At 39.5% G+C, this 117,291-nt stretch overlaps 11 protein-coding genes, 1 non-coding gene and 1 pseudogene across 13 annotated transcripts; 12 read left to right on the forward strand and 1 right to left on the reverse strand.

Annotated features, from left to right (window-relative positions):
- Positions 1-873: 873 nt before the first annotated feature.
- PCDHB1 (protocadherin beta 1) lies at positions 874-7,965 on the forward strand. The gene has a single exon (XM_010945832.2). The coding sequence runs from the start codon at positions 1,721-1,723 to the stop codon at positions 4,175-4,177; it is 2,457 nt and encodes an 818-aa protein (XP_010944134.2). The 5' UTR covers positions 874-1,720; the 3' UTR covers positions 4,178-7,965.
- Positions 7,966-26,416: 18,451 nt separating this feature from the next.
- On the forward strand, positions 26,417-31,099 carry PCDHB2 (protocadherin beta 2). Its single transcript, XM_074360818.1, has one exon. It carries the CDS (start codon positions 26,603-26,605, stop codon positions 29,255-29,257), a length of 2,655 nt encoding a protein of 884 aa, XP_074216919.1. The 5' UTR covers positions 26,417-26,602; the 3' UTR covers positions 29,258-31,099.
- Positions 31,100-32,024: 925 nt separating this feature from the next.
- LOC105061794 (protocadherin beta-3) lies at positions 32,025-35,937 on the forward strand. The gene has a single exon (XM_074360819.1). The coding sequence runs from the start codon at positions 32,176-32,178 to the stop codon at positions 34,588-34,590; it is 2,415 nt and encodes an 804-aa protein (XP_074216920.1). The 5' UTR covers positions 32,025-32,175; the 3' UTR covers positions 34,591-35,937.
- A 7,074-nt stretch (positions 35,938-43,011) lies between these two features.
- Positions 43,012-53,989, forward strand: PCDHB5 (protocadherin beta 5). Of its 2 annotated transcripts, XM_074360821.1 has the most exons (2): positions 43,012-45,217; positions 52,871-53,989. In XM_074360821.1, exons 1-2 carry the CDS (start codon positions 43,352-43,354, stop codon positions 53,399-53,401), a joined length of 2,397 nt encoding a protein of 798 aa, XP_074216922.1. In that variant the 5' UTR covers positions 43,012-43,351; the 3' UTR covers positions 53,402-53,989. The 2 variants fall into 2 exon arrangements, with proteins under 2 accessions (XP_074216922.1, XP_074216921.1); XM_074360820.1 differs by lacking the exon at positions 52,871-53,989 and having other exon boundaries at positions 43,065-46,045.
- A 147-nt stretch (positions 53,990-54,136) lies between these two features.
- Positions 54,137-59,085, forward strand: LOC123614105 (protocadherin beta-17). Its single transcript, XM_045509679.2, has one exon. It carries the CDS (start codon positions 56,028-56,030, stop codon positions 58,428-58,430), a length of 2,403 nt encoding a protein of 800 aa, XP_045365635.2. The 5' UTR covers positions 54,137-56,027; the 3' UTR covers positions 58,431-59,085.
- Positions 59,086-60,358: 1,273 nt separating this feature from the next.
- TRNAA-CGC (transfer RNA alanine (anticodon CGC)) lies at positions 60,359-60,430 on the reverse strand. The gene has a single exon. It is a non-coding gene; the product is annotated as a tRNA-Ala (tRNA).
- A 3,233-nt stretch (positions 60,431-63,663) lies between these two features.
- LOC123614180 (U4 spliceosomal RNA) lies at positions 63,664-63,792 on the forward strand (annotated as a pseudogene).
- Positions 63,793-72,152: 8,360 nt separating this feature from the next.
- Positions 72,153-76,579, forward strand: PCDHB7 (protocadherin beta 7). The gene has a single exon (XM_074360827.1). It carries the CDS (start codon positions 72,407-72,409, stop codon positions 74,801-74,803), a length of 2,397 nt encoding a protein of 798 aa, XP_074216928.1. The 5' UTR covers positions 72,153-72,406; the 3' UTR covers positions 74,804-76,579.
- A 155-nt stretch (positions 76,580-76,734) lies between these two features.
- On the forward strand, positions 76,735-82,284 carry LOC105061765 (protocadherin beta-8-like). Its single transcript, XM_074360822.1, has one exon. The coding sequence runs from the start codon at positions 77,441-77,443 to the stop codon at positions 79,988-79,990; it is 2,550 nt and encodes an 849-aa protein (XP_074216923.1). The 5' UTR covers positions 76,735-77,440; the 3' UTR covers positions 79,991-82,284.
- Positions 82,285-84,440: 2,156 nt separating this feature from the next.
- PCDHB16 (protocadherin beta 16) lies at positions 84,441-89,217 on the forward strand. Its single transcript, XM_074360826.1, has one exon. The coding sequence runs from the start codon at positions 85,094-85,096 to the stop codon at positions 87,488-87,490; it is 2,397 nt and encodes a 798-aa protein (XP_074216927.1). The 5' UTR covers positions 84,441-85,093; the 3' UTR covers positions 87,491-89,217.
- A 145-nt stretch (positions 89,218-89,362) lies between these two features.
- On the forward strand, positions 89,363-92,775 carry LOC105061755 (protocadherin beta-10). The gene has a single exon (XM_074360825.1). It carries the CDS (start codon positions 89,691-89,693, stop codon positions 92,094-92,096), a length of 2,406 nt encoding a protein of 801 aa, XP_074216926.1. The 5' UTR covers positions 89,363-89,690; the 3' UTR covers positions 92,097-92,775.
- A 656-nt stretch (positions 92,776-93,431) lies between these two features.
- LOC105061718 (protocadherin beta-12) lies at positions 93,432-100,146 on the forward strand. The gene has a single exon (XM_074360823.1). It carries the CDS (start codon positions 97,416-97,418, stop codon positions 99,819-99,821), a length of 2,406 nt encoding a protein of 801 aa, XP_074216924.1. The 5' UTR covers positions 93,432-97,415; the 3' UTR covers positions 99,822-100,146.
- Positions 100,147-109,385: 9,239 nt separating this feature from the next.
- LOC105065454 (protocadherin beta-14) lies at positions 109,386-113,755 on the forward strand. Its single transcript, XM_074360824.1, has one exon. It carries the CDS (start codon positions 109,589-109,591, stop codon positions 111,992-111,994), a length of 2,406 nt encoding a protein of 801 aa, XP_074216925.1. The 5' UTR covers positions 109,386-109,588; the 3' UTR covers positions 111,995-113,755.
- The last annotated feature ends 3,536 nt before the right edge of the window (positions 113,756-117,291 follow it).

Here is a 117,291-nt window from a genome sequence, read left to right on the forward strand (position 1 = left end):
ACCCAATTATAGAAATAACTGTTTCTGACAGCATCCAATCCAGAGCAAAGCCCTACTTCAAACCAGCCCCAAATCACCTTGCACAAGACTAAATACCATTAAGTCCTTTTAAAAACCCTCTTACTGAGATGCCTCATAATTCTCTGCAGTGTCCAGCCTCCCTTGCTGCAATAATCAGAAAATATAACTTTGCTCAACTACAGGTGTGTTCCTGATGGTCTGTGGCCTAAGGGCACTGACCAGACTGGAATTCTATACAGCAGTGGAAATGAATGAGCTAGAGCAGAGCACAACATCAGAGATTGAGCTAAATAACAAAGGAAAGAGACTAGATTCTGAAGATTACCTACTGTAAATGTTACATGTTTTTTTAAATGTTCTGTACACTTCATATAGTTTTTTATACAAGTAGGGGACCACCAAGTTCTTTTGATAGTGAAGATGAGACTGTGTCAGTAGACAGGGGTTAGTTCCTGTGCTGCCAGGAGTAGCTGCATGGACTGGCAAGTGATGTTATCATTTGCGCCTCAGTTTTCCATCTACTAAAAAAGGGGATGAGGAGGAGGTTGGACCTAATCTTTCTGAAGTGCCTTATCATTCTTAAACATTCTATGATCTTATGATTATAAAAGGAACTCTCGACAACTATCTTGCAAAATTTCTATCGGGCCATTTTCAATATATGCAAGTAGTCTATTATTTCCTCTCCTTTAAAATTCAAAGCCAAACCTTTATCTTCATTTCATTTATACACTATATTATTTGGGAAGCAGTGTTATATACTTAATCATGGGCATGACTTTAGAGTCAGACAAAATTAAACTGCATTCCTTCTCTATTATTTACGAAGTAGAGTACCTTGGGGAAGTGACATAAGCTCTTCAGTCCCATTTTCATCTGTAAAAAAGAAATAATAATGAGTACCTCATAGAGCTGTTGCAAGGATTAAATTAGCTAATGTGTGTAAATCATTTAATACAGTACCAGTATATAGAAATCATACACAATAAGTGTATTACTTCCATCATAATCATAAGTGACAAGCCAGGTGTTTCCTAACCATTTGAAGGTTCTGCAGAAAAGAATGGATTTACACAAATCATGAGGCAAGTTGAAAAGTTCCTCTATCAAGGTACTTACTAGACCCCCAGTTTCCTGAAAGAAGTCTGTCCCCTTTCCTTTTCCTACTGATCACTTCCTCCAAGCCCGTCTCCCTCACCCCTATCTATTCGGCTCAGGCTTCAGAAGATATTACAGGATCTTTCTGCCTCTCTCTTGGTGTCTGGGTGGAGTGGGTGGAGTGTGCAGAGTACCTTACACCTCGCTGTTTGCCAGTTGCTGCAGCAGCCCCAGACGATGACTTCAGCTTAAGTGAGTATCCTCATTGGCTTCTCAATTCCCAAGGACTTTTTTTTTTTTTCTAAAAGGGAATTAAAAGCTGAGTTAGCTGTTGCTTTGGCAACAACTTTCAAGCTCTACCTAACTCTTCGGAATGAGAACATATCTATTAATACACTCAATAGACTGGGGAGTTGAGTTGCTTAATGCAAATGTTCTTCCAAGTGCAAAACAGCTTACCTGGCTCGGTTAGCCTTCGGCGGCGCTGCGGTTAGAGGCTAGCAAAGCCGATAGCAGCTGTTGCAGGAACCTGCCGGCAGAAAAGTGAAAGTGTATCCGCAACAGGTGGCGGCTGCTGCAGAGAGCGCGCTCGTTAAAAAGGATGGCAGTTGCACGCAAAAAACTCTTGCAAAGCAGGCAAGTGGGATCTCTTCTCCTTTTTCTGTGCTTATCTGTGGGGGGTGCGGCAACCATCCGCTATTCGGTGGCAGAGGAGATGGAGAGCGGTTCGTTTGTAGCTAATGTGGCTAAGGACCTGGGGCTGGAGGTCGGCAAGCTGGCAGCGCGCGGGGCGCGGCTCGTTTCCGAGGGCAACAAACTGCATTTCCGGCTCCACCGCAAGACCGGAGATCTGTTTGTGAAGGAGAAACTGGATCGGGAGTCACTTTGTGGCAAAGTCGACCCATGTGTTCTGCACTTTGAAATAGTCCTGGTGGAGCCGCTTCAGTCCTTTCGCGCCGAGGTCAGGGTATTTGATATCAATGACAATGCTCCGGTTTTCCTAAACAAGAAGCCTCTTTTAAAGATTCCGGAGAGCACCCCCATGGGTTCACGATTTCCTCTACAGAGCGCTCAGGATCTGGACGTGGGCCTCAACAGTCTCCAAAACTACAGTTTGAGCGCCAACCCCTATTTCCACCTGCACACCCGCTTCCGCAGCCACGGGCCCAAATATGCCGAGCTAGTGCTGGATAAACCCCTGGACAGGGAGGAGCAGCCAGAAATCAACTTGACAATCACAGCTGTGGACGGAGGGTCCCCGCCCAAGTCTGGAATAGCTCACATCCGTGTGGAGGTTCTGGATGTCAATGATCACGTGCCTCAGTTTTCTCGACTGGTGTACCGCGCTCAGGTACGGGAAAATAGTGCCAATGGTTCTTTGGTGGCCACGGTGACTGCCACCGACCTAGACGAGGGCTCCAACAAGGAGATAACGTACTCTGTAGCTCAAAACCCAGAAATAATTCTTCAGACATTTCAGATTGACTCTGAAACTGGAGAGGTTCGACTAAGAGGGCCCTTAGATTTTGAAGCGATTGAAACATATGACATTGACATTCAAGCTACAGACGGAGGAGGCCTCTCGGCCCACAGCAAAGTCCTGGTGGAAGTGGTGGATGTTAATGACAACCCTCCTGAAATTACAGTCTCCTCTGTGTCCAGCCCCCTCCCTGAGGACTCTCCAGTACAGACTGTGGTAGCCCTTTTCTCTATCCGAGACCGGGACATTCGAGTGGGAGGGAAAATCACCTGCTTTCTAAAAGAAGACCTTCCCTTTGCAGTCAAACCGACATTCCGGAATTCCTACTCACTGGTCACCGACAGAGGCTTGGATCGCGAGGAGGTCTCTGGCTATAATATCACTCTTGTTGCCATGGATACTGGACCACCTACTCTGTCCTCCGAGACTGTGATAGAGGTGCTAATATCTGACATTAATGACAATCCGCCAGTATTTCAGGAGGACTCCTACATCTTGACTGTTCGAGAAAACAACAGCCCTGCAGTTTTTATTGGTAAAGTCCATGCCGTGGATCAAGATTTGGGTGAGAATGCCCAAGTAACATATTCTCTGCTGCCTCCCAAAAGTGGAGATTTATCAGTCTTTGCTTATATCTCCATAAACTCAGACAATGGAAAACTTTATGCACTGAGAACCATGGATTATGAGGCCATTCAAGATTTTCAGTTTGTGGTAAAGGCAACTGATGGGGGCTTTCTGTCACTGAGTAGCCAGGTTACTGTCAGAGTGGTTGTTCTGGATGACAATGATAACCGCCCAATGATCTTGTACCCACTGCAGAATGGCACTTTGCCCTGCAATGACCTGGTGCCCAAGTCTGCAGAGGTAGGCTACCTGGTGACCAAGGTGGTGGCTGTGGATGGTGACTCAGGTCAGAATTCTTGGCTTTCATATCATCTACTTAAGGCCACTGACCCTGGATTATTCTCTGTTCAACAACAAAATGGGGAAATCCGTACATTGCGGCACGTATCTGAGAGAGACCCCATGATGCAGAAACTGATTATTCTTGTTCAGGATCATGGCCAACCAGCTCTTTCTACTACTGCCTCACTCAACATCCTCCTAGTAGATGGCTTTTCTGAGCCCTATCTGCAGTTCCAGGAATCATTTAAACATCCTACAAGGGTAAATCCATCCACTAAATATTTGGTCATCTCTCTGGCTGTGCTTTCCTTTCTCTTTCTCCTCTCTGTCACATTGATCTTCATTATACACATCTGCCAGAAGATTAAATATAGAGAAAAGTTCACGGTTCAAGAGCATCTCTATGATGACTGTAATTTCCCTAACAACCTGGTACAAGGAGGACCCAGTGGATCCATGTCCCAGCCTTGTCCCTATGAAATGTGCTCAGCTACTGGCACTGGCAACAGTGAGTTTCGGTTTCTCAAGCGTTTTATGCCCAACTTCCCCTTCCCCCACAGCACTGGAGAGGTAAAAACCGAGGCTGGCTCTAGTTTACCACCAGATTCTGATAGGAATAGGTCTTGGGGGTCAGAGGGCCATGCCCAAGTGTCTGATGACTATATGTAGCTCGTATTCATGAGCTGTATGTAGCCATTATTCATGTCTCCTGTGGAAGTTCATTAGTCCTGGCCTTGAAAGTGCTTTAGTTCCAGAGATAGTCTGTTATTTTGCCTTTAAATCATTTTCCAATAGAAAGTTATGCATTCACGGGCAAGAGAACTAGTTTCTAGTTTTGGTACATCAGGAAGCAATTAGGTTGAGAAGTAGAAAAATAGTTTATCATTGTGTAGAAACTTCTAGGTTTTTGAGTGGGGATCATCTTTTTCTTCATGAAAAGTAAATTGACATTTTACTAGCATTAGAAATACACACACAATGTGTGGTAGAATGGTTAGTTGTAAATATTACTAATATAGATTTAACATGCCAAAAAAATACGGCAAATCAATGATATCATAGCTCGTCTTTGAATCAACACCTTGCATACCATGCATTCATAACCATACAAATGCCTAGTGAATGGTGAGCCTCACAGAAAACCAAGTGGGAAGAAGGGTGAAGAGAAAAAAAAAGGATTTAACTTACTTGCAGATGTAAGGGCAGATATAAGGCTAAAGAAATTTACTTCAGGAATGTTCTCTAAAATTAAGTTAGATGTAGATTTCTTAGGTTGTTTTGAGGCCTTTGGCAAGTCTGAAATCTCTTTCTACACAGATACCTATCTCACTCCTTGTCAGAAAGCTGTTACTTGAATGTGGGGAATGAAAGGTGGATGAGGAAGAAAAATAAACTAGGCTTGCTGTAGTTAACAAATGCTACTGAATTCATTAACACCAATTAAGTGGCCATAAGAAAAGAGAGATATTCACTTACTACCAGACTTGATCTTAAGCCATTTTCTCCTCTGAGCTGATACGCTGATGTGGTGACACAGAAACTGAGAAAAAGAGGTAGTTCCTAGCAGATCCTTTACAAAATGAAGTGGAGGAGGAAACTGAGTTAGGTTTCTTTTTGATCATCACTGTTTTGACTTTTTAAGCTATTTTAAGTTCTCTCATTCTAAAATTAAAGAAATCAATCTTAAAACAGTAACATATTTCAGGGATACTATCAATACTACCAGTCGTGCCTAAATGTTTAACAGTTTGCTTTAATGAGTCTTTAATTATGTTCCTTATTTTATACAAATATGTAAATTCAGACCCACAAGGATATGTCCCCCACAGGCAGGCACAATATTTGTACCTGGAATTCCAAGGGTAGAGAAGTACCTCTTAAAACAGTTCTCAAATATACCAGATCATATTATTGATATAAGCTTCATTCTTGAAATTATGCTTATACCTAATAGTACCACTTGGCTGTCTACCTAGTGGTCAGGATATACTAAAATTTAGTGTTAATTTGGAGATGCTTAGAGCAGATGTAACCTATGGTAGCCTTCAATATTTTCCTTAATATTGTGAGAATAGCTGAAGCAAATACAGAACATCAATGAACTGTCTTCTTAATATTAAATATTTTCCACAAACTCAGTTATAATCCTGCTCATTTAGAGTAAAGTTCTTTCTTGCACAAAATATAAAATAGTGTTCCAGCATATATGGGTTAGTACTGGGTAAGGCATGCAGAAATCAGAGACTTTAAGTGAGAAAGAAAATAGAAATAACTTTTGTAGGTAAGTAATTGATTTTAACTAAAAGCCATTGGATTAACTGCATTTGACTACATAATTATATTATGTAGTCAAAGATGAGGAAAGAAAATGTAAATTAGTGATTTTGTGAATCTGAATTTCAAACAGCAGTGAAGTTCACATACACATATACTATATAAAATGAACAGATGTAGATTTGTCAAATTTAAATTTTCCCATGTATGGACACTAAATTAAAATTAAATAAAACCTATCATTTCATACCATTATTTCATAAAAGAAATGACATTTTAATAAAAAAATGGTAAAACAGTAATCTCATAAAGGAACTATCCTTTAAATTAAAAAAATTTTATGAAAAATTTATTTTGCCATTATTTTTCTCATTCTGACTTCAGATTGGGAATTACTGGATTAAATGGTGATCTAATCTCATTTTTATTCAGACCTCAGGTAACAAAGAAAATTCCAGTTGTACCTGATGATTCAAAACTAAGAACATCTCTGTATTGATTTGCTGAATATGATATGAACCATTTGTATTTGGAGAGAATTCTATACACCAACTGAGATTAAGTCCAGGCTTTCATCAGCACATTAACATAAAGAATGGAAATTATTTGAACATTTAACTCTCCCTCAAATGTCAAGTGACATTAGAACTACTTGTATTTATTCAAAGTTATAACCCAAGTGCCTTGAAGTGCCCTTGTATGAAAAGGCCGTGATAAATATTTAATTAAAAATATCTAAATAGTTTAGGCAAGTTGCTTCAATTACCTATTTAACTCTGAAATGTATACAGATCTACATATCTACTGGAAGTTATAAAGAATTCAAAACCTTAAAAACTTTATTAAAATTTTAGATGTATAAAGCTTCAAGAATGGTACAGAGGTCCATATACTCTTCACTTAGCTTCTATTAATGTTATCTTACGTAACCATAGCACAATTATCAAAATTAAGACGTTAACCCTGGTACAAACGTTATTCAGATTTTATCAGTTCTTCCCCTACTGTCCTTTTTCTTTTCAAGGATCCAATCCAGGATCCCACCTGCATTTAGTTGATATCTCCTTAGTTTCCACCATCTGGTATTTCCTTAACCTCTTCTTGTCTTTCATGACTAAGACCTTTGAAGAGTACTAGTCAGTTATCTGTACAATGTTCCTCTATTTTTTTTCAGTTTTATTAAAATATAATTGACATATAGCACCGTGTAAGTTTAAATGCACAGCATAATGACTTGGCTTGTGAAATGATGACTACAGTAAGCTTATAATTAACAAAAATATCCCTTAATTTGAGATTGTCTTTGTCTCATAATTAAATTGATGTTATGCATTATTGAGAAGAACATCACAAACAATATTCTGTGTCATATCGGGGGTACATGATGTCAATGTCAAATGTCGTTTTAACTGGAGATACTAATACTTTTTATTGTGGTAAAAACCTAAGACAAAATTTACCATGTTAACCATTTTTAAGTGTATAGTTCATTATTGCTAAGGTGATGTTAATATTGATCACTTGGTTAAGATAATATATACCAAGTTTCTTCACTGTCAAGTCACTATTTTTCCCTTTGTAATTAATACATAGTTGAGGAGAGACACTTTGAAACGATGCATATATATAATGCTTCCGCCTTAACTTCCGCCCATTAATTTTAGTATCCATTGCTAGGTATTTCCTATGGCAATTAATACTGTGACATTTGAGTGGTGATTTTCTATTTCTGATTCCTTTTACATTAATTAATTGAAATTCTTTTGTAAGGAACACTTGTCACTTCTCCATTTATTATTTACATACTTCTTTCTTTACATATGGTTTCATAAATACTTCATTATTTGGATTATAATCCAATGCTATTACCATGTAGTTTAGCAGACTCTTACCTAGGATGAACAGATTTTTAAGACTGGAATTAGTCATTCCAGTCTTAAACACACTCTGGGCAAAATTAGTATTAGCTTATCTTAAGAAGCATAAATTTCTTTAACTTGTTAAGGTTTATTTTATGATGAAGTTTTAACTTTAAATGAAAATTACATTAACTTGGTTTAAAATTTCCAGTAATTATAAAACTATTAAATATTAAACTATGAAAAATTTAAATTTTATGTAGACCTATTTAGTATTTATAAGCTAAGTATAATAGAGGTGTCATTTAAACAGATTTTTTTATGCTGCATTAGACATACAGATATGAGAAATAGAATTGGTCTTTCTGGTTTTATTTATTCTTCTAAAAATAAATATACTGCTTTCTGCCATGTCTGTATTTTGTTGCTGCTGTTTTCTATTTAAAGATGATTCTGTCTCATTCTTAGAAGCAGAATTTATCCATATAATTCTCTCATACAAAGGCCTACTTTCTATATAGAGTTGAACATCATCAAAACATGCAACTGATCAGATGCCTACTCTTCATCCAAAAATCTGACCTCATTTCCAAATCTATAGAGCTTTTTATAGTATTATGAAAGTATTGGTTGTATTTATATAACAGTGAAACATGAAAAGTAAAAGTAATAATGGTTTTCTGGTTAATCTGGTAAAGCAAGCTTATGCTTCGGTGTAGCTTGCTGCACTCTAAACACAGAAATAATAGATAAAAACTTTAAAATGCAGAAACCAGAAATGCAACAAACATCAAATGATAAGCAGGAATGAAACTTTTGTACTTCTGAGCTACAGGATGGGAAGGTAGCATTGGTTGCCATTAGTTTGGCTCTAATAGGCTATTAGGAATAAAATTTTCTCCATGAAAGATGGGAGAGTAAGAGCCAGGGTCACTGCTTAGAGCCAGGAGCTGGGATGGGTTTATCTTGTTCATGAAAAAAAAATTGAAAACCCACCACCAAGAGATTCCTGAAGTTCTACATTATGTTTCATACCTATGGAGGCTGGAGCACACAAACGATGTGCTGAATGTTATAGCTAACTGCTCAATGAAGTCAACTGTACCATTCTGATTATTATGTTGGGTCAGAAGCTCAACTCACTACTGTAAGAGCTGATTGTAGACCATGTCTGGGTGGTCTAGGAGATGAAAATCAATGGGGAGAGGAAGGAAAGAGAAGACATTTCTTTAAAATGTACTATTCAAAATTAAACTTTCATAGACGCTTGTAGAAATGAATTCAGGAGTCACACCCACAAAATAGACAATAAATTAGTTCAGCCTCTTATGTTTTTTTCTTTCATAAGGCAAAAATAGATGGTATAAATATAGCCTATTAGAAATTTTAGAAACAAAACACAGTCATGTAATAAATTTTATCCTCATTAGGTGGGATAAAATTTAGTCTGGGAACTACTGAAGAATAACTTTTATATAACTAAGGAACTCATCAATAACAGAACAAAAATAAAAGTTATGAAAGAGAATTAAGAGATATTACAGTTATCTATTGTTAAGTGACAAACCATCTCAAAACTTAGTGGCGGGAAACAACCATTTTATTATTCTCATGAACTCTGTGAGTCAGGGATTCATTGGGGATGGATTTTCTCTGCTCTACAATGTCTAAGGCCTCAGGTAGAAAGGCTCAAAAATGGGGGTGACATGGTGGCTATGGGCTAGTATTGTCTGTGGGTGAATTCCCGCACATGATTGATGTTGGCGGTCAACAAGAATACTTGCAAGCGACCTCGCTACATGGCCTGGGCTTCTTTACAACATTGTGCCTGCGGTCCAAGAGCTAATACTGCTTTTACTTTCTTGACTTTGGTCAAGCAGTTAGAGACCAGATTCAAAGGAAAGAGACATTAGTCCTACCTCTCGAATAGAGGAGCGTCAAAACAATCTTGGAACCAAGTTTTAAAACTGCCAGAGAAGACATGGAATATAGATTGAAAAACACTACTATAGGCCCAAATGAAGTTACAGAATAAGAATGAGGGAAAGGCAGAAAAAAAAAGATAAAGTTGATTCTGGTTCTCACAAAGAGGGAAAATTAGCATGGCTGTAGATCTCCTATTCCAAGATCAGTCCTGGAAGAATCATAGATCAAAACATTATAGGCCTCCCAACAAAGAAAAGCCCAGGAACAGTTGGTTTCATGGGTGAACTCCACCAAACGTTTAAAGAAGAATTAATACCAATCATTCTTAAACTCTTTCAAAAAAATAGTAGAATATTTCTGGACTTATTTAATGAGGCCAGCATCACCCTGATATACCAAAGCCAAAGACACCGCAAGAAAAGAAAACTGGAAGTTAATATTCCTGATGAATATAGATGGAAAACTCTTCAACAAAATATTAGCAAACTGATTTTAAGAGAACATTAAAAGAATTATACAGTATGACCAAATGGGATTTATCTCTGGGTTGCAAGGATGGTTCAACATATGCAAATAAATGTGATATAGTACATGAACAGAATGAAAAACAAAAATCCCATGCTCATCCTAACAGACGCAGTAAAAGCATGAAAAATTTAACACACTTTCATGGTAAAAACTCTAAACAAGTTAGGTGTATAAGGAACTAACCTCAACACAATAAAGACCATATATAAAGTCCATAGCTAACATTATACAAAATGATGAAAACCTGAAAGATTTTCCTCAGAGATCTGGAATATGGCAAGGATGTCCACTATCACCGCTTCTATTCAGTATAATACTAGAAGTTCTAGCCAAGGCAATTTGGTAATAAAAAGAAATATCCCAAACTCATTCTATGAAGCCACCATGACCCTGACACCAAAACTAGACAAAGACACTACCAAAAAAGAAAATTACAGGCCAATACTGTTGATGAACATAGATGCAAAAATCCTCAACAAAATATTAGCAAACAGAATCCAACAACACATACAAAAGATCATATACTGTGATCAAGTTGGATTCATCCCAGGGACACAGGACAGTTCAACATATACAAATCAATCAGTGTGCTACACCACATCAACAAAAAGAACAAAAATCACCAGATCATCTCAATAGACACAGAAAAAACATCTGATAAAATTCAAAATCCATTTATGATAAAAACTTACCAAAGTGGGTATAGAGGGAATGTATTTCAACATAATAAAAGCTATTTATGACAAACCCACAGTCAACATAATAATGGTGAAAAGCTGTAAGCCTTCCCCCTAAAATCTGGAATAAGACAAGAATGCTCACTCTCACCACTTCTATTAAACATAGTCTTGGAAGTCCTAGCTGTAGCAATTGACAAGAAAAAGAAATAAAAGTGATCCAAACTGGAAGAGAAGTAAAATTGTCACTATATGCGGATGACATGATAGTATACATAGAAAACCTTAAGGCTCCATACAAAAGCTACTAGATCTGATAGAAAGAATTTGGCAGGGTAGCATGATACAAGATTAACATACACATAACTAGTTGTATTTCTTTACACTAATAATGAAATATCAGAAAAGGAAAGTGAAAAAAAATCCCTTTTAAAATCACATAAAGAATATTTAGGAATAAACCTGACCAAGGAGGTGAAAAACTTATATGTGAAGAACTACAAAACACTGATTAAGGAAATTAAAGATGATTTAAAGAAATGGAAAGATAGCTCATGCTCTTGGACTGGAAGAATTAATATTGTTAAAATGGCCATACTACCCAAAGCACTCTAAAGATTTAGTGTAATCCCTATCAAATTACCCAGGACATTTTTCACAGAACTAGAACAAATAATCTTAAAATTTATATGGAATCACAAAAGACCCAGAATTGCCAAAGCAATGCTGAAGAAAAAGAACGATGCTGGAAGAATTACCCACACTGACTTCAGTCTATATACTACAGAGCTACAGTGATAAAAACAGCATAGTATTGGCACAAAACAGACATATGGATCAATGAAACTGAACAGAGAGCCCAAAAATAAATCCACACACTGGGATCAATTAATCTTCAACAAAGAAGGCAAGAATATTCAATGGAGTAAAGACAGTCTCGTAAGCAAGTGGTGGTGGGAAACCTGGACATCTGCATATAAGTCAATGAAGTTAGAACATTCCCTTATACTATACACAAAAATAAATGCATAATGGCTTAAAGACTTAGACATAAGACAAAACACTACAAACCTAAAGGAAAACATTCTCTGACATAAATCTTATTATCAATGTTCTCATAGGGCAGTCTACCCAGGTAAAAGAAATTTAAAAAATAAACAAATTGGACCTAATTAAACTTATAAACTTTTGCACAACAAAGGAAACCATAAACAAAACAAAAAGACAACTTATGGTATGGGAGAAATATTTGCAAATGATTCAACTGACAAGGGCTTAATTTCCAGAATATACAAACAGCTCATACAACTTAACAGCCAAAAGAAAAAAAAAAAAAAACCCAACCCAATCCAAAAACAGAAGACCTAAAGAAGCAATTCTCCCATGAAGACATACAAATGGCCAATAGGCATATGAAAAAATGTTCAATATTGCTAATTATCAGAGAAACGCAAATCAAAACTACAATGAGGTACCATCTCACACCAGTCAGAATGGCCATCACTAAAAAGTTCACAAATGATAAATGCTGGAGAGGGTATGGAGAAAAGGTAACCTTCCTACACTGTTGGTGGGAATGTAGTTTAGCACAGCCATTATGGAAAATAGTACGGAGATTCCTTTAAAAACTGAAAATATTTACCATATGATCCAGCAATCCCACTCCTGGACATATATCCAAAGGGAACTCTAATTCAAAAAGACACATGCACCCCAATGTTCATGGCAGCACTATTCACAATGGCCAAGACATGGAAGCAATCTAAATGTCCATATATATACAATGGAATACAACTCAGCCATTAAAAAGAATAAAATAATGCCATTTGCAGCAACATGGATGAACCTAGAGATTATTCTACTATGTGAAGTAAGTCAGGCAGAGAAAGATAAGTATCACATGATATCACTTATATGTGGAATCTAAAAAAAAAAAACTTATTTACAAAATAGAAACAGACTCACAGACATAAAAAACAAACTTATGGTTACCAGAGGGAAAAGGGGGTGGAAATGGATAAACTGGGAGTTTGAGGTTTGCAGATACTAACTACTATATATAAAATAGAAAAACAGATTCATACTGTATAGCACAGGGAACTATATTCAGTATTTTACAGTAACCTATAATGAACATGAAAAAGAATTATGAAAAGGAATATATGTATGTATACATATGACTGAAACATTATGCTGTACACCAGAAATTGACACACACTGTAGACTGACAAAAAAGCCTCTAAAATTAAAAAAAAAATAGAAGGCATTCAAATCAGAAAGAACTAAAATTATCTTTGTTTGCAGATGACATGATCTACTGTGTAGAAAACCCTAAAGACTCCACATACAAAAAAACAGAACAAATGAAATCAGTAAAGTTGTAGGATACAAAATTAATGTACAAAAGTGAGTTGCATTTCTATACATTAACAACAAACTATCCAAAAAGGAAATGAGAAAAACAATAACACTTACATTAGCATCAGAAACAATAAAATACTTAGATGTAAACTTAACAAGGAGGTGAAAGACTTCCATACTGAAAACTATTCAAAACAACACAATAAAAAACAAATCAAAAACACCACAAATAAATGGGAAAATACCTTGTGTCATATATGAGAAAATTAAGTTAAAATGTCCATACTACCTAAAGCAATCTACAGATTCAATATAGATCAAGATCCTAATGGCATTTTTAATACAAATAAACAATCCTGAAGTTCACATGGAACCACAAAAGACCCCAAATAGCCAAAGTAACTTCAAAAAACAAACAGCTGGAGGCATCACATTTCCTGACTTCAAAATATAGTACAAAACCCCTGCTCCTGGGCAAATATCCAGAAGGAACCCTACTTCAGAAAGACACCTGCACCCCAATGTTCATAGCAGCTCTAGTTACAATAGCCAAGACATGGCAACAGCCTAAATGTCCACTGACAGATGACTGGATAAAGAAGAGGTGGTATATCTATACAATGGAATACTATTCAGCCATAAAAACTAACAACATAACACCATTTGCAGCAACATGGATGCTCCTGGAGAATGTTATTCTAAGTGAAGTAAGTCAGAAAGAGAAAAAAATACCATGTGAGATCGCTTATATGTGGAATCTAAAAAAAAAACAAAACATAAATACAAAACAGAAACAGACTCATAGACATAGAATACAAACTTGTGGTTGCCAAGAGAGCAGGGGGTGGGAAGGGACAGACTGGGAGTTCAAAATTTGTAGATACTGGCAGGCATATGCAGAATAGATAAACAAGATTATACTGTATAGCACAGGGAAATATATACAAGATCTTGTGGTAGCTCACAATGAAAAAAATGTGACAATAAATATATGTATGTTCATGTATAACTGAAATATTGTACTCTACACTGGAATTTGACACAACATTGTAAAATGACTATAACTCAGTAAAAAAATGTAAAAAAATATAGTACAAAACTAAAGTAATATAAACACTACAGTCCTGGCATAAAAACAGATGTATTAACCAATGGAGTAGAATACAGAACCAGATATAAAACTATGCATATGCGGTCAATAGATCTTTGACAAGGGTGCCAAGAATTCTCAATGGGGAAAGGATAGACTCTTCAATAAATAGCATTGGAAAAACTGGATATCCACATGCAAAAGAATGAAACTGAGACCTTGTATTACACCATTAAAAAATTACCTCAAAATGGATTAAAGACTTAAATCTAAGACATGAACCTAGAACGCCTAGAAGAAAACCTAGGATAAGGCTTCTTGACATTGGCCTAGGCAATGATTTCTAGGGTACAATACCAAAAGCACAGGCAATGGGGGACTTGACTCATAAACAGTACACTACATTGACACAAAACTTTCCCTAGATAAGAGTGGCTTGGTGTGGTTTATGCTGAAAATCTTTTGGGAGTCTGGAATTGTGGTACACACCAAGTACAAGGTAGCTAAATGACCACCTCCCAGTAAAAACCTTGGTCTCTGAGTTTCTAATGAGCTTCTCCGGTAGACAGAATTTCCCACAAGTTGTCATAATTCATCACTGGAGGAATCAAGTGTGACCTGTGTTAACTCTACAGGGACAGCATTTCGGGGAGCTTGTGCCTGGTTTCCTCCAGGCTTCACCCATGTACTTTTCCTTTTTGCTGATTTAGCTTTTACCTTTTTGTTCTAATATTTCTTTGTTGTGAGTAAAACTATATGCTGAGTCCTCCGAGTCCTCCTAGCAAATCATCAAAACTGGGGATGGTCTTGAGGATTCCTGGTGCACCCTTCAACTCATTTTATGATACTAAAACTGGTCAAGAGAAAAAAGAAAAATTATTGCCTAATGTCACTATAAACAGATGCAAAAATTCTAAATAAAAATTTAGCGAAACTAATCTCAGCCTCTAGGTCACTCTACTCCTGTTGATTCTCTCCCTCCACCATTCCCAACCATATTTCTTTATTGACTGACGCAATCACTAAATTGAGAAAATAGCAATGATTATAAACACTAGAATACACTAGAATTTAAGACTTTCACCTCCAGAAAGATGGAATAAACATACTTTTCACTATACTTCTTGAGAAGTACAAAGAAAAACCTTGCAAAGTATACACAAAATGAACATAAGAAAATTTAAAAGGTAGAGAGAAGAGGGCAGACCAGCTAGGGACTAGAACGACAACACAGTCATGAGTTTCTTACTTTTTTGTTTTTCTTCACATATATCACACCTGGAGTTTAAGAAACTAGCAATCCAGAAATGCCAATAGTCACAGACAAAAGAAGCCTTAAAAAAAAAAACCTACTCTCTCTGCCTAATGGATCTAAAGGGGAAGCCTAGCAAGACAGAAAACTTTTAGATGAAGATTTCTTTACCCTGGTTAAACATCACAGAAAAAAGTATACATCGCCTACCACCCACGCCAGCAAAGCTGAGTGGAAAGACTTGTCTTTCACACGCCTGTGTAGCAGGCCTCCCCACTACTACCCATCGCCTGCCACAGCATCAGTGGAGAGAATGTGGGAAACTGGAACTCTCAGCCACCCACGTAGTGAGCAGCCTACCTCTTCATACATCAACAGCGGCCAGGTGGGGAACCTGGACTTCCACCTCTCCCTGGAAGTAATGAGTCAATTTTCTCCCTTCCTTTACCACAGCAATGTAAGAGAACTCAGTTAATGCAGAAGGTTTAAATAAAATTCAGAGTCTCGGAACATAGTAAGAGAAGAACTACACTCTTCTCAAGAGCTTACAGAACATATACCAAGATAGACTATACCTTGGGCCATAAAACAAACCTCAACAAATTTAAAAGAATTTAAATGATACAGAAGTTACTCTGCAATCATAATGGAAGCAAACCAGAAATAATAATAGAAGGATAAGATAAAAATCTCCAAAACAGTTGCAAACTAAGTAACAAACATTTAAGTAATCTATGGGTCAAGGAGGAAGTCTCAAGGGAAGCTTAAAAATGCACTGAATTGAATGAAAATACAACATATCAAAACTTTGGACAACAGCTAAAAACCACACTAGGAGGGAAATTTATAGTACTAAGCACATACATTTAGATAGAGGGAAAGTCTCAATTCAAAAATCCTAAGGGGAATGGCCAAGATGGCAAAGTAGAAAGACCATGAACTCACTTCCTTTCATGGGCACACGAAAATCACAACTATCTGCAGAATAACCAATCAATGAAAAAGACTGGAACCTGCCAAAAAAGATTTTCTCCAACAAAAGACATAAAGGAGCCACAACAAGATAAGTAGGAGAGGCAGATTCATGATATAGTCAAGTCCCATACTTCCAAACGAGAATAATTATATTGCAAAGGTTTTCCCAAAGGAGAGAGAGGTCTGAGCCCCATGTCAGGTTCCCCAGCCTGGGGCTCCTAAACCAGGAAGATGAGCCCTGAGAGCATGTGGCTTTGAAGGCCAGTGGGACTTACTTTCAGAAGTCCCAGAGGGCTGGAGAAATAGAGAAGGAGCACACAAAATCTCACATGTTTTGCTACCCAGGGCAGAAGCCATAATTTGAGAGAAGCCTGCGTCAGACCTACCTGCTGATCTTGTAGAGTCTCCTGAAGAGGCAGGAGGCAACTGAAGCTCACCCTGGCAACACAGACACTAGCAGCAGCTATTTTGGGGAGCTCCTTCTAATTGTGGACACTGGTGATGGCAAGTGCCTTTGTGAAATCTTCTCTTTAGCTCATTATAGCCAACACCTGGCCCCACCCAATAGCCTAGAAGGTGTCAGTGCTAGGCCAACCAACTAACTGGGTGGGGACACAGCCACATCTATCAGCAGACAGGCTGCCTTAAGACTCCCTGAGCTCTGAACATAGCCCTGCCCACCAGAGGGCCCAGGATGCAGCTCCACCTCAGTCAGCTGGCACTGGTCCCAGAACCCCCTGGTCCCCGTCCCTACCCTCCAGGGAGCCTGCTCTAGTGTCTGGACAAGGCTCACCCACCAGGAAGCAGAAACAAGACTCAATTAAACCACAATCCCCCAGACAGCCCATCAGCAGGCCAGAATCTTCCCTGGGATCAGCTGGGCCACAGCCTTATCCACCTGCAGGCCAACATAAGCTTCTTACCCAACTGTGTCAGGAACTACTCCCCATCAGTAACAGACACCAGCTCTGGGACTGCTGGGTCCTGCAATCAGACTCCAGGACCTGCCTCTGTCCATCAGTAGGCCAGCACTAACTCCAGGACCTGGCATCACCCACCAGTGTGCAAGCAACAGTCCCAGAGTCTTCTGGACCCTGACTCTGCCCACCAGTGAGCCAGCTTAATTAAGCTCCAGAGCCCCCAGTCCTATGAACCAGCAGTTGGCAGCCTCCACACAAGACAGGGTCTGGCAACCAACTGGACTGGGGGTAAGTCAAACCTACCAGACCTCCCACACAGGCCACCATAACAGAATGACCCATACAGCCCTCATAGGGAGAAACCCCTAGAGCATATAGCATGGGAGACAAGAGGGGAGTGTGCTGCTGGGACACACAGAACATCTTCTACAAAAGGTACAGGTAACCTCTTTGGTTTAGCTTATTTCTAGGTATTTTACTGTTTTTGATGCAATGGAAATGTTTGTGCCAGTTATAAAATTATGGTTTTTGAAGTGAAAAAAAAGTGAATGAAGGCCCTTTGTGCTCTCTCTCCGCTTTGGAGATGATCTGCATTCTGTCTATGGAATGTGTACCTACTTTTACTTTAACCTGAGCACCCAATTCCCACACCTCTCTCCTTGCCTTTCTCTTGCCTTATACTCTATGCAGGATGTATCTCTCTAAATAAATCTACCTTAATTCAAAAAAAAAGTGAATGAAGGGCCTCAAATGGTAAAATATCCTTCTTTTTTTATAGGTGAGTTGTATTTGATCACATATATATGCCACATCTTTATCCATTCATCTATTGATGTGCACATAGGATGCTTCCATATCTTGGCAATTATAAATAATGCTGCTGTTAATAGTGGGGTATATGTATCTTTTTGAATTAATGTTTTTGTTCTTCTCGGATATATGTCCAGGAGTGGAACTGCTGGGGCATATGGTGGTTCTATTTTTAGGTTTTTGAGAAACCTCCATATTGTTTTCCATAGTGGCTGCATCAATTTACATTCCCACTAACAGCATACAAGGGTTCCCTTTTCTCCACATCCTTGCCAACATTTGTTATTTGTGTTCTTTTTGATGATGGCTATTCTGACAAGTGTGAGATGATATCTCATTGGGATTTTGATTTTGCATTTCCCTGACATTAGTGATGTTGAGCAACTTTTCATGTTCCTGTTGGCCATCTGCATTTCCTCTTTTGGGAAAATGTCTATTTGGGTCTTCTGCTCATATTTTAAATGGGTTGGTTTTTTGTTTGCTTGCTTTTCAATTGAAATACAGTTGATTTGAAGTATTGTATTAGTTTCTGGTATACAGCATGGATGGACTTGGAAGGCATCATGCTAAGTGAAGACAGAGAAAGATGAATACTGTAAGATATCACTTACATGTCGAATCTTAAAAAATATAACAAATTAGTGAATATAACAGAAAAGAAACAGACTCACAGATGTAGAGAGGAACTAGTGGTTACCAGTGGGGAGAGGGAAGGGGGAGGGGCAAGATGGAGGTGGAGGATTAAGAGGTACAAACTATCAGGTATAAAATAAGCTACAAAGATGTATTGTAGAACATGGGGAATATAGTCAATATTTTATAATAACTATAAATGGAGTATATAACCTTTAAAAATTGTGAATTACTATATTGTATACCTGTAACATCTAATATTGTACATAAACTATACTTCAATACTTAAAAGTTGAAGTATTCAATTTAGTAAAATAAATACATAAGTTTAAAAGTAATTGTATTTCTATATATTAGTAATTAACACATGGACATGACTATACTTCAATAAAAAAGGTAATACCATTTACAGTCACTCAAAAGAAAATGAAATACTTAAGTGTAAATATAATAAAACATGGACAGGACTTGTATGCTGAAAAATACACAATACTGATAGAGAAATCAAAGAAGATCTAAATAAATGGAGAGACATGCTGTATTCACGTACTGGAAAACTCAGGATGTCTATTCTCTCCAAGTTGATATACAGGTTATTTCTATTAAAATCCTAACAAAAATTTTTGCAGATATAGACAAGATTTATCTAAAATGTATATGGATACTATGTACAAAATAAGTAAGCTACATGGATATATTGTATACAACAGGGAATATAACCAAAATTTTTATAATACCTATAAATGGATTATAGCCTTTAAAAATTGTGAAACATTATGTTGTACACCTGAAACTTATATAATATTATACATCAACTATGCTTCAGTAACAAATTTTATACGGAAATACAAAGGAACTAGATTGGTAAAATAATTTTTTAAAAGAATAAAAGAAAAGGCATTAGTCTGCTCATTTCAAGACTTGCTATATAGTTACAATTATCAAGAATGTGTGATATTGGTGGAGGGATAAACACATAGGTCATTGGAACAGAATAGAGAACCCATAAATAGACTCAGAAATACACCTAACCAATTTTTTGACAAAGGCGCAAAAGCAATTCAATAGATGAAAGATGTCCTTTAAACAACTAGTACTAGAGCAACTGGATATCCATAGGCAAAAATCTGACCCTCAAACTATGTCTCACACCTTATCCAAAAATGAAATAGATAATGGGCTTAAATTTAAAATGCAAAATAATCACACTTCTAGAAAAACTGTCAAAGGGTTATTGACCTTGACAGCAAAAGCAATATCCAAAAAAGGGAAAACTGATTAAACATACCATTAAAATTTTTTGATTTGCAGAAGACTCTGTTAAGAGGATGAGAAAGACAAGCTACAGAGTGGAAGAAAGGATCTATAAACCACATATCTGACAAAGAACTAGTATCTAGAATATATACTTTACTATATGCATATTTAATAAATATTGAGTATCTATGGTATATATATATGTGGAATCTAAAAACATCAAACTCATAGAAACAGAGAGAGGAAATGAGATGTTAATCAAAGGGTAGAAACTTTTGACTTATAAGAAAATAAGTTCTGGGGATCTGATGTACAGCATGGTGACTGTAGCTAACAATACCATGTTATATACTTAAAAACTGCTGTGAGCCACAGCAACCAGACAAGAAAAAGAAATAAAAGATATCCAAATCAGAAGGGAAGAAGTAAAATTGTCATTATATGCAGATTACATGATACGCTATATAGAAAACCCTAAAGACTACACACAAAAACCATCAGAACTGATAAATGAATTCATCAAGATTCAAGAAAGCAATGGAAAGATATCCCATGCTCTTGGATTGAAAAAATTAATAGTTAAAATGGCCATACTACCCAAAGCAATCTGCCAATTTAATGCGATCAAATAACCCATGACGTTTTTCACAGAACTAGAACAAATAATCCTAAAATTTATATGGAACCACAAAAGACCCAGAATTGCCAAAGCAATACTGACGAAAAAGAACAAGGAGTCATAACCCTTCCAGACTTCAGACAATACTACAAAGCTGCAATAATCTAAAGAGCACCGTATTGGCACAAGAATAGACATATAGATCAACAGAACAGAGAGCCCAGAAATAAACCCACACACCTGTGGTCAATTAATCTTTGGCTAAGGAGGCAAGAATATACAATGTAGAAAACACAGTCTCTTCAGCAAATGGTGTTGGGAAGGCTGGACAGCCACATGTAAATCAATGAAGTTAGAACTCTCCCTCACACCATACACAAAAATACACTCAAAATGGCTTAAAGATATAAAAAAAAAAAAGACACTATAAACCTCCTAAAAGAAAACATAGGCAAAACATTTTCTAACATAAATCACAGTAATATTTTCTTAGCTCAGTCTCTCAAGGCAAAAGAAATAAAAGCAAATGTAAACAAATGGGACCTAATCAAATTTATAAGCTTTTGCACAGCAAAGGAAACCATAAACAAAACAAAAAGACAACCTACAGAATGAAAGAAAATATATGCAAACAATGTGACTGACAAGGGCTTTATTTCCAAAATATACAAACAGACCAGGCAATTCAATATCAAAAAAACAAACAACCCAATCAAAAAATGGGCAGAAGATCTAAACAGACATTTCTTCAAAGAAGATACACAGATGGCCATTAGGCACATGAAAAGATGCTCAACATCGCTAATTAGCAGAGAAATGCAAATGAAAACTAAAATGAAGTATCACCTCTGACCAGTCAGACTGGCCATTATCAAAAAAATAATAAATATTGGACAAGGTATAGAAAAAAGGAAACCCTTGTACACTGTTGGTGGGAATGTAAATTGGTGCAGCCATTATGGAAAACATTTTGGAGGTTCCTTCAGAAACTAAAAATAGAGCTACCATATGATCCAGCAGACTCATTCCTGGGCATATATCTGGAAAAGATGAAAACTCTAATAATTTGAAAAGATACCAGGTGCTCCAATAGCAGCATAGCCAGCAGTATTTACAATAGCCAAGACATGGAAACAAACTAACTGTCCATCAGATGACTGGATAAAGAAGATGGTGACTGTAGTTAACAATACCATGTGATACACTTAAAAACTGCTGTGAGCCACAGCAACCAGACAAGAAAATACTCACACACACACACACACAGTGGAATACTACTCAGCTATAAAAAATGACATATTGCTATTTGCAGCAACATGGATGGACCTGGAGGTTATCATACTAAATGAGTAAGTCAGACAGAGAAAGACAAGTATTATATATCACGTATATGTGGAATCTAAAAAAAATCCAAATAAACTTACAAATCAGAAACAGACTCACAGACATAGAAAACAAACTTATGGTTACTAAAGGAGAAGGGGGTAGGGATTAAGAGTAACAGATACATACTACCATATATAAAGATTTACTGTATGGCACAGTGAGCTATATTCAATATCTTGTAAAAACCTATAATAGAAATGAATCTGAAAAATATTATGTATGTACATATATATGTCTATATATATTTCTGAATCACTTTGCTGCACACCTGAAACACAATACTGTAAATTAACTATACTTGTTTTTTAAAAAAAGTTATTATGAGAGTAGAGCTTTAATGTCACCATAGCAACAACAACAACAAAGTGGAAATTGAACTGACTGTGTAGTATCCAGTGATGGAAAATTTAGCCAAATCTTATGCACATCCCCATGTACATTCTGGAATTTTAAGAAGAAATTTTCAAAGGCGGAAAATCTCAGATACACAGATTTTTCTCAGAAAACAAAAAAGTCTACAAGTAATACTTGGAAATGTCAAGCTTCTATGCATCTGGCTTCCTATTTGGGAGCAAAGGCTCTTCTGTGGTTGGATCTAAGATATTCTTTGATTTCTTTGGAAACCACCTTGCTTGGGTCACTACTCTGTTGCTCCCCTTTCAGGTGCAAAATGTTTACCACAATAAGATTAGTTAACACATTGTTTTCCTGATATTCCATATCATTTTATATACAGTAGTGTGTATCTGCTAATCCCATATATATGAGAGAGAGAGAGAGAGAGAGAGAGAGAGAGAGAGAGAGTGTTATGAGACAGATATTACATTTTCTTCATCCATTCATATGCTAATGGAAACTTAGGTTTTTTTCCACATCTTAGCTATTGTGAATAATGCTATAATGAACATGGGGGTACAAATATCTCTTTGAGATAGTAGTTTCATTTCCTTCGGGTATATATCCAGACATGTAATTGCTGGATCATATGATAGTTCTATTTTTAATTTTTTGAGAAACCTGTATACTGTCTTCCATACTGGTTGCACCAATTTACATTCTCACCAACAATGTACAAGGGTTCCCTTTTAGGAGTCATTTAGACTTACATTTGTTTGTAGGAGTAAAAAGGACTGTGTAGATAAGTTCTTGTTTTCACTGTATCACTACTTAAAATACCATTCATAAAACACTATGATGTCCTAAGCACTAGGCTGAACATTTCATAAGCATTGTTTCACTTAATTTGAAGTAGGTATCATCGGTATATTCTTTTTTTTTTTTCAGATGAGGAAACTTAAAACTGAAGTCTGGAGGAGGAAATAGTTTTCCTAACTTAAGATATATGATGTAACAAAGCCTGGACTGAAATACGAATCTTCCTGACATAAAAATCTATGCTCTTAATCACCATTCAAAAATATCTCCTAAAATACTGTTAACAGAACAAACCATTCACACATGCTCATACTCAAGCTACAGGACTCTCTTTAAATTGAGTATTAGATAGATGAGCCAAATTCAAATAGAAAAAAAGGGCCCAGCCCTAGTCTTTTAGTTAGTTGTCACCCTCCAATACTTCATAGAATGGTCTGTGCTGTTGAATGACTTAGTAAAATACTGCATCCCACAAGAGCTTCCCATCATTTGAGAAAATCTTATTTCCTGTAAAATCAGAAATACTTTATCTGTAGTAGAAAATAGCTTCAATGGATTTGTGTTTAAGCTGGCACCATAAAATTCAACTTAGCTCAAGCTTCCTCCTCTGGGAAACTTTCCTGATAACCCCATTTCTTTTCTTACTTAAATATCTGTTTGAGCACTGCATGTGCCTGTGCAAATCTCTGTCTGAGCACTTACCACTCACTACAGTAACTGTCGCTTTACTTGTGTCATCCTTCTAGTCTGTGACATCTTGGGGTGCAGATACTAGGTTTTATTCAATTTTATATCCCTAATGCCTTTCACAATGCCCGAAATTAATCTGTGTGTAATAAACACCTGCTGATGAATTACAAAAATTCAATAGATGTACGGTGAAATGACTGGCCTGTGTGAAATGGAAGAAATCAAGTTCAAGTCACTCTCAAAAGAAATTGTACAGATGACTGATAATAAAGCCAGATACTTACTAACAGCTGTAACTAGCTAAACCAAAAGTCAGAGAAGTAATCTGAAGTATCAGGACGTAAGAATTGTGCCACTAGATGACATGACTGAAACAGATTTTGACAGTTCCTGAGGGAAAGCGCTGTACATACCAGGGTTTCAGTTCAGACACTTGACGGCGCTACAGGCTAAAAAGTAGGAGGGGCCCTGCATTTGCTGCAGACTGACTCCATTTTAGAAAAGACAAAATCTGAAAGGTACTGGGGATGCACACGGCTTGGAAAACGGCGGCACTGAATTCAGATGTTAGACCTTTTTTCAAACGAGTGGGGTCTAGACATAAACTGATGTTATCCCTCTTGGAAGACTTCGGAAGGCTTCTTTTATTAAAGACAACGCAAGGAGGCTATGTCGGAAACCGAGAGAAAATCTGGCAGAAAAAGGCAACTGGTGAGTTTTCCTTTTCCTTCCGGGCGTAGTGCAGGCAGCCCAGGAAAAGGAAACTGCTTCTTATAGCCAGTTTCTGGAGATTTGGCGCTGGCAGTGGTAAGGGGTGTGTGTCCTTAGCAGCGGGAGGACAAGTCCGAGTAAGGTTGTTTCCAAAGAGACCAAAGATTCGTGAGCAAAGGTTCTTATTAAGAGATCAGGGAATATTTTAGATCCACTCACAGAAGAGCCTTTGCTCCCAAATAGGAAGTCGGAGCTATAGAAATTATGCATTTCCAAGTGTTACCCATAAATTTCTTTTTTGTTTTCTGAGAAAAATCTATGAATCTGAGATGTTCCCCCTTTGAAAAATTCTTCTAAATGTTCTGGAATGTGCACGGGAACATGCATGAGATTTGGGTGTTTTCCATCACTGGAAACCATACTGGGAGTTCAATTTCCATTTTCACAGTAATGTTTGATGCAATAGTGGGGTAAGTAATTTGTTCATTTGTGAGGGGGAAAAAATCACTGGATGAAGAACAACCCAAGGTAAGTTTAATTTCACAGAAAGGAATGGTAGGTATCAACGTAGTTTGGAACCTCTTAAGGTCCAAATTGTGACAATCAGTGACAACCTTTGAGATGCGTTCTTTTCAGCAACCTCACTGTCAAAGTCTGCTAAAGATTTAGTCTCAGAAAATTAAGGAAAGGCTCACCAAATTCTCCAGGCTCATTGAATTCTCTAGCCTCTGGAGAGTACCCACCAAACATTTTAAGTATCACACATATCTTTGCATTATAAACATCCACTGCAAGAAAATTACCAGGCAATTTCATGGCTATGTGGCAAGGCAATTTACAGCAGAAACAGTTTCAGAAATATTTTTCTTTACGTGGAAGATGTTGGCTGTGACAATACCATTGGATGACAATTCCATAAAGCTGGTCATGCTGACACTTATCTGCTCATCCTACAGTACTTCCAGAAACAGACTTCACCTCTTTAAGGATTATCTCAGCACTGCGGAGTAAAAAGAAAATGCCTTGGCCCTTCCTTCCAGAATTTTCTTTCCACTGAATGTAAAAAGAAAATTCTGTATTCCGCCAACCTAATGCAGGACAGAGAGATGAGAAATACATCTCCATCACATCACTTTTATCTCCAGTGAAATTAGGTTCTTTGAAGCTGACAACAAGGCAGTATGTGGAGACAGCTATCACCCTTGGCATTCATGCTTTTGAGCTCTGGGTAAAAAGTAGAGGAAAACATCCCCTTTCTGAATATTATGGTTGTTGTTTTATTGCTCTAAACAATGGTGTACTGATGCCTTAGGTATGTTGATCTTACTTACAAGAAAACTGGTCTGGACATTTCAAAAAATTCAGTATCAGTAAAATACAGGGGATTATTTTAGAACAAAGAGAGGTAACACCCAACAGAATCATGAAACTTGGTTAAAAAACAAATTTTCTAAGACACTGCTTATAACAATTGGTTAAGAAAATAAGTGCATTTGTAAAAGGAACTCAAGAGTAAATATGGATTCTTGTTTAAATTGAAGAAAATCAGGGAAGATAATGGAAGTGTAATTAATAAAATTTCATAGGGACTGGATTTTAGATAATATTATGGAATTACTGTTACTTCAGTACATTGGGAGACCCTATTTGAAAATATTCCGTTTAGACTGCCATCAGTCTGAAATAAAGGAGTGGGATTTCCTTAATGTTTTGGAGAAAATAAACACCCAGAAAGGACGCGGGGTGGCGCTGCATCATTAGAAGTAGAAGGAAGAAAGCTACCAGCCTGCGCTCCTTCAGCCAGATGCTTGCTTAAAGGAGCAAGCAGGAAGGGGGCTTTCTAAGGCGGTCGCTCGGGGAAATCAAGGCCCTAGGCATCTCCACTTATCCCAGTAACTGCGTGATACTGGGAGGTAGATCAACGACAACGTGAGCCCGAGCTGAGTCAGGTTTCCTGGAGACCAGAAAGCGATGGAGGTCGGAGAGAGAAAGGAACGCTTTCTGAAACAAAGGCAAGTCTTGATATTCTTTGTTTTCCTGGGCATAACTCAGGCTGGTTCTGAGCCTAGGCACTATTCAGTGGCCGAGGAAACGGAGAGTGGCTCCTTTGTGGCCAATCTGTTGAAAGACCTGGGACTGGAGATAGACGATCTAGCTGCGCGGGCGCCCCGGGTCATTTCCAAAGGGAAAAAAATGCGTTTGCATTTTGATAGGCAGACAGGGGATTTGTTGTTAAACGAAAAACTGGACCGAGAGGAGCTCTGCGGCCCTATCGAGCCCTGTGTACTGCCTTTCCAAATGTTACTGGAAAATCCCTTACAGTTTTTCCAGGCTGAGCTACGGATTAGAGACATAAATGATCATTCCCCAGTTTTCATAGACAAAGAAATAGTTTTGAAAATTTCAGAAAGTATTACTCCCGAAACTACTTTTCTAATAGAACGTGCCCAGGACTTAGACGTAGGAAGCAACAGTCTCCAAAGTTATACAGTCAGCCCTAATTCCCACTTCCATCTTAAATTACAAGAGAGTCCCAGCGGCACAGTATTACCACAGCTGGTGCTGAACAAAGCACTGGATAGAGAGGAACAGCCTGAGATAAGATTAATCCTCACAGCACTGGATGGGGGGACTCCACCCCGGTCTGGGACCACCCTTGTCCGCATTGAAGTCTTGGACATCAATGATAATGCCCCCGAGTTTGCAAAGCTGCTCTATGAGGTGCAAGTCCAAGAAAATAGCCCCATTGGTTCCCAGGTCGCCATCGTCACTGCCAGAGATTTAGATACTGGAGCCTATGGAGAAATATCTTATGTATTTTCCCAAGCATCTGAAGATATTCGCAAAACATTTCGAATAAATGAAAAATCGGGAGAACTCCTTTTAACACAGGAATTAGATTTTGAATCTATTCAGAATTATACATTAAATATCCAGGCGACAGATGGTGGGGGCCTTTCTGAAAGTTGTGTGGTATTTGTCCAAGTGATGGATTTAAATGATAACCCTCCGGAACTGACTATGTCAACACTTATCAATGAGATCCCAGAAAACTTGCAGGAGACCATAACCGCTGTATTCAGTGTTTCAGATCCTGATTCAGGAGACAATGGAAGGATGGTTTGCTCCATCCAGGATGATCTTCCTTTCATTCTTAAACCTTCTGTTGAGAATTTTTACACGCTAGTAACAAACAGAGCCCTAGACCGAGAGACAAGATCCGAATATAACATCACCATCACGGCCACAGATACGGGAACGCCGAGGCTGACCTCAGAGACCCTTGTGGCTCTTTTTAGTGTCCGAGACCAAGATGCTGGTGAAAATGGAAGGATCGTTTGCTCTATTCAAGATGACCTCCCTTTTTTTCTGAAACCGACCTTCAAGAACTTTTACACTCTAGTTTCAGAAAAAGCACTAGACAGAGAGGAAAAAGCTGAGTACAACATCACCATCACCGTCACAGACATGGGGACTCCCAGGCTGAAAACCCAGCACAACATAACAGTGCTGGTGTCCGACGTCAACGACAACGCCCCCGCCTTCACCCAGGCCTCCTACACCCTGCGGGTCCGCGAGAACAACAGCCCCGCCCTGCACATCGGCACCGTCAGCGCCACAGACACAGACGCCGGCGCCAACGCCCAGGTCACCTACTCGCTGCTGCCGCCCGCCGACCCGCACGTGCCCCTGGCCTCCCTCGTGTCCATCAACGCCGACAACGGCCACCTGTTCGCCCTGCGGTCCCTGGACTACGAGGCCCTGCGCGCCTTCGAGTTCCGCGTGGGCGCCGCCGACCGCGGCTCGCCGCCGCTGAGCAGCCAGGCGCTGGTGCGCGTGCTCGTGGAGGACGACAACGACAACGCGCCCTTCGTGCTGTACCCGCTGCAGAACACCTCGGCGCCCTGCACCGAGCTGCTGCCCAGGGCGGCCGAGCCGGGCTACCTGGTGACCAAGGTGGTGGCGGTGGACGGCGACGCGGGCCAGAACGCCTGGCTGTCGTACCAGCTGCTCAAGGCCACGGAGCCCGGGCTGTTCGGCGTGTGGGCGCACAACGGCGAGGTGCGCACGGCCAGGCCGCTGAGCGAGCGCGACGCGGCCAGGCACAGGCTGCTGGTGCTGGTCAAGGACAATGGCGAGCCGCCGCTGTCGGCCAGCGTCACGCTGCACGTGCTGCTGGTGGACGGCTTCTCGCAGCCCCACCTGCCGCCCCCGGAAGCGGAAGCGGAGGCGGCGGCCGCGGCGCCGGCCGACCCGCTCACCGTCTACCTGGTGGTGGCCTTGGCGTCCGTGTCGTCGCTCTTCCTCTTCTCGGTGCTGGTGTTCGTGGCGGTGCGGCTGTGCGGGCGGGGCGGGGCTGCGCGGGCGGGTCGCTGCTCGGTGCCCGAGGGCCCCTTCCCGGGCCACCTGGTGGACGTCAGCGGCACCGGGACCCTGTCCCACAGCTACCAGTACGAGGTGTGTCTGACCGGAGGCTTAGGGACTTTGAAGTTCCTCAAGCCAATTATCCCCAACTTCCTTGCCCAGGGTGGAGAGAGGGGTAGTGAAGCCAACCCCAGTTTCAGGAATAGCTTTGAATTCAGTCAAGTATTCATAAGGGTCTCTACTGTGCTTAGTCTCAGTTAATTTGTGGAAAGTCCTTTTTACTGCCTTGCCCCCTGGAGTTTCTTTTTATTGTAAGAAATGGAACTATCTTATTCCAATTCAGTGCATGTTACTGGTATTTCTAACTGTGTTGCTCTGTGGCAAAATGAATGCAAATTTTCTTTATATTCTTACTGTTGATTAGTATCACAGTAACTTGATTCAAGTGTGAAAGAAAGTAAATTTTGTATTTTCCATAGTCTTTAAGTTAGAGCATCTTTTCTCAAAATTCATCTTTCACAGTCCCTAGGTAATTTTTGCAGTCCTTACATTTTTAAAGGTTTGCTATAACTACATAGGGTTATTCTTTTTCCTACGCAGAATATTTGTTTGTATATTCTCTTAGGCTAGTTTTTTTACCCTGTGAACTCACATTAGCTAAAATCACTAATACAGGTATGTTCATGAATAACAAAACACCCTCTCACACTTATCTAAATACGTATTTCCTTAAAATGTTCATATATAAAAATTATGATTCATCTATTAACTTTGAATACTTCATTAAAATCCAAAAGATTTGAGGGACTATGTGTCTTTGACCAGATTTTAGAAACTTCAAATGTAGTTTGCCATTCCATTTTTCAAAAATATCTGGAGCACTTATGACTCAGTTGGAAAATAAGCCCATGGGAAAATATTTATCTTGGTGTGTTCATTCTGTTTTTTGGGAGGGGGCACTGACCTCTTCCAATTTTCCCCTTTCAGTGTCCTAGACTTTTCAGTGCTTTTTTTTTCTCTTTAGGTGCTTTTGTTTCTCAATAGTTCTCCATTAATTGCATGATTAGCACAATGACTGGAAAACCATAGGTTCTTAATAAAATTTTTGAATGATTGAAAGAAATTTTTTTTCACTTGTGACATGCTGATATTTAAATACATTAAAATGCTCCAAGGCAAAATTTTGCTGGAATTAAATGCTCTCTGATTTAATTTTTGTTATTAATTGAACTTCACTGTTATTCAGATATTACACAGTTATTAGTGCCTGGTGTCTCCTTCTTTCAACATATTTTTCCTTTTTCTCTTCCTGCTTTATGAGTTTCCTCTCCTGCCCACTAGCTTAAGGAATATATATGGGGAAATTGTGTTTTCAATTTCATAATTTAAAATTTCTTCTATGAATTATATGGAATTCTTAAATAATTCATTCAGCTTTCTTTATTCTTAGTTATTTCTTGCAGTTCAATTTCTGATCCATACATGAAAACAAAATTTTAATTTTTTATGTTCTTCAGCCTATCATTAAATTTTTATATCATTTTATGTTTATTTGACTAAGGTATACTATTAAAATTATAATGTAAAATTTAAAGGTCTCATTTTGAGTTTAGCAGTCATGTAGAGAAGTATATTGATATCAAAAGTCTTTGATCAACCAGCTTATTACCTACCTGTAGGATCTTGGATAAATCACATAATTTCTGTCCCTCCAAAGTGATAACAGCTATTTCAATAGCTTGCAGTTATGATTAAATAAGTAAGCATGAGGATACAGAAGTGTAATTTTGTTGTTTTAGTATGACTAATATTACAGGTAAATTTAATAGATGATCTTCCATATAACTACTGATAATTGTGAAGAATCTATATTGAACACATGGTATTTGTGTTGTTTCATTTCTCTGCCTAAAACCTTGCAATAGCTTCCTTTTATTCTTAGAATAAAATCCAGCCACCCATTATTTGGCCCCTGCTTACCTCTCCAGCCTTCTCTTCCCATTTTTGAGGCACGAAGCTTTGGATGCACTGTCCTCCCTTAATTATCCAGAATAGCTATGCTCTACTGTCCCAGGGCATTTTGAATATCAGTTTCTTTTCTACTTTTTAGCCTGGCAAACAACTTCTCCTCCTTTATGTTCCCGGTTAAATGGCACCTCCTTGGGAAACTTTCTCAGTCCTCCCCCAGATTAAGTTAGGTCCCCCTATTGTATTCTCAGTGCACTCAGTATACATTTCCTATATAGCACTTTCCACAGTTTGTTTAAACATCCGTTTAAAGTCTGTTCATCCCGTTAAACGTTAAATTATATAAGATATATAGATATGGTTTGTTTTATTACCACTATACATCTAACTGCTTCAAACTCAATAAATACCTATTTCCACATATGAAATAGTTATGCATATTAAGCAGTTAATACAGATGAAACCAGTAATTGTAAAATTAATGAAATAAGAGGAGGAGAAAGCTCTGTGTTCCTTGAGTAAGTGTAAAAATGTGGAAGGAATCAGGCATTTGTGGTCTCTGGATATGTCCCCTGATGTGATAAGGCTGTCTTTTCATAGCATTTTTTTCTGACTATAAATGCAACTCACGTACATTTTACAAAATTTGGAAAATTAAGAAAAACACAAATAGGAAGGTGAAACGTCATCATTTAGACCAAGATCTTTCTAACTTTTTGTGTAATGCAGGGGGCAGGTGAGTAGCCCTACCAGGTGTCCACTTCCTTAAAATACGAGAAATAGGACTCTACCACGAAGTCACTTCTAGATAAGAGCGCAATTCCCTAGGTTGTGTTTACTTAACCCATATAACACAACAAACTCCTACAGTAGCGTCAACTAGGTTTGATAAAGGGAATAAGCGATTAAAATAAAAACAAAACAGAAAGCTCAAAAACCGAAGTACCTTCTCCAAGATTTTGAAACTGCAAGTGAACGCATGGTGGCGCTGTTGTCTAAGAAGGAGAATTAAACCGCAGTCACCGCGTAAACTGTAACACACCGATCCAATGTAGTAAATTAGGGATTGTGAACCGGCACCGATTTATAAGCAAGCAAATCTGAGACTCTGGAAAGGATTATTCGCTAGGTCTTCTTTAAAGGTTGGGAGGCCAAAGATTGCGTTTCCCAGTGCTGTTGGAGGCTAGTTTGGCAATATTTCTTGGAAGAACATGGCAGAAAATGCAGTGGAGGCTGGAGGAGAGCGCTTTCTTAAAAAGAGGCAAGTCCTGTTTCTCTTTGTTTTTCTGGGTGGGTCTCTGGCTGGGTCCCAGTCGAGACGCTACTCTGTGGCTGAGGAAAAAGAGAGGGGCTTTTTAATAGCCAGTCTAGCAAAAGATCTGGGGCTGAGTGCAGGGGAACTGGCCGCAAGGGGGGCCCAAATTGTGTCTAAAGGGAACAAACAGCATTTTCAGCTCAACCATCAGACCGGGGATTTGCTCCTGCTGGAGACATTGGACCGGGAGGAGCTATGCGGCCCCACAGAGCCATGTGTACTGCATTTTCAGATATTATTGCAAAACCCCTTGCTGTTTATTACAAATGAACTCCAGGTCATAGACATAAATGACCACTCTCCTGTATTCTCTGAAAATGAAATGCAGCTAAAAATCCTAGAAAACACTCCACCAGGAACAATAATTCCTTTGGAAAATGCGGAGGACTTGGATGTGGGAAAAAACAGCCTCCAAAACTACACGATTACTCCTAATTCCCATTTCCACGTTCTCACACGCAGTCGCAGGGACAAAAGGAAGTACCCAGAACTAGTGCTGGACAAAGTGCTGGATCGTGAAGAGCAGCCAGAGCTCACTTTAACGCTCACTGCGCTGGATGGCGGGACTCCACCCAGATCTGGGACCGTCCAGATCCACATCTTGGTCTTAGACATAAACGACAACGCCCCAGAATTTACACAGTCGCTATATGAGGTCCAAATTCTAGAGAACAGCCCCCTTAACTCCGTTATTGTCACTGTTTCGGCTTCTGATTTAGATACAGGAAATTTTGGGACACTATCATATGCATTTTTTCATGCTTCTGAAGAAATTCGAAAAACTTTTCAACTAAATTCAATTACTGGAGATATCCAGCTAACCAAATGCTTGAATTTCGAGGCGATTAATACTTATGAAGTTGATGTTGAAGCCAAGGATGGTGGAGGCCTTTCAGGAAAATCAACAGTGATAGTTCAGGTGGTTGATGTGAACGACAACCCACCAGAACTGAGCTTGTCCTCAATTACCAGCCCTATCCCAGAGAACTCGCCAGAGACTGTGGTGGCCATTTTCAGTGTTTCTGATCTAGACTCCGGAGACAATGGGAGAATGATATGTTCCATCGAGAACGATCTCCCCTTTGTCCTGAAACCATCTGTAGAGAATTTTTACACCCTAGTGTTAGAAGGAGCTCTAGACAGAGAGAGCCGAGCCCAGTACAACATCACAATCACGGTCACAGATATGGGGACACCCAGACTGAAAACCCAGCACAACATAACGGTACTAGTGTCCGACGTCAACGACAACGCCCCCGCCTTCACCCAGGCCTCCTACACCCTGCGGGTCCGCGAGAACAACAGCCCCGCCCTGCACATCGGCACCGTCAGCGCCACAGACACAGACGCCGGCGCCAACGCCCAGGTCACCTACTCGCTGCTGCCGCCCGCCGACCCGCACGTGCCCCTGGCCTCCCTCGTGTCCATCAACGCCGACAACGGCCACCTGTTCGCCCTGCGGTCCCTGGACTACGAGGCCCTGCGCGCCTTCGAGTTCCGCGTGGGCGCCGCCGACCGCGGCTCGCCGCCGCTGAGCAGCCAGGCGCTGGTGCGCGTGCTCGTGGAGGACGACAACGACAACGCGCCCTTCGTGCTGTACCCGCTGCAGAACACCTCGGCGCCCTGCACCGAGCTGCTGCCCAGGGCGGCCGAGCCGGGCTACCTGGTGACCAAGGTGGTGGCGGTGGACGGCGACGCGGGCCAGAACGCCTGGCTGTCGTACCAGCTGCTCAAGGCCACGGAGCCCGGGCTGTTCGGCGTGTGGGCGCACAACGGCGAGGTGCGCACGGCCAGGCCGCTGAGCGAGCGCGACGCGGCCAGGCACAGGCTGCTGGTGCTGGTCAAGGACAATGGCGAGCCGCCGCTGTCGGCCAGCGTCACGCTGCACGTGCTGCTGGTGGACGGCTTCTCGCAGCCCCACCTGCCGCCCCCGGAAGCGGAAGCGGAGGCGGCGGCCGCGGCGCCGGCCGACCCGCTCACCGTCTACCTGGTGGTGGCCTTGGCGTCCGTGTCGTCGCTCTTCCTCTTCTCGGTGCTGGTGTTCGTGGCGGTGCGGCTGTGCGGGCGGGGCGGGGCTGCGCGGGCGGGTCGCTGCTCGGTGCCCGAGGGCCCCTTCCCGGGCCACCTGGTGGACGTCAGCGGCACCGGCACCCTGTCCCACAGCTACCAGTACCAGGTTTGCGTGACGGAAGACCATAGAACTGGTGAGTTCAAATTCCTGAAGCCAATATTCCCCAACCTCTTAGTTCAGGACACTGAGAGAGAAATTAAAGAAAGCTCCAACTGCAGGAATAGTTTTGTATTTAGTTAAGTGTTGTATTTGGTCAAGTGAGCCTCTCCTTAATTTTGGCAAGTCTAACTCCCATTGCAGTACCTTTGTTTTAAGAAATTGTAGAGGGGGAGGGTATAACCCAGTGGCAGAGTGTGTGTTTAGCATGCATGAGGTCCTTGGTTCCATCCCCAGTACCTCTACCAAAAATAAATAAATAAACCTAATTACCAACCCAAATTAAAAAAAAAATTTTAAAGAAATTGTATTGTTGCATAAATATGTATGTCTCTATTCCATACTTACATATGTCTCTGTGCTTAATCTTCCTTTTATTAATATTCATTGGATTTAGCATGTTTAATTACACTGGATATTGAGTATTTTCTCCATATTTGACCTTCTCTTGGCGATTAATCTTTCCATAACTAGAAATTACTCAATTAGTATAAGAAGAAATTGTACTTAAGTCAACTTATTAGTTAGTGTTTTTAATGAAACATTTTAAAGCTTTTGTGTAATCTTGCATTTCTATGTGTTTTTGGTGCTTGTCTTTACCATATAGCTTTACATTTGCAAGGCCAGAGTATTTGAAATTCTTTGTAGCTACCTAGACCTTTCTTGTTTACTTTTCTAGGCTATGCCCCCTGAATAGCCATGAGCATATAACTTAGCATGACAGTTTCTCTCAAACTGTACATAAACATGTACTTTATTAAATTATTAATACACTACCTTGTGAACTTTTCCAATATGAGAACCATATATGCTAGATTATCTTGTTTGCTACTTACCTAGCACATTGTAACTGCTCCATACTCACTGATATTAAAATAAAAAATAATTATCATTTATAAATAATTTTTAAAAATTTTTATATAATTTGGTATTACTTCACTAAAAAGTAAGTCACTGCTTGGTAAAATACTTTTTAAAAAATCTTAGAACCTTAAGTAAACTAAATCTTTTCAAAGGATTCAAGAGGTAGAGCACATCCTATACTTTTTTGTCCTCCTTTTTGCCCTATTAATAGAAGTTCAAATGTAGTTTAATGTATGTGTTTTTCTTGATTTTCCTGAAGCTTCTCTGCACTGTTCAAGGAGTCAGAATTTCTTCTTAGTTTTGGTTATTCTGTTTTAGTCTGATTATTGAGTGATATTAGATTTTCACTTTAAGTTACTTTGCAAACAGGCAACTTTTATCAATAAAATGATTTATTTTTGATGCCCAAATTATCTTGTTTTGTCAATGTAACTTTTGGGTATTTTGCATAAATTTACTTTTTCAATTATACTTATCTTTCAATAGTAAGAGATAAGTATTGTTTTTTTCCTTTAAGACAATAAGAATAGAAATAGAAATTAAGAAATAAACTTATCTGAATTATAATTGTTTTATGTTGTGTTCATTAAGCCAAGTAAGATGACTGTGTGGTTTCCAACTAAATTTCTGTGGATATAACTATAATAAGACCACTTACTGAACTTCTGGCACAATGTGAGTAATAAAAGAGTTTGCTTTATAATCTAAGCATTTATTTAAAAATCTCAAGTGTCCAACTGGAATTTAATTATTTGCCTCTTTCCCTGAATTCCATTTTTTTCTAGGGATATAATGAAATAAAAGAAAATCACTGACTATTTAAGTTATTATTGAAACATAGCTTTTAGCCTTCATCCAATCTAACAGTCAAAATTAGGAAGTGATAGAAGTTAGAACAAAATTAAACACAAATTATAAGACATAAATACGGTGGTCAATTTTAAATGACTTCATTTACTGTTAGATATTTAAATGAAATAGTTTTTGTGTATGATGGCAAGAAATCTGATTGAAGTCTTCACTAGTATATTTCAACATTATTAAAATCTAAGTTCACATTTTTGTTATGCCAGGAAAGTCCAATTTGTATAATCACCCGAACGAGACTGGCCAAATAAACACTCAGAACCCAACTTTGTGAATTGATGTGAGTAAATTTATGGGTTACTTTGTAAGTTACTGTGTGTATTCATAAAGCAAGGATCACTCCTTACCAGCTGGGGATCACCACTAGACTTTGGTGTAGAATAGGTCAACATTTTCAAGTTTAATGATTAGAATTTAGTAGTAAATATAATCCAAATAACTTCCACAAAATGAATACCTTGTGAAAAATAGGCCAGTTCCATTGCTCCAAAACAAAAATAGAGAATGGAGGATGGATACTAATAACCATTTCAATCATAGTTTTTCAAGTGTTTCTGTTATATGTGCATTTTTTTTAGTTCCTTTATTGTCTTTAGGCACAGCATATATGAGTTTAACACATGCTGTTTTGGGGCAGAAATTCTAATGAAGGCAGTGTAGTCTACATCACTTTAAAACCCCCTATTTCTTACTGTCAAAAGTTACAAAATACAGATTTTAAATAGTCTTAGGTTATAAGTTATGCACATACTTGGTGGAATTCTGTTTCCAGGTTAGATGGATTATCTAAAACCAGAAAACAACTATAAAACCTGGTTAAAACCCAGAAATAATCAGTTTGAAGCAACAGACAGCAGAAGATATAAAAAGACCTGAAGAGACTAAGATTCCTGAAAAGGAGAATCCTTGGAGCTGTGAACTGACTCCTATGATCAGTTTGCCCTGAGGACATTTGCAAAGTCTAAGAATAGACAAAAGCTCCTGCCAGAGACAGAGTAACTTCAATAGCCTTTGGCAAACTGGAAGATTCAAACTTGAGGCCAGTTTTCCCCCTCAGAATACTTGTTAAATCCAGGGACATTTCAGGGAAGAAGGCTAAAAATTTCAGTGGAAATTTTCTGAGAGCAGATTGAAGTTTTAGTAATCATAATGCGTAAAGATTAGAGTTTGGGATCTGCCATGGGGAAGACTGTGGAGAACACACTAAATTCTGAACTGAAAATTCTGGAAAGGCAGGTGCTTATTATCAGGACTGCAAAGAACTTTGACTAAGCATAGTGCCTGTTTGGATTAAGGCAATTTGATTAGATGTGACTCTATCAAAGTTAACAGAGGAAAAGGTGAACTCTTTCTGGAAGAAGATAATATCATTTGGATCCTAGATAGCTTTTTACATTAATATTCAGTATTCATTAAAAAATCAGTACACACACACACACACACACACACACACACACACACACACACGAAATGAATAAAACCTAGAAGAAAAAAGACAATACAGATGACCTACAGATAAAGTAGATATTAGAATTTACTGACAGTGATGTTAAAGTAAGTATGATTAATATGTTAAAATAAGGAATACAGAAAATAGGTAGTAGAGAATTTCACCAGAGAATGGAATAAAATGGAAATTAAATCTGGAACTGAAGAATATAATACCTGAAATTAAAAACTATCAGATGGTGTAATGGCATAGTAGTTGTAAAGGATTACAGGATTAATGAATGCAAGACAGGCCAATATTAAGTATCAAAATAGAAGCATAGGGGAATAAAATAATTAAAAATACAGACAAGAACATTTAGTGACATGTGGAACATAATGAAAATCTCCAACATATATATGATTGTAATCCTAGAAGGATTAGGAATGGGGAATGAACAATGTTTAAAGAAATAATGACCAGGAATTTTCCAAAATTGGTGAAAAAATTTTACCCCTCAAGATGCTCACTGAAACCCAATTAAGGGAATAAAAAACAAAGCACACCTAGGAATATCATAGGAAGTCCACTAAAGACCAAAATCAAAGAGAAAAATCTTAAAAGCAACCACATGAAAATGACACATTGCTTTTAAAGGAACAACAATAAAATGGAGAGCTAACTTATAAACATAATCAAGAAACCAAAAGACAAAGGAATGATGTTTTTAGGCTCCTGAAAAAATAATAACTACCAGACTAGAATTCTATCACCAGAAAAATATATCCTTCAAAAATGATGTTTTCAAACAAACAAAAACTGAGAATTAAGCACAGTCACATTTGCACTAAAAAAAATGTTTTCACTGGAATTCATTAGGCAGAAGAAAAACAGTCCTGAAGGAATTGCAGATTTACAGGAAGAAATGAACAAGAATAAGGGTAACTATAAACTGATATTGATTGAATATCAATTATTAAAGACAAAAATAGTTTCTTAAAGGATTTTATATATATATATAAATAATATATGTTTATATATTATTTATATATATATAAATATATATATAATTTTAATTCATGACAAAAATATAAAAGGCATGTGGTATAGAATTAAGGAATTCTAAGGTTCTAAGCATTATTATGGGAGAAGAAAAATTAAATAATTTGTGTTAGACTCTTGTAGGTCAGAGATGCATACTGCAATTTCTAGGATAATCACAAGAAGAATAATTTAAAAACTAATTGAAGGAAAGAGAAAAATTAGAAATAAGATTCTAAATAATCAAAGAGAAGAAAGAAACTTTAGGGACAAATACAAAAAAATAGATGTAAATATAAGTGGAAAGATATCAAATATTACAATACTTGCAATTGGACTCAGTAATCCAATTAACCAAACCTGTCAGACTAGGTTTAAGGAAAATTCAGCGATATGCTATCAGATAGATGTGTGTTATCACAGAAAGTTTAAAAATTTAAAAATAAAAAAGGTATATAATATAAACATTAACCAAAATAAACTGAGCGTAGCTCTACTCACATAACACAAAGGAGACTTCAAGGAAAGATGCATTACTAGAGATAAAAAGTGATACTTCATAATGATAAAGAGTTACATATACTAGAAATGTGTAAGTTCTAAGAATGAATATATCCGTGTAAAATAATTACAAAATATATAAGGTTAAATTGAAAGAACATAAGTGAGAAATAGACATATCCCACAGTCATAGTAACATATGTAACACAACTCTCTCAATCCCTGATAGAATAAGAAGACACACAGAGAGAGAATATTAAAAATCTGAACAACATAATTGTATTTGAGTAAGTTGACATACATAGTATATTGGAGAATATACATTCTTTCTGTATGCATATCGCATATATCAAAATTATCCATATTCTGGATCAAAAAGCAACCCTCAAATTTCTTTTAAAGAATTGAAAAGACTCAGTATAGTTATTTACAGTCAAATTAAGGCAGAAGTAAAAATTTAACAAGATATCCCCAAATGCTTCAAAACTATATAATATAATCCATGGGTCAAAGAAGAAATCCCAGTGGAAATTTCCATATACTTTGAACTGAGTTGACATTAAGATTGGATATATCAAAACAGAACCTACAGGGAAATTTTAAAACTTTAAATGCACAGGTTAGAAAACAAAGATTAAAAATCAATCTAAGCTTTCATCTGAAGAAACTAAAAAAAAAAAAAAAAACAAATCAAAATAAAGAAGGGAGAAAATAACATTATATATATAAACATAAATAAATACAAAGCTGATAAATATATAACAGAGAAGATTAACAAAACTTAAAGTTGGCTCTGTGTTGGTTCTTATAAAAAAAGAAAATATCAATTACAAATATCAGGAATGAAAAAGGGACATCACTACCAGTCTTACAGACATTTAAAAAATTAAAAGGGATATTATGAACAACTGTAAGCCGATAAATCTGACAATTTATATAAAAGGAAAATATCTTTTAAAACACAATTTACTAAAACTGAAATAAGAAACAGAAAATTTGATTAGTCCTATCTATTAAGTAAATTAAACTTGTTATTAAAAACTTTGTCACTCCAGTTCACACTAGTGAATTATGCTAAATAATCATGGAATAACAAACACTAATTTATACAGACTCTTTTGGAGGACAGAAAAACAAGAAATCTTTTCCAAATCATTTGAGTACCAGAATAACTTCAATGGATTATGACATCCAAACTTGAATAGGACATTATAGGAAAGGAAAATCAGGCACTGATCTCTTTTATAAACATAGATGGAAAAATATCAGCAAATAAAATTCAGAAATATATAAAAAGGGAATAATAAATTATGAGAAAATTGTGTTATGTTAGAAATGCAAATGCAGTTTAATATTTGAAAACAAATCAATATAATTCATCACATGAACAGATAAAAGGAGAAAAATCATATGATTATCTCAATGGTTATTAAAAAAATCCACTTGATAAAATTCGGCACACATTTATGGCAAAATTGTTAGCAAACTGAAAATAGAAGGGAACTTTCAGAATGTATTCCAAAACCTACAGTAAACATTATCCTTAATGGTAAGTAATTTAAAACTTTCCCTTACTGATGAAAAATGAGACAAGAATGCCTGCCTTTACTATTTCACTTCAGTATTTTACTGTAGGTTCTATCCAGTGGAATATAGCAAAGAAAAAATAAAAGGTACAGTTGGAAGAGAAAAAACAAGAATATCTTTTTAAAAAAATGACATGATTGCTTACATGAAAGTCGTAAAGAACCTACAGACTATCTATTAGGATTAATAAATGAAGTTAGTAATGCCACTGGATATAAGGTCAGCATACAAATAACTGTATTTCTATAAAACAACAAAAGCCCAAAAACTAAAAATTTCAAGTATCACTTACAATTGTTTCAAAAAATCAAATATCTAGAAACAAATCTAACAAATATGCATAAGACTTCTACACTCAAAAATATAAAATATTATTGAGAAAAGTTAAATATCTGAATAAACAGAGGGAGATACAATGTTCAATAGTTGGAAGACTCAATGTTGGGAATATGTCAATTCTCCCCAATCTATAGATGCAATAAAATCCTAAACAAAACTTCAGCAAATTTCTTTATGAAAGATGACAAGCTGAATCTAAAGTTTACATGGAAATACAAAGGGACAATAGTAACCAAAGCAATCTTAAAGAAAAATAATAAAACTTGGAAGACTTACCAGTCAGATAATAAAGCCTATTATGAAGTATAATAATTAAGATAATATGGTACTGTAGGATAACCAGAGAAAAATGGGAAAAAAAGAGTCTTGAACAGAACTATGGTCACCTGATTTATGAAAAAATGACATTTTAGAAACAATGGGGAATGGAGCTTCTTTTCAACAGATGGTGCAGCCATTTGGATATTTATATGAAAAATAACTTGACCTTAACCTCTTTAATATGAAAGAAGTGATTTCAGGAGGGGTATAGCTCTAAATGTGAAAAGTAAAGTAATTAATTTTTCAAAAGCACCAGACAGTATTTTTTATGACTTTGGTATATGCAAAGATTTAAAGAGAACACAATAAATTCTAACCATAAATGAAAAATACTGAAAAATTAAACTAAAAGTTAAGAAGTTTTATTCTTCAAAGATAGCATAAGAGAGTTAAAGTGCAAGCCATGAAATGGGAGAAAATATTTATATTATGTACTTAGGAAAAAAGTACTTCTACCCAGAATATACAAGGAACTTCTAAAGATCAATAAGAAAAAAAAAAAGCAAATACCCTAAATAGAAAAATTGACAAAGACTTAGGCACTCCACAAGAATGTACCCTAATAAAAACAACCATGTGAGAAATGTACTCAATTTAATTAATCATCAGGAGTAATTAAAATATATCATCACCACACACTCATCAGAGTGGTTAAAATTAAAAGTATCAAATGTTGACAAGGATATGGAGCAACTGGAACTCTTACTCTTGGCTGGTTTTGGTAAAACCACATTTGAGAACTCTTTTGCAATATCTCTTAAAGCTAAATATATGTGCACTTCTTGACACACAGCAGTCTAACTCCTAGGAATATATTAAACATGAATGCACACATAGACACCAAAAGACATATACAAGAATGTTCATAATAGTACTACTCAAAATATCCCCAAACTAAAAAACCCCAATGTCCATCAACTGGAGAATAAAAAATACGTAAATGGTAGTATAATCATATACTAGAATAACATAAAGCAGTTAGAATAAAATAAATTAGAACAATATGTAATAGATGAATTTTACAAAGGTAATGTTGAAGTGAAAGAAGACAAACATAACAGAAACACTCCATAACTCCATTTGTATGAAAGTTCAAAACAAGACACCCCTACCCCTGCAAAAAAGCCCTACGATAATAGATGCTTACCTTTAAGGGGGACATTACTAAGCAATGACAGCGGGGGGCTTCTAGGGTTATGGTAACATTTTAGTTCTAATTTAGGTTGTGCTTATGAGTGTGTTCACTTCCTGAAATTTTATTGAGTTGCACATCATGATTTGTGCCCTTTTCTGATGTTATATTTAAAGATAAAAATAATTTTGTAATATTGGAAACTTCTGTAAACATCCATTATTACTTATTTCTTGTATATAATCAAGTAAGAATCCTACAAGAGAAAGTTTCGAGTACTCAAAAGATATTTTATGATGAATACTAAATACATTTTAGTTTGCTCTAAAAAGTATTCTTTCAGTGGAAGTTAATTTAGAAGATGTTTATTTAGGACTTCCAATAACTAGAAACTGGAGGTACAACTGGGAACACTTCTCTGACTTAAAAGGATACTGATATACACCAGAGTTTTAACTTGGAATGAAATGGAAATACTATATGCGATAGTAAATAAGAACGCCTGGTGGCGCTGCAGGCTAGGAGTATGAATGAAGGGCTTTGAATGCCACGAGATGCCTCTAAGCTGGGAATCAGCACTCTGAATGCTTCTTAAAAGAAGGAAACATTTTAGGTAAGATCTAGGGGCAGAGATCTTCAGATGAGGGCATCATTCTAGCGCAAGTCAGTCAGAAAGATCTAACTCGAGTTTATTTAACAAAATCATCTGGGTTGATGGTATACCGAGTTAAAGAGACTGCACCTTCTTGAACCGGGTCTGAACAATGGAGACTGCGCCATCAAAAACGCTACAGAAAAGGCAAGTTATCTTTCTTGCTGTTTTGTTGCTTTTGTGGGAGGCTGGCTCTGAAGCAATTAGGTATTCCATGCCAGAAGAAACAGAAAGTGGGTCCTTTGTGGCCAACTTGTCAAGAGACCTGGGGCTCAGGGTGGGGGAACTGGCCGCTCGGGGTGCACGAATCCATTACAAAGGAAACAAACAGCTCTTCCAGTTGGATAAAACGACCGGGAATTTGCTTCTATATGAAAAACTAGACCGGGAGGGGCTGTGCGGGGCGACAGATACCTGTATACTGCACTTCCAGCTATTACTGGAAAACCCGGTGCAATTTTTTCAAGCTGAGCTGCAGCTCACAGATATAAACGACCATTCCCCAGAGTTCCTAGAAAGGGAAATGCTCCTAAAAATCCCAGAAAACGTCCAGAGAGGGACTGTATTTTCTTTGAAAACAGCTCAGGATTTTGACATAGGTAGCAACACTATTCAGAACTACACAATCAGCACCAACTCCCATTTTCATGTTGTCACTCATAATCGCGGAGATGGTAGAAAATACCCAGAGCTGGTGCTAGAAAAAGCGCTGGATAGGGAGGAGCAGCCCGAGCTCAGGTTAACCCTCACAGCGCTGGATGGTGGGGCTCCGCCCAGGTCTGGGACCACTACAGTTCATATTGAAGTCGTGGATATCAATGATAACGCCCCTGAGTTTTTACAGTCGCTTTATGAGGTAGAGATCCCAGAAAACAGCCCCCTAAACTCTTTAGTTGTTGTTGTCTCAGCCAGAGATTTAGATGCAGGAACGAATGGGAATGTAGCCTATGCTCTATTCCAAGGTGATGAAGTTACTCAACCGTTTGTAATAGACAAAGTAACAGGAGAAATTCGTCTGAAAAAGGCATTGGATTTTGAGGTAACTCGATATTATAACGTGGAGATTGCAGCCACAGACGGCGGGGGCCTTTCAGGAAAATGCACTGTAGCTATAGAGGTGGTGGATGTGAATGACAACGCCCCTGAACTGACCATGTCGACGCTCACCAGCTCTACCCCAGAAAACTTCCCAGAAACCGTAGTTGCTGTTTTCAGTGTTTCTGATCCAGATTCTGGGGACAACGGTAGGATGGTTTGCGCCATCCAGAATGATCTCCCTTTTCTCCTGAAACCCACATTCAAAAACTTTTACACCCTAGTAACAGAGAGGCCACTGGACAGAGAGAGCAAAGCCGAATACAACATCACCATCACCGTCACAGACATGGGGACTCCCAGGCTGAAAACCCAGCACAACATAACGGTGCTGGTGTCCGACGTCAACGACAACGCCCCCGCCTTCACCCAGGCCTCCTACACCCTGCGGGTCCGCGAGAACAACAGCCCCGCCCTGCACATCGGCACCGTCAGCGCCACAGACACAGACGCCGGCGCCAACGCCCAGGTCACCTACTCGCTGCTGCCGCCCGCCGACCCGCACGTGCCCCTGGCCTCCCTCGTGTCCATCAACGCCGACAACGGCCACCTGTTCGCCCTGCGGTCCCTGGACTACGAGGCCCTGCGCGCCTTCGAGTTCCGCGTGGGCGCCGCCGACCGCGGCTCGCCGCCGCTGAGCAGCCAGGCGCTGGTGCGCGTGCTCGTGGAGGACGACAACGACAACGCGCCCTTCGTGCTGTACCCGCTGCAGAACACCTCGGCGCCCTGCACCGAGCTGCTGCCCAGGGCGGCCGAGCCGGGTTACCTGGTGACCAAGGTGGTGGCGGTGGACGGCGACGCGGGCCAGAACGCCTGGCTGTCGTACCAGCTGCTCAAGGCCACGGAGCCCGGGCTGTTCGGCGTGTGGGCGCACAACGGCGAGGTGCGCACGGCCAGGCCGCTGAGCGAGCGCGACGCGGCCAGGCACAGGCTGCTGGTGCTGGTCAAGGACAATGGCGAGCCGCCGCTGTCGGCCAGCGTCACGCTGCACGTGCTGCTGGTGGACGGCTTCTCGCAGCCCCACCTGCCGCCCCCGGAAGCGGAAGCGGAGGCGGCGGCCGCGGCGCCGGCCGACCCGCTCACCGTCTACCTGGTGGTGGCCTTGGCGTCCGTGTCGTCGCTCTTCCTCTTCTCGGTGCTGGTGTTCGTGGCGGTGCGGCTGTGCGGGCGGGGCGGGGCTGCGCGGGCGGGTCGCTGCTCGGTGCCCGAGGGCCCCTTCCCGGGCCACCTGGTGGACGTCAGCGGCACCGGCACCCTGTCCCACAGCTACCAGTACCAGGTGCGTCTGACTGGAGGCTCCGGGTTAAATGAGTTTAAATTCTTGAAGCCTGCTCTCCCCAACCTCCCTACCCGGGGCGCTGGTGAAGAAATAGAGGCAAACGCCACCTTCCGGAATAGCTTTGGATTTAATTAGGGATCTGATCGTGATGCGATGGATTTTGTCAATTATCTCTAATTTCCCCAGACAAAAAATTTGATAACGTCATGGAGAAAAATTCCACCTTCAGTTATAGCCTTGGTTTCCCTTTTGTAATGTCCACTTAACTTTACATTGTCCAGTTTGGGGAAAACTGAATTCTACTGTCACTGAATTTATTTAGAGTCCCATTCCAAATCCTTGCATGCTGTTGATTTTCCTGAAATTTTTGTTCCTTCTGTTGGTATTTGTTGCAATGAGATGTCTTAATAAAATAGAATGTAGAGAAAACAATATTTTGTTAATTTTGTTTCATCACAGCCTAAGTTTATTTGATGCCAATAGCAAAAATGTTAAATGTTTACATAATATTCTTTATTTTGTTTTCAAAGGAATACATGCATTTGATAATCAATATGTGAGAAAGCTTGATGAAAACCAACGATCTTCTATTTACACTTCTTTCCTAGCTCTCATCTGTACTGGCAAATATTTTTTAAAACAAACATTTTTATTGAATTATACATACAGAAAGTGAATGAATCCTTAGTGTTCAGCTCAATATATTTCCAGAAAGTTAACATTTTTGGTATCAGCGTTTTGAAGAAATGAAACGTTATTAACATCCCAGGTGCCACACAAATTACCTCTTAAAATCACAACCAGCTCAAGTATAACAAATAACCAAACTTCCAATACTATAGTTTAGTTCTGCCTGCTTTGAATTTACATAAATGGAATAGGAGAGTGTGAACTGTTCTGTCTGGCACCTTGAACTCAGTAATTTATGTTTATGGCATTTACCCATGATACTGCTTTTTAGTTCTTCATTCTCATTGCTATATAGGATTCCACTGTATGAATATTTCACAATTTATTTCCCATCGTACTGTAGATGGATATTTGCGTTGGTGCAATGGTTGGCTGTTTGAATAATACTGCTGTGAACATTCTTCTACATGTCTTTTGACAATGTATGCAATATATATGCATCTCTTTTGGGTATATACATAGGGGTGGAATTGCTACTTTTTTATTAAGTGCATGTCCACTTTTAGTGGATATTTCCAAATAGTTTTCCAAAGTGGTTGTACCAGTGTACACTGCTATCAGCAGTGTCTGGATGTACCAGTTCCTCCACATTCTTGCCAACATCTGGTGTTAATCTGTTTTTCATTTTATCCCTTCAGAAACACTTTTAAACCTTTATTTTCTAGCTTTTAACATATTTACTTCTTTGTCGCTAAAGACTATCTCATCCATCCTTTACACATTTTCTGGTACATCTCACTATTTTCTGGTACTTCTCTGCTCAAACTGTAACCTCCATTTATTGTTCCACTAACTTATATGAAAGAAACTAAAAAATTCTTTTTCCTGTTACCAGTTTCTCTCTTACACTTTCAAACCTCTGAAAAATGAACTTTTACTTTTATATAGTCAAGATTAATGGCATATTTTACTCTACAACTATACATAAGAATTCCTTGTTTTATCTATAGATCTGTTTTAGAATCTGAAAAGCAATATTAAAAGTTTACTTTTAATGACCATATAAATTATGAATGCCCTGCACCCAAATTCAGCAGGAACATATTCTATCAGAACAAAGCTGAGTTTATTGACTTATAATGAGGGAGACTGCACACCATGGGGAACCGTGAATCAACTCAGTAACCGTGTCCTACCAAGAAGTTAGACGGTTTGGGCTTATGTTAGGTGATTTGGGGTAGGGTTCAAGGAAGTCTCCTTCCTTTCTTTCTTTTTTAAAAAATTCCCTCTCTTCACTACACTATATCCTCAAGTGGCTTCCTAAGAGAGGGTGCACAAAAATAAACTTTGTGTATATGCATGCCTGAAAACACATTTAGTTTTCTCTTCCACTTCACTGATGTCTTATATATTACTTACATCATTCAATGTCTTACGCTCTAACAATCCATGCCTTTTCATATCTAGGATTATTTCATCTCTAGTATTATTTCCTTAATAGTTGTATGTCTAAGTTTAGCTTTTTTTCTGAGACTTGTACTTATTGGATATTGAACATTTTTAATTGTTTCTCTATGTTTCTTATATTTCTCCTTTATTTTACATATTTGTTTACATACTTGATCTTTTCCTCTCCATCCTCACTTAAAGTTAGTCCCTCACTTTGAGTATTTTTATTGAATTTTTAATTTTAGTGGCATATTTAAGTCCCTAAGAGTTTTCTTATTATCTGATTGTGTCTCTTCCATAATTGTATTTAGGAATTTCAAATTTCACTATTTTCTGAATGATCTGTTTCCTGCAGGTTCCATTTTCCCTTTTGTGTTTCTTTGCTGTGTGTATTTTTCATACATCCAGTGAGCAATTATCTGTTTATGTGTAAGAAAGAGAAACTGAGTAGCTAGTGTATGGCAGTTGCTGACTTGTTAAGTCTTCTCTGCTTTTGTGTGATAGGGTGGTCTGCACTCAAGTTTCTGTCTTGAATGGAGATTCTGACAGGGTGCTCCATGTGAGGCAGTGCAGAGCCAGGTTTATAAAATATGACTTTAAGGTGCATTGTGATGAATGGGCAGAGAACTCTTTTAAGGATGTGGCCCTGCAAGTGTCAGGATAAAAAGGTTTTATGCTGGTATTACAAAATCTCCACTAAATATCCTAGTGTTCTCCAAGAAAATTCCTTTTATTTTTTTAGAAATGGGCCCTCATGTTTTTCAAGGGAGGCCTGGAAGGGAAACAATAATTATTAAACTTATATGTTGCATGTAATGTATTATTATTTTTTTTCACACTTTCTATGCACTTTGTTGTTTCCTAAATTCTTTACACATATTTCATTTAATCTTCAAAATAATGGAATAATTGGTATCCCAGTTTTAGAGATGAACAAAGTAGACATACAGAGTTAAAGTAATTTGTCCAAGGTCACCTAGCTAGTAAATGGTGGAATCAGGATTTGAGTCCAATCAGCCTGACCCCAAAGACATTGCTTTTTGTTTTTACTTTTTTCTATTGTGAAATCTATTAAACATTTCAAAAAGTGTATATAATGCATATGTGCAATCTGAAATAAAAATAATAAAATATTCATCACCTAGCTTAAGAATTAGAACTATGCCAAAACCTTGGAAATCCCTGTTTGCCTCCATCCTCATTAAAATCAACCACTATCCTGAATTTTTATTACTTATTTGTTATTCTTTATAGTTGTACAGATATGCATATATCCCTAAATAATATATTGTTTAATTTTGTCTGTCTTTGAAATTTATATAAATGGATCCATGTGGTATGGATCATCTGTGGGCTTGCTTTTTTGGTCATTATGGTATTGAATTCATCCATGTTAATGCCCTTCATTCATTTAAACTGCTTTATGGTTTTCCATTATGTAAATACACCTTTACTTTTAAATTTATTTTATTGTTGATCGACTTTTGGGTTGCTCCAAGAGTTTTGTTACCATGAACAATACTGCTATAAGCATTCTTGAATATATCTCCTCATGCACTTTGACAAGAGTATCTTTTGCATATAGGCACATCTAGGAAGGTACTACCTGGGTCATACCAAGAACTATAAAGATATCAAAATGAATAAAACAGACAATTAAAAGATGTCAACACAAAGATGAAATAGATGTTGGAAATATCTGGCAATGATTTTTAAATTGAATTTTAAAAATTGCTTCAATGAGCAATTATAAACATGCTTGAAACAAAAGAAAAATATTCTCAGAAAAGAAATGTAAAGTTGTAGCAAACAGAAGATATAAAGAAATACAAATGGGAATTTTAGAAATTAAAAGTACAATCACTGATATGAAAAACCCAGTGGATGAGCTCAACAACTGGGAAACAAAGAATTAGTGAACTAGAAGATAGCGCAATAGCAACTACCCAATCTGAACAGACTGTAAAAAATTAACAAAGCCTCAGGGATCTGTTGGACAGTAACAAGAGGTCTAACATTTGTGTCACTGGAATCCCAGAAGGAGAGAAGACTACTTCCCAAATTTGGCAACAGATACAGACCAAGAGAAACAAGAAGCCAAACAAATCCAAAACTACACCAAAAAAAAAAAAAAAAAGACACTGAAAGACATCATCAAATTTCTGAAAACTAAAGAGAAAGAAAGAAATCTTAAAAGCCATGAGAGATAAATGATACATTACCCATAAGATAACAATCTGAATGAGAGTAGATGTCTCATCAGAAAGGATGAAGGTCAGAAGAAAATGGCATAATTAATACAGAAGGAAAATTTGACCAAAAAATTACAATAGAATGAGTGAGACTAATAAAAATCATGACCAATTCTACCCATACAAAAATGAAGTAGAATCCTAAAATGCTTACTTATGACAGATACTTAATTGCTCCTAGTCCCTCTTAAATAATTTAACTTGATTAGATTACTTCTATCATAAATATTTCTTGGCCTCAATTTTCCTAATAGCCTAATTGTTCCCTTTACCGTGCAGATGTGATCATAAAATAAAGTATTTTGTTCATGCCATTTTATTTGTCATAATTTAGCAAAGTGATTGTTTGACACTGGTCTTGCTAACCAATTTTTGTTTTGTATAGTTTGTTGATGGGACAATTAAACAGTGTACTTCTTGGATTCAGAAATTACATTGTTCCTCAGAAATAAATTGCACTGCTGATGAATAAACGTTGATTAAGGAAAGTTTATATTACCTGAGGGAATGATTCTTAAATGTCTTAGTATGTATCAGAATCACAAAGGAAAAGACTGAAGTGTGGATTTTTGTTAGCACCCACTGCCAGAAAATTTGATTCAAGATCTGAAGGGAAGCCCATGAACTGACTTTGAAAAAAACCCCCAAGACTCCCAGGTAAATTTTTAGGTATGTGGTTCACACACTACAGTTTGAGGGATACTGACTTGTCCTAAAAATCTCAGATTTGGGGATGTGGAACTGACCTGCTGCACTTCAAGAAGTTACTAATTTGAACGCATGGTGGCAGTGCAGGCTAAGAGAGTGAATAAAAGCCCCGCAGACTGTGTAGACTCCATTTCACTGAGAAACTCAACAAAAAATACAGAACACGCTTACAGCTAGAGCTAAGAGAGAAGTGCTCAGGAAGGCAGTAGCTGCCAGACAAGTTATAAGAACAAAATTGATATTCTACAGAAGGCAATTTGGAAGGTGAACTGTGCACCTGGTGATTGGGATTGGAGACGGATTATTCCCCAGGAACGAGATAACAATGGAGGTGGAACGAGACATAACAAAGGAGATGGAACAAACAAAAATACATCATAAGAAAAGGCAAGTGATGATTTTCATCATTTTGATGCTTTTATGGGAGGCAGGTTCAGAATCGATTCAGTATTCTGTACTGGAGGAGACTGAAAGTGGCACACTTGTGGCCAACCTGACAAAGGACCTGGGACTCAGGATGGGAGAGCTGGCTGTCCGGCGTGCCCGAGTTGTTTGTAAGGGGAATAGACAGTATTTGCAGTTTGACCCACTGACCTATGATTTACTGCTAAATGAGAAGCTGGATCGGGAGGAGCTGTGCGGCTCCACTGAGCCCTGCGTGCTACCTTTCCAAGTGTTACTGGAAAATCCCTTGCAGTTTTTTCAGGCTGCCTTAGTGGTTAGAGATATAAATGACCACGCCCCAGAGTTCCCCGCCAGAGAAATGTTACTTAAAATATCAGAAATTACTACGCCAGGAAAGTTATTTCCCTTGAAAATGGCACAGGATTTAGACGCTGGTAGCAATAGCCTTCAAAGCTACATAATCAGCTCTAATCCTCACTTTCACGTTCTCACTCGAAACCGCAAAGACGGCAGGAAGTCCCCGGAGATGGTGCTGGACAAAGCGTTGGATCGCGAGGAGCAGCCTGAGCTCCGGCTAACCCTCACGGCGCTGGATGGCGGGTCTCCGCCCCGGTCTGGGACCACAGAGATTCATATCCTGGTCTTGGACATCAATGATAACGCTCCCGAGTTTGCTCAGGAATTCTATGAGGCTCAAGTCTCTGAAAATAGCACCCTGGGTTCTCTAGTTATCACCCTCTCAGCGACAGATTTAGATTCAGGATCCTTTGGGGAGGTATTTTATGCCCTATTTCAAGTCGATGACGTTAACCAACCCTTCGAAATAAACCCAAATACAGGAGAAATTCGACTGAGAAAGACACTAGATTTTGAGGAAATTCAATCATATCATGTGGATGTGGAGGCGACAGATGGTGGGGGACTATCAGAAAAATGTTCCTTAGTCATCAAGGTCCTAGATGTGAATGACAACGCTCCAGAAGTGACTGTGTCCTCACTAATCAGCCCCATCCCTGAAAACCTGCCAGAGATCATAGTAGCAGTTTTCAGCATATCAGATGCAGATTCTGGACATAACCAACAGGTTATTTGTTCTATAGACGACTATCTCCCCTTTTTTCTAAGACCGTCCGTTGAGAATTTCTACACCTTGGTAACAGAAGGAGCGCTGGACAGAGAGAGCAGAGCCGAATACAACATCACCATCACTGTCACAGACATGGGGACTCCCAGGCTGAAAACGGAGCACAACATTACAGTGCTGGTGTCCGACGTCAACGACAACGCCCCCGCCTTCACCCAGGCCTCCTACACCCTGCGGGTCCGCGAGAACAACAGCCCCACCCTGCACATCGGCACCGTCAGCGCCACAGACACAGACGCCGGCGCCAACGCCCAGGTCACCTACTCGCTGCTGCCGCCCGCCGACCCGCACGTGCCCCTGGCCTCCCTCGTGTCCATCAACGCCGACAACGGCCACCTGTTCGCCCTGCGGTCCCTGGACTACGAGGCCCTGCGCGCCTTCGAGTTCCGCGTGGGCGCCGCCGACCGCGGCTCGCCGCCGCTGAGCAGCCAGGCGCTGGTGCGCGTGCTCGTGGAGGACGACAACGACAACGCGCCCTTCGTGCTGTACCCGCTGCAGAACACCTCGGCGCCCTGCACCGAGCTGCTGCCCAGGGCGGCCGAGCCGGGCTACCTGGTGACCAAGGTGGTGGCGGTGGACGGCGACGCGGGCCAGAACGCCTGGCTGTCGTACCAGCTGCTCAAGGCCACGGAGGCCGGGCTGTTCGGCGTGTGGGCGCACAACGGCGAGGTGCGCACGGCCAGGCCGCTGAGCGAGCGCGACGCGGCCAGGCACAGGCTGCTGGTGCTGGTCAAGGACAATGGCGAGCCGCCGCTGTCGGCCAGCGTCACGCTGCACGTGCTGCTGGTGGACGGCTTCTCGCAGCCCCACCTGCCGCCCCCGGAAGCGGAAGCGGAGGCGGCGGCCGCGGCGCCGGCCGACCCGCTCACCGTCTACCTGGTGGTGGCCTTGGCGTCCGTGTCGTCGCTCTTCCTCTTCTCGGTGCTGGTGTTCGTGGCGGTGCGGCTGTGCGGGCGGGGCGGGGCTGCGCGGGCGGGTCGCTGCTCGGTGCCCGAGGGCCCCTTCCCGGGCCACCTGGTGGACGTCAGCGGCACCGGCACCCTGTCCCACAGCTACCAGTACCAGGTGTGTCTGAGCGGAGGTACTGGGACTAGCGAGTTCAAGTTTCTGAAGCCGATTCTCCCCAACTTCTCTCCCCAGGCAACTGGGAAGGAAATGGAAGAAAACTCCACCGTTCGGAATAGTTTCCTATTCAGTTAAGTATCAGATTATTATATTAAGCACTACTTAATAAATTAGGAAATCTCTTTTAATTTAAAGCTACATGTTATTAATGCATATCATTGACAGTCCGTTTCTTGATATCTTACTTGTCTTCCATAGGGTGAAATTTTTAAAAAATCAGATATTGGACATACACAGTATTTTCACTATATTATCCTTAGTAGCGTTAAAAATTATTCTTACTCAAATATATTTGAAAATCTGAATAAAAAGTAAATTTTAGTTGCATAATTTAAAGTTTCTGCAATTCAATAATCTATTAATAATTTTACAAAAATTATATTCCAAATTCCTTAAGATTGTATTTCTAAAGAGTGAGTTATCATAATTATTGCTATATAGGGAAAATCTTTAAAATGTATTTGATATTATTTAATCTTCCATCATTAGTTTCATTTTGAGATAACTTGTACAGTGTTAAAAATAAACGCTAAAGATGGCTAAATGCTAAAATAGCCATTCATATTTATATGTATTTCAGCATACCATAATAGTCAATCCATATTTTCTATGAATAGACTTTAGGAAAGTGTTAACACAGTAAATTACAGTTTGTGAGCTTGACCTCTTGACCTTGATGATCTGTTTTTTTCTTTTTATCCCAAATTCCTATTTATCCCTCTCTCCCCCCTTTCCCTTTGGTAACCATAAGTTTGTTTTTTATGTATGTGAGTCTGTTTTTGTCTTGTAAATAAGTTCACTTGTGTCATTTCTTTAGATACAAGTGATATTATATATTTGTCTTTAACTTCACTTAGTATGATCATCTCTAGGTCCATTCATTATGATGGCCTTTTAGAAACAACAGCAAGTCAATTATAAATGCTCAATAAATATTTGCTAAATGTTATTAATATTCCAATAGTGAATTTAAAAATAACTTTTAAGGAATAAGTAATGCTAATATTCTCTCTACAATATACTATCCTTGCCAATAAGTGAAAGTATTAAATATTACTCTTTACTTCCTTCTAAACAGAAAACTCTCATTCACTCTAAGCTATTACAGAATATAAAGTGCTTGAGGGTACATTTTATCTCCTTGTCTTTGTCTAATAATTTGAAAGTTTAAAGATATTTTTAGTAAAATCCAAATTACATTTTCCAGTATAGTTTCTCAAGCTTCTATATGTGTAATACCTACCAAGACTTAGGTAAGTTACTAGTAGCAGGTTACTGGATAATGTCATGTTTTCCCTTCCAGTGCTGTGTATGCACCATTTATCTTTATTAACCACAAAATAATTTACTTTCACAATTTAACCCATATTTGGTCTTATTTGTTTTGGTTATATTTGTAGTATTTTACAAAAAGTTCTCTTTTCAAGTTCCCATTAAAGTCAGGCAATTTATACTGGAGTGACAACTGAGTGAATTTTTTTATCCTGAATGTAAATGGAATTGGGCTTAACTAAATTATATTTAGCCGTGTTTCATGTCCAAACAAGTGAACTGTCATGGCTCTTTTGTCATGGATGATTACCAATTAGTTCAATGACTGTAGGGAACACTTTCTGTTTTGTATTCCCAGGTATTTACCCTGTCCTCCTCTATTCTTCTTTGGGGGAACTGCTTCTTCCTGCTATTCTTACTGCAACCACATGGCTTTAGTTGGTGCAGTGGATTTTTTCAATAACTCTATATGCATAGTCTTACAGGGTGTATACTGGGATAGGCTCTGTCCGATGCTGACAGGTCAAAATCCTTCCCTAGAAAGTGTATCTTTGACTTCATTGACTTTATTGCCTTCTTCATGTTAGCATCAAGACACTACCTGAATTCAGAACTTACTGATATTTAATAAGACAAATGGCCATTTCCTCTCAACTTTACTGGACTATGCACACAATGAATTTATGAAGGAAAAAAACTTCCCAAAGGTTATGTATCCCAGAGACTGAAAAGAAATCACATTTTCCCAGAAGTTACAGGCACACTGCAATTTGGGAGTAGAAACTGGATTTTAAAAATTTATAACATCTTCTAATACAATAGAACAAATCAGTATTTTTGTAATAGAATGTAAGCTCCTGGGAACAAGAATTTGTGGTTAATTTACTGTTTTATTCTGAGAAGCTAGAAAAATTCCTGCACAGAGAAATACTTATAAAACAAATAAATAAATTTGTCCTGAGTCCAGTTTTATCTACTGAACTTGTACATTTATACGGAAGGTGAATATAGATAAATAGGTATTACTTTGCTCTCACAACTACTGTAAGCTACCTTAACAAGACTGCATCATAGGTGAGGGGGAAAGAAGTTTATTACACTGCATTACCCAAAAGGTGTTCAAAACAGTTTAGCTATTACATTATGCTTTGAAATGAAAACTACACGAAGTTGTAACGCAGAACGCTTGGTGGCGCTGCAGGCTAAGAGAGTGAAAAAGTCTGCAGATTCCTAGACTGCACAAAAGCTGATCAGTTTCTAGCAGCTCATAAGGAAACAACACTGCGAGGGGTAGGTTTCAGAGAGGCAGCTATCCGCCTGTCAGTCAAGGTTAAGAAGAACTAAGTCAAGATTACTAAAGCAAGATAGCAGAGTTGGCTGCAAAGCAATTATTTTGTGATTAAACACTGCATCTTTTGGACTTGGACGAATGACGGGGATGCCAGTACCCAAAGCGACACAGAAAAGGCAAGTGACCACCATTATTATTCTATTACTATTGTGGGATGTGGGTGGTGTGATCATTAAATATTCCGTTCTAGAAGAGAGGGACAGCGGCTCATTTGTGGCCAATCTAGCAAAAGATGTCAGGTTGGGCTTAGGGGAACTGGCCGCGCGGGGCGCCCGGATTCTTTCCAAAGGGAATAAACAGTATTTGGAGCTCGAGCAGAAGAGTGGGAACGTGTTCCTAAAAGAAAAACTGGACCGGGAAGAGTTGTGCGGTGACACAGATCCCTGTATAGTGCATTTCCAGGTGTTACTGAAAAACCCAGTGCAGTTTATTCAAGGTGAATTACAGCTCCAAGACATAAATGACCATGCCCCAGAATTCTTGGAAAATGAAATCGTCCTGAAAATCTCAGAAAGCAGCCACCCAGGGACTGCATTTCCTTTGAAAATAGCTCAAGATTTAGATGTGGGCTGTAACACAGTTCAGAACTACACAATTAGCACCAACTTCCATTTCCACCTTTTCACTCGAAATCATAGCGATGGCAGGAAATACCCAGAGCTGGTGCTGGACAAAGAACTGGACCGTGAGGAGCAGCCAGAGCTCAGGTTAACCCTCACGGCGCTGGATGGTGGGTCACCGCCCAAGACTGGGACTTCCCAGGTTCTCATCCTGGTCCTGGACATAAATGACAATGCTCCTGAATTTGCTCAGCAGCTCTATGAGGTGCAGGTCCCAGAGAACAGCCTTGTAGGCTCCCTGGTCATCACTGTCTCTGCTAGAGATTTGGATGCTGGGACCTACGGAGAGCTCTCCTACTCATTTTTCCAATCCTCAAATCAAGTCATTCAGGCCTTTGAACTAAACACAGTTACGGGGGATATTCTATTAAAAAAACAGTTGGATTTTGAGGAAATTCGATCTTACCATATGGAAATTGAAGCCTCAGATGGTGGTGGTCTTTCAGGAAAATGCACCGTAGCTATAGAAGTGACGGATGTAAACGACAACGCCCCTGAATTGACCGTGTCATTACTCATCAGTGATATCCCAGAAAACACCCCTGACACTGTGGTAGCTATTTTCGGAATTTCAGATCCAGATGCCGGGGACAATGGCAAAATGATGTGCTCCATCCAAGAACATCTCCCCTTCCTTCTGAAACTTACTGTAGGAAATTTCTACACTTTGGTAACAGAAGGAGCGCTGGACAGAGAGATCAAAGCACAGTACAACATTACAATCACCGTCACTGACATGGGGACACCCAGACTGAAAACCGAGCACAACATAACAGTGCTGGTGTCCGACGTCAACGACAACGCCCCCGCCTTCACCCAGGCCTCCTACACCCTGCGGGTCCACGAAAACAACAGCCCCGCCCTGCACATCGGCACCGTCAGCGCCACAGACACAGACGCCGGCGCCAACGCCCAGGTCACCTACTCGCTGCTGCCGCCCGCCGACCCGCACGTGCCCCTGGCCTCCCTCGTGTCCATCAACGCCGACAACGGCCACCTGTTCGCCCTGCGGTCCCTGGACTACGAGGCCCTGCGCGCCTTCGAGTTCCGCGTGGGCGCCGCCGACCGCGGCTCGCCGCCGCTGAGCAGCCAGGCGCTGGTGCGCGTGCTCGTGGAGGACGACAACGACAACGCGCCCTTCGTGCTGTACCCGCTGCAGAACACCTCGGCGCCCTGCACCGAGCTGCTGCCCAGGGCGGCCGAGCCGGGTTACCTGGTGACCAAGGTGGTGGCGGTGGACGGCGACGCGGGCCAGAACGCCTGGCTGTCGTACCAGCTGCTCAAGGCCACGGAGCCCGGGCTGTTCGGCGTGTGGGCGCACAACGGCGAGGTGCGCACGGCCAGGCCGCTGAGCGAGCGCGACGCGGCCAGGCACAGGCTGCTGGTGCTGGTCAAGGACAATGGCGAGCCGCCGCTGTCGGCCAGCGTCACGCTGCACGTGCTGCTGGTGGACGGCTTCTCGCAGCCCCACCTGCCGCCCCCGGAAGCGGAAGCGGAGGCGGCGGCCGCGGCGCCGGCCGACCCGCTCACCGTCTACCTGGTGGTGGCCTTGGCGTCCGTGTCGTCGCTCTTCCTCTTCTCGGTGCTGGTGTTCGTGGCGGTGCGGCTGTGCGGGCGGGGCGGGGCTGCGCGGGCGGGTCGCTGCTCGGTGCCCGAGGGCCCCTTCCCGGGCCACCTGGTGGACGTCAGCGGCACCGGCACCCTGTCCCACAGCTACCAGTACCAGGTGTGTCTGAGCGGAGGTACTGGGACGAGCGAATTCAAGTTTCTCAAACCTGTTGTCCCCAGCTTCCTGAGTGAAGGGACTGGTACAGACTCCGAGGAAAACTCTAACTTTGGAAATCATTTTGAGTTCAATTAGGAATCTCACCTGAAATACGTGATAAATGGTAATATTCACTAATGTATTCATTTCCAACCCTTTTATTCACATAAACAGCTTACATACTCATACATCTGTAAGTATTTTCATATTTATAGTTATTTTAACCTAAAGTATTTGAAGTACTTTACAAATATCTAGGTGTTTTATTGTTGCTTCTTTTTTTTAAAAAAGCCCTTCACATTTTGCATGTAAGATGAGACATTTAGCAAATGGTGTTTCCCAGGTTTTGTGAGGTCAGATTTTGGAAGTCACAAATGTTGTGAGGTTCCTGATATTTGAGCTTGTTCGTTGATATCTTGTTATTATTAGAACTGTTTTACGATTATCATCAGCATGTCTAACTATTGTAAATGATGGCTTTTAGTTTTAAAAATTATTTTCACTTATGCAAAAAATTCTGTGCCCCTTTAAATTGTTGGACTTCTGTAGTTTTGTTTCAAAAACACCACTGTCTTTCCTCAAATGAACTAATATTTTATCTGGATGTTTTCTTAGTATTTTCTTTCAAAATTGTTATCACTTAAGTAGACCATCTACTATAATTTTAAAGCATTTAATCCCAGTTAAACAAAAAATGTTGGTAAAGTTATAATTTCCTTTTCACAATAAATGGTTTTTGGTATGCAAATAATGATTCTAATTTTTTTTAATAATGTATATTAATTAAATTAATTTAATTAAAAATTTTAAAAATAATGCAGGATTCAAACATATTCAATAAGAACAAAAAAGAAAGCAAATCAGTATCATGATTCTCCCACTAAGAGATAACTATCAATAAGTCAACATCATTCTAAAATATTTCTATGATGCTTATAATAGGTAGATGGAAATAATTTTATAAAATTGATCTATACTAAATGGCTATCTTTATGATTAAAAATACCAGATTTTACTTGAATGTAATAAAAACAAAATAATATGAAACTATAAAATTTGCTGATACTTAAATAATCCCTGTAAGGTTAATAAACAAGAGTATGATGAATACTGAGATACTAGCATCAGTTAACTACCTGCTTAAAAATGAGGGAATAAATATTCTTACACTTCTTCCCTCCTCTCCTCACTTTACTTTATACTTTTGTTATAGTTACCATATCATTGTTTATAACACTTACAATATATTTTAAAAGGACAGTCTTCATAATTGTTAAGATATTTTATGTTTTAAATACTTGTCATATAATGCTACAGTTTTTTCAAGCTTATTCAAGTCTGATTATTCAGAAGTAACTTTTGAACCTTTTAATTTTTTTCTATGGTATTTGCTTCCATAATTCTAAACAATATGCTTATAAAGTCCATTTTCTCAAATTTAAGTTTTAGATATTATCCATTTACTTCTAAGGGTCACTCACACACACACACACACACACAAACTTGCACATTTCTTCTACCCCATTCTCTCTCATACCAGTATCATAATTCTGTTCAGTATTGAAATAATTATGACTATGTGAATATCACTTAGACCTCAACTTCAAGTTGTTTCTTTCCTTTACTCTTAATAATTGCCTCATTTTCCACTTTACTTACTGTTCTATGTACGTATTTTTGTTATCCCCGTATTATCTAAAGTCTAAAGCTCATTATATTATTAAACCCATTTAGAAAAACCATCTCAGTTCCACTATTTTTTCTGGGAGCCATCCTGGAGCCACCCAGACTCCTGCTCAGTTGTACAGTATTTGCTCTTTAGATCTACTCCACAGCTGGCAGTTTGGGACTTGCTATACTCTTTATGCTGGGAATTTCTTTTCTCTTTCTCCGTGTTTGATTTCATTTTCTGTATTTTATGTCTTCCTCTTTATTGGTTTACTCCCCTAAGTTCCTTAAGTGTTTGGTGATAAATTTATTGAGAACTTGAACATATGAAAATTGTGTGTGTGTGTGTTTTCTTATGAAGGTACTAGGGATTGAACCCAGGACCTCATGCATGCGAAGCATGTACTCTACCACTGAGCTATACCTACCCCCTCCCCTGAACATCTGAAAATTTTGGATGCCACAAAATCACCTGTTGATTTGATTTTGTTGGATGTAGAAGTACGGATGAGGAATTACTTGCTTCTAGTATTCTGAAGGCATTCCTCCTTGTCTTCTAATCTCCAATGTTGAGATGTTCAACATTCTGACTACACATTCTCTTCAGAGACTTATTTTCTTTGTAGATCCCAGGTTCTCAATGGAGGGCAATACTGACAGCAGGCAACATTTGGTAATGTCTGGAAACATTTTTGATTGTCACAGTTGGAGGAGATGGCGCTACTGGCATCTAGTGGTGTGCCAGGGATGCTGCTAGATGTTCTTACAACACACAAGACAGCACCCTCCACCCAACCACAAAGAATGACCTGGCCCCAAATGCCAATAGTATTGAGGCTGAGAAAACTTAAGATTAAATTAGGTCATTGTATATTATCTCCAGTATATTATCTCTAGAATTTCTTATGTCTCATGTTGTAAGAATTTTGTCTTCTAGTGTGATAATTACTCAATTTGATTTGTAAATCTTGTGACATACGTTCTTTAGAGTAGGACAGGATTTGGGATTTTTGTGTGTGTGTAATTTTAAAAATTATTTCCTCTGCTCAATTTTCTTTGTTTTCTTAGTCTGTAACTCTTGTCAGTTGCATAGTGAACTCCTTGGTTGATATTTAATTTTTCTTAATCTTTCTCTATTTATTACCTCTTGTCTTTATTTCCCTGGATTCTAACAGTTTTTCTCAACCTATTTTTTAACCCTTCTAATTGAGTTTTAAACTTTTGCTATTATAGTTTTCCTTTTATAAAGCTTCCTCTTGTTCTTTTTCTTTCTATAGTAACCTCTTAGTTTTTAATTTTTAATTGAGATATAATTTACATACCCTAACAGTCATATTTTAAGGCTATTCAGTGGTTTTTAGTGTACTCAAAAGGTTGTACACTCATTACCACTATCTAATTTCAGAACATTTTCATCACCCTGAAAAGAAACCTGGTACCCATTAGCAGTCACTTCCCCTTCCTTCCTCCCTCCAGCCTTTGGCAACCACTAATCGACTATATGTTTTGGGTTTTTTTTTTGTTTTTTTTTTGTTTTGCTTTTGCTTTTAACATTTTTTATTGAGTTTTAATAATTTTACAATGTTGTGTCAAATTCCAGTGTAGAGCACAATTTTTCAGTTATACATGAACATATATATATTCATTGTCACATTGTTTTCTCTGTGAGCTACCATAAGATCTTGTATATATTTTCCTGCTCTATACAGTATAATCTTGTTTATAATTCTACATTTTGAAATCCCAGTCTGTCCCTTCCCACCGCCCACCCCCTTGGCAACCACAAGTTTGTATTCTATGTCTATGATTCTGTTTTTGTTTTGTATTTATGTGGTTTTTTTTTAGATTCCACATATGAGCAATCTCATGTGGTATTTTTCTTTCTCTTTCTGGCTTACTTCATTTAGAATGACATTCTCCAGGAACATCCATGTTGCTGCAAATGGCGTTATGTTGTCAGGTTTTATGGCTGAGTAGTATTCCATTGTATACATATACCACATCTTCTTTACCCAGTCATCTGTTGATGGACATTTAGGCTGTTTCCATGTCTTGGCTATTGTAAATAGTGCTGCTATACACATTGGGGTGCAGGTGTCTTTCTGAAGTAGGGTTCCTTCTGGATATATGCCCAGGAGCAGGATGACTGGGTCATATGGTAAGTCTTTTCCTAATCTTTTGAGGAATCTGTTTCCCACAGTGGCTGCACCAAACTGCATTCCCACCAGCAGTGTAGGAGGGTTCCCTTTTCTCCACAGCCTCTCTAGCATTTGTCATTTGTGTATTTTTGAACTTTGTCTCTATGGATTTGCCTGTTCTGGACATTTTATATAAATGGAATCATACAGTATGTAACTTTTGAGTCTGTCTTCCTTCACTTAGCATAATATTTCCAAGGTTCATCCATGTTGTGGCACACATCATCAGTACTTCCTTCTTTTTTTATGGTCAAATAATGCAATATGGTATTGATGAATTACATTTTATCAGCTGATGGACATTTGGGTTTGTTTCCACTTTTTGGCTAATATGAATAATGCTGCTATGAACATTCATGTACAAGTTTTTATTTGGACATTTGTTTTTGATCCTCTTGGGTATATACCTAGAATTAGAATTGCTAAATCACAATGACTCTGTTTAACTTTTTAAGGAATTGCCAAACTCTTTTCCTAAATAACTGTACTATTTTACATTTCCATTGACAGTGTAGGAGGGGTTCCAGTTTCACCTCACTAACACCTGTTATTTTCTTTTTGATTACAGCCATCCTAGAAGGTGTGAAGTAGTATCTCATTATAGTTTGATTTGCTTTTCCCAGGTGATTAATGATGTTGAGCATCTTTTAATTTGTGTATTGACCATGTGAATATCTTCTTTGGAGAAATATGTACTCAAATTCTTTGCACATTTTAAAATAGGATTTTGGTCTTTTTATTGTTGAGTTGGAGTTCTCTATTTATTCTGGTTACTAGACCCTTATCAGAGATATGATTTACAAATAGTTCCTCCCATTCTTTGGTTTGTCTTTTAACTTTATTGATAGTGTCCTTTGAAGCACAAAAGTTGTTTTTTTTATTTTAAGGAAGCATAATTTATTTAGTTTTCACTTTGGTTGCTTATGCTTTTGGTGTCATATCTAAGAAATCCTTGCTTAATAATCCAACATCATAGAGATTTACACCTATGTTTTCTTCTAAGTGTGTTATAGCTTTAGCCCTTATATTTAAGTCTTCATCCATCAATGGCAGCCTTTTATTGTTTTATTTTTCCCATATATTTTCTTTCTCTTTTTTGGTAGCCTTTTATTGTATAACAGAGACTTGGTCCTTTCTTACATCTCTGAAGATACTAGTTTTAGGTTTTTAAATTTTTCTTCTGATCCTAGCATTTCATTTTTCTTTGGAATTACTTTTGTGCTCTTTGTCTCTGGTCTCTACCCTCATGTTAGAGACTTTGCCTTATCTGTATTATGCTGCTTGGCTGTCTTTTTATGAGACAATAAAAAGCTGATTAGGCAATATTTATATTGCATCATCTCTTGGTTTGCTGGATTTCATCAGGTGTAATCCTTTAAAGAAGAATTTATAGGTACTGTTATTTCTTGAATTGTCACATACTTGAGAAGTATTATTTGGCTGTGTATAAAATTCTTCAGCCAGCTTTTGCACTGTGGCAGTATTGCAGCCAATGAGGTTTACCCAAGGCACAATTATTGCTAATTGAAAACTTTTCCTAAAATTTTTCAGTCCACTTTCTTTTCTTCAGAGATTTGTTGACACCAAATATTACATTAGCCCCCTTCATCATAGTTTTAGTTCATCTATAAGTTGACTGAATTTCATCCTTAGGTAGTTTTTTTCTTTCAGTAAGCACTCATGAATACCAATGCAATGTTTTATCAATTCTTTCTGTTTGCCGCAGTTATCTTTGTACCTGAACAACGTCTTGGCTAGGTATAAAAGTATTGAACCATGATTTCTTTCTCTCGGAACCCTTCAGACATGTCTATTGTGTTCTGGCATTAAATGTTGATGAGAAGAAATCTGAAGCCTGTTTTCTTCACCTGTAGGTGACTTGCTTTCTATCCTTGAAATTTATTATCTTTAACAGGTTATGTCATAATTTTGATAATTTTGTATCACTTTTCCTGATATTCAGTGTACCCTTTCAATCTGTTCCATGCAGATATTTTCAAGGATGTCGTTTATATATTTATATGTGGTCAGTATAATTGGTTTTTAAATCTGTCTGATAGTTCTCATAACTGAAGTTTGTATGGGCATATTTCTGCTGTATTGTTGCTGATTCTTCTCATTCATGTTGTCTTTGTTTCTTTGTGTGAATCATATAATTGATTACCCTTGAAAATGTATTTGTATGGTGTCCTCAAGGCCTCAGTTGCGTGTTCTATCCTTCAAAACTGATTTTCATTTGTTTCAGCCAGGATCCTGGAAACACTGTAAGCAGGGGACCATCACAAACCATGTTTATGACTTGCAGTTTCTTGCAGCTCAAACCATGCGTGTTCAAAATACAAACATACATGATGACCAATCTGTAACTACAATTCTCCTACACATGTTTTCTTTTCTTTTTCTTGTGCTCTACTTAACACCAGGAACCTTCCCTATAATTCCCTGGAATTGAGGGAGGGAGCAGGTTTAGATTTGTTGGTGTTTCCACTGTGTTTGCATTGTGGATACAGCCCTGTGGGGTCACTTAGAACAGGTAGGATCTTCATACACTATGCTGCACATTCAGCTGGCCCTGAGACTTGATCTTTGATCTCACATAGCTTCAAGTCAAAGTCCAAGGGAAAATGTTTTTAAATGCCCTGAGAGAATACTAAGTTTTGTTGTTCTGATATACTGTTTATCCCTCTATTACAGCTTTCCATCAAAAATTAGACTTTTTTCACTATGTTTTTAGCTCTTCAGTATTTTTAAGTGATTTTTTAAAAGTCTTGTCCATTACTTTTTATTGTTTTTCACAGGAGGGTCATCTGAATTATCTATGCCATCAGTTTCAGAAATGAGAAGCTCTGCCTAATGTCTTTTCAAATTGAAGATTCAATTTTGCCATTATTTCAGTGACATATTAGGCTATTTTTTCTTTGAATCTATTAAATCAATTGTTCTATTCATTGGGTACTCTGCCCAGTCAAATCAGTGATCTTGTTTCCGCACTAGGTTATAGTCTCCTCATGGAGAGAGCTTTTTCTATTGTGTTTAGAAAAATACATACTGAAGTAACTATAGATGAATGAGTATTGACTAAATTAGTGAGTAAATTTCAATCTGTTATTTTATTGTCTGGCTTTATAAACTTAAAAACTCTTAACAAAATATTTATTTTTATAAATGCTTATGTACTATTTATACTATTTGATACTTGCTTCCTTCACTTAACTATATATCATTTAGAATATGTGAGCTAGTTATCATCTTTTAAAATGTATGTGATGTTGAGTCCTTTTCTTATTTATTCACAAATAGAGTGCACCCATAATGACATTTTAAAACTAATTTTTATCTATTATATTACACATTAGGGGAAAGAGTTTCTAATTCACTTTCAGACCATGTTATATATTTCTTAAAATATATACATTAAATTTATTAAACACTTTTATCCTTAGTCTCAGGAGTGCACCCATAATTTTTTATTCTTCCCTATTCTTAAACCAAGATGTGTTAGCTTAAGAGAATAGTGCCTTAACTGCTTAATAATTTTATATTTATGTCTTTTCCTTTACAAAGTCTAAGTGAGAAGCTCCTATTCCTTATAATTCAAGGTGTAAATTTTTTCACTCAAATTATAAAGAAGATAAAACTGAGTTTGGGTGAATTATTCAGAGTTCAAGACAAAAACAAAATAAAACAAACTAGAAACCACTCTATGTACATCTAACCAAAGGGAAAAAAGAGATATTTGACAGAGGGAATTAGACGCTTACAAAGTTGGAAGAACTGGACAAGTAGAAGCAAGAGAGTCAACACCAAACTCCTGGTTTTGAAGGCATTCTACCGTTGCTGCCATACAGAAATCAGGAAGCTGCTGCTATTGCTGCTCCCAAAACTCTTGCTGCCAAAATGGCCTCTCCCCTCCCACCTCCAAAACTGGTGACTACACACTGGAACATAGTGTCTGGCTGCCACAATGGCCTCCAGTTCCCTATGAAACTGATGGCTGGACATAGATGCTGACTTGGCTGCAAGCACTCACATCTTTCTGATCTGCTGGTCAACAGCAATGACAATGGAAAGATGACCTCTACCTGTCTTCAAAGGTTCATGTGAAGGTATCTCATTGGTAAAACCTAATTTACGTCCAGAATAATAATTCACAGGATCCTGTAAAATGGAATTTTAAGCTTTGCAGACCCTGAGCTTTTAAAAAATTAATAAAAGGAAGTAGGAATGGATGACAGTGCCAACAGCACAGTGGGGAAGCACCACTGGTCCAAAGGATCTTGTCCCAGAAATTGAATTTATTACTTCATTACTTTGAGGGCTAAGCTTTTAGTGGAACAAGAATTTTTTGGCTACAAAACACATCATCAGTATGGAGAAATACAATCATATGCTCATCTAATAACCAATCCAAGTTAGTAGCTAGAAAGTACATGGATAACTCAGTAGACCTGATAAACCAACTACCAATCCTGAAGTGGGAAAAGCTGAGAACCAATCCTGCTTAGACTGCAAGATTTTCAGAAGTATCAGAACTGTCAGCCCTAGATACTATGGAAATGACAACAGGATGCCAAATAAGTAGAATTATGTTAAAATTGCTTCAAAATCAGTTAAACTTTTAACAGTCAGATCACTTTACCCCACTCCAGTAACTGAGTAACCTACTCCCCTGACCCCAGCAAAAGTCTGAAGTTTTATCTTCTGATGACTGAAGAAAAAGAGAGTCATTATATTAGAAGGCCCATGGTCAAAATTGAGGGCAGGGGAAATATGTGTAGCGGAAATAGGTGATCTCTAGATAGTGAGCACTGATTGTTAAAATACTATGATAGTCACTGGGACCAATTACAAATATTTCAGTTCTCTTCTCAGACACATGGTAGAATTTCAATTCTATTTCCTGTTTAAAATACTCGTGGCCATGTAATTTCATTTGTCCAGTAAAAAATGAGAAGTGACATACTTTACTTACAGGCTGGAACTTTTGGAGACAGTGCATGGTTTAACATATTTAGTTTCTCCACTATAGTAATCATGAAAGACTTGTAGAGATGGAAATCTCCAAAAGCCTAGATAGATCGCTCACTGAGGACTGGGAGGAGGGCCCTGTGCTGAACTGTATGGGATATATAGTGTGAGCAAGAAGTCAACCTTCATTGTGTTAAACTATTAAGATGTGTTGTAACTGTTTAGTACTGAAGCATAACCTAACCTATCCTGAATAATGCAGGCCTACACACCTCTTCCCTCACTCAGTCCTTTATCTTTTCAATCTGTACCTTTTCCTCCTGGGTAGGAGATTTTTAAAGAGTTGGGGAATCTGACCAGCCCAAGGGAAAAGACCTAATCACACTGACACTGGGGTTTCCTCAACCACAGGAGCTCCCAGTTCACCTTAGAGTAATGATCAAAATGTACAAGTCCGGATACCACAGTCAAAGCTACTACTCAGCTCTTTAGTATCCCAAACTAAATCAAGAATAGACACCTGAATTAAACTCCTGAAGAAAGTTTCTAAAAAGAAATACAGAAATAAAAACAAAGCAAAAAGGAAAAAGGTAAATTAAATGAAGGAAATAGAAAGTTTCTAAGAGCTACAGGAAATTAGTTTTTTAGATGAAAGGGCTTACCAATTGTCCTGTACAATGGATGAAAATAAGCTCAAATCAAGATACATTCGCATTTAAGTTTAAAATGCTTGAGACAATAACAAAGTACTACAACAGGAAATAAAAATATGGGTCACCTATAGAAGATATGAAATAAATTCTGCTTTAGATTTCTTAACACATTGGCTTAGGGAACTCACTGACAAAATATTTTAAAATTCTGAGGAAAATTTATTTACAATCTAAAACTCTATGATCAGTCAAACTTACAATCAAGTTTGAGGACAAAATAAAGATAATTTAATACACTCAAGGTCACAATAAAATTTAACTCTCATATACCCTTCTCAGGAAACTACCAGAACATATTTGTCAAAATGAAAGATTAATCTGAGAGGAAGTCAGAAGAAATAGAAAAGAGACAATCCAAAGCAGAACAAGTGAAATGAATCTCCAGATGACACTGAAGGATGATCCCAGGATGACACGTGTCTCCAGCATAGTGAACAACTAGTCCAGTTTGAAGATGTATGACTCAAGAGACAGGCATTTTGAAGGATATCATCAGCAAGTCCCCTGACATATTTTCAATCAGATGAAACTACTGGAGGATGTGATTGATTAAAGCTATAGAATAAGCCAAAAACTAGGAAGAAATTAAATCTTTCAAACAGGAAACCCAACCAGAATAAAAGGCAAAGAGAATTCCAAGAATGAGAGCAAAGTAAAGGTCCAGGATGAAAACTGTACTGCAGATGTGGAGAGCAACCACTCAATTTAAAGGAGAATTGATATCTCAGGAGATATGGGAATGACCACGTGGAAAATTGTACTGAGAGGCAATTGGAAGTGTGGGAAGAATAGGTGATAGATAGAAAGAAAACAAGTAAATGAAAAGGCAAGGTTATTATTAACTTCAAGGAAAAAAGAAAGAAGATATAATGAGTACACAACAAGGATCCCAATGATACTGTAAATGAAAGAAGGCATGAAAGAGCTAAAACCTAATCCAACATAATAAGGATTCAGCTGATAATGTCTAAAACTAATTAACCAAAATACAGCAGAATACAGATTAGAGGCAGAAGAAATAACTAAAGAGTTGAAAATGGCTGCTTAATGCTATAATAAGCGAAACAGCATGGTACTCACAGAAAAATAGACGCACAGATCAATGGAACGAAATGAGAGCCCAGAAATAAACCCATGCATATTTGAACAGTTAATTCACAGCAAAGGGGCAAAGAACACAGGAGAAAGGATAGTTTCTTCTATAAATGATGTTGATAAATCTGGAGAGCCATATGCAGAATAATGAAACTATACCACTATCTTATGCCATACATAAAAATCAACTCAAAATGGATTAAAGACTTGAATATAAGACCTGAAACCATAAAAATCCTTGAAGAAAACATATGCAGTAAGCTCTTTGATACCAGTCTTAGCAATACCTTTCTGGATATGTCTCCTCAAGCAAGGGAAACAAAATCAAAAATAAACAAATGGGATTACATCAAACTAAAAAGCTTCTGCACAGCAAAAGGACAACCTAACAAATGGGAGAAGATACTTGCAAATCATATATCCAGTAAGGGGTTAATATGAAAATATATAAAGAACTCATAGAACTCAACAAAGACAAAACAACCTGATTTTAAAATGAGTAGAAGATCTGAATAGATACTTTTCCAAAAAGACATACAGGTGGCCAACAGCCACATGAAAAGATATTCAACCAGCACCAATTTTAGGGAAATGCAAATCAAAACCACAATGAGATATCACTTCACACCCATGAGAATGGCTATTATCAAAAAGGCAAGAAATAACAAATGTTGAAGATGATATGGAGAAAAGGGAACCCTCATACACTGTTGATAATATCAATTGTGCAGCCACTATGGAAAACAGTACGGAGATTCCTCAAAAAACTAAGAATAGAACTACCACATGATCCAGCTATTACACCTCTGGGTATTCATCTGAAGAAAATGAAAACACTAATTTAAAAAGATATATGCACCCCTATGTTCATTGCAGCATTATTCAAAATAGCCAAGATATGGAAACAACCTAAATACCCATCAACAGATAATGGGATAAAGAAGATGTGATATATAATACGTATTTTGTATGTATACACACACAAAATGGAATACTACCAGCATAAAAAAAGATGAAATCTTGCCATTTGCAACAACATGGATGGACGTTGAGGGTATTATTCTAAGTGAAATAAGTCAGAGGGAGAAAGACAAATACTGTATGATTTCACTTATATGTGAAATATAAAAAGCCAAGAACAAAACGAAAAACAAAGCAAACAAAAACAAACACATAGATACAGAGAACAGAGCAGTGGTCACCAGAGAAGGTGGGTAGGGGTAGGGCGAAATGTGTAAAGGGGTCAAATGTGTGGCGACACATAAAAGCTAAACTTTTGATGGTGAGCACAGCACACACCTGTATACAGAAGTGAAACTGTAATGTACATATGAAACTTGAATAAGGTTATAAACCAATGTTACCTCAAAAAGTCTCTTTATTGGGAAGGTGAAGAGGGAAAGGGCAGAAAACCATTGTATTTTATTAAAAAAAACTATTTGATATTGAATCAAGGTCATAGATTATTTTGAAAAAGTGTGTTTTAAAAGATCAGAAAAATACAGATCTTGCAAGTCTCCCCAAGAATAAAAAGGAGGTAAAATACTAAATATTACTAATAATAGAGACATAACCAAATATAAATAATGCAAAGAAAATATAATAGCAAAACATTTGCAAATCCAGATAAAATAAATGTTTTTCAAATAAAATACAAATTACTTTAAAAAGAAACAAAACCTAGTGGGGGAGGGTATAGCTCAAGTGGTAGAGCACATGCTTGGCATGCTTGAGGTCCTGGGTTCAATCCCCGGTACCTCTAAAAATAAACAAACCTGATTACCTCTCCCCACCAAGATAAAATAAGATAAAATGATACAACAGTAAATAAATAAAAAAAATTTAAAAAAGAAACAAAACCAGACAGATTAACAACCAAAAATAAAGTAGAAAATATAGTCATAGATTTACTACCCAAACCCAACCCGTTTTAAAAGGAAAATTACAATAAAGCATGTAGAAAGACAATTATAAAGAACTATTATGTTGCATAAAAGTAGATGTAAAGCTTCCTAGCCCATACTACGAGACCAGGATAGTTTAATACCAAAATTACAGACACTACACACACACGCACACACCCATAGAGCAACATGAGCCAGAAAAATTCTAAAACTGTGTTGGCTCATCAAATCCAACTGTGCATTAAAACAGTAATATGTAATATCAAGAGTTCAATAATTAAAAAGCTAAAGAATAGAAGTACAAATGCAACATATGTCAAAAATTGCTCTAAAAATTTGAAAGAATGAAGAAAAATAAGAAAACTTTTTTGATCCAAAGAAGGGAGCACTTACCCCCAAATTGAGATCAGCTATCACAGTTAAAGATGAAATACTAGAAGAACTTCCACAAAGGCAAGGAAGACACCTGCTTGCTACTATCAATTTTAAGAGTATTCGGGGGGAAGGGTATAGCTTAAATGGTAGAAAGCATGCTTAGCACGCACGCTTAGCACGCACAGGTCCTGGGTTCAATTTCCAGTACTTCCATTAAAAAATAAATAAATAAATAGACCTAAGGGTCTCCCCCTCCAAAAATTTTTTTAAATTAGAAAATTTTTAAAGATTATTCATTGCATACGCTTGGAAATACCAGTCATTGAAATTATATGTGAACACTAATTTATACATATAATGCTTAAATCTAGTGAGTAGTGGAGGTTGAGGGGTAAAAGGTGTTCCAAAAAATATCATGGGTAAAGAGTGAAGACCTTGAAACTGGGAGGGTTAATTAATATACAAGAAACTGGAAAAAAAAAAAAAAGGCCAGTTGCTTTGCAGCATTATTGTTAGGCAGTTTACAAACAAATAAAAGGCTCTCAACCAATATTTGTTGACTCTTTGATGGAGACTTCATTTCCTTATATATTCTTTATTATCAAACTTAAAAACAGGAAAAGGTTTTCTTACGATTTATTCCTGGTAGGGAGCCAGAGTTTAATTCTGTGCACTTAAATTAAGGAAAATAACTGATTTATTTTTCTACAAATTCAGACTAACTAAGAGGAAAACGATGTGAACACTTACTTACTAGGACTACTGTGGCCATTTGAGGAAAAAGATGAAACAGCAAAGGCACTTGGGGGGAAAAATATCACTTCTACTGCAGTTTCTCCTTTAATCCGCCATCTTTCTGTTCTATTCTTGAAAACGGGAATAACATGCACAAAACGCAAGGTGGCGCTGCTGGCTAAAAAGAGAAAAAAATAATCGCATAAAGGATGTTGCAGATTCCAGTGTTAAGAGCAAAACTGGCCAGACCAGTAAAGTAGAGGAAAGGAAACCACTGTAATAGGAGTTGGGGGAAAGTGGGGATCCCTCCCCACAAGCATTGCTATTGTCCAGCTCATTTCTAAGGATTCCGCTGATGTCACTTCTGAGAGTTGCTTGAGGCTGAAAGTGTTTTTGAAAGACTGGTTAAATGAAGAATGGAGGCCAGAGTGGTGCGTACTGTGAAGAAAAGGCAAGTCCTATTTCTTTGTGTATTTCTGGGAGTGTCTTGGGCTGGTGCGGAACAGCTTCGGTATTTTGTGGAAGAGGAAACAGAGAGAGGCACCTTTCTGGCCAACCTAGCAAATGACCTGGGGTTGGGGGTGGGGGAACTGTCAGCAAGGGGACCCAGAATTGTTTCAGATCAGAACATGCCATTTTTACTACTTGACCCGCTTACTGGTCATTTACTTCTAAATGAGAAATTAGACCGAGAGGAACTGTGTGGTCCCACAGAGCCGTGTGTGCTGCCTTTCCAGTTGTTACTGGAAAAGCCTCTTCAGATTTTCCGTGCTGAGTTATGGGTCAGAGACATCAACGATCATTCTCCAGTATTTCTAGATAGAGAGATTACCTTGAAAATATTAGAAAGTACCACTCCAGGGGCAGCATTTCTCCTAGAAAGTGCACAGGATTCAGATGTTGGAACTAACAACCTGAGAAACTACACCATCAGCCCCAATGCCTATTTCCGTATTACTGTCCATGATAGTGGGGAGGGGATTATCTATCCTGAATTGGTTCTGGATAGGGTGCTGGATCGTGAAGAGGTGCTTGAGCTCACTTTAACCCTCACAGCCTTGGATGGTGGCTCTCCAGCCAGATCCGGGACTGCCTTGGTACGCATTCTGGTTTTGGACATAAATGACAACATCCCTGAATTTGTACAGTCTCTCTACAAGGTGCAGGTGCCAGAGAATAGCCCTGTTGGCTCCCTGGTTGTCACCGTGTCAGCTAGAGATTTAGATACTGGAAGTAATGGAGAAATAGTTTATGCATTTTTTTACGCTACTGAAAGAATTCTCAAAACGTTTCAAATCAATCCAACATCCGGCAATCTTCATCTTAAAGCTGCACTGAACTACGAGGAAATGCAAACTTACACATTAACTATTCAGGCCAAAGACGGCGGAGGGCTTTCTGGAAAATGTACTGTGATGGTTCAGGTAACAGATATAAATGATAACCCACCAGAACTGCTCATGTCATCATTTACTAGCCCAATTAAAGAAAACTCACCCGAGACGGTCGTAGCTGTTTTCAGGATTCGAGACAGAGATTCAGGGAACAATGCAAAGACAGTGTGCTCCATCCCAGATGACCTCCCCTTCGTTCTGAAGCCATCTATAGAGAATTACTATACCCTGGTAACCGAAAGCCCGCTGGACAGAGAAAAAAGAGTCGAGTACAACATCACCATCACCGTCACAGACATGGGGACTCCCAGGCTGAAAACCCAGCACAACATAACAGTGCTGGTGTCCGACGTCAACGACAACGCCCCCGCCTTCACCCAGGCCTCCTACACCCTGCGGGTCCGCGAGAACAACAGCCCCGCCCTGCACATCGGCACCGTCAGCGCCACAGACACAGACGCCGGCGCCAACGCCCAGGTCACCTACTCGCTGCTGCCGCCCGCCGACCCGCACGTGCCCCTGGTCTCCCTCGTGTCCATCAACGCCGACAACGGCCACCTGTTCGCCCTGCGGTCCCTGGACTACGAGGCCCTGCGCGCCTTCGAGTTCCGCGTGGGCGCCGCCGACCGCGGCTCGCCGCCGCTGAGCAGCCAGGCGCTGGTGCGCGTGCTCGTGGAGGACGACAACGACAACGCGCCCTTCGTGCTGTACCCGCTGCAGAACACCTCGGCGCCCTGCACCGAGCTGCTGCCCAGGGCGGCCGAGCCGGGCTACCTGGTGACCAAGGTGGTGGCGGTGGACGGCGACGCGGGCCAGAACGCCTGGCTGTCGTACCAGCTGCTCAAGGCCACGGAGCCCGGGCTGTTCGGCGTGTGGGCGCACAACGGCGAGGTGCGCACGGCCAGGCCGCTGAGCGAGCGCGACGCGGCCAGGCACAGGCTGCTGGTGCTGGTCAAGGACAATGGCGAGCCGCCGCTGTCGGCCAGCGTCACGCTGCACGTGCTGCTGGTGGACGGCTTCTCGCAGCCCCACCTGCCGCCCCCGGAAGCGGAAGCGGAGGCGGCGGCCGCGGCGCCGGCCGACCCGCTCACCGTCTACCTGGTGGTGGCCTTGGCGTCCGTGTCGTCGCTCTTCCTCTTCTCGGTGCTGGTGTTCGTGGCGGTGCGGCTGTGCGGGCGGGGCGGGGCTGCGCGGGCGGGTCGCTGCTCGGTGCCCGAGGGCCCCTTCCCGGGCCACCTGGTGGACGTCAGTGGCACCGGCACCCTGTCCCACAGCTACCAGTACCAGGTGCGTCTGAGGGGAGATTTAGGGACCAGCGAGTTTAAGTTCCTGAAGCCGATTATCCCCAATCTTGCATCCCAGAGCATAGGCAGGGAAGTAGAAGAATATCCCTCATATCGGAATGATTCGAGTTTCTGATAAAGCATGGGGTATAAAATGCCGGTATTATGCCTGTTATAATCCTATTAAGAAATTTATCTTGATTTACCTGTAAAGGAGTGCTTTCTCACTAGTTGAAGTAGAAGTATTTTTAAAGTCATAGAATAAATTTTTTTACACTTTTCATGATCCAGTTTTAGACCTAAGAACACTCCACAAAGCATGGAATGTGTATTGTCCTCTATTTCAATTATGCTTTGTGTGCAATCTATTACATGACAAATCTTGTTTGAGACATTTTAAATTGGAATTCACTGTCCTCAAACATTATTGCTACTTTTATTTTCTGAGTTGATTAGAGTGCTGTACAATTATACCTACCCTAAATGTATTTTTTAAAAAAACTTACTATGCATCATACACTATTTTAACACTTTATATTCTAGAGGTAAACCTGTAAGAGGAGGTATTTTAGAAACGGGCAAGTAGGTGTCCACAGAGGTTCAGTGAGTTCATTAAGGTCACCAACTAATAAATGGCAGATCTGAGCATCTGTCCTAAATCCTCTGATTCTGGGGCCTGGCTATAATGCTATACTGTTTTCTCTGGTTAGATTATCATCTGGCATGTTTCTCCCTAATTAAGGAGAAATCTTTTTCTCATATTTATATTCCTGTTCAGTTTTCTCTATATTTGGAAAGAATAAGATATGTACTTGTCTGTGGCTTTATTTTTGTATAAACTAGTAATCCAGTTTTTCTGGATCAATTATTCAACTATTATTTTTAAACCTCTGATCTACCCAAATCTCAAGTGGCAAAAAAAAAACGATCAATCTGTGTTTTCTCCTTATTATCTGAACATATGACCTTCATTTCATAGAAAAGATTAATGGCCATGAATAGAAATATTACATAACTTTGATTGCTTTATTTGTTTCCTCACATTGCTGTCATTTTCCTACAGTAGTCCCGGTCTACTCTTTTTAACATGTTTTTCCCCTTTAATTTGAAAGTTTATTTTTTAAAGTTTCTGTTTAATATACTCCAGTGATTGAAAAAGTGTAAGAAAAATAATAATTTAAATATATAGTATTAAATAGAAACTAATTATCACTGAATTACTTACAGATTCTGGAGACTTAAGGAAAAGTCTTGTCTGATATAAAATTTGTAACTGCTTTTTCTTTAACAATTTTCCAGATAATTAATGCAGAATTTTGTATTCCAAATATATCAAAAAGCTAGTGCTGATAATTCATAATAGTAATATTACTGTGCATTACTAATGATATATAGTCTATGGACCAAAAAAGAGAATCTCACAGCAGTAGAACCTTAAGTTGTTTATATAGTATCAGAATAAAATTACTCATTTTTTCCAGCAAATCAATGGCATGGAAAAGGGGAGGAGGGAATTTTACACAATGAGAGAAATTAATAGACATACCAACCAGATGTAAAGGATGGTGGATTGTGTTTGGATCTTGATTCAAACAGCCATAACAACTTTGAAACAATTGGAGAAATCTGAATATAGGTGGATATTAAATAATATTAACCAAATTTCTTAGCTTGGTAAGGACATTGTAGTGTTTTTTTTTAAGATGTTAAAAGCTAGAGATGTATAATGTAGTATTTATGGGTGAATATTTAGTTTTTCTGGGATGCGAAAATGTTGGGGAGATAGGGTAAACAATTATGGAAAATAGTGATAATTGTTCTAGTTAGTTATGAGTACCTGAGTGTTCATCCTACTATTTTCCTTCATTATGGGATTTGAAATTTTTCAAAATAAAAGGTTTTTTTGAATTTACCTTGAAAAAAGAGAAGTGGAGTTAACAAAACTATGACAGCCTTCTGAGATACAGAATCAATGCTAGCATCACAGATTATACTTCTATTAGACAAACTCTCCAGCCTTTCCTGTCTAATCATTTGATATGAAAACTTCTGAGATAACCCTGCTTATGCATTCTTCTACCACAAGAATCCTAAGGGTGTTTTTTAGTCATGGCAATGAACTAATGTAAACTTGTGGCATCAAATTACATGCCAGGTGTGTCTGTGTGTGTGTATAAGGTTAATCTTTTTCTGCCTCAATTTCTTTATCTGTAAAGTGGGGAACTCACAGCAGCCCTATGTGGTAAGCACCATTAATATCTCTACCTTACAGATACGCAAACTGAGGCAGAGTTTAAATTATTTGTCCAAGGTACATAGCTACTAATTATTCCCATAGTTCCTGGCAATAAAAGTACATGATTCTGAAAGTTTCCTATGTTACTCAAATTATGCATATATATTTTTTAAATTTCTGCATATATTCTTTCTTCTCAACCAGAATGCTACATAAATATTTTCTTTTTACTCCAAACTCAACTAGCATTTTTCAAAGTAGTCTCTACTAATTTCATTTCTCCTGTAAGGCCTTCAGACAGTTGTCTCAACCATAGGGTTTGGCGATAGTAAAAAGTGTTGTAACCTTACATAGCTGAGTGGTACATACTGGCAAGAGTTGGGAATACTGCATCCATTTTCATCCCAGAAAATGTACGATCCTCTGAGGACGCGTGGTGGCGCTGCAGGATAAGAAGGTATAAACCAGAACCGCAGCTGCGGCTCTATTTACAGGCAAAACTCCCCAGCAGAACTAGGAAGCCCAAGGAAACCTTGGATGCCACAGGAGAACTGGGTCCTTTGTAAAGGACTACGCACCAGAATATTTCTGAGGTATCTTGTGGAAGAACCAGCCTCTGATACTGAGGGCTTTACAGCACAGCGGAACTATCCTCGCCTGAAGCTACACCGAGGAAGAACAATGGAGTCCAGCAGGAAGCTCATTTGCAGACAAAGGCAAGTCCTTTTTTTCTTTCTTTTCTTGGGCTTGGCTCAGGCAGGCTCTGAACCTAGGCGCTATTCTGTGGTGGAGGAAACTGAGGGGAGCTCTTCAGTAACCAATTTAGCAAAGGACCTGGGTCTGGGGCATGGGGAACTCTCCAGGAGGGGAGCTAGAGTCATTTTCAAAGGAAATAAACTGCATTTACAGCTCGATCAGGAGACTGGGGATTTACTGCTTAATGAGAAACTGGACCGGGAGGAACTGTGTGGTCACACAGAGCCCTGTGTGCTGCGTTTCCAGGTGTTGCTAGAGAATCCCTTAGAGTTTTTTCAAGCTGAGTTACAAGTAATAGACATAAATGACCATGCTCCAGTGTTCATAGACAGAGATATGTTGCTAAAAATACCAGAGAGCACTTCTCCTGGAACTACCTTTCCTCTGAAGAACGCTCAGGATGTGGATGTAGGCCGAAATAATATTGAAAACTATATAATCAGTCCTAACTCCAATTTTCGGGTCATCACCCGAAAACGCAGTGATGGCAAGAAATATCCCGAACTTGTGCTGGACAAAGTGCTGGATCGTGAAGAGGAACCTGATCTCAGGTTAACCCTCACTGCTCATGATGGCGGCTCTCCACCCAGGTCTGGCACCGCTCAGATTTACATCGAAGTCGTGGACATCAACGATAACGCCCCTGAATTTGAGCAGCCTTTCTTTAGGGTGCAGATCCCTGAGGACAGTCCAGTAGGCTTCCTGATTGCCAACGTCTCTGCTACGGATATAGACACAGGAGTCAATGGAGAGATTTCCTATTCACTTTTCCAGGCTTCAGAAGAGATTAGCAAAACCTTTGAGATCAGCCCCATGACAGGAGAAATTCGACTGAAAAAACAACTTGATTTTGAAACAACTCAGTCCTATGAGGTCAATATCGAGGCCAGAGATACTGGAGGTCTTTCTGGAAAATGTACTGTTCTGATTCAAGTCATGGATGTGAACGACAATGCCCCTGAAGTCACCATGTCTGCACTTACCAGACAGATCCCTGAAAACCGGCCCGAGACGGTGGTTGCAGTTTTCAGTGTTTCAGATCTTGATTCGGAAGAGAATGGGAAAATACGTTGCTCCATTCAAGACGATCTACCTTTTTTCTTGAAATCCTCCACGGAAAACTTTTACACCCTCGTAACCGAGAGACCGCTAGACAGAGAGACCAGAGGGGAATACAATGTCACCATCACCGTCACGGACTTGGGGACACCAAAGCTGAAAAAACAGCACAACATAACAGTGCTGGTGTCCGACGTCAACGACAACGCCCCCGCCTTCACCCAGGCCTCCTACACCCTGCGGGTCCGCGAGAACAACAGCCCCGCCCTGCACATCGGCACCGTCAGCGCCACAGACACAGACGCCGGCGCCAACGCCCAGGTCACCTACTCGCTGCTGCCGCCCGCCGACCCGCACGTGCCCCTGGCCTCCCTCGTGTCCATCAACGCCGACAACGGCCACCTGTTCGCCCTGCGGTCCCTGGACTACGAGGCCCTGCGCGCCTTCGAGTTCCGCGTGGGCGCCGCCGACCGCGGCTCGCCGCCGCTGAGCAGCCAGGCGCTGGTGCGCGTGCTCGTGGAGGACGACAACGACAACGCGCCCTTCGTGCTGTACCCGCTGCAGAACACCTCGGCGCCCTGCACCGAGCTGCTGCCCAGGGCGGCCGAGCCGGGCTACCTGGTGACCAAGGTGGTGGCGGTGGACGGCGACGCGGGCCAGAACGCCTGGCTGTCGTACCAGCTGCTCAAGGCCACGGAGCCCGGGCTGTTCGGCGTGTGGGCGCACAACGGCGAGGTGCGCACGGCCAGGCCGCTGAGCGAGCGCGACGCGGCCAGGCACAGGCTGCTGGTGCTGGTCAAGGACAATGGCGAGCCGCCGCTGTCGGCCAGCGTCACGCTGCACGTGCTGCTGGTGGACGGCTTCTCGCAGCCCCACCTGCCGCCCCCGGAAGCGGAAGCGGAGGCGGCGGCCGCGGCGCCGGCCGACCCGCTCACCGTCTACCTGGTGGTGGCCTTGGCGTCCGTGTCGTCGCTCTTCCTCTTCTCGGTGCTGGTGTTCGTGGCGGTGCGGCTGTGCGGGCGGGGCGGGGCTGCGCGGGCGGGTCGCTGCTCGGTGCCCGAGGGCCCCTTCCCGGGCCACCTGGTGGACGTCAGCGGCACCGGCACCCTGTCCCACAGCTACCAGTATGAGGTGTGTCTAATGGGAGATACTGGGGCCAGTGAGTTCAAGTTTCTGAAGCCGACTGTGCCCAATTTTCAAGGCCATTCCCCAGGGCCAGAAATAGAACAAATCCCTAACTTTAGTAAAGACTTTGCTTTCAGTATTAAGTGACAATAATTGTTTTTCATATTCCAAATATTTTAAATTGATAATAGTTCAAGGTGATAGTTCTGTCAACCTCTCATGAATTTTTAAATTATACTAAACTTGCTTGCAAAATCTGTTTTAAAGAATGGTATCTTTTCTTCATTACTATAAAAAGCTTAATGGTCATAAATCTTGCCTCTCAAAACACTGATGAAGTGAATAGTTGTACAAGTCCTTGTTCTGGCATAGCTTAGAAATGTATTAGGGGGGGAAATGGGAAATTAATTCTATATAATTAGTTCTATTTCCTTCAGTTTTTCTTACTAGTTTTAAAACCATGAAGTATATAAGGCAGTACTGTGCTAACACACTGAGTCATGCCTAATTGGTAAGGAAAGAGAACTGATACAGTGATAATTTGGCTTTTGATTTATTATGCTCTCCTAGCACTTTGATCTTACTTTCTCTTAAAATGTTATACTAATTGTGCTTCCTTTCACTAATATGCCGGGTTTAGTTTTAATATAATTATTTTAATTGCTTTCCATTTAGTTTCATTGATGTTAAATGGTGGGGGGTGATGCTACACTGTTTATCTAGTGAGATGAAAGGGCATAGTAGGAAATTTGCGTTTCCCACTTGAGAAACATTGGTCACCTGTGACAGAAATGCAATAGCCACCCAATTTCCATTCATCTTTTCTTCTTTAGTGACAGACCCAAATTTCATTTAGAGCATTTGTGTACTTAGTCAAAAGAAGACATTTTCCCAGCCTCCTTGGCAGCTAGAACAGGGGCATTTGACTGGGTTATTGGCAATGAGAAATATATATAAATGTTGAAGACTTCCAAGAAGTCTGTTAAAAATGAGATGACTCATCTAGGAAGGGGGTCCCTTTTTGTCCTTCTCTAACTGCCCTTGCTGCTTGGAATGTGTGAGTCATGGTTGGAACACAGTCAGTCATACTGAGCCATAAAGCAACACTAAGGACAGAAGTAATGGACCAAGACAGACAGTATAGAATAAACTTCAAAGAGATAAGGATCCCTGATAATCACGAAGTCATCGTGTCATCCCTGGGTTGCCTACTGCTGAACTTTTTTACATGAGAAATAAAGGAACTTCTATCTCATTTAAGCCACCATCATTTTAGTTTTGTGCTACCTCCAGTGGAATCCAATCCTAATGATTTCACAGTAAGATTTTTGTTAAAATATTATATAATACAGTAAAATGCACAAATCTCAAGTGTATAGTTCAATCTAACTAATCTTTGTTAAGTTTTTATTCCTTGATTTCTAGTTTAAAGTAGAGTGCTTTACATTCATTACTTTTCCAATCCTCTGCCAAACCTGAAGGAAGCATATTATCTCCTCTTTTACATATGATAAAACAGCAGCTTCGAGAAGCTAAATAACTTGCTCACAATTCTGAAGTAATAAAAGGAAAATCTGAAATATATTCTGAGTCCACTTGAATTGAGTGCCCCACTTCTTAACCCATACGGTAGGCATTAATTGATATCATTTTCTTCCTAACTAAGGAAGTGAAATCCACCTACTCCACGAATTGAACTCCTGTGTAGAAATGTGACTTTTAGTCTATAGCTTGCATTTGTTTCTATATCAAGGACCACAGTGCTCTGGACCAATAAACCCAACGTTCTTACAGAAGTACTGACTTAAGTAAGCTGGGTCAGACACCACAATCAACCTTCATTATGATCAGATAGCCTGATTATCTTCCTGTACCTTCACAACATATCACATTCGTTGTTGCAGAAATGAATGTCCTGAATAGGGAGTAGAATTACCCTATGGTTGTATTTCTCCCCCAACCCCATTTTTATTTAAAAATCATAGGGTTGTGCTTCTATATAAAGTTTGTGTATCTAGCAATATAAAATACTGGCATATTTTAAAAAAACAAAAAAGAAGTGGAAACTTAGAACCCTTTTGATTCAATGGTCTTATGACTTTAAAAAGAAAAAAATGCAAGACTCAGAATTTTGGAGTGGTTGGTGTGCCTCTCTTCATTTTAATTTTTGACTGGCTGCCTGTATGTTGATGACGATGTAGCTGTGCTGTTTGTGCCACTGCTGCTGCCATGGCCATTTGATGCTGCAAGAATTGCAGTTGTTGGATCTGTTGCTTCTGCTGTTGAAAGGCACTATATGGTTGTATTTCTTGAGCTTCTTGTACTATTCCTTTTTCTGTCAACCCTAACATACATTTCTCTATATTTTGAAAGTTTAAACTTGTTTTATTGTATACATTTTGTAAGTCCCTTATTCACATTAAATATACTCTTTGAAATCAGTTGCTATTCTAGTAGTAATTCTAAATGAAGTAACTAATTTCAGAAAAGTATAGGCAATGATGTGGAGGAATTTTTATCACTAAATAATTTAGAGATTCTGGAAATTTAATAGAACTAAAACTGGTAGGCTACAGTTATTTTCTATTAAAATTAACCATATATCTTTGACAATTCCTCTTTAAAATTATGCTGAAAAAAGATTTAGAGGGTCATATATTACTTTAGTTCTGACAGGATGGCTCACAAGAGCTGAATCAGGCATTCTTTAGCATTTGCTGTGATTATGTTATTCTTGTAGAGTGATAAATTTTTGTGGAGTCAGATTCTTGGTGCATAAAAATTCATGCCTATGTTATATATTAGTTTTCACTGCTACTATTAAAAATTATCACAAAAGAAGAAAATTACCACAAATGAAGTTGCTTAAAGCAATAAAAATGTACTACTATATAATTCTCTAGGTCTAATGTCTGATATGGGTCCAACTGGACTAAATTCAGGATGTCTGCAAGAGTGAATTCCCTCTTGGTGGCTCTAGAGGAGAATCCATTTCTCTGTCTTTTCCAGCTTCTAGATGCTGCCTATGTTATTTGACTCAAGGCCCCTTTCACCCATCTTAAAAGCTGGTAACATTGTGTCTCTTAGTCCAGTTCTTCCATAATCGCATCTCCTGATCATAGCCAGGAAAGGTTCTGTCCCACGTAGATAATCTAGAATAATCTTCTCTTCATGAAGTTCTCAATTTAATTACATCTATGAATTCTCTTTTGCCGTGTGAGATAACATATTTACAGACTGTGGGGATTAGTGCATGGATAGCTTCAAATGGGTGACCATTATTCTGCCTTCCCAGGTTAGATGCTTGGAGGAAAATTATTCAGTCTAGCAGTACCACATATGGCCAAAGAAAAGCATATAAAGACCTTTATAACAGGAGTTCAGACCTCAGTGCCTAGATACTTTAACCCTAGACAAGGTGTTTAACAAAATTCTAAAGACTGTTAACAAAAACACTGAATTTATAAAGATATCATTAATCTTTACCACAATCCAATTTAAATTATAAAAATAGAAAACCTGAACAGAAGAATTCAAATACAATAAGCAACTTGTTCTAAATAACTCTTAAAACTCAGTTACAAAAAGACAAGTAACCCAACATAACAATAGGCAAAATCTGAATAGACATTTCTCTGAGGAAGATACACAAATGACCAATAAGCATATGAAAAGATGTTCAACATCATTAGCCATCAGAGAAATACAGATCAAAATCACAATGACATATGACTTCATACCCACTAGGATGGCTAAAATTAAAAAGTCAGTAACAGTATTAAATAACAAGTTTTGGGAGGATGTGGAAAAATCAAAATGCTGATACAATGCTGTTGAGAATGTGAAATAGTATAGCCTCTTTGGAAAACAGTCTGGAAGCGCCTCATTTAAACATAGAGATAACAAATGACCTAGCAATTCTACTCCTAGAGAAATGAAGACATATGTCCACACAAATATTTGTATATGAATGTTGATAGCAGCATTATTCATAATAGCCAAAAGGTGAAAGCAACCTAAATGTCCATCAACAGATGAATGGATAATCAAAATGTGATATGTCTATACTGAAATGCTATTTGGCCATAAAAAGGAATAAAATGTTGATACATGCTATTATTTGGGTTAAACATGCTAAGTGAAAGAAGTCAAGTCACAAAACTCCACATATTATTTTTTTCATATGAAAGTCCAGAGTACAGAACTCTGTAGAGACAGAAAGTAAATTAGTTGTTGATTAGGGCTCAGTGCAGGAGGGATAAGGGTATAGGATGATAACTAAAGGGTATGGGTTTTTTTTTCTGATGTAATGAAAATGTTCTAAAATTGACTGTGGTGATGGATGCATTACAGTGTGTGAATATACTAAAAGCCATTGAATTGTATACTTTAAATGAGAGAGTTGTGGTGGTATGTGAATTACATCTCATTAAAGCTGTTTTTTAAAAAGAATAAAACAGAAGTTATTATTGTCATGATAAAAAAAAATCCCCAAACATGGCAAGCCTAACCTTGAGACTATCTATTTGGGAAATAACTTTCCAATAACTTGAAAGTTTTGAAAACTCACAGCCCTCAGCTTAGGTGTTGGAAAGAAGAGGAAGTTATCTACTCTTTCATAAGGTATTGGTAAGGCATCACTGATTGCTGTTTTGCAGTGTTCACTCATTTGTAATTCTACCATAAAAATGATGTACTTGTGAAGCTGTTCCCATGTTACTGCGGAAATATTTTGCTCCTACTTGGATATTTTTCTCAGCTTAAATGTTAATTAAATTATTGTATTTAATCATTAATCCCAAATAGCTTTAAACAGCCAACATAAGTGAAAGTTTGCTCTTTGTACTCCTCCTGTGCAACAACACAGCTCCCTCTGAACTCAAAAAAAAACCCACACAAGAATAGAACTCAAGTGTTTTATATTACAGAAAACAGTTTATACAAGCTACTTGGTATATTTAGGAGAATTTTGCATCCAATGTTAAACCAGAAAAATAAGACGCAGTGAAAACACATGGTGGCGCTGCAGGTTAAGGTGATGAAAACCAGAATTGTCTACGTAGCTCCAGTATTCAGCCAGTTTCACACTGCCTGGAAGCTGAAGAATCTCAGGCAGAGCAAAAGTGAGTGTGAAACCTCTTCAGAACTATATTTAGCGATATAGTTCTGATTTGCTGGAGTGCAGGTCCCAGCTACTAGGATCCTGGCCATATATGAAGCTCCTGTGAACCGAGTTTTCAGGAAAGAGCAATGGAGATGGGATGGATGCACAGTTGGAGACAAAGGCAAGTCCTAGTTTTCTTTGTTTTGCTGAGCATGTCTGGGGCGAGTGCCGAGTTGGGGCCCTATTCAGTAGTGGAAGAAACAGAGAGAGGTTCCTTTGTGACAAATTTAGGAAAAGACCTGGGGTTGGGGTTGACAGAGATGTTCACTCGAGCGGCCCGGATAATTTCCCAGGGGAGCAAAGAGCATTTGCAGCTCAAGGTTCAGACTGGGGATTTGCTCATAAACGAGAAACTAGATCGAGAGGAGCTATGCGGTCAAACTGAGCCTTGTTTACTATATTTCCAAGTGTTAATGGAAAAACCCTTAGAGATATTTCAGGCTGAACTGAGGGTGAAAGACATAAATGACCATTCCCCCGTGTTCACTGAAAGAGAAATGATTTTAAAAATACCGGAAAACAGTCTGCCAGGAATTTCATTCCCTCTGAGTAACGCTCTGGACCTGGATGTAGGGAGCAACAATGTTCAGAACTATAAAATCAGCCCCAACTCCCATTTCCGGGTTCTAACCCGCAATCGCAACGACGGCAGAAAATACCCTGAGCTGGTACTGGACAAAGAGCTGGATCGGGAGGAAGAGCAAGAAATCTCATTAACCCTAACAGCATTGGATGGAGGCTCTCCGCCTCGGTATGGGACTGTCCAGGTGCACATTGAAGTGATTGACAGCAACGATAATGCCCCCGAGTTTGAGCAGTCGCTCTACAAGGTGCATATTCCTGAGAACAGCCCTGTGGGTTCACTGGTTGTCACTGTCTCTGCCAGCGATGTAGACAGTGGAGTCTACGGGAAAATATCATATACATTCTTTCAGCCTTCAGAAGATATTAGTAAAACTTTGGAGGTAAACCCTATGACAGGCGAAATTCGACTAAGAAAACAAGTAGATTTTGAAACAGTTCTGTCTTATGAAGTGGACATCAAGGCTACTGATGGGGGAGGTCTTTCAGGAAAATGCACTCTTCTCCTGCAGATAGTGGATGTGAATGATAATCCCCCAGAAGTGACAATCTCTGCACTCACCAGCCCCATCCCTGAGAACTCGCCTGAGACTATGGTTGCAGTTTTCAGTGTTTCAGATCCTGACTCAGGGGACAATGGGAAAACTATTTCCTCCATCCAGGACGACCTTCCTTTTCTTCTAAAACCTTCAGTCAAGAACTTTTACTCCTTGGTAACCAGGAGAGCACTAGATAGGGAAGAAAGAGCCGAGTACAACATCACCATCACCGTCACAGACATGGGGACTCCCAGGCTGAAAACCCAGCACAACATAACAGTGCTGGTGTCCGACGTCAACGACAACGCCCCCGCCTTCACCCAGGCCTCCTACACCCTGCGGGTCCGCGAGAACAACAGCCCCGCCCTGCACATCGGCACCGTCAGCGCCACAGACACAGACGCCGGCGCCAACGCCCAGGTCACCTACTCGCTGCTGCCGCCCGCCGACCCGCACGTGCCCCTGGCCTCCCTCGTGTCCATCAACGCCGACAACGGCCACCTGTTCGCCCTGCGGTCCCTGGACTACGAGGCCCTGCGCGCCTTCGAGTTCCGCGTGGGCGCCGCCGACCGCGGCTCGCCGCCGCTGAGCAGCCAGGCGCTGGTGCGCGTGCTCGTGGAGGACGACAACGACAACGCGCCCTTCGTGCTGTACCCGCTGCAGAACACCTCGGCGCCCTGCACCGAGCTGCTGCCCAGGGCGGCCGAGCCGGGCTACCTGGTGACCAAGGTGGTGGCGGTGGACGGCGACGCGGGCCAGAACGCCTGGCTGTCGTACCAGCTGCTCAAGGCCACGGAGCCCGGGCTGTTCGGCGTGTGGGCGCACAACGGCGAGGTGCGCACGGCCAGGCCGCTGAGCGAGCGCGACGCGGCCAGGCACAGGCTGCTGGTGCTGGTCAAGGACAATGGCGAGCCGCCGCTGTCGGCCAGCGTCACGCTGCACGTGCTGCTGGTGGACGGCTTCTCGCAGCCCCACCTGCCGCCCCCGGAAGCGGAAGCGGAGGCGGCGGCCGCGGCGCCGGCCGACCCGCTCACCGTCTACCTGGTGGTGGCCTTGGCGTCCGTGTCGTCGCTCTTCCTCTTCTCGGTGCTGGTGTTCGTGGCGGTGCGGCTGTGCGGGCGGGGCGGGGCTGCGCGGGCGGGTCGCTGCTCGGTGCCCGAGGGCCCCTTCCCGGGCCACCTGGTGGACGTCAGCGGCACCGGCACCCTGTCCCACAGCTACCAGTACCAGGTGCGTCTGAGCGGAGGTACTGGGACCAGCGAGTTCAAGTTCCTCAAACCAACTATCCCCAATCTGGAATCCCAGAGTACAGGGAGGGAAATAGAAGAAAATCCCTCGTTTAGGAATAGCTTTGGGATTTAATTATTGATAAAAACCTAGTTAATAAAGATATTTACTCCTAATATTTTTAATTAAACTTTTTATCCACACCACCAATAGGGTATTATTTAATTTTCTCTATTTGGTTTATCCTCAATTTCTATTTTCTGCTTAACTTTACAAGTTTCCTTTTCTTCATATTTTAGTCCAATGAAGTATTTCTCACTAGAATTCCAATGAGTGAAGTTAAGCTTTGTTGTCAAAGTGGAGATCACTTACATTTTTTCCCACTTTATAGAGGTCTTTATTGATTTTGTGTTTACATTTGAAATTTCAGTTTTCCTTTTCCTAGAACTTTGTCAATTATCTGTCCATGGGATCTAGATATTTACTATTCGACATTTCTAACATTTTTATTTCAAAATTGGTGTTTTTGTTGGTTTGTCAGCTTCAATTTTCATTACAGCAATTTTCTTAAACCATGTTACTTTTTAAAATAATTCCCTTCCCCTGTATTGGTATCTGCCTATTTAAAATAGAATATCCCCATTGGGTGCTATAATAAATAAATCTCTAATCAGTCTTATCTGAAAATAACAAGAAACACAATTGTAAGATACTGAGTTTGTGTATGTGTGTTTAAGTTTGGAGACAAAAAAGCAAAATTTAGGTATTCTATAATATCACATAGAAACATTTAATAATTTGTTCCTCTTAATTCTGTTTGAAAAAATCAGAGGTCCCCATTAAGTTTTTAATGGCTAACACAGTCCCATTCAGTTGGAAAAAAAATAAAGAAGTCATCAAAAAGAGGTCTGTATTACATGTTGTGGTGTTTATATTCAACCATTAGTGTTTTTGAAAGTAGCTAGCCTTTTCCCAGTACAATAGCTTTCAGTTTAATCTGTATCCTTTGCTTATCGTGGAAAAAATAGTGTCTTTCTAAATATGAGGGCTTGAACAAAATTCTCTGTGAGGCAAATGTTTTAATGTTGTTCTTACTTTCAGTAGTAGTTAGGGTGGGCTTTAGTATGGTCTACTCTTTATTTTGTGCAGAGAAATTAGATCCCACTAAAATTCATTAAGAGCAACATTAAAATAAAAGTCAGTTTCTTTAATTCTACAAGTATTTTAAAGCAATTGTTAGAAAAATAAGGATATATGAAAGAAAGAACAAACTGCAAAGAATGAGTAAGTTAAAGAGCAGTTTTCAAATTATAAGGATTTAAAGGCACTAAAAATTATCTCATATCCTACTCACTAGAGTTTATTTATGCATGCCTTAATACAGCAAGTATTTAGTGAATGTCTGATATGCCAGCCAATGAGGAATAAGACATCATTTCCATTCTTAACTAGATCACATACTGAAGAAAGGACAGACTATCATGAAATCAGGGAACAAAAATAGTTACAAGGCAATTACGCAAGTTTTTTTTTTTTCAGAGCACAGAGGAGATACAGCCTAAATGCTTCCTTCTAGATTATACAGTGATTATTCTATTGAGGCAGTGTAACTAGGTTTTGAAAAAGTTTGTTGAAGAAGGTGTGAAAAGTTTCTTTTGTCAGTTTGGGGGGTTCCTAGGCCCAATTTTGGAAAAGTAAAATCTATTACTTCGATGGTCCCAGAGATCACCATAATTTTCCCCTAGGTTCCTCACAGTGCATAGGAGTAGTGTTTGGAGTGAAAGGCTTAGTACAGAACTAAATCTAGTACAATGAAGTGGACAAAGTTAACTGCTAGAAACATTCTTTTTCCAACTGTTGGATTTTTAACTTTCCCCCATGAAGCAGTAAAAAACTTCAACAATGTGAACAGTTCTCCAACATTCTGTTTTGTGAAACAAAGAAAATAAAAATGAAATATTTAAATGATCCACTAAAGAACAAATTTATAAATATTTACAACCGCTCAAATCAGGTACAGCCATTTGAGTCTGTTGGAGGCCACGCGGTGGCGCTGCAGGCTAAAGAGATGGGGAGAAAAAACAACTGAGAATGCTGCGTAAGTCACTAACAAAACAAAAAAACAAAAAAAAAAAAAAAAAAAAAAAAAAGAAAGAAAGAAAGATTGCGGCAGGTAGGCCAGAAGAAAAGCTGTAGCGGCTCAAGATTAGAAAAGGAAAAATCCCAAGACCCTTGCTCCTACATGGATTAGGTCTGGGGTTTGCGGCTGCTGTTTCTTAATGCTGGGATCTGTGGTTGTGACCAGTATTGAGGAAATACTTGTTCAGAAGAAGCTATGGAGGTTGGAAGGTTGCGCTTCTCAAGACAAAGGCAAGTCCTGTTTCTCTTTCTGTTTTGGGGAGTATCCTTGGCAGGTTCTGGGTTTGGACGTTATTCAGTGACAGAGGAAACAGAGAGAGGATCGTTTGTGGTCAATCTAGCAAAGGATCTGGGGCTAGGGGACCGGGAGCTGGTTGCAAGAGGAGCCCGGGTGGTCTCTGATGATAACAAACAACACTTGCTCCTGGATTCTCAGACTGGGGATTTGCTCACAAATGAGAAATTGGACCGGGAAAAGCTGTGTGGGCCCACAGAGCCCTGTATGCTGTATTTCCAAATTTTAATGGATAACCCCTTTCAGATTTACCGGGCTGAGCTGAGGGTAAGGGACATAAATGATCATTCACCAGTGTTTCAAGACAAAGAGACACTCTTAAAAATATTAGAAAATACAGCCGAAGGGACTGCATTTCAGCTAGAAAGAGCACAGGATTCAGATGGAGGACTTAATGGTGTCCAAAATTATACCATCAACCCCAACTCTTTTTTCCATATTAAAATTAGTGACAGTGACGAAGGCATAATATACCCAGAGCTAGTTTTGGACAGGGCGCTGGATCGGGAGAAGCAGCAAGAACTCAGCTTAATACTCACTGCGCTGGATGGTGGGTCACCACCCAGGTCTGGAACCACCACTATACATATTGTGATTCTGGACATCAATGACAATGCCCCTCAGTTTTCTCAGGCAATCTACGAGACCCAGGCTCCAGAGAACAGCCCAGTAGGGTCCCTTATTGCTAAAGTCTCTGCAGCAGATGTAGACTCTGGAGTCAATGCAGACATATCCTATTCATTTTTTGATGCTTCTGAAGATATTCGAACAACCTTTCATATCAATCCTATTTCTGGGGAAATAGTTCTCAGAGTGTTGCTTGATTATGAGCTAGTGAAGTCTTATAAAATAAATATACAGGCAATCGACGGTGGGGGCCTTTCTGCAAGATGTACAGTTTTGGTGGAGGTATTGGACACCAATGACAATCCCCCCGAACTGATCATGTCATCACTTTCGAACTGTGTGGCTGAGAACTCTCCTGAGACGGTACTGGCTGTTTTTAGGATTAAAGACAGAGACTCTGGAGAAAATGGAAAGATGATTTGCTTCATTCAAGACAATCTGCCTTTTCTTCTGAAACCCTCTCTGGAGAATTTTTATATCCTAATGACAGAAGGAGTGCTGGACAGAGAAAGCCAAGCAGAGTACAACATCACCATCACTGTCACAGACATGGGGACTCCCAGACTGAAAACGGAGCACAACATTACAGTGCTGGTGTCCGACGTCAACGACAACGCCCCCACCTTCACCCAGGCCTCCTACACCCTGCGGGTCCGCGAGAACAACAGCCCCGCCCTGCACATCGGCACCGTCAGCGCCACAGACACAGACGCCGGCGCCAACGCCCAGGTCACCTACTCGCTGCTGCCGCCCGCCGACCCGCACGTGCCCCTGGCCTCCCTCGTGTCCATCAACGCCGACAACGGCCACCTGTTCGCCCTGCGGTCCCTGGACTACGAGGCCCTGCGCGCCTTCGAGTTCCGCGTGGGCGCCGCCGACCGCGGCTCGCCGCCGCTGAGCAGCCAGGCGCTGGTGCGCGTGCTCGTGGAGGACGACAACGACAACGCGCCCTTCGTGCTGTACCCGCTGCAGAACACCTCGGCGCCCTGCACCGAGCTGCTGCCCAGGGCGGCCGAGCCGGGCTACCTGGTGACCAAGGTGGTGGCGGTGGACGGCGACGCGGGCCAGAACGCCTGGCTGTCGTACCAGCTGCTCAAGGCCACGGAGCCCGGGCTGTTCGGCGTGTGGGCGCACAACGGCGAGGTGCGCACGGCCAGGCCGCTGAGCGAGCGCGACGCGGCCAGGCACAGGCTGCTGGTGCTGGTCAAGGACAATGGCGAGCCGCCACTGTCGGCCAGCGTCACGCTGCACGTGCTGCTGGTGGACGGCTTCTCGCAGCCCCACCTGCCGCCCCCGGAAGCGGAAGCGGAGGCGGCGGCCGCGGGGCCGGCCGACCCGCTCACCGTCTACCTGGTGGTGGCCTTGGCGTCCGTGTCGTCGCTCTTCCTCTTCTCGGTGCTGGTGTTCGTGGCGGTGCGGCTGTGCGGGCGGGGCGGGGCTGCGCGGGCGGGTCGCTGCTCGGTGCCCGAGGGCCCCTTCCCGAGCCACCTGGTGGACGTCAGCGGCACCGGCACCCTGTCCCACAGCTACCAGTATGAGGTGCGTCTGACTGGAGGTACTGGGACCAACGAGTTCAAGTTCTTGAAGCCAATACTCCCCAACATTCAGGGACAAGCGCCTGAGAGAAATAGTGACGAAAACCCTCCGTTTCGAAATAGCTTTGGATTCAATTTTAAGTAAAATTCCTTTTATATTTTCATGCGCTTTTGAAATGTTATGTCAATATTAGTTTAGTTTTAAAACTCCAAGTTAAATTGTTTTGCAACTTCAAGCCTCAATTTACAGTACTATACTGTATCTATGTTTTCACAACATTATTTCTTCTTTTTGCATTAATCAGCCGTTAGCTTTAATTAGCACCCGTATCTAAATAATAGCTTTAGGTTTTAGTTATTTCCTATTGTACAAGGGCTTAGTTATTATTTTCATTCTAGAAAATTGAGGTTTTGATTTTTCTCCTAGTATATTTCATAGGCTGTATCTCATGATCCTATACACCTATTGTACTTCCTTCACCTAAGAAGACACCTGCATTTCTGACCTTACTCTAACATTCCTTTTAACCATGTTAAGAAACCACAGCATCTTGTTCTAAACAATAGTGTTTAAAAATAAATATTTCCTTACTACTCTGCTCATAATAAAAGGAGACATCCTTTTGTGAGCAGTATTGGACTAGTATAATATTCTTGTGTTCATGCTATTATTTTCATTTTATTTAAATACACTACTTATTTAATGTTTTCTAATATTTACTTTTCCTACTGTATAAAACAGCAAAATGTCTTTAAATTGAAACAAAGTGTAATAGCCTGCATGAAAACAAATATAAATAAAAATATTTTGAAAATTTGTGTAAGGCTATTGGTAGATTGTTGGAAAGATATTCACTTTATTTTGTAATATATTTTAATCATCTCAAATTCAAAAAGTAAGATGAACTAAAAATCATAAAGAACAATACTCTTAAATCTCCAGCCCTCTTCTGAGTGGTTTCTCTATAATTTATCTCAATATTACTAAGAAGTATGTTTATACTGCTATACGCTGACATTCAGTTTTATACTTTAATCACTTCTTCCATGATAAAAAAGGATTTAATTTTCTTACTTTTTAATCTCTTAATTACTTGATCTCCCCTTTCTTTCTTTTCTTATTGATATATAGTTGATGTATAATGTTAGTTTGAAGTGTACCACATAGTGATTTGACATTTGCATACATTATGAAATGATTATCACAATAAGTCTAGTAACCAACTGTACCCATACAAGTTATTATAATATTATTGATCATATTCCTGTGCTGTATATAGCCCCGCGGTTTTCAAAATGGGTTTCTAACTGGAGGTTTGTACCTCTTAATCCTCTTTACACATTTCATGCCCCTCTTACTTTCCAACTAAGAAACACACTTACAAACATTGTACATTCCATTTCTTCTATTCTCCCAATTGTGTTGTCTTAAGTTTTTTTTAAGTTAAACTAATAGTTTTTATCTATATTGTGAAGATATTTCAAAATATATATTAGTGTAGTATGATTACATTTCCTTTTTGAACATCTTTCCTAGAGCTGATGATTGTTTTTATTTGCATCATTTCTATTAATTATACTGATTTTTCATATTATCTCTCATTTGACTATCAGTCTTTCCATTTAAATATTAAAAACTGTCAGAAACCTATCAATTATATTTCTTTTCTGGAAATATTTTGCTGGGATTCCCCCTATATCTCAGCTTCAGTTACACTGTTCTATAGGCTATCGCCCTAGAACTTTTTCTCCTTTAATACTTTCCTGTGTTGGTCCTCTTTTATAGGAAACAGTATATTCAGTTGACTAACAATAGGGTTTTGAACTGTGAGTGTCCACTTATACGAGGATTTTTTCCAATGTATATACAGCTGGACCTCTGTATCTGGATTCTGCATCCAAAGATCCAACCAACTGTTGATAGCAAACTTAATACACAGTCTGAGCTTGGTTGAATCTGCAGATGCACAACGCCTTGCATAGGAAGGGCCAACTATGGGACTTGAGCGTCCTGGGAATTTGATATCCATTGGGCATTGGAACTAATCCCCCACAGATACCAAGGGACAACTGTTCTACTTTCTTAGTTTACTCCCTTATTTAGCTGACACATCAGTCAATACCTCCATAAAAATAGATGCAGAGGAGGTAAATTTTTTTTGAGATCTTGCCTTGTGAAGGTATCTTTGTTTTCATTTCATTGATAGTTTGACTGGATATAAAATTCTAGGTTGAAAACAATTTTCCCTCAGATTTTTGAAGCAGTGTTCCTTTTACTGATTGCATATAGAGTTGCTGTTCTGAAAACTGTTTCCATTCTGATTCCTGTCTCTCAATGTCACCCCATTTTTTTTCATTGTGGAAACCTTGGAAATTTTCCTCCCCTATTCTGAAAATACTTGTTTCAGTTATTTATTTATCTGGTCACATGGGTATAATGGTCACATTAACCCTGTTAATGTTCAGAATCTCACTTTCAGTTCTGAGAAATTTTCTTGTTCTATTTTCATCATAATTTCTCCCTTGAATTTTCTACATTCTCACTCTAACCATAATCGCATTAGTTAAATATTGTCTCACCTGGATTGATTCTCTCTTTTTTTTCAGTTCTTATTTTCTTTTTGTCTCTTGTTCTACTTTTTGGAAAATGTATTTTATCATTCAAGCTTTGTATTTAAGTTTTTATTTTTGGCCAACAAACATTTATTTTTAAGAGCTCTTTTTGGTTCTGAGTGTTTTTCATAGCACCTGTTATAGATCTGTAAATGTAATATCTTCTGTCATCTATAATTAATCTATTTATTCTTTTAAAATGCATTATGCAGTAAAAACTACTATCATATCTATTTTTTAAATGAGAGTGCGTCACCTGGAAATTAAGAACTTGCCTAAGATTATATAGCTAGGAAGTGGCACTTAAACCCTTATCTATTATTTATCCTACAATAAGAATACATACTTCACATTACTGTTGAGATTAAATGTGTAAACACATATGTAGCACTAGAATAATGGGTAGCACAGAGTAAATACTCAATAAATATTAGCCCTTATTAGATTTTACTACTCTGAGGATATTAGACATTTTAAAACACTTTCTTCTATTTTCACTGTGTATCTGTTTCCTCTTATTCCTTCCCCCTTTTTTTGGTGATGGTGGTTTTGGCATGTTGTAGGGACTTCCTCATGTCTTGTGGTCCTTGACTGCCTTCTCATAGTTAAGAATGATAAGTTTTCAAAATACTGACAGTCAGCTCTTTGAGTATGTGAGAATGCAGCACCTCGATGGTAAGGCATCACTCTAATGTAATTATGGTAGGATAGAGCTATTACCTTAGAAGACCCCCATATATCAGTATGTGTAAGTTTTTATTTGAGTCTTTCATATTCTCTAGATTAGAATTCTGCAATACCATCTGTGGCAGAGAGAGTCAGAGAGAGAGTCAGGCATATACCTGTGTCCTGCAAATGGAGAGTATTCCATGGAAAGGGACTAGAAGTCTCACCATTCAGGATGCCAAGTTTTGCTTGATCTCCCTATTTTGAGTTTCACTCTTCTTCTCACACCTGCACTCAGCTCTGCCTAGGGTCTCCAAAACTAGAGGTAGTCCCATTTAATTTCTTCATAGAACAAACTTTCCATTCTCTAGCCCCGAGTTACTTTCCTATGTACGATGCTGAGAGGATTTGAGAATTCAACTCTCCTATATATGTCTATAGTACCTAATAACTTCTTTTTAGTCTTTAATGGACTTCAGCCTTATACACTGGTTTCCTCCAAATCTTGTACCTAAATGGGATTATGTGGGACAGGCCTATGATTTTCTTGTGAGTACCTCTAATGCAGGAACTTTTCTTCAGACATTTCTTGGAACTGATAACTGCTCTTTCATCTGATTTCTGTCATCAAACATATGAGTGTGCATTCTTGATCTTTGCAAGTTCATGTCATTTTTATTAATTTTCTATCATTTATTGGGTATTTTAAAAGGAGGGAGGATAAGTGTGTGTGGTCAGTCCACCTAACTTTTCAAATTCTACCATTTTGTAGTGATTGACTTTTCAACCATGTTTCTAGCTTACATTTTTTAAGAGTGTAATTTGAATTTAACATTCAAAAAATGAGAACTTGTTAGACCCCTCTTCCACCCATTCTTGAGAGCACTTTTGAGACCTTAGTAGACACTGTTGGTGAAGTCTATCCAAACAATTTCCCTCATTATGTAGCAACCATGCACTTTGGTTACAACTGAAACCACCCAAACCTTAAGAGGTGGCCCCAGACAGGATTAAAACAAAGCAGAGGCCAAAGATGGGTCTTCAGATTCTGGAACTAAAATCTTTACCTATACTTCTATACCCCTGAAACAATGATTGCTTCAGCAGCAGGTACATGATCTTAGTTGGTCTGATCAGAGTAAAACTTAAGTCTTTGTTCTATGATTGGGAAAAAGACATCTCACTCTCTCTTCCTGTGCTGAAAGAGACAGCAGATTACCATAGCTGTAACTGGGCTAAATCTCAAGAACCCAAGAGAAGCTAGCTTTAGGAGTAAGCCTGCAATAGAAACTAACATGTTTTGTTTGTGTACTTATTAAATATTTTTTGTAATTTATGAGATGCTGGAACTAAATTGTGGATTTACATAATGTATTCCACACCAAAATCTTACTTTGTTTCTCTCTCAGCTCACAGTTCATTGCTACCAAGTAAATCTACAGAAAGCCTTCATTTCTATCTGTATATATCTATTTATATTGCACCTTATGGTTAATCAAGTTTCATATCCTTTGAGAAGACTTCTGAAATCACTTATGTACACCTCCCCTTCCTACCACCTAAGGAAGGCCAAGGAGTGATGGAATTCTCTTCAGTTAAACAGTCATTTATACTCTCTTTGTTTCCAGTTTTCAATTTTCTCAGAAAGACTACAAGCTTCTGGGGGCCAGGCATCACATTTTTTATTTCTGTATTCACACAAACTGAGCATTTTCAGTTGTGTGGACAGTGGGAACAGATACTTTAATGCTTTAAAAACAAATATTAACAGCATCACAAATTATAGAGTATAAAACAGTTCTTATGGAAGATGGAATATATATGTACTCACCTAAACACAATAAATAAAACAGTATTTGCTTCTGGTGGATATTTATGTGAATGGAATTTAGGTAGCTTTCATCAAACTCTGAAAATCTGTGGAGACGCATGGTGGCGCTGCAGGATAACGTCGCTGGGGGAAAAAAAAACCTACGACGAATGATGTTCTGGACATTGTTAACCAGTGCACAGAGAGCACTAGGAAGACAGAAAGAACAAGGCTTCAAGGGGCAAACTAGAAGCTATTCAACAGGGTTAAAGCCCTTAGGCCTCCCAAGATTCTGTGGACATACCAGAACCACGTTTCCCAGAATTGTGAAGAGGAACTGAAGCGATTCAGCAGGAAGCCTTTGGGAAAGGAGTTATGGAGACCGGAGGGGCAGACACTCTGCGGATAAGGCAAGTCCTGCTTCTCTTTGTTTTGCTGGGAATGTCTCAGACGGGCTCCGAGTCTGGGCGCTATTTGGTGGCAGAGGAAATGCAGAGTGGGAGCCTTGTAGGCAATTTGGCAAAAGACCTGGGACTGGAAGTGAGTGAGCTGTTATCGAGGGGGGCTCAGGTGGTCTCTAACGATAACAAACAGCGTTTGCAGCTGGACATAAATACAGGGGATATGCTCTTAAGCGAAGCGCTGGACCGGGAGGAGCTCTGTGGTTCCACGGAGCCCTGTTTGCTGCATTTCCAGATATTAATGAAAAACCCCATGCAGTTTTTACGGATTGAGCTCCAGGTCAGGGATATAAATGACCATTCTCCCATCTTCTTAGAAAAAGAAATGCTCCTAGAAATCCCAGAGAATAGTCCTGTCGGTGCTGTGTTCTTACTAGAAAGTGCAAAGGATTTAGATGTAGGAATCAATGCTCTAAAAAGCTACACGATAAGCCCCAACTCTCATTTCCACATTAAAATGAGAGTCAATCCCGATAATAGGAAATACCCAGAGTTAGTTCTGGACAAGGCGCTTGATTATGAAGAGCAGTCTGAACTCAGCTTCATCCTCACCGCTCTGGATGGTGGGTCTCCGCCCAGGTCCGGGACTGCCATGGTTCGGGTGGTGGTAGTGGACATTAATGACAACTCCCCAGAGTTTGAGCAGCCATTTTATGAGGTGAAGATTCCAGAGGATAGCGTACTAGGAAAGCTGGTTGTCACCGTTTCAGCTTGGGATTTAGACTCGGGAAAAAATGGGGAAATATCATACGCTTTTTCCCATGCTTCAGAAGACATTCGAAAGACGTTTGAAATTAATCAAAAGTCTGGAGAAGTTAGTTTAACTGCACCCTTGGATTTTGAAACAACTGAATCATACTCAATAATCATTCAAGCCACAGATGGGGGAGGCCTTTTTGGAAAATCAACACTCAAAATTCAGGTGGTGGATGTGAATGACAATGCTCCTGAAGTGACCGTGTCATCAATTACTAGTCCAATCCCAGAAAATTCTCCGAAGACTGTGGTTATGGTTTTTAGTATTCGAGACAGAGACTCTGGGGACAACGGTAGGATGATTTGTTCTTTGTCAGAGGACCTCCCGTTCATGCTAAAATCTTCACTTGAGAATTACTACACGCTGGAAACGGACAGAACGCTGGACAGAGAGATCACGGACAAGTTCATCATCACCATCACCGTCACAGATATGGGGACTCCCAGGCTGAAAACCCATCACAACATAACAGTGCTGGTGTCCGACGTCAACGACAACGCCCCCACCTTCACCCAGGCCTCCTACACCCTGCGGGTCCGCGAGAACAACAGCCCCGCCCTGCACATCGGCACCGTCAGCGCCACAGACACAGACGCCGGCGCCAACGCCCAGGTCACCTACTCGCTGCTGCCGCCCGCCGACCCGCACGTGCCCCTGGCCTCCCTCGTGTCCATCAACGCCGACAACGGCCACCTGTTCGCCCTGCGGTCCCTGGACTACGAGGCCCTGCGCGCCTTCGAGTTCCGCGTGGGCGCCGCCGACCGCGGCTCGCCGCCGCTGAGCAGCCAGGCGCTGGTGCGCGTGCTCGTGGAGGACGACAACGACAACGCGCCCTTCGTGCTGTACCCGCTGCAGAACACCTCGGCGCCCTGCACCGAGCTGCTGCCCAGGGCGGCCGAGCCGGGCTACCTGGTGACCAAGGTGGTGGCGGTGGACGGCGACGCGGGCCAGAACGCCTGGCTGTCGTACCAGCTGCTCAAGGCCACGGAGCCCGGGCTGTTCGGCGTGTGGGCGCACAACGGCGAGGTGCGCACGGCCAGGCCGCTGAGCGAGCGCGACGCGGCCAGGCACAGGCTGCTGGTGCTGGTCAAGGACAATGGCGAGCCGCCGCTGTCGGCCAGCGTCACGCTGCACGTGCTGCTGGTGGACGGCTTCTCGCAGCCCCACCTGCCGCCCCCGGAAGCGGAAGCGGAGGCGGCGGCCGCGGCGCCGGCCGACCCGCTCACCGTCTACCTGGTGGTGGCCTTGGCGTCCGTGTCGTCGCTCTTCCTCTTCTCGGTGCTGGTGTTCGTGGCGGTGCGGCTGTGCGGGCGGGGCGGGGCTGCGCGGGCGGGTCGCTGCTCGGTGCCCGAGGGCCCCTTCCCGGGCCACCTGGTGGACGTCAGCGGCACCGGCACCCTGTCCCACAGCTACCAGTACCAGGTGCGTCTGACCGGAGACTCTGGGAGTAATGAGTTCAAATTCTTAAAGCCAGTTTTCCCCAACCTTCCGCCCCAATGCCCTGGGAAAGAAATAGAGGAAAATCCCACCTTCTACAATAGCTTGGGGTTCAATATTCAGTGACTATAACTTTTATATTCCATATGTATGTTGTTTTTGCCATTTCCATACCAACGTTATTTTCCCCAATTTGTGTGTATTTGAAGTTATACTGATGTTATTTTTGTTTTCACATGTTCTACCCGCCTTTACTTTTAAGTGAATGTATTTGTGGTTGCAATGGAATAGTAACTTATTCTCTAACCTAGAAGATCTTCATCTGTAATTAAGTTGCCTTCTTAAATAACACTAAATCCCTTTTTGTTCATGGCCCTCTCTCCAGTTGAACTTACACTCACAATTATGCTTATGATAAAATAAAGCAGACCACTTCAAGTGTTCAAGCCTTTCTTCGTTTTTTTTTTGCATTTTTTCTTGTTTAATAATCATTATAAAGAAATGTCATTTTACTTCAAATTCACACTTTTAGTTAACATTTTAAAATGTTTATTACTGCTGAAAATATACGTGAAAAAATCATGTCCTATGATACAGTCATAAACATAATCACTTTGTTAGAAAGGGCCAGAAGGCAATTTTCTTAGCATCTCTTCCTTACTCATCCTAGAGAGTTATTGTTAATACATATTAATATTGTGGCCACTCACCATGGAATATGAAGTTACAATTTTCCAGATGTCTCATTGTTACAAAGGTGTAATACAATCTAGTTGAAAAGAGGCTCCCGAAGAATAATTTGTTTATCATAGAGTTGACTTGTGTGCTAATGTGTATAACTTTTTGCCTCCTTGTGTTCTCCCAGAATTTAATATACATATACACTGGGCACTAATTTTCAAACTTTAAAAACTTACAGCCAATAGAAAAATTATATTGTATATATTACATAACATACAACAGAAAGAAATGTTTTATTAACAGTGTTCAGCTTTTTTTGTGATGCATCTGGCATTGCCTATATTATTCCACTCTCTTTAATTTACAAATGTAGTCATGATCCACTAAGTTGACTTCATGGCCTACTAATGGGTGGCAATCCAAAGTTTTAAAACCACTTTTCTCAGAGATATCTGTAGAGTATTGAAAAGTATGAAAACATAGTCCTTTAGGGTTTTAATTTTTTAAAAAATTCAAGCCATTGTAGGAGGAAGTTTTGTCTCATGCTATACAAGTACCAACCAATCACTCTTGCCTTTAGTGAACTGACTACATTACAGAAGAAAAGGCCTTCATTGTTGGGGGAGAAGTTTTCCAATGAATTTAATCAAAAAGTCTAAAGTCTGTATGTTGAAGAAGGAAAGTACAGATGAACAAAATGAGTAAGGATATAGAGGGAAATTAAGTGTGTGCCTGAGAGAGAGTGGCAGGGCAAACAGGAAATGCATGAGGGTGAGTCAAATTATTGCTTTTATTGCTTCTAGTGCCACAGACTAGAATAAATGCCAGAAACTGCCTCTTGAAGATATTTTTATCTTAACATTGTAGAGGGGCTGGGTATTAGTCAGTTACTAATGCCTGGAAGTACAGTCTTTTGCTCTAGCATATCCAAAATAATCTAATGTTTCACTTCTTGAAAGCTAAAATTTAACTACCAGTTCTTTTGAACTGTGTGGACTGATTAATTATTCTCTGAATTCGAGAAAAATGGAAGGAACAAAAGTCCATGCAGACTAACTAAATTCTAATTTTCTATTTTCAGAAGTGGAACTAGGAGTAAGTTCTTTCCTCCCTAAGAAAGCTTCTTTACATAGAGAACAAATACTCATAATATAGCAATATATCTAAGTTAAGTATTAAGGTTACCTCCTATCTTTACTGCATTTAGTGGGGAAAAGATGGAGGATCACTGGCTTAAAGAGATGTACAGTGTTACAGGCTGTCAAAAATGAAGGTGGGGTTGTTCTAGCAGCCTGTGTCCCAAGTAAGCTGGACCTCTCTCATCTATAATGGGGGAGGGGACAAGGGCATTTCAAACAGCTCAAGCAGAAAAACCTAACAGGTCCAACAGCAGAGAAAAGGGTCAGGTACTTGTCCTGTTGCCTTGAGTTTTTCCAGCTATCTGAACAGGAGGACTTGTCTAATTATGGAATGAACTATGTGTTTCCTGACTCTAACGGAGAGAGGCCAGGCCTTCAAGAGCTCAGATGCCCAGATACAAATAACCAACCAGTTCTCTTAAAATGTATTGCTAAAAACAAATTTTACTCTTATGCATAAAATACCTCATTTATAGTTAAATTTAAACCAGTACATAGGAATCAAATTGTATCAGCCAATTTTATATTAAAGGACTGTAGGTGATCCAATGGGAAAAGGTCACTTGTCAAATGGAAATGCAAGAGACTGCCCAGCCTCCCAGAGTGGATTTTCTTGAAAACCATTACCAATAAGAACTAAATAACAATTTAGGTTGGAATTTGCCAAGAGCATGGGAAAGAAAGGACATAAGGACATTTTTCACTTACAAACACATTGTTCTCATCTCCCTTCTACCTCAAGTATCTCTACCACTCCTGCATCCAGTGATTAACCTAACATGGACTCTCTGACCTCTGTTCCAGTTCAGTCATGCTGTACTTTTTCACCACCCAGAACTGTTCAGTCTATGAAATAATTTCAAATATCTCCCTCTAAGAACACAAACTTCTATGCCTTTAACCCTCTCATCTTTTTACTCCTATCACATCTTGTCTTGACCTTATCAAGACCTCCATTCCATGCTGCTGCTACTACCTATCAGCTCCCTCCTGTTTTAATTTCCTTCCCATCTAGCTGATTCCCTGTTTTACCACTCCCAATCACTCACATACTCATATTCTCAATACTGTTCAGTGTTCCTTCTCTAAAGGATTTCCTTCACCACCTGATGAAACTCCACGTGAAATGAATATAATTATCACCTTCCTCTTCTCTTACACCTGGGAAGCTGCACTCCATAAAACAAAACTTAGAAAATTATCAATACTATTGCCACTAAGTTTATCACATCCAAACTTAATTGGGCTTTCACAGTCAAGAAATCCTTTTACATTTTCATAAACAGCGTTCTCTTTTATTCTCCATAGCAACTACTTCAAACTTACTTACATTAAACTTCTCACCCTACTACTTACATATCCTTCTAGCATTTGAACTTCCTTACAGAGAGAATATAACCCATCAGATGGAAATTATCTCAATTTCCTCTCTCCAAACCTGTTCTCTTGATAGCATATGTACTATAATTTTCTCTGCTGAGGTCCTTCCCACCTAAGTCCAATTCCTTAGTATATTTGTGGGATCCTATCTTTAACCACTTTCTAGGGGCTTCACATTGATTATATCCTTTCTTTTGAATCTTAATTTTCTCCCTCTCTACTCAAAACTACAAATCAGCATTTAAAATAAGTTCAAGTTTCTCTAGGCTTAAAAAACCCTCTTGAATCTAAATTACCCTCCAGATACTGATTTACGTCTTTTACAGCTGCATTTCTCAAAAGGATTCCATTTTTACTTTCTTATCCCTCTCACTTTTCAATCCAGTACAGTCTAATTTTCATCATAACCACTCTACTGACAATTGCTATTGTAAAGCTCATCAAAGATTTCTGTATAAGTAGTGATAAAATGACACAGTGGCTTATAAAATTGTGTCTCTTTCTTGTAATGGCCACAATGTAACTGATAACTGGGTAGATAGAGCAGCTTTGCTCCTCGCGGTCCTTTTGGAGCCAAATTTTGTTCCAAGTAATTGCTCTTACATTCCCTAGTGCAATATCATAATCTACATGCCTGTAGCACGGTCACTGCCACATCTGGGTTCTAGCTGTCTAGGAGGGAAGAGACACATCCAGAGGTCTTCCATTCCAGACCCAGGAGTGGCAAACAAAAATTCTGTTAACAATCTGTGTGAACTTAATTAGCCACACCTAACTATAAGGGAGGCTGAGTCACCATGTGCCTGGGAACAGTTTGATTACTATAAACAAAAGGAGAACAGATTCTGGCTGGCATATATCAGAGTCCTCCATAATGACCATCTCTTTAAATCCAATGACCATTTTAATACTTCTTTTTCTTGAGTTTTTTGAAGCATTTGATCTTTTGTTCTACTGTTGATCTTCATCTCCTGGAAATGCTGTTTGTTTTTGATTTCATGATTCTGAACTCTGGGCTTTCCTTATCTTTTAAAAGATACTTCCTTACCTCTCCTCTAAATGAAGATGTTTCTCAGAGTTCTGTGCTAAGCCTCTCTTACTCTTAATTGACACACTTTGCTTGGTTCTCTTAGAGATTTCATGGTTTCAATTACTACTTTGCTTTATTGCACTTCAATGATAAGGTGTGTTTTACAAATTAAAGGTTTGTGGCACTCCTGTAGTGAACAAATCTATCAAAACCATTTTTCCAACAGCAGCATTTGCTCACTTTGTGTCTCTGTGTCACATTTTGGTAATTCTCACATTATTTCAAACTTTTCATTTTTATTGTATTTTTAAAATTCTGGATGGGGTAATTAGGTTTATTTATTTACTTTTGATGGAGGTACTGGGTATTTTTTATTATATTTGTTACGGTGATCTGTGATCAGTGATTTTTTTAGTCTTTTTAAATTTAAGTAGAGTCAGTTTACAATGTTATGTCAATCTCTGGTGTACAGCATAATGTTTCAGCCATACATATACATACCTATATTCCTTTTCATATACTTTTTCATTATATGTGACTACCAGATATTGAATGTAGTTCTCTGTGCTATACAGTATAAACTTGTTGTTTATCTATTTTATATATAGTAGTTAGTAGCTGCTATTCTTGAACTTCCAATTTATTGCTTCCCATCCCTTTCCCTGCCTATAAACAGATGTTTGTTTTCTATGTTTGTGATTGTTTCTGTTTTGTAGACAAGTTCATTTGTATCTTTTTTTTTTTTTTTTAGATTCCACATATAAGTGATATTATATGGTATTTTTCTTTCTCTTTCTGGCTTACTTTACTTAGAAGGACAATCTCCAGATCCATCCATGTTGCAGCAAATGGCATTATTTTATCATTTTTTATGTTTGAGTAGTATTCCATTGTATAAATATACCACAACTACTTTATCCAATCATTTGTCAATGGACATTTAGGTTGTTTCCATGTCCTGGCTATTGTAAATAGTGCTGCTATGAACATTGGTGTGCATGTATCTTTTTGAATTAGTTTCCTCCAAATATATGCCCAGGAGTGGGACTGCTGGATCATATGGTAAGTATATATTTTAATGTTTTGAGGAATCTCCATCCTGTTTTCCATAATGGCTGCACCAAACTGCATTCCCACCAACAGTGCAGGAGAGTTTCCTTTTCTCCACACTCTCTCCTGAATTTATTGTTTGTGGACTTTTTAATGATGGCCATTCTGACTTGTATGAGGTGATACCTCATTATAGTTTTGATTTGTATTTCTCTGATAATTAGCGATATTGAGCATTTTTTCATGTGCCTGTTGGCTATCTGTATGTCTTCACTGGAGAATTGCTTGTTTAGGTCTTCTGCCCACTTTTGGATTGGTGGTTGTTGTTGCTGTTGTTATTGTTGTTAAGCTGTATAAGCTGTTTGTATATTCTGGAAATTAAGCCCTTGTTGGTCAAATCACTTGCAAATATTTTTCCATTCTGTAGGTTGTCTTTTTGTTTTTAGTTTTCTTTGCTGTGCAAAAGCTTATAAGTTTAATAAGGTCCCATTTGTTTGTTTTTGCTTTTATTTCTATTGCCTGGGTAGACTGCCCTAGGAGAACATCACTAAGATTTATGTCAGAGAATGTTTTGTCCATTTTCTTCTAGAAGGTTTATAGTATATTGTCTTGTGATCAGTGATCTTTGATGTTACTATCGTAATTGATTTTGGGCATCATGAACTGCACCTATATAAGACAATGAACTTAACAGATAAATGTTGCATGTGTTCTGACTGCTCCACAAACTGGCCATTCCCCACCCCTCTCTCTCTCTTTGGGCCTCCCTATTCCCTGAGACACAGCAATATTGAAAATAAGCCAATTAACAATTCTACAATTTGCTTTTAGTATTCAAGTAAAACAAAAAGTCAGGTGTCTCTCACTTTAAATCAAAAGCTAGAAATGATTAAGCCCAGTGAAGAAGGCATGCTAAAAGATGAGACAGGCTGAAAGCTAGATTTCTTGCACCAAACAGCTAAGTTTTGAACACAAAGGACATGTTCTTGAAGAAAATTAAAAGTGCTACACCAGTAAACACATGAATGATAAGAAAGTGAAACAGTCTTATTGCTGATATTAAGAAAGTTTTAATGGTCTGAATAGAAGATCAAACCAGACACAACATTCCTTTAAGCCAAAGCTTAATCCAGAACAAGGCCCTAACTCTCTTCCATTCTTTGAGAGCTGAGAGAAGTGAGGAAGCAGCAGCAGGAAAAAAAAATGAAGCTAGCACATGTTGGTTCATGAGGTTTAAGAAAAGAGGTCATCTCCGGAACATAAAAGTGCACAGTGAACCAGCAAGTGCTGATTTAGAAGCTGCAGGAAGTTATCCAGAAGCTCTAGCTAAGACAATTCATGAAGGTGACTAAACATAACAGATGTTTAATGTGTATGAAACAGCCTTATGTTGGGAAAAAATGCCATCTAGGATTTTCACAGCTAGAGAGAAGTCAATGCCTGGCTTCAAAGCTTTAAAGGACAGGGTGACTATCTTGTTAATGCAGCTGGTGACTCGAAGTTGAAGCCAATGCATATTGCCCATTCTGAAAATCTTAGTTTCCTTAAGAATTATGTGAAATCTACTCTGCTTGTGCTCTGTAAATGGAATGACAAAGCCTGGTTAACAATACATTTGTCTACAATATGGTTTACTGAATTTAAGCCCACTGTTGAGAACTACTGCTCAGAAAAAAAAAAAAAAGGTTCCTTACAGAATATTACTGCTCATTGACAATGCATCTGGTCTCCCAAGAGCTCAGATGGAGATGTACAAACAGATTAATATTGTTTTCATGCCTGCTAACACAAGCATCCATTCTGCAGCCCATGGATCAAAGAGTCATTTGAATTTCAAGTCTCGTTATTTAAGAAATGTATTTTGTAAGGTAATATCTTGCCACAGATGGTGATTTCTATAATGGGCAAAGTCAGTCGAAAATTTTTCAGAGAGGATTCACCATTCTAGATGCCATTAAGAAGTTCACGATTCATGGAAAGAGATCAAAATATCAAGATTAACAATAGTTTGGAAGAAGTTGATTTCAACCCTCATGACTTTGAGGGATTCAAGACTTCAGGGAAGGAAGTAACTGCATATGTGATGCAAATAGCAAGAGAACTAGAAGTAGAGCCTGAAGATGTGGCTGAATTGCTGCAATCTCATGATAAAACTTTCAAAGATGAGGAGTTGCTTCTTACGGATGAGCAAAGAAAGTGGTTTCTTGAGATGAAATCTACTCCTGGTGAAGATCACTGAAATGACAACTAAGGATGTAGAATATTACATAAACTAGGTTGATAAAGCAGCAATAGGGTTTGCAAGGATTGACTCCAATTTTGAAAGAACTACTGTGGGTAAAATGCTATCAAACAGCATTGCATGCTACAGAGAAATTGTTTATGAAAGGAAGAGTCCATTGATGAAGCAGATTTTATTGTCTTATTTTAAGAAATTGCCACAGCCACCCCATCCTTCAGCAACCACTGACCTGATCAGTCAGCAGCCATCAACACTGAGGCAAGATCCTCCACCAGTAAAACCATTATGACGTGCTGAAGGCTCAGATGATGGTTAGCATTTTTAGCAATGAAGTATTCATAAGTTAAGGTATGTGTATTGTATTTTTAGACATAATGCTATTGCACACTTAACAGACTACAGTACAGTGTAAATATAATTTTTATATGCACTGGGAAACAAAAATGTGATTCACCTTATTGGGACATTTGCTTTATTGCAGTGATACAGGAACAGAACCCAAAATATTTCTTGTATATGCTGATGAATCCCGAAGTCCAAATCTCCACCCCAGATTTGTTTCCTATGTTTTGGTTATATATGTACACACACACGTGCATGCGCTCACACACACACACACACACATATTCCACAGGCACTTACCTTAATATCCTCATGTCCCAAACTAATTTTATCTTTTTCCATTTCAATCTTGGTTGGTTTTTCAGCATTCCCTGCTTTAGTGAATGACACACTAACCATCCAGTACCCAGCCTAGAGTTGTATTAATCGTCCTTGAGTCTTTACTCTTTTCCTCTCCATGCAATCTATCATTGGGTCTTAAATATTTTTATCTCCTAAATGTCTTTCTAATCATCCTTCTTTTCTCCATCCACACTAGCATTACCCTCATCCAGGCTACATCATCTCCTAATTGGTCTCTCTGATTCCAGTCATCATCTGCAACTGATTCACTATATTTCCACCAATTTTGATTTTTCAAAAATGAAGGTGCAGTTATGTTAATCAAATGTTTAAAATCCTACATTGTATTTTAATTGCCTCTAGGATAAATTTTAAAATGCATGATATAACCCATATAATTGTTTACATCCTCACTCTTCTTTTTACCCCAGTCTCATTTTAAAATTCTCCCTTTCCATGGTTTAAAGTTCAGTGCATACTTAACTTCTCTCTGTTCCAAAGTAATCTGTTTAGAACACTCCTTCTCCTGGATAGCTCCTTCAGGTTACAACTTGTAGTTCACTACTTTAGGAAAGGTTTCACTGATGTCCAAAAATATGGGTTAGATTTATTTAGTTTATCTTAACAGACACTTAACTAACACTTACTAACCACTTTGTAAATATTAACTCATTAGATTCCTATGATAATAACCCTAGTAGATAAGCACTGTTATTACCCCTATTTTACAGATCAGGAGGCAGAGGTACATAATTTGCCTGAGACTGAAGATAGTGAGTAGCAGAACTAGGATTCTAATTTAGAAATTTTGGATCCAGAATCCATGTTCATAACCACTATGAAATGCTGCTTCCTAGGTATAAGATGTCCTTTCTAGGTATTTCTATATGACTATTTACCTATGCACACATTGTTACTTTTTAATTACTTGCCTGCCAAATTTTCTAGCCTGTGAGCTCCATCAAGACAACGTCATGTCCTTACGTGTGTATTTTTTTAAATATACAAGTGAAAAAGTAAAGACATTACTTATAATTGACTGAAATCTACAAGTATTTACAAGAGTGTAGGGGAGAATATATTTGCTATTATTCAAGAAATGGCCTGAATAAAATATCATTTCCTCATTTCAGGACACGCTAATGATTTCTTCTTGTCAGACATTCAAAATAATGATAATTAAATGCACTGTGTGAACCTTGTCTGGATGCTGATTCAAACAAACAAAAATATTTTGGAGAATACCAAACACAGACTGAGTATAAATTATAACCAGGAATTACTGCTAAATTTGTTGATTGTGATAGCATATAATGTATATTTTTAAGTCCTTATCTATTAGAGATACTTAGTGAAGTATTTAGAAGTAAAAATACATGATGTCTGGAATTCGCTTTAAAACACTCCAGATGTATTTATGAATTACTTGTTCAAAGAGAAATAAAATTACTGAAAAAAATTCATAGAGACACATGGTGGCGCTGCAGGATAGGATGAAAACTGCTTCTACGACACTGTGGGCTCCATTATTCAGGGGAACAGAAAACATCTAACCGACAGAGAAGAGAGCTTCACCTACAGAATGTAACCTTCCAGGAGTTTCCAACTTAAAAAAATATCAGAGCTTCAGCTTGCAAATTAGAGCGGAACTTAAATTTTTCCACAAAAGAGGTTTCCTGAAAGAACCATGGAGACCAGAGAAGCATTCGTTCTATGGAAAAGGCAAGTCCTGATTCTCTTTGTTTTGCTGGGATTGTCTCAGGCGGGTCCTGAGTTAGTGCGCTATTCTGTAGCAGAGGAAACAGAAATTGGCTATTTTGTGGCCAATTTGGCAAGGGATCTGGGGCTTGAGGTGGAGGAGCTCTCCTCACGGGAGGCCAGGGTAGTATCTGATGATAATGAAAAGCATTTGCACCTCGATTTGCTAACTGGGGATTTGCTCCTAAGTGGGAAATTGGACCGGGAAGAGCTGTGTGGCTCCAAGGAGCCCTGTGTGCTACATTTTCAGATGGTACTGGAAAACCCTTTACAGTTTTTTCGGGCTGAGCTGCATATCAAAGATATAAATGATCACTCCCCTACGTTTCTTGACAAGGAAATACTTATTAAAATATCAGAAAGTACCACTACTGGAACCACATTCCAAATGGAGAGTGCCCAAGATTTGGATATAGGAAGCAATGGTCTCCAAAACTACACAATTGTCCCTAATTCTCATTTCTACATAAAAATTCGAGACAATGAAGATGGAAAGATATACCCAGAACTGGTCCTGCACAGAGCATTAGATCATGAGGAGGAGCCTGAGCTCAGATTAACACTTGTAGCACTGGATGGTGGATCCCCACCCAGGTCTGGGACAACTTTGGTTCTCATCAAAGTCTTGGACATCAATGACAATGCCCCAGAGTTTCCTCAGAGACTCTATGAGGTGCAGGTCCTGGAGGACACACCTGTTGGCTCTTGGATTATCACCACCTCTGCTAAGGATTTGGATGCAGGAAATTATGGGAAAATATCTTACACATTTGTGCATGCAGCAGAAGATATTCGTAAAACATTTGAAATCAATCCAGTATCTGGGGAAGTTCATTTGAGATCACGCCTGGATTTTGAAGTAATACAGTCCTACACGATAAAAATTCAGGCAACAGATGGTGGGGGTCTTTCGGAAGAATGCACTCTTCTGGTTACAGTAATAGATATAAATGACAATCCACCAGAAGTGATCATGTCATCAATTACAAAAATAATTCCAGAGAACGCCTCAGAGACCCTTGTGGCTCTTTTTAGTGTCCGAGACCAAGATGCTGGTGAAAATGGAAGGATCGTTTGCTCTATTCAAGATGACCTCCCTTTTTTTCTGAAACCGACCTTCAAGAACTTTTACACTCTAGTTTCAGAAAAAGCACTAGACAGAGAGGAAAAAGCTGAGTACAACATCACCATCACCGTCACAGACATGGGGACTCCCAGGCTGAAAACCCAGCACAACATAACAGTGCTGGTGTCCGACGTCAACGACAACGCCCCCGCCTTCACCCAGGCCTCCTACACCCTGCGGGTCCGCGAGAACAACAGCCCCGCCCTGCACATCGGCACCGTCAGCGCCACAGACACAGACGCCGGCGCCAACGCCCAGGTCACCTACTCGCTGCTGCCGCCCGCCGACCCGCACGTGCCCCTGGCCTCCCTCGTGTCCATCAACGCCGACAACGGCCACCTGTTCGCCCTGCGGTCCCTGGACTACGAGGCCCTGCGCGCCTTCGAGTTCCGCGTGGGCGCCGCCGACCGCGGCTCGCCGCCGCTGAGCAGCCAGGCGCTGGTGCGCGTGCTCGTGGAGGACGACAACGACAACGCGCCCTTCGTGCTGTACCCGCTGCAGAACACCTCGGCGCCCTGCACCGAGCTGCTGCCCAGGGCGGCCGAGCCGGGCTACCTGGTGACCAAGGTGGTGGCGGTGGACGGCGACGCGGGCCAGAACGCCTGGCTGTCGTACCAGCTGCTCAAGGCCACGGAGCCCGGGCTGTTCGGCGTGTGGGCGCACAACGGCGAGGTGCGCACGGCCAGGCCGCTGAGCGAGCGCGACGCGGCCAGGCACAGGCTGCTGGTGCTGGTCAAGGACAATGGCGAGCCGCCGCTGTCGGCCAGCGTCACGCTGCACGTGCTGCTGGTGGACGGCTTCTCGCAGCCCCACCTGCCGCCCCCGGAAGCGGAAGCGGAGGCGGCGGCCGCGGCGCCGGCCGACCCGCTCACCGTCTACCTGGTGGTGGCCTTGGCGTCCGTGTCGTCGCTCTTCCTCTTCTCGGTGCTGGTGTTCGTGGTGGTGCGGCTGTGCGGGCGGGGCGGGGCTGCGCGGGCGGGTCGCTGCTCGGTGCCCGAGGGCCCCTTCCCGGGCCACCTGGTGGACGTCAGCGGCACCGGCACCCTGTCCCACAGCTACCAGTATGAGGTGTGTCTGACGGGAGATTCAGGGACCAGCGAGTTCAAGTTCCTGAAGCCAATTATCCCTAACCCTGCAGCCCAAGACACCGGTAGGCATACAGGGGAAAAAGAGAACTTTAGGATTAGCTTTGGATTCAATGATAAATAAAATAATTTATTTTGAACTTACAATCTTTGTTATTCTTGGCAAACTGCAGATCTTTTTTGTCAATCTGTAATAGGTCTTAGGTTGTACTGTAGTTGCATATATTATCATTTCTCATGTTCCCTCACAGTTGCTTTAACAATCTTTATTGGTGGCTATAATGACACGGGGAAATCACCTATCTTCTACTTTTTCACTTATTTGGTCAAAATATTATATTAATAGGGGTATTACTAATATTTGTGTGATTTTTTGGCGGCATTGTTATGCAAAACGATGTTATTATTTGGAGGTACAAACTGGAGTAGTAAGAGGGAATGCCACAGTATGTGTAATTCACTTATAGACATTTCATCAAAGCATAGATAAAGCAAAATTAAAAATGCTGTTGAATCTGGGTGTAAAGTATATTGGATTTTTTGCATTCTTTTTTTATTGAATTATAGTCAGTTTACAATGATGTGTCAGTTTCTGGTGTACAGCATAATGTTTCTACCATATATATACACATATGTAAGTTTAAAGTATAATGGATTTTATTGCACTATTACCTTTAAAAATTTTCATCATAAAAGATAAAAGTGCTACCTCTCCATATTCACTAGTAGGGTAACTTATTTGCTTTTTGTTACATAATGGTTTTCAAGAATTCACTTTATGACAAAATAAAAGTGACCCCATTGAAAATTACTGATTTCTTAAGTAATTTTCCTTTTTTGTTGTCATTGATGCTGTTTTGGGGCAGGAGTCTTACAATGTTCTGGGATTTGATATTGCTATTCTTGTTTTCTTTTATTATACCACATTTGCTAGTTTAAATTTGTATTATTCTATATTGTTTATTATGTAACTAGTAGGTATCATCCTGAGTAAAATACTCCTCCATCAGAAGAGTAAAGATAAAAACTTCTTAAGAAATTGAAATGAAAATTCAAACTGTTAAAGAAATAAATTAGGTTCACTTTTCTATTTATTTTTCAAAGTAAATATAAAAAATCCTTAATACTTTGTGACATCTCCCACATATCCACAAATAATGAATGGATCTGTATTAGTGATTTATAAATGCCTCATAGTGTTCCAAATTATGTCTCCAATCTATAAGTGGACAGACAGTTCAACAGAAATTTTGGTAACTGGAATGTAGTGTGGATAGAGCCAGTGTGCATACACATTTTTGTAATTTCTCTCATAAAAAATTTATAGGCTAAATGAAGTAGTAAAATGCAGTTTTGCTTGATATTGTGAAATGGGTGAAAGAAACTCCAATTTCCCTAAGAATTTTTTTTCTTTGCTTCATGCGATTTTTACTGGTTTTGTCTTGCAACAGCTATTGACTAGTTGTGAGAATTTTATTTAAATAGACATTTAGTGAAAAAGAATGTTTGGGCCCTCTTTATCTGTCAGTCATAAGAAGCAAATCTTATGCTGCTTATGCATAAGAATCAGTAGATGAGTACAAAATATCCTATTTGAATAATTTGGGAACAAACTTGTAGACTACCAGATAGAATAGACTCCACAGTCAGATCCTTTTGTATAAGAAAGCATGGTCATGGTTGAAGAGGTATCAAAATCACTGGCAGGTGGGGTTGGGACAGACTGATTACTTAGCAATGTTACTGGGAAAATTGGATTCCTTTATAAAGATACAAAATTCTTATCTCATGCCACATAAAAATAAATTATATGGATTTAAGAGGTGAATTTGAAATATTTTAGTTGGAAAAATTGTGATAAATCTCAGTAAAAATATCTTTATGACTTTAGTATTGGTTTCAGTTTCTTAAACAAGGCTTTATAAGTGCAAATAATAAAGATAAAAATTGACAAATAGTACTACCTCAAAACTAGAGGATAGTCCAGTCAAGCTAGCAGATGACAGACAGGAGGTGCTACTTGCAGCATTATAACTGAGAAGGATGAATATTTAGATTATTCAAATAACTCTTGGAGATCAGCAAAAATCAAGAAGTCAGGAGAGCCAATAGGATTTTTTTAAAAGGACAAAAAGGAAAGGTAATTCAAAAAGGAAAGGTAATTCAAAAAGGGGGAAAATAGAATGTCTGAAAAAAACATGAAATGATGGTCAAACTCATTAGTTGGTGATACACAAGATAAAATAAGACACCAGTTTATACCCATAGAATTAGTAAAGATGAGAAATTTGGATAAAATCAAGTGGACCCAAAGGAAATTGCATATACAAACCATTTTGAGGGAGTTTCAGTAGTATTTAGTATGTACATATCCTGTAACCCAGCAATTCTACTTCTTACACATATGCATGAGAATGCTCATCTTGGGAAAACAGAGAATAGGAGTCTATGTATAGATTCATTGGTAAAGCAATTGATAAATGTGAAAACAGGTCTGTGAAGGACTACTATGCAGTGATCAAAAGGAGTGAACTAGGTGTACAACCACATGGATAAATTCCAAATGTTTAAAAGGAAGAAAGAGACTGAGATTTATAGTACAGTGCCTATATATATCCATAAAATGCATAATATCATACATGTAGAAATATACAAATATATAAACATACATGTTGGAAGTAAAGAAGGAACATATGTAAGAAAGAAAATGTGTATTTCTACATAGGGGTTCAGAGAGAAGTATGAGCTATATCAGTGTCAATGGCAGAAACTGTTTCTTCCAAGAGATTGTTTAAATTGATTGCAGCATTATAGAGTTGATTTAGTACTGATTAATTGAAATTGCTTTAAAAATACATCTTACTTCTGTCTTCTCAAGATCAATTGCCCATACCCCAAGAAAGCTAAGAATTTACTTGTGATTTTGAGACACAGCAATACCCTTGAGATTGTACATTTTTAATAAGGGTCGTTTAGATTACGTAGACCACACTTCCACTGAAAAAAAATTAGCTAATAAGACACTAATATACTGTCAGGTCACAGACAATGTTTAAAGGTAACTCAGAGAGATAAATTAGCCCCAAATCTACTTTTTCCCTGAGAACAAGTGGAATCCTGGGAAATGTGAACCTCTATTTTGATGGTGTGTATGGGGAAGGAAATCAAAGCCTAACAAAATGAGAAGCTAATAGAAGATCCTCACATTAATAAATATAGATTCCTAAGTACTACACCTTTAGGGTAAAAATAAACTGGAAATGAATGAGCCCTTGTGTGGAATTTCAACTTTGTACTTGATTTTTAGCACTGAACTTGATTTAAGGTGGTCATTGAGAGGTAGTACTCCCAGATCCTGAGAGAACCAAATGTAACCTTCTATGAAAGAAGGCTTATTCATCTTAAGTATAGAATTATTCATATAATTTTATGTTCTTAACCTGAACATAGATAATTACATGCACAAGGAAGTAAGACACCATGAGTGAGAGCCAGCAGAAAACAAAGAACACAGAAATAAACTGGCAAACACTTCAAATATTTTAATTAACAGTCACAGTCTATAATGTGCTAACAACTTTAACTGAAATAAAAATTATACTTGAAAATATACAAGGAATGAGAAATAATAAAATGTGAAATATTAGAAAAGAACCAAATAGAATTCTTAGAACTGAAAAAATATGAAAATCAAAATTTGAAACTGAATAAAAGATTTAATAAAAAACTAGGTGCAACCAAATAAAGAATTTGTAGAGTGAAAGATCAGAATCTAATTTATCCTTCATGCAGCTCAGAGAGTTAATAAGATGAAAAATACAGAGGAAATTGTTAGAAACATAAAACAGAGTAAAAATATTTGACATTTATTTAACCAGAATTCTAGGAGAGATGATAAAGATTGGATCAGAAACAATATTTGAAAAAATAATGGCTGGAAACTGTCCAAAATTGATAAAAGCATCAATGCAGAGATTCAAGAGACCCAAATAAACCTAACAGGATAAATAAAAGATAACCATACCTGGAAACATCATTGTGAAATATCAGAAGGACAAGGAGAAATCTTTTTATTAAAAAAAAAAAGATAAGCCATAGAAAAAGACATCTAATCTTTAAACATATGACAGACTGAAAGCTATGTTCCATGTTGACGATTTCTCAACAGTAGCAATGGAAACTAAAAGTAATATAGCTTCAATGTGCTGAAAGAAATTAGCAAACCTTCCAACCTAAATAGTCTTTGCACATGAGTCATCAGATGAGACAATCAAATCAACTGGATGTCAGTTTGATTTTTAAATCAATCAAGATCATGGGAGAAAAGTGGTGTAAAGATATTTTTCAAATATAACTTAAAGTTTTCCTCTATCCATCCCTCGCCACAATTCTGAGTCCAGGAGTCTGACATACTCTGTTTCTAGTCTTCTTCATCTCTAGTGACATCACTTCTACTCTAGTCTAATAGACCTATGACCATGATCTCTTTATGGAGATGGTAGTCTCTTAGAGCTGCATCTCTGAAATCACAACTTTAAACACACTTCTCTTAATCTACAACTTACATTCTTTCTAAAAGGGCTTCAGTCACCACTTATACCAATAAATCCCAATTTGTCTCTGCAGCTCAAACCTCTTTTCTCAATTTATGTAATATATGATCATTTACATAACTGCTTATATAGACAGATGCTGTATGGACATCTCAAATTCAACATGTTTTAAATTAAATATTTATCTTCCTCAAAATCAAACATCTTTTTCAGCTCTACACATGTTCCTCTCTTCTCCTCTTCCCATGTTTATTCTGTTAATAGCACCAGCACTCACTCAGTTCCCAAAGCCTGAAAAAAACACATTTTCACTTCTTATTCTACTCCCTCTATGTCTAATCTATCATCACATTTTGTATCACCACATTTTATCTTTATTGTTCTAATACAACTCTATTACCACATTTCTAAGTGAGAGCAATATCACCTCTTACCTGTATTAATGCAATAAATTCTAGTCTGTTCCTTGCCTCTAGTCATACTCCTCTGTGATTATCCTCAACTCTGAAACAAGGTGATCTTTTGAAAAATGAAAACATGCTCATGTCACTTTTCTATTTAAAACACTTTAATAATCTTGCATTTCTACTGATGTAGAGTCTAAATGCCTTGGCATGGCTTACAGAATGTTTGCTGATCTTTCCTATCTCAACTCTCACCATTTCTCTCCTCTTGCTCTATGGTTCAGCCATAACGATACTATTTCATTTCTTCTAAAACACTTCTTTAATTTTGAATTTGCAAAATCCTGTTTTTAGTTTGTTGGAAATTTTACTCCATATCCAATTTTTATTTGGATTACTCATACTCACTTTTCATGTATCAAATTAGAGCATGATTTTTTCCAGAAAAGTTTTCTCTCTTGTAC

Source organism: Camelus bactrianus, chromosome 3 (assembly GCF_048773025.1).
Source record: "Camelus bactrianus isolate YW-2024 breed Bactrian camel chromosome 3, ASM4877302v1, whole genome shotgun sequence".
Taxonomy (NCBI): Eukaryota; Metazoa; Chordata; class Mammalia; order Artiodactyla; family Camelidae; genus Camelus; species Camelus bactrianus.

What these genes read in the sequence shown, in the direction of transcription:
- PCDHB7 (XM_074360827.1), top strand. Translation starts at nt 72,407, where the DNA reads ATGGAGGCCAGAGTGGTGCGTACTGTGAAGAAAAGGCAAGTCCTATTT.
- LOC105061718 (XM_074360823.1), top strand. Translation starts at nt 97,416, where the DNA reads ATGGAGACCGGAGGGGCAGACACTCTGCGGATAAGGCAAGTCCTGCTT.
- LOC105061765 (XM_074360822.1), top strand. Translation starts at nt 77,441, where the DNA reads ATGCCACAGGAGAACTGGGTCCTTTGTAAAGGACTACGCACCAGAATA.
- PCDHB2 (XM_074360818.1), top strand. Translation starts at nt 26,603, where the DNA reads ATGGAGGTCGGAGAGAGAAAGGAACGCTTTCTGAAACAAAGGCAAGTC.
- LOC123614105 (XM_045509679.2), top strand. Translation starts at nt 56,028, where the DNA reads ATGACGGGGATGCCAGTACCCAAAGCGACACAGAAAAGGCAAGTGACC.
- LOC105065454 (XM_074360824.1), top strand. Translation starts at nt 109,589, where the DNA reads ATGGAGACCAGAGAAGCATTCGTTCTATGGAAAAGGCAAGTCCTGATT.
- PCDHB16 (XM_074360826.1), top strand. Translation starts at nt 85,094, where the DNA reads ATGGAGATGGGATGGATGCACAGTTGGAGACAAAGGCAAGTCCTAGTT.
- LOC105061794 (XM_074360819.1), top strand. Translation starts at nt 32,176, where the DNA reads ATGGCAGAAAATGCAGTGGAGGCTGGAGGAGAGCGCTTTCTTAAAAAG.
- PCDHB1 (XM_010945832.2), top strand. Translation starts at nt 1,721, where the DNA reads ATGGCAGTTGCACGCAAAAAACTCTTGCAAAGCAGGCAAGTGGGATCT.
- LOC105061755 (XM_074360825.1), top strand. Translation starts at nt 89,691, where the DNA reads ATGGAGGTTGGAAGGTTGCGCTTCTCAAGACAAAGGCAAGTCCTGTTT.
- PCDHB5 (XM_074360821.1), top strand. Translation starts at nt 43,352, where the DNA reads ATGGAGACTGCGCCATCAAAAACGCTACAGAAAAGGCAAGTTATCTTT. An exon ending in TGTGGGCGCACAACGGCGAG is followed by an intron (nt 45,218 to 52,870) that starts GTGCGCACGGCC and finishes CACAACGGCGAG; the next exon opens with GTGCGCACGGCCAGGCCGCT.